Below are 144179 nucleotides of genomic sequence, written 5' to 3' on the forward strand. Positions count from 1 at the left end.
ATGGCTTAGTAGGCTAATTATTTCTAACAAGTATAAAAAAATAACGTAGCCTAACGAGTATAATAGGCTAACATTAAAAACAACAAGAATTTATATGTAGCCTACATCTGATTATCACAATAAATTAATGGTACATTTAAAATGTAGGCTACATGTTTTCTATCCAGCTTTGACACTAATTTATGCAATTCAGGGTGAATGATTTAAACTAGGCTACTTTAACTCACAAATATTTAAACTTCCGGTCTCCATGAGGTAGTTTTGTTTAAACGCACCTGACTCGACCTATAGCCTATAACGATATGGAAACTTCATTTAAACAAACAAACAGACCAGAGGCCTAGTGGGCTACCTTAAACATTTCGAGTCTTTCAATGTGGAGAAAAAACATGGCCACTACTTACACATTTGACCGCTGATGGTATAGTCACGATCGATGGTCATGATATGAGATAGAGGTTGGGGAAAACAATGAGATCAAAAAAGAGGTGCATTGGTTTTGAGCGAGGCCCGTTGCTGTCAGTTCGTAGCAAACGAAAAAAAACACTCAAAGCTTGACAAATTCAAAACGGTGTAGCCTACTCAATTTTATTTTTAACTGCATGGGTGGATGGTCTAAAAATATACATATGGTGGAAAAGGCAAATTCACTTGTAATATTTTGAAATTAGTTTGACTTTCATTTGAGACAGTAGAGACAAGTAATTCGCCTACATCTCTTTAGGCATTGTTTCATTTTCACAACAATGTGCTTTGCACTTCCTCTACACCTTTCCTCCGCGAGCTGGTTCGTGTGGTGTGATATCTCTCTCGATAATTTGTTTTATTTTACACTGCGAACTCATTATGTGGGATGACAAGTGACCAACAAATTCACTCAGAATTGTTCTGACCTTCAATCGTTGATACTAGCATATTTTATTAGCTTCTGTTTGGAGTCTCACTCAGAGAGTAAGAGATGGGGACGGTGCTTGATGACATCAGACAACTATTAAGAGGTAGGCTAGGCATTGTTTCAATGTTAATGTGTTAAAATCAGACTTTTATACGTAGGCTACCTATTTGTTTGCTGTATAATTTTATCTGCGTGTTTTTATTAAGCTAAATTAGAACATTTGATGAATGTAAACTCTTGACTTTAAATAAATGCTTCTTATATAGCATAGGCTACTAAACGTGGATTTAATGAGAATTCACAAAGAAATCACAGGACTTAAAGCACATGTTTAGGCTACATCTTAAAGTTAGTTTTCAAATTCATTGTAAACAGGTCATAATTCTAGAAGTTGTGGTTTGTGTTATTAAACCTACAGACTTATGATTTCATTAGTTTTATTTACTCTTATAATTATTCTGCTTTGCTGTGTTTACTGTAGAGGAAAACATTTTGTACAAAATGGTACTTCATGAATGATGCCATCATGAGATTGTTATCGTCCTTCTGTCACGCAGACAGGATGACTATTGTCATTTACACATTCTGGTTTCTATGACATTTGCATGAATAGAACAATCCTTTTATGATTTGCATCTTTCAAAACATATTGAATGGCAATATCACATGACATAAAGGTCACATTTTTCTTTTTCCACATGTTGAAATTCAACATAAGTTTTTTTTTTCATTGTGTCCTTGTTTTTTGCTTGTGTTAGTGTCTTGTAAACAGACTTTAACATAGCATGAGTAGTTTACTGAGATTTTTTCTCTCTCTCTCTTTCAGACTGTGAGCTGTTTGTTTTTGAAATACTCCAGGATGAGAATCTCAGTGATGTTGCTGTAGAGTCCAGGGAAATTCTTCTACGAAATTTTCATGTCATCCAGAAGAGGTGAGGGGTGTCACAGTATGTTTTATTCATTTGCAAGTATTAGAGCTGACACATACTTGCTCCCCTTTGTTTGTGTTGCACAACGAAGACCGCAAAAAGTACATTTATAGAAGCAAATTATTGGCCGCTTGAGAATCTGTGCTCCCAGTCGAGCTACAAATGAAACACAACAGTTAAACAGACAGGAAGCAAATTGCTCAGTTTTTCTATTGTTGTCTTTTTAGAAGAAAGGAGTACAATTACAGCGCTGGAGTGGTTTTGTGGTTTGCTGTGCTGAAAAGTGTTTGCAAGGAGAACAAGCATACTTAGACTTTTTTTTTTCTTCAGCACATGAATGCTTTGTTGTCAATGCATCGTTTGCAAATGCTGCAATGCACAGTTTTTTTTTACAGATGCATGTTTATACTGATACTCAACCTGCCATCAATCAAACGCCTCTTCAGTTCTTTTTTGAATTTGTAGTACGGCTTTCATTGTAGAGCTGAAATGTTTATCTAGACTAAGAAAGATAGTGGAACAATGCAAACATTACATGCACTTGATTAGAAGCATTATACAGTGATCCATTTTAGTAAAAACTTTGAGCATTGCAATGTCCATTTGTTTAGAAGGTTATTTTATCCTTTATTAAACGTACTTCTCTAAAAGCATTTCTAAATCTTCTCTTTTCAGACACCCACAAGAATTTCCCCACAGACGTAAGTGAACAGCTGCTTCATAATTCTAATTAATTGCTCACCGAGATTTCCGTTCAGATTCAGTCTTTCCCGGAACAATGGGTTCTTTAGAAAACGAGTCGGTTTGACAAAAAATGATTAGATTCTCCTCCCACAGCATTTTCATTTTATGTATATCTGTCGAACTCACTCAACAAAGTTTCTACTTATGTGAAGCTCTTTTATTTTTTCTCCTAGTTGAATCCAATCTTGAGGATAGTTCAGATGACAACCGCAGCTCCAGTCTGGGACGCTCTGCCCCCTCAGATGATATGTCAGTGGCCTCTGACTACCAGGAGGAAGGTGCCAGTGAGCGTGAGTTCAAGCCACTCTGTGCATATGAGTGTGTTTACTCGTATGTCTAATGCATGTAAGCTGTGATAAGTCAAGACAGGAAAAATGTCTAAAGCATCTTTAGCACTTTTCTTGTTGTGGGGGTTTCACTGCTAATGATGAAATGCCCCAGTGGAGGTGTTTGGTAACAGATCACCCTCTAGTGGATTCCCACAGCTCTGCTGCTGGCATTGAGGAGTGTGTGGAAGGGGAATGGGAGGGTGGTCTTTTACCTCCATAGAAAAGGGATGAAGAGCTCCCTCTAGTGGCAGGCGTGGCGGATGTTTGGGCATGTGTGCTGCTGCTGCTGAGGCATGCTGGGTTCTTGGGGTTAAACTGTGGCATGTTTGCCTGCTTTTAACAATGGTGTCTAAATGTTAGCTTTCTTGTGCTTCTGACACAAAGTAAATTTACTTGTGTGTATAGCCTACTAGAATTTGAAAAACGTTAACCGGAGTGAAATTCGACGTTTAAAGAGAGTTTAAAAACAGGATGTACTGCAGATTGAAAATGGCCCACCAAAATCTGTTTTGTGTTTGCTGATTGTTTTATTGACCAATATGGGCAGTTTGCTGTTGCTTCGGGCCAAATCTTTGACTGATCATCCCTGGCTCCTCTGTAAGCAGCTGGTCTTGAAACTCAACACTGTACCTGAGGGGCGTTTAATCCATTTTCTCTTCTTTATCACTCATCATACAACTGACAATTTTCTCAGAGGCATCAAAAGCTTGCAGCTTTGCAGAAAAAGCTAAAAAGGAAAAGAAAGAAGAAAGAATTAAGGGACATTCGATTCAATATCATTGATCACTAGTGACCTGCTCTGAGATGCTACTGCAATACGCTAAAACTCAAAGACAATCCAGATTCTCTCTCTCCGTCTCTTTGCTGGATTTTACTTCATAGACATATTTTCTTCTTTTAACAGTTTTCCAGATTGAACTGAAAAAAAAAAAATGTCAGGCAGCACAATTGTCAATTGTGAAAACCATAAATTATTGTTTTTATCTCAAATACGTCTTCTTGTTCACTGACACGAAACTTCTCACCACCCTGGAAAAAATGAATAGCTACTCCACTATCCCATTTATTTTATATGTTGTTTGTAATTTAGCAACAAAAGGGGGTCAAACCTGGATGTGCTCCTTTGATTCGCTCCTTTGCCGGAAAAGGCATATAAGTCAAAGAGGAGTAACTCGAAGAAGATTCGCATCATGTCGCTCTTTCAATAAAGATAATGACCAGCAAGGGCAAGTGCAGTTCAGGGTTCATGTTTAGTTCACCAGTAGGGAATCTCACATCAAACCCTGCGATAGGACATTTGGAATTTGAGCGGGAGAGAGAGTGTATGAAATTAGAGAGAGAGGAATATAATCATGAAGATTAAGGTTCAAATGTGCACCTTTTTCAGCAATTCAGATTTAGTTTTCTCATTTGCCTTTGATTTAATAAAGACGCTCCATGCTGTGAGCCCTTCTGATTTTTTTTTTTTTTTTTGTGCTTAGCTCGAGTGAATGAAAAACAAAATGCATATTTGATATGAATGAGCTGGTGTTCCTGCATGCTGATATTTTCAAATTTGCCCTATTGAATCGGAGGGTAAATATAGTTCAGGCATTCAATTCCTGCACTGTTACTCGCTCCGTGATGTCACATGCTCGCCTGTGTGAGGAAGGGAAATTGACTGTGTCTGCTTGTGCTCTAACCTGACTGGAAGAGAGGCAGCGGTTGACTCGTCGGTGGGAGGAGTCAGTTTTATTTCATTTAGCCAGCTCTGCCTCCCTGTCTCCAGAGGGAGGTTTGACAGTAGATTTGTTATAGCTGACAGGAACAGATGGGCGCTCTATTGTCAGGGCCCCTGTCTGTATGGTAATGTGAACTGAGTTTCACCCGCAGACCGCACGGTTGACCCCACCGTGCCTGCAGCCTCGTCTGGATGACAGCAGCCCTGCAGCCGAGGATGGGAAGCCCAGGGCAGGAGGAGCCTCACAGTGGGGTGGATGTTTTGCCAGGTCAAGTTTAGGAAATGCAAAAGTAGTAGAATAAAAAAACATTCTTATCTCTTTGAATGGCCCGAGTCGTAGATATTTGCCTGGGATTATCACTAAAAATGATAAAAAAAGGCAATTTTATATTGCGTACAAGACGTCAGTTCCACCAATCATTTCAGTCATAACAAATACAGCAGAAAAAGGTGTATGGTTTGTCAGCCTGACAGGAGTTTGTGTGTTTAAGAGGCTAATATCAATGCACGTCCTATCAAAGGCTGCACATGCTCTGGGCTCTTTGTGTGCACTGACTTGATTTATGTCCAGAAACAAAAGCCCCTCTCGTTCCTGTTATCTTACCCCACCACGGCTCTACAGGCAAAGCTGGAGAAGCCAATCAGAGAGAGGCAGAGGAGTCAGAGTTGAGTTGTTTCTTTATCGCAAATTAGATCATCAAGATGTAAATTTGATTTTTTTCAAGATCTTAAAGCCTCTTAATTAATGGCTGTGTTGGTTAGGGAATTGATTGTTGTAATGAATCTCTGGAGAGTCCAAAAAGAGCTTGCATCAATGAAAAAGACATTTTAGCCTGGCAATTAAGCGATCCCTCGCAAACCGAAGTGACCAGCCTAACATGCAAATCATCTTCGTCATCATCGCGGTTACTGTCAGGAATTTCAGCGGGGCTCTGTCCTGCAGCCTGATCCTGTTCTATTTTTCCTAATGCAATGGCATGTGGCCACGTAAAGGTGGAGTCATGTGATCATAAGCACCTTACATGACCTCAGTGTTTGAGTCGTTGTCAGCTGGTCCTTATCCACGTCGCCTCTTAACTCCATACGTTTGCTGTGAGTCCTCACACTCTGAGTGTTTCTTCCTCCCTACAGTAAACTTTTGACCCCTGGGTCTTGTTCTGGTCATTTCATGACCTGTCTGAACTCTGTCTAGGGCAACTGAGTCTACATTATTGACCTCAGTTGCCATAGCCACAGCACAGGTCAAATAAAGTTTCCCTAGCTGGGACAGGATTATCAAAAACTTTTTCAAACCCATTTCCTCCCCCAAAAGCCACCTTCCATTCTAGTAATCATCCATTAATTTTCCTCTAATCACAATTAATATTCCAATGCGGTTATAGAAAGCGTAAAGAATGAGGCATTGGCAGGCTTCATAGGGCACGTTAAATGACTTCGGCAAAGATGACACCATCTTTCCTCTGCGCTGTCGTTTTTCCCACCCTCTGTTTCCCTTTGCATTAATTAATTGAAATAGACACATATTAGACCCGAGCATCCTCAGTGCTTCGCTGCTTCTGCCGAACGGGTTCAAAAGTTCACTTCACTCTCCGAAGGCTGCGATGCTGCTGAAAAAGCCCATATTTGCTCTCGCTCTGTCTCTCGCTCATTTGTAATTTCACTGTTTCACCCAAACACGCTCCTGCCCTGTAAACTGATCATTCGGAAGAGATTTTCAACTGTTAATGTCATATCATTGTCAGTCGCCCTATTCATTGTGCAATGATGAGTCAACAGAGCATACATCACTATATTCATCACGCATTTTCTTTTATTAGTTGCTAAAATATTGCTTCTGTGCTCAATGTAATATGTCCAGGTCTAGTAAAAGTTAGCGTGGGTGAAGAGAGGAAGTCTTTCATGATTTGCAAGGTATGAAATAAGCAGAATAGGAAGTCACAACCTTGAGTGTCTAATCTTCTTTGCAGCCTGTCAGTATCTCAGACAAATGGCAAAACGATTCAATGCTGTGGGTTCAGCTAGAGGTTAGCCTTCCCAGGTACCTCTCTCTCTCTCTCTCTCTCTCTCTTTCCTCTTACCCATCTTGCAAATGAGAATTTGATTTTTCTCTCCACTGGATTCCATTTCTGGAGATTGATGAAGTTTCGATGCAAGGCCCAGGTGGCCTGATGCTTTCATTGGGAAACAAATGAAAGCGTGCGTAGGTGTGTTTGCTGTACACCCACAGGGAAGGAGTGCTGTTCAAATGTCTTCTGTGTCTTTTTTTGGTTGTATCTTAATGCAGATTTGCTCTTGGCAACCATGTGCATGTTGCATTTTTAATATTTAGAATGTTTGTGTTTTACAAGGGCAGCGTTTTTATGCTAGAAATGAACATTCGCTGATTAAGACCTTTTTTTTCGTCTTTATATTTACCGACATAATCCATTTGACACGTCTGGCTCTCTGAGGTTCTGTTCTACTGCAGCATTTGGAATGTTTTCACATCTTTAAACTGACCAGAAGAACTGTTTTTCCATGAAATGTCTTTCTACCCACTGATTTGTCAGCCTGTAGGTATCATTTATCTGTCCAAAAATGGAAAATATTATGCTAATTGCCTAATTTACCATATGTTTTCTATTGAGTGTTGAAACATGTAATAATCATAAAAGAGTCTTTTCCCCACACGGTTCTGAATTTGAGTAAGGATCTTCACGAGTGAGAGGCTGTATTTAAGTTTGGGAGGTTTAGGCTGGCCTGGTAATAGGTACATCACTGCAATGTGTGTGTGATAAAACACAGCCATCGGTTACCACTGAACCGAATCATTTTCATGATGACTGGCAGGGCCATGATATGACAGATTCCCATACAACAGAAAAAAAAAAAAAAAAAAACCTCTTGATGTAATCACAAGATGAGGATTTTCTGTGAAGTGATCTTTTTTGTAAGGACAATTCCTGGCTGCAGTCTATAAGCATTTTGAGCCAATACAAACACTTCAAGTTAAATTATCCTGCTCTCCTAAATTTTATAGAGTAGCTTAAGATGGAAAATTGTTTCCAGATTTTTGTTGAGTATATATAATAAATTATTTAAAATAAAGGACAAGTTTTATTTTTATAAAGAGGATATTGCTCATATATGGCTGGATTAAGATTACAGACGTGTTACCGTTGGCTCTTGTAGTTCTATCATTTAAACAGTTAAGCCTTTGAACTTTCTATTTATTTACTGAGGGGACACGCGCTGAGGGCCTGCATGCGCGTGCTAGTCCACAAAGGCAACATGGACATAGGCGAATAACTAAAAAAGTTATTTAGAAAGCATTTCGAATTAAATTTTTTCGTTTTGGTTATTAATTTTTTTCTGATATATAGGCTATATGGGGCTACCCAACGAAACGAATTCTAAACGGATTTTTAAATCTAAAATAAGAGAATCCCAAATAATTTAAAACAGAAAAAAGTGGAAAACTACAAAAAAAATTATGTTTTCTTTAATATTTGAAAACGACGTTTGTTTAACAGAATAATAGGCTGGTTAATAATAAGGAATGCGATTATACGGATGAAACTTTCTATAGCTTACAATAAACAATAAAAATAATTACGCAATATAGCCTATATTTATTCAAATCATTTTGAAAATAATTACAAAGTGAAATAGTATTTTGTGAAGTCCTCTGGTAATTAGAAAAATATATAATTTTAAATGAATAAAATTGTCTGACTGTTTATTGTGGAATAAATGAGTAAATAAACAATTAAATATCAAAGTTTTAAATGTGAATGGCGCCTATAAGTTGTAGGCTTACGGGAAACCAACACATCCAGGGATTAGTTAAAACCTGGGGGTGAAAATCGTGAATATTCTTTTTTTAGGCCTAAACACACAATAAACATTTGTGGGAAACAGAGACAATTAACAATAGCCTACTGTTATTTTTTTTTATTGGGATGTCATTGAATTATTTTTCTTCGTTGTCGTGTTCTGTTAGATTGTTTTATACGTTTGCTATCTTTTATTGATTTAGGATACTTTAATACAGTCGAAGTTCAGTCCTCAGAAAACACCATTCACTTTCCCTCAACACGCGCCCTCTGGTGGGCTTTTTAGTCTTTACCATTTCCTAAATCTAAAGCAATTCTGATGATATTTACACGACTTACATAAACTAAATTACACTTTTGGGCTATCACTTAATACTGTCGAATTTTATATTTTTCCCCCCCCTCTGAAATGCGAAATTTAATTATTTTTCACTCACTCATTTTCAGTTAAATAAAACAGACCCACAATAGCAGCTTTCTGGAGTTTATCAAACGGTCATAAATACCTGTGTGACACACATGTATGTGAGCGTTAACAAACACGTCAAACTTTACGACCGTGCTGCATTCCTCATGTGATCGATGCACGATATCATGAATCATGATTTGCCGTCTGCAGACAGTCGACACGTGTCTGCTGGCATATTTCATCGTTCTTGCATCAAATCTGTTCTAGAAAACCTAACAAACACGCAGACAAGAGACGTACAAACTACTGAATGGTCTAATTGTAGGGCCTATACCTTTACAGACCTTTGATGTCATGCTATTTTTATATTTACCTGCGAAGTATGTTATTGAACTCGTTCAATTTAAATCTAATAAATCGATAGGCTATTGACTGGGAGACCATGAAGTACATGATAAAAGGCCTTTATTTTGTTTCAGCATTAACGTCGAGTACAAGAAACCGTGAAATTGTATTTTATTGTTCGGCTAAACAAATAAGATTTAATAATTTTTTTAAAATTCAAAACAGCATATTAAATGGGAAACGAATATAGAAGAAATGCATAAAAAACAGGAGAGTAATTCTAACAAAACAGGCAGTGTGTGTGTAGCTGCCATTCTGTGCAGCCTTTGTGAGTCCCGTTGAAATAGATTGTAACCCGTCTGGCTAGCCATGGTTATATTTATACATAGCCTATATATATTAAAACATGTAGATGAAAACCTTTGTGTGTGATGTTATGTAGCCTCAAATTTAACAAAATTACCCACTGCATTAGTTGATACTATTACTGTTATTTAGCATCCATTAACATTATGCAATGCAATTGTAAGAAAGAAGAAATTATACTTCCTTACCTCATTATTTTCAGCCCTGTAAATCCTTTATATTTTTAGAGACTTACAACTTGAACTGTCACCTCAGGAGTATGGTGGACATAGGCTATATGATTCAGCACTAAAGTTAATTTCTAATTGGTTGAACTGATGCTTTTACAATTCATCCTGAAATACAACACTCCCTGTCTTCCCCTTTTTTCTTCTCTTTTTGGAATGTCTCAATTTCTCCACGCATTCACAACATTTGCTTGTGACAGAGTCTTACCAAAATTATATTGAACGGCTATAACAGAAACAGCAGCAGTGCAATATTTAAAAATAATTATACTTGTCTGAATTATAGACTCTATATAAGCAGTATATTTTAAAAATATAGTTTCTTTTGTAAAATAAATTCATATCCTTTCAGGGTTTTTTTCTTCTTTTTTTTTTGTAGCATTTATTTTAGACAGGAACCTGCTCATAATTCTTGTTGAAATAAACACACACTCATTTTTATCGTATATTCATGTTTAGTAAGTTCATTTTTCTTTGTGAATTGGCTATAACCGACAGCACCGAATTCCAAGCTTTCTCATGCCTCAGCTCCACTAGTTTAAGTATATTTCCACATCTCGCCGAACTCATTTTTCTTTTCGGCCGTGTGTGATGATGACACTGCTTTCGAGTCATATCTCCTCTGGCTGTCGCACCCCGGTCCACCTCTCTGCCATCTCAGGATTATAGTATTTGCAGTTAAACTTTTGAATGGATGTCATAATATATGGGGGTAAAATTTATAGAGCTCTGGTCTCTGAACGGAGGACCCCCTTTGCTTTCCCTGCTCATTGCCAGGCTATAAATTCTCCTCTTGTACGGTGCGGCTCGTCAGTAAAGGAACAATGTTGTGGCACTAAAGCATGTTAAATGGTTTCCCACATCATGTGTGAAGCCCACAATTGCGCCGTTAAACAGAGGCCGGCTAAAGGTCCATCCAGGAATCTTGTAAATAATAAGTAATACTGCAAAACTGTTCAGGGGCTGCATGATTTCAGGTCTCATGTTGTGAATAACAGATCCTTTTCATTCAAATCGAATCAGTTCTTGTTAAGGACAATTTAGAGAGGTGATGCTCAAGTGAGCCATTCACCTAGGGATCTCTCTCTCTCAGTCTTTCACCCCCCCCCCCATCCCTAATGCCTTTCCTTCATTTTTTCTCACCCTCCTAATGTTTGCTGTGCGCAGGCATCGCACAGAGGCCACTGCCTTTGCCTTTAATGAGGAAAAATGTGTCAATTTGCTGTTCTCTGTGTGCAGTTTGCGTATTGGTGTGCGGTATGGGGGGTTAAGGATGCTCAGAGTTCTCCTTTTTTCCTAATCAAGTGCTGTACAGGAGAGCGCAGTAATTCCGGTCTCTCCATCTCTCCCTGATCAGCATTCCTCCCCTGCCTCTCTCCTCGGCCCCCCAGGGACCCTCGTGCCTTCTGTTTCACCTCATCTCTGAGGTTCACGCCGAGGTCAGCCTCAGGCCCGTGCGTCCCATGCTAACAGAACAATACTGAGAAGACATGGATAGGGCAGCGATATGATGCAGATTTCGTGCACTGTTTATATACTGTATATGTAGGCATGTCTTCTTGTTGCGTTATAGTAATTGGTTGATATTAGATTTTATTTTCATTTATCAATATTGTGTGTGTGGATATGTTATAGATATTAAATAGTGCATGCTCATTTTCACAATTTTACATTTTCCTTTGCCGTCATCTTAAAGTTAATCATTAAAAATGCTAATAATTGAATAAAAACTGCTAAATGTCATCTTTAGCAAATATCAAAATTCCATTTTCATACTGTACATTATAACATTTTGCTGACTGAATTTGTAGTGTCCAATACATTTTTTTTAATGTTTAATTTTTTATTTATTTTGACAAAATAGTATAGAATTTTAATATTCATAATCATTATCGGCTTATCTGTGTCGGCCAGAGTAGAATTAGGTGCAGTATATTTTGCATTGCAATATTGCTTCAGTATGCAAATGTGATCACACGATTGGTTAGTAATCCTTCACGGACTCATTTAATCAATAGTGTAAATATGTTAGTGGTCTTGACTTTTGTGTCCACTGAATCTACAGTAAATCATTGTATTGTGTCGATGGTCGCATTCGGAAATGTCAAGGTAAATCGGCAATGTAGTCATTCAATGTTCCCAAGATATTTAATAATTTGATCAATAATGTGCATTTTGATCATTGCCAATGTTGTAAACTGAGAAGAGAAAAAACATGCACACCACCATGTCTTGTAAAATATACCATTTTTAAAGCAACATTTTTGTTATCTGACTAGGGGTGTAACAATATATATTGTGTCACAATATATCGCAATACAAAAATGCAACAATATGTGTCGTGGATTGTAACAATCTTTATTGTGAGTAGTTCACCCAAAAGAGAAAAATGAAAGTTTACAGAGTTTTAGTGTCAGTACTACATTAAACTACTATATATAATCTTGAATATAATGTATAATAATGCATTGGGGGAGTATTTGTGGGTCCTGATAATGCTAAATGTCTAATGTCACCAGTGAAAGTTACATTATTTTAAATATATTTAGTCAGGGACAGAGTGCAAGCATATTCGTCTAAAATAATTCTGTATTTTCAGCTTCAGAATCATGGATATTTTTATTCTGGTGTTACCACGCCCTTTCATTTCCACCACAAATGTAATCCCAAATTTAGCATTTTAATCAACAGTACATTTTTGGTTAACCTAATAACATGTCTTGGGGAATTGCAATAATATCGTATTGTGAGTTCAGTGTCAGTGTGATATATATCGAATCGTGACATGAGGGTATCGTTACATCCTTGTATCTGACCCTAGTCAGGCATTATAAAGAGAATGAAAACAAATAAATGTGTAAATTAAACTACATTTACTTTTTTGACAAACCTTTACATCTGTCACTACTGACTGTACCCTATCTTTGATCCATAGCTACTCAACTGATGCTATTAATGTTTGTTTTTTTACATTAAATTCCTCAGATCATTACAACATCAATCAGATTTTTATAGCCGGATCACCTGCTGCGCTCATAACATCACCTGTGAGCGCAATATTCTGCGTGTTGGTGATGTTGAATGTGCACAGAGCCCAGCTTTATTATCCAATATGAATACCTGATATGAGCTTATGACGAATGGTAATTAATTAAATAGTTTATGAGGTTGTTTGTTTGCCACTCATTTGAGACCTGCTGCTCTGGCTGTCAAATCCGTTTTTGATGTCATTTTTACATAAGGGCTCTCTGCAGAACGAGTCTGTGAGGAGTAAACACTGCCGCACATTGGTTATGGCAGGCAGTGTGCTGTGGAGTGATAGGAGTAGTGTGACCTGGAGCTGTGCCTATACCTCCATGTTTAGAAGGAGGCGGAGGGAGGCTCTTGGTTCTCCGGTATCCCGCCGAGCTCTTCTCGTGGCATCAGTCCCCGCTCTCCTGCTGCCATGGCACTGATGAACGTCCCTCTGCGTGGCACGCTCAATGCCTCACTCCACCAATCTCGGCCTGCCACATTGCAGAGGCCGCGCCATGCATCACCACAAAGCGTCTAGCAGCCGCCGAGAGCGCCTAGAGGAAAGTCATTAGCTTTGCTTCGCTCCCTTTCTCCTCTCCCCACATCTCTTCGTTTTTGTGTGGCTCTTGTGATGAGTTACTGACAAAAATCAAGCTCGGAATTGGACGTCTGCTTAACGAAAACTAAATATATAAGTACTCTGATTTATGTTTTTCTTTTTTTGATACAATTTGATGCTCCGTTTTTTCAAATCACTGAATACTTTATAATAATTGATGTCGGCACCGAACAACATGAGAAAACAAAATGAATGAAGTTGGAAAAGGCACAAAGCCTCTGAGAACGATGGTGATGTAACACTCTGAAATATTCATAAACATCCACAGCACATTTAAATGGAAATGATTGGCCTTATGCTAATTAAGGAGGGGGAATGCTGGGGTGAGAGTTAAGAAACCTCACTGCTCTGAATAATTAAAAATGCAATTTATAGCCGAAATGAAAATCCTCAAGACTGCATTTTTTATGATGCTTTAATAGTTCTGCAGAGGTAAATGATTGTGTTTATGATGTGCAGGTTTATAAAAACATGTAGAATCAAAGGAAACTGACCAAATGTAAGAAACAGGCAGAAATATAATATGGTTCGGCCTCTTGATTTTTTTCCCTGCCTTTTTGGCAGCTTTTTGTCCTCTGTGGCTTTAAAAATATCAAGCTCTGATTGGTTTGAAAGAAATGACTGAAGTTGAATCTGTTCGTCCAATCAGAAGCTTGGGTTTCCTTGGAGACAGTTCAGAATGGAAAAACATGCCATTTATTTCTGAAGGTGAAATGTTTGGTTACACTGCTACCCTGTGGAAGAATCACGAATATAGTGACTGGCCAGACACACGCCCACTGTTTAGTTTCCACAGAAAGGCAGGTCGTAGGTTGTGAAGAATGGCGAATTTGTGTTCAGTCATTCATTTTACCGTTGCTTAAGTCTCTGACCGCACCATGGGGTCAGACAGCAAGGCCTGAGGAAGAAGGTTGTCAGTAGGTGTGTGAAGATTAGAGAGACTGTTAATTGTACGCCATTCTCACATTTCTTCTGTTTATTCTGTTTCTTCTGAACTATTACCGGGGCTTGACCTTTTAGATAAATGAACAGAGGGGGATGTGGATGGATGAGGGGAGTAAAAGGTGTCAGGACGAAAGCGCACAGGGAGAAAAATTAACAGAGAAGTGGCTGGACTGAGGCCTCGTTTTTTTTGATGATACATCAACATACCCTTGACAAACAGTGTGTAGTTCAGTTGTATTTATGACGACGTAGATGTGACCGTGTGTGCAGAGAAGGTTCATGTGTGTTGGTGAATGTGAGTGAGGGTCAAAGGGCTTCTCTCTGAGATGGTCATCTGTCTGATAAACTGGACACACAACATGGCAGGCTACAGAGCTCAGTGGTGATGTCACACAGACTGGGTGCGTTTGATGAGCTGAGCCTTATTTATTGGGGCATTAGATTCTCCAAGCTGTTATATCCACCGCTCACATCCCAGTTGCACTCATCGTTGTTCTTTTAACATTTTTTCCTAGACAGCCCTGCACAGTTGACTACATAACATTGCCTGTTTTATGCATCGAATGGCAGCCTTAGCTCAAAGAGAAGAGATACCACAGAGATTACTTCAACATCAGCGTGCAGGCAAGGAAGCATCTGCTCTTGTCTAAATGAGTTTTAAATAAGTCTGGTAGCGTGCCCAGAGGCCCACCTGTGCCTACGCTCCCTTGAGGTTTGAAGCTGATGAAAGCTGGATCGCGAGGGTGAGGATTTGTGTCTCGTTTCTCTGTTTGCAGCAAATTGTTCGCCTGCGCTGCCACTCTCATATGCCCTAGAAAACATGCTAAAAATAGATGCGTGGGTGCAGATTTAAGTGCAGTTGTAACTAAGTTACAGTTGTCATCATATTAGCTGGGACAATTTGTTTTTGACTTGGCCCCTTCTCCTCCATGCCTAATGAATCGGTTGTACCATATAGATAATGGTAAATGTAAATTTAGGGGTGCAAAAGCTAAAGGGTGCATATACAAACACAAATATTTGTTTGGGGTTAGTCTGAGTTTTTTAGAGACTAATTAATTATTTTATTCATCAAGGACACAATGATTAACAAATGATCATACAATAAATCATATTTCTAATAAATGCAGTTCCTTCTATAATAAAAACTTGTTAGAATGAGTTCTGCCATCACAGCAATAAATTATAATTTAAATAGTTAAAAACAGTTATTTTAAATTGTAATAACATTTTACAATATCACATTTGTACTGTATTTTTATCAAAATAAAGCCTCCGTGAGCACAAGAGGCTTATAAGAGTATAAAATATTTAATATGTGTTATGTGATAAAACTATAAAGATAAAGATAGGCCTAGTTCTAAAAATCGTTCTAAATATAAAAGAATAGCAGAGTCCACACCACAACTATAACGATAACGGCACAGAGAAACAATAGCGTTGGAATCACTTTCAGAATGTTTTTTTTCCAGCTGATGAACGATTAAAAACATTGACAGCCAATCAGAATCCATCCTCCTTTAAAGAGCTCGAGCGTTTAAAGAGGCAGACGACAAAACTGCAGCACGTGCTTAGAATATTCAGAATGATATGGTCCTCTGTTGTGGACGCAAATATTATCATTATAGTTATCTTTATAGTTATCGTTCTTGGAGTGAATGGGCCTTTACTTACTCATTTTCTTACTACTTATGTGTCACATTACAACATTATTTACCTTGATTTCTGATTGACAGTTTTTGAAGAGATCCCTATGGTGGCTGCACAGGACCTGAGTAACATTCTAAAGCAAGGCTACTTGGAGAAGAAAAGACGTGGTAGGAATCTTAGAAAAGCACGTGCATCATACATTACATAAGGTCCATAAGCATTTCTAATCTTTTTTTTTTTTTTTCAGATCACAGTTTCTTCAGCATGGAATGGCAAAAGCGATGGTGCGTTCTGAACAACACCATATTTTATTACTTCGGGAGTGAGAAAGGTGCGTCCTGTCCCGTTGAAAGAGGTACACAAGTATTTTCATAAACATCAAAGACAGAGATATTGAGAAACTTTGGATTTTGTCTTCTAAATTCAGACAAGGTGCAGAAAGGCTCCTTTTATATCAATGGCTACAGTGCAGAGTTGGTCCCCAGCTTACGCAAGGACTCCAAGAAGAATTCATGCTTCGAGATGAGTGCTCCTGGAAGACGTTCTTACCAGGTTCAACACACACAAACGCAGTCACATTGCTCATTACTGTAGCTGTGTGCTGTCATTACAATGAAGAATGAGAATATAGCCTTCAAATCAACAATGATAGTTTCTCTCTGCAGTTCACTGCCAGCAGTCCCCGAGAGGCAAGGGAATGGGTGGACCAGATCAATTTCGTTCTTAAGGGTATGTGAGATATGAAATACATTTTTATTGTAATACATACCATATTTTATATTATGCTGAATGCATCTGACTTGAGCCAAGCACAACGGTGATCATCTTGATGTGAAAAGGGCAGATTTATAAAAAGAGGCATACCAATAACTTTCCGTCTGGCTCAGCCAATAAGATAGGCTCTAGACCTCCTCATGCCCCACGTCACTGAGCTTCTGAGTCCAACGTGCCTCAGGCTGCCTCCTCTTCCCCGTAGCGCAGCGCTCTTTACAGGAAATTGATTGGGATTTGCCCGGTCATCCTTTAGGGGCATCGATCTGGTCCTGCTTGGCATCTAGGCAGTGAGGATACGATAGCCTGTGTTACAGAGCTCAGTCACCTGCAATCAGGCCCTCACTCCATCTGAGACAGATCTGAGGCACCCTCGCCACTCTAAAATGGGCTCAATGCGGCCCTCTGATTTGCGGGAAGTAATAGACACTCCTGAGATAGTTTTCTCCCTCCCCATCCCCCTTCGCACATGTGGATACAGCCAAATGGCACAAGCATCATTCAGTATTAGAACTGTAATAAATGTCAAATTTGGCTTTTTTTTCTGATTTCTTTGCAGTTATTGTAGATTTCTGATATTATTATTATTTTATCTTTTTTTATTATTATTTTTTATAAATTCTCCAAAGCTTTAGTGGGGTCCAAAAGTGCGGAAGATCATTCAAAGTTTAATTTAAACCTGGAAACAAACTAAAGTTTAATGATTTTGGAGTTTAACCAATTAAAATTATTTCACTGAAAAAGCAAATTTGTGAAGTTTAATATTCTTATATATAACTTGTAGAGTAAATGCAGCTCAAGTGCCACTGTCATTAAAGCAAAATTGTGTCCAACCAAGAAAACAAAACAAAACAAGACTAAGTAAATCTGAAATTCTTTTTTTGGTAAAGTTCACTCAAATTAAAATGTTATGGATTTTGTAATAGAAAAGCATTAAAAATAAGCATTTCTACTAGTGGTCACAGACTTTTGGGTCCCCACTATATGTAGATTGGTGATTTGTCTGCTGCCGTTTTCATTATTTAGATGTTAATGATTGCTTTTATGACTTCTCTGTAAGATCTGAGCTCTAACTTCATCCCCTTTGATGATGATGAGGAAGAGGAGGTGGAGGTGGAAGAAGATGAAGAGACATATGATGACATTGAACGAGCTACCACACCACCACCACCACGTCCTGGGCCAGCATCTCTACCGGCCACAACCCAGAGTCTGGGACAAACCCCTCAAAGCAGCCGCGAGGAATGGCAGGACCAAGCAGGGACTCAGGAAGAAGAAGAAGAGGAGGAAGAGGACATTTATGAAGTGCTTCCAGGTATAGAAAAAACATGAATTGGCCCTTTAAACAAAAACAAGGTTATTGGATTATCCTGATAGATAAACTTACATTAGCTTAAAATCCTGATATCAGTGTTTGATGGGCTTTTAGTGGAGCGAAGCAACTAAGGTTGTAACCATCAACTCTACAAAGTTGAACACCATCAATAAGAGCACATACATCAAGGTCTGGTCACCCAAAGTGATAGCAGGACCCTCGGAGGACCTAATGAGACCTCTGAGGAGAAATACATCACTCTGGAGTGCTGTCATTTTCACCTTACTTTGCCATGTGTGCTGGGCAGCTGAGCTGGCCACAGATGGCGGATCGAGTGACCACTTCTCTCACTTTTCCGTCCTTCATTCATCTCTCTCATCTTCTTGTGCCTCTCAGATTTTCAGTTTGGAAAAGTGCTGAGCAGTCCTATAAGGACATTGTCTAAAAAGTGCTGAATTAACTGTACTCATATATTAACTAATCTCATCAAAGAAATCATGTAGGCTATATTTAATCGTGTATCATGTATTTATTCAGAAAGGATGCATTTAAGCAGGACAACTGTTTTTAGCATTGATAATAATAAGAAATGTTTCTCGAGCACTAAATCAGCATATTTTTATGATTTCTGAAGGATCATGTGACACTAAAGACTAAGTAATGGCTGCTGAAAATCACAGGAATAAATAATATTTTAAATAAAATATATTAAAATAGAAAACAGTAATTGTAATTATATTGTGCAATATGACTGTTTTTACTGTATTTTAAAATAAATGCCGCCTTGGTGTATATAAGTATATATATATATATATATATATATATATATATATATATATATATATATATATATACAAAATTTCAGATACATTTCTAGGAGTGTTGAACCGTTAATAGAACTATATATATTAGAGGTGTAACAATATATCGTGTCACAATATATCGCAATTCAAAAATGCAGCAATGTGTGTATAGTGACAATATGTATTGTGTATAATTCACCCAAAATGAAAATGTCTGTGTGATAATTTTTTGTTTAGTTTTAGTGTCAGTACTACATTAAACTACTATATATAATGTTGAATATAATGTATAATAATGCAATGGGGTAATATTTGTGGGTCCTGATAATGCCAAATGTCTTATGTTACCAGTAAAATGTGGCCTACATTATTTTAAACATATCTAGTCAGTGACAGAGTGCAAGCATGTTCGTCAAAAAAACCAAAAACAATTCTAGCTTTAAAATCATGTCAGGTGTCACCATTGTCCTGTGCGTTGGGTTTCCAGCAACAAGGCCAAGCCTATTCATTTACACCCACAATGTAATATAAAATTTAATATTTTAATCAACTGTCCATTTTTTGTTAACCTTTTACCATATGCCTTGGAGTTTCGCAGTAATATCGTGTTGTGAGTTCGGTATCGTGATATGTATCGAATCGTGACATGAGGGTATAGTTACACCCCAAATATATATATATATATATAGTTTGTGTTTACATAATATATGTGTGTGTACTGTGTATAATTATTTTGTATATATAAATACACACACATGCATGTATATATTTAAGAAATATTTGAATACATATACTGTATATATATTTATATAGTTTATATTATATATAAATATATATATTTTTTTATATATAAATAACACATTTTTCTTAAATATATACATGCATGTGTGTGTATTTATATATACAAATTTAATTATACACAGTACACACACATATATTATTAAAAACAAACTTTTATTTTGGATGCGATTAATCACGATTAATCTTTTGACAGCCCTAATATATATATATATATATATATATATATATATATATATATATATATATATATACCCTCATTAATGTTTCAACACTATCCTGGAAATGAATCTGAGAATTTTATTTTTACTGGAAATTTTGGGGATTCAGAACACACACATCAGTTTACACTTTGACAAAAATCTGTATGCTTTTTAAATAAAGGCTTATACAACAGATTTCAACACATATTTTATACGCATTTTACCATATGCACACAAGCATATGGTAAAGGGCTACTTTAGCTTTACAGGTTTTTTCCTCATGCTGTTCCTGGAAGCTCAGGGCAAGCTCGTGCTGTGGGAAGTATAGGGTTGCTGGACGGTGGTTTTATCGGCAGGCTGACAGCGTGAGGATGGATGTGGGAGACAGAAAGCTGGGCTATCACTGTCACCTCATAGACCTAGAGGTGCCACGCCCAGAATCAATGCCTGTCTGCCTGAAACACACTAGCCATCTAACCCGGCCTGGCACCTCCCCTATAAATCAAACGGGAGTTGACTGTACTGCCAGCACCACAGATATTGTTTAATTTACTTATGAAAGAGTTCAGAGGTACACAAAGTTGATCCAGAATTTAAATCTGCGAGGAAGATATATAGCATTAATTGACAGATGAGATTAGCTGTATTAGCTGCATTTTTAAAAAAAGCTGTCATTGGGACAGTTCCCTTTAAAAAGGGTCTAATATGTACCATTTAGATACTAAAATATACACTTTTGGTATCCCTTTGGGGTACTAATCTGCACTTTTTAGGTACTATGGTGTACCCTTGAAAGGGTACCACCCAAGTGACAGCTATTATACCTTTTTACTTGTATTACATGTAAACCTCAGCAATGGCGCTTGTTTTATATTTGTATAACCTTTGACTGTATTTTTCAGATGATGAAATTTCTGACAACGCTGAAGAGTTCAGTGAAAAAGCTGGTGAGTACTTTGTGTATGCAGTGGTGGAGGGATGCTGTAAATTTACTAAAAATCTGATTTTTTTTTATGAATCTCTGTGTTTTCAAATAAAGGGTCTTCAGATTATGCAAATTATTACCAAGGCTTGTGGGACTGTGAAGCGGACAGACCCGATGAGTTGGCCTTCCAGAGAGGAGATATCATCTACATCCTCAGCAAGGTCTGTGTTTGCTCCCTCCATCTCTCTCTCACACACACATACACACACACACACACACACACACACACACACACACACAAGGTCAGACTTTTAGTTCAGCGCTGTTGGTTGCGTCCTTGGCTGATTTGTTGGTTGAAGCGCTCTGCATGTTTTTTGATTTTCTTTTCCTTTTCTCGCTCTATCCATCTCCTCACTAATGATGAATAATACGCAGCTGGCCATAAGATGAGTCATATCGGTCAATACACACTGACTTTCTCTTAGCAGCTATTCTAAATGACAAAGCTGGGATGGTCTTCGCTTAGTCAGTAAATTCTTATTGTAGCATTTTACAAACAAGACCTTATACAAAATATAATGCATCAGGATTTGTGGCTCTCTATTTCTACAGATTTTTATTTCTGCTGATTTTTCTGTATAAATCACACAATTTAGAAAAAGATGAATAGCATATGCAGCTTTCTAACAAAGCAGTAGCATTTCTAAAGATTATCCGTACAGATATCCAAGAGATTTGCAGGCAACAAATTGAGCCTGTTTTGTCGCATGTCATATTGACATAACAGAAAACTGTACATCTGTGGTCTGTAGACCTCTGCAATACTGTGGCCACACAGGCACATTCTCAATAATAGGCTGTTGGTTCATCGCTGTAGTTGAGTCTTGGAAAATTGAGTGATCGGCCAAGCAAACCACTTTTATTTGATACATTCTCTTTAATCTATATATTTTTGTGTTTTACAAATGGGGTCTTAGCAGGAACGCATAGTGTAGCTGTTTCTTAAAGATACACCACTGAAAGAATCGATATGTTTTAATTTTGCCTTTTACTGAGCTCAATGTCTTAAAGGGGTAGTTCACCTAAAATTAAACTCTCATTGTTGTTCTAAAACATGCAAAAAAGATATTTAAAAATGTGTTTAGTGTTTTTCAAGCCATACAGTGAAAGTCAATTGGATCCCATGTTGTTTTGAACTGTACTGACTTTCATTACATGGACAAAAACAGTTGAAACATTCTTCAAAATACTTTCTTTTGTTTTCCATAGAAAAAAAGAAAGTCATATAGGTTTAAGAAAAAAAGAAAGTCATATAGGTTTAGAATGACATGATGACAATTTAAATGTTTTAATTTTTAGGTGAGCTATTCCTTTAAAGGGGTCATATAATGGTACATGCACTTTTACAAGTTGATTGTACTGAAATGTGTGTTGGCAGTGCCTGTACACAACCATCATATAATGATAAAAATCCATCCAGTGGTCTTTTTTTAATCTCCTTATATGTTTTCCCGCGTCTCAAATCAAGCCGTCTGACCGTGTGACGTCACACGGTCGGACGCCCCTCCCACGATTGTTAATTGACAGCAGCGTTTCAACACAGACCCGCCCCTGAGCGAGCTGTCATCATAGTCCGCCATTGTTGAAACGCTGGAGCAGAATGGCGTCTAAGCGATTGTGGTGTTCTGTTCTTGGGTGTAATAATGAACACAGCAGTCATTTTGATGTTCCTAAATCCGAACCGCTGAAGACGCAGTGGCTGAGTTTTGTTTTCGAAGGGAATATTCCCCACGATCAACAGCAATGCTTTCATGTTTGCGCGAATCATTTCTCACCAGACTGCTTTACAAACGAGGGTCAGTATAAAGCTGGTTTTGCTAAGAAGCTGCTCCTGAAAAAAGGATCGGTACCAACTATTCGTGTTCCTGCTGCACCTCCAGAAGAAGTGAGTGTAAAGTTGCACGCTTCACGATGAATGCGGCTAAGGTTTACACTCAGGGTACATTACGGCATGTTTTCTACGTACAACGTTCTCAGTATAATTCATAATCCCAAGTTTATAATGAACAACGCGTTTTGGTTATTGTGTTATTACAAACTGTGTACGCACAGAACAGAGGGGCGGGGTGAGCAAAGCTCATTATCATTTAAAGACACATGCACTTAAACGGCGTGCTGAAAACAGAGCTGTTTTTGACCAGGTAAAATGAGTGTTTTCTTACAATACTAATGAGAATTTTTAATTAAAGTGTATTTACAAACTTTTCATTTAGACCCTAAAGAATCATGATAACTTGAACAAAAATGGCATTATATGACCTTTTTAAGTTAAAGAATTCTACCATCATGTTCGACACTCTTGATATTTAATTAACATTAATGAAATGTGGCAGATATGCAAGAAATGAACCGTATAATCAGGATTAAATAACAGGGCTGCTAAAATAGGTTTGATTCTGTTATTCAAAAAACGGTGAGAATATATAACATCCGATATGGCTGGCTATCAAAACGTGGTGAGGATGTGCACGGGTCATTTATTTTTTTTTATCTCATGTCGTATTTCTAATTTGTATAAACAATGAGTCTAACCATCTCAGATTGCTGGAGCATGTCTCTGATTTTGTCATCAAGCTGTTATTATATTCAGACAAGTAGATTTATCAGCTCTTACTTTTAATCCCTCTGTGACTGACATGTAATTGAAATAGCTTTTATTGATGGCAATATTTTCGAAACGGCTGCACTTGTATCACTCAAATCTCTTAGACCTCTTCAGATGCGTCCTCAGAATCGTTTCAGACAATGTGGGGCTCCTGCTCTTGTTTTACGGGTGTTCCCTGGAACGTTGACCTTACTGAATGAAATATAGGCTGTTGGCTAGAACTCAAGCCTAACTCTAGCGGTCTCACTCATAAAAGCAGTGGTCATAAAACCTGAGTGCATAAATTCTGCTGCACAGAGGTGTGGAGGGGAGGCCAAGTATATTTGTGTCAACACCAAGCGTAATTACAAGGTGATAAAGACGTGGAAAGTGCTAAATCAATTCCTCTAACCAACAGGTTTTTGAGGCAGGGCTATGATTGACCGTTGTGAAGTCACAAATCAAAGAGGTCGACAGCGCTGTCACAGCACTGGTGTAAGCAGAGCGTACAGATTAAAAAAAGCTCTCTCATCAGTCTTTATTGATCCACCACTTACAGTGAATAAACAGCTATTCGGCTCATCTACACAAATCACTACACGTATCTATAATATGTGGAAGCATTTTGGATAGCACAAATTGGTTAATGGCTTATTAGTGGAGCATTTTGTTTATGCTCAGGTGGAAGCATGGAAATGAAATTTAAAGACCCCCTGTGGTGAAAATCTAGTTTTTTATGTTGTTTATGTGTCTATGTGGTGTTTTTAATATGACAAGCCATGTGCAAATTCAGTATTTTCTCCTTAAAACAGTCTCAAAAACATGGTTTGAAACTGCCCCTGTTTCCTACAATCACAAACAATGTAACCAATCCCTTGAATTTCTCCACTGACTTCTAAGTTGTTCAAAGCGTTTCTAAGAAAGCTGACTTTTTGAAGGCAGCTGTCTGACTTTGAGATGGCGAGTGGGAACATGGCTAAAGGCTAATCATATCGATTAACGGTATGTGTCCGGCGTGGTAGTGAGCGATACATAAAACACATTACCATTTTGACACATCAACTTGTAGACGAAACTGTATGATTCGCTCTTCTTCTTCTGAATCAGTTTCTGATTCAAAACATATATGGCAACCCATATTTCAACTTGCCATTGTGTAGCGTTTACTACAGTTGACCGAATGGATCAGGTAGTCCGAGCTGGTGCGATTGAGTGGAGGCGGGGACTAATTTGCATATTTATGTATCAGGGAGATATTATTTTCTTCTTTAGTGTTTCACAAAAGAAATATAGCCATACAGGTTTAAAACTATCTCCTTTTTGGTGAAGTACACCTTTAAGTTCTGGACTGCATTGCCTAGTTATTCATCTAAACCCAATGTTCAGTTTTAATCTTCTGGTGATTAATCCAGAGTTAATTTTGCATGCAACACCGATAGTTGCACTAACAGCTCCCCGTTTCCTTCAGATCAGCCTCCCCATGCCTCCATTGTCTCCTTTCTCATGCCGCATGGCTCCTCAGTCGGAACACTTGAACATGAAATAGTGGCGAACGCCAACATCCATCTGCCAGCTTTGTACAGCCTACTCAATCCTCAAGGCTGAAGAATCATGGCAGCAGGACAGCAGGATATTTGGTGGTGTTTTTCTTCCTGCTCTAATCACATTACATGTTCGCTACCATGTAACACATATACTTTAATTTGTCTTATTGTTGTAACTCTCGCTCTTTGCGCTCTTGTTGGTTTGCTGTGTTCAGTTTTTTCCTACATATAGTTGAAGGGGCCCATGGAGACTTTTTCTAAACCGTTCTTTTTTCTTCTTCAACCATGCCATCCTTTGCATTCCTAACTCTTAATTTATGCCCCTAGATTCAAAGTACATGACTCCCAAAGGTCAGACCCAACACATGCCAGTATTCCCAGTGGAATCCCCTTAAAATCCTGGAATGAGATTTATTGCACTAAAAATGGAGGCAGACTTCTCCAGGACTCCGCAAGCCCACTGATATCCCTTTCTTTCATTTAGCCCTGGTCTTTCTTCAGAATGTGCTTTACACTCTTCACCATTAGGGGCTGTAAACCAGGAATCTTGGATGCCAGTCTAGACAAGGGCCAACCCACTGTTAACAACCAGATTCTCCATCAGTATGGCTGTAGACACTACTGCCTCCTTCTGGCTGAAATTTGTAAGGTTTTTCAAGCTAGGTGGCCCATGTAGTGTTGTTGTTTTTTTTTAACAAATACATGATGGTTTATGTAGAAAACCTGGCTGGATGTATAGTTTCCAGCTCATTTTACTATATATATATTTTATATGTTTTATTTATTATTTTATATTGATAAATATATATTTTATATTTTATGTTTTTCTGCTTTTAAGCCATTCAACAGCTTTTAGACTACTATTTAATCTGATAGGCATGTATGTTTTATGTGTCTTTCTCTCCGCTGTGCTGGTTTTTACAGGTAGACATAAATGTGAATTTGCATATGAATGTGCAGTTCTCACAGACAAAAAGGGGTGATTGTGACTGTTATCCCTTGTGGGACACATCCTAATAAACTTCAGACAGATGACGGCTCCAGTTGGCCTCCCGCCCAGGGGGTCAGTCTCCTACAAAATGCCTAAAGAAAAGAAAAAGGTGCCATAAAAGAAAAGGAAAATCCAGTGGAAATAGACACTCCTTTCTAACTCATTCTCACAGACTCATCTAAAGGCCTGCTTTCTTTGTGGCAATATAGGCGCAGAGGTGCTGTATAGACATATTGAGCTTTCTATTTACCAGCAGAGGCATCAGGGGGTGAGTCTGGGGTTCTGGGGTCATGCAGAAGGCAACGGTCATCTCCCGGTCAACTACAGTAGGTCATTATTCAGCCTAAGCCAATAGTCCAGAACTGCACGGCAGCCGCCCCCCCTCACACTCTGCATAATTATTATAAATGGGAGGCCACATAAACAGCCATCATTACAGGCTCTCAGCAGCATACACAATCCACTTTAAATGCCTATTAAGTTTAAGTGCCATCAGTAATCCCCAAGTGTACTTTTACAACGGCAGATTATTGGGTCTTCCACATTTTTACTTGATGTCGCACCTTCGAATGCCCAGGATTCGGGATTAAATAAGGCATGTGGCGTTTCCTCTCCGGTTTATTTGACTACGCCAAACAAATATTAACACTACATGTTCTTAATGGCTGGCTAAGATGAAAATGACATGCAAATGAAATGCACTGATTGAGATCGATTGAACGACGGCTGTCTTTGCTCGAGCAGCAGATCAATACCTGTTCGCCACCTGCCGTGTCTGCTGCTTAGGACTAGCAAACAACGTGACGTATTGGTGTTTGTCTTTTAAGATGGCTGGATGAGTGAGTCCCTGTGCAGCACTGAGCGTGTGGAGCCGATGTTTTACGATGCGAGTTAAGGAAAGAGAAGCAGGAGAGGAAAAGTGGAGGAGGGGGGTTGTAGCACCCGAGCGCCGGGTTCAGCTGCGGGGCAATGAGAGACTTCCTGCGCTCCATCACTCCCAAGGCCTACCTCAGTCAGCTGGTGGCCAGGGGCAGAGGCCTCATGTCTCATTCTTATTACCATGTCTCCTGCCTCCACAGTGTGTGTGTGTGTGTGCGTTTCTACTCGTAACAGAAAAAATGAATGCGTGTGGGCACCGAGGGAGAGTTTGCAAATAAGGGAAATGATTAAAACACGATTGAGGAAGGAGGCGTGCATGCAAAGCGTGCCGTCTTGGAATGGAAATTTATAGAATGGAGAGGGAAAAAAAGGGAGCTTGGTATTCTGGCGTTAATATAGACAGGAGTCACTTTTGAGCCTGTCATGATATTGTTCAGGTTAAGCCACTCCTTTTTAAGGCATCATTAGCTGTCAATCTGTCCCCTGGCCGCTGGAGAGCAATGGACCCATCTGAATACCATTGCCAGCCGCCCCCCTGAGTGAAAAATAAATGATATCAGTGGCACACTGCAGGTGTTGTCATGGCAACACACTCTTGATAGCTCCCTGTGCCAACTCCGCCTTCCTCCAGAGAAGGTCATGCGGAGGTCAGCGCCATCGCAACGACGCACTTCACTTTCACAACAGCTGCCCACCAGACCTAGACCAAACCGAGACGCACCTGACCCTGTCCTGTTACAGAGCAGCTTCCCGAAAAGCCACCCATTATCCCAGTCCCATGCAGTTCTTTCGGGTAAATCTCTATAACAACCTCTATACGGCCAGGCGCAGATTGGATGTCTCCCAAATGCCTCTAGCTGACAGATGCATTGCCGAAAAGCAGATTGCTAATACTGGGAGGCAGGAAAAATGAGGCAGGAATGAAAAGGACACGAGTCATCGAAATGGGACGGACTGCACTGGAATGTATTGACTCTCTTTCTTGTACTGCGTGTGTACTCTGTTTGAACCCACAGTTACACCATGTTGGGGAGAAAGGCGGGGCGGAGGAGGCGTGTTGGACGGGAGGAGGTGCAGCGTGTTCCAAATGGCTTCATTAGCCGTGGGCACCTGTGATTTCGAGGAGTATTTTACAACAGTTTTTTCTGGTCCTCGACTTTGATTGCCATTCTAAGATTGCTGATATACAGTTGAACGGGACTGGGACCTTTCACTGTTTTAACGCTTGTCTGTGTGTGCTCTAGAAACACTGTCAGTCTGTGCAATACTGGTGGGGATTTTTCATTGACTCTTTCTGTAGGTTACGTCATTGCACCAGTAGGTGGCGACATGCAATTTAATTACTAAAATAGGAATTTCTTGCTAGAAATTACAACAAAAGTGGAAAAAGTTGGTCAAAAACATACATTTGCACACAAACTGACCGCCAACCGCAACTTTCAGTTGCCATCTTTTTTTTAGCTTAACTGTCACGGAATGGAACGCACAGTATTGTGGGATATCAAAAGTAGCAAAAGATTAATCTAAGCTGTCTTAAAAAATCGATCAGATTAAATTTATTAATGAATGGTCCATATAAACGAGTCATTGAATCATTAACTCAATCGATTTGTTCTGAAACAAAATGAAACAAGTGAGTTTCTTTATGAAGGATTCATTTCCTCAACTGATCTGTTCAAAATAAATAAGATTTAGGAAAAAAAATTCCTAGTAAATAATTACAACATTCAAAATCTAAATAACAATAAGGACACAGTTTTGAGTGATCACAGTGTGATTGAGCGAAAATGATTCATTGATTCATTCAGGAACAATGCTGTTGCTCAGGGTGAATGACCTGGGGATTTTGCGCTTGTGCGTTGAAAAATGTAAAGAAGGAAAAAAACGCAAGGTCCAGCGACGACTTTTTTAAAAGTTGAACTGTTTACTTGAGTGTCACGTTTTTAGAACACTGTGAGATGCACACGATGCAGTCAAACATGTCCATCTAGTCATGTTTGCATCGAAAAACAATGGAAAAGCTGCACATTAAAATGCAAAACTCTCTCTGTGTGATTGTGAATGACCCCTTCTGGCAATATTAGGTCTAAAATGTAAGTTGCTCAGTATTAACTTCTTGTTTACTGAACTGTTGTATAAGAGCATCAATCTACACCTCCAAAAACCCCCATCTGCATAGCTGTATGCTTCTCAAACAAAGAGCTCAAGTTCTCAGATGTACTGTTACCGAGGCGTTGATGCCACAACGGCATTCAGCTCACCGTCCAGATGGATTTGATTCTGTATAGCATCATTAAAGCGGCTCATCTGCATGGGCTGAGGACTACATTAGGCTCTGAGCACTGTGGGTGTGCTTAAAGAGAGGAAGGTAATTAGTTCCTACTCTCCTCAGCAGGCAGTGGATGGATGACATGCTCATCATGTCTAAATGTACAGTGTGTGCTTCTAGAATACTAAAGCTCTTAAAACACTTCAGTCTTTCACTATCAGTCTATCTCTGCGTTCTTTAATCTCCTCATTTATAACCCCCTGTCCACCTGAGTCTGTCTTCATTCATTAAAGGCCAGATCTTGAGCTCTCTCCACTCTTACTCTGAAGAGCTTTGGTCTGGAATAGCTCTTATATTTGATTTTGGAGAGGAGAGAATTTAGAGAATGTTACGCTGGGAAAACAAGAAGCTTCACGATAAGAATTAGGGATTTCTTCTGCTTCGCTCAAGACATAAAACGGCATACCCTATTATGCAGTTCCAGCACTCAAATGTTAATGCAGTTCCAGCACACCAATGTTAAATCATTGTTTCTCCAATCACTAGTCCCCTAACTTAACAACAGAATCATCAGATTTCTTTAATTACCATAGAAATGTCTAAATTGGTGTTTTAAGATTTAAATTAACATGTATATTTGCATTTGAATGGCTGTATGCAGGTGCATGTAATTTTGTTGTATTAAAAACATTTTGCTACTATCTATTTACATGCAGTTCAAAGGCCCCGCTGAGACATGCAACTGAGTAAACACCTCTTCGTTCAGCAGATTTTTCTGTGACAAGACTGAATACGGATATACAGTGACCATATTTGGACACAAAATGATCTGCATTTCTGTCTTTAGGAGTACAACATCCATGGTTGGTGGGTCGGAGAGATAGACGGTGTTATCGGAATAGTCCCCAAGGAGTTTTTGCATCCTGCTTATATTCTATGAGGTACTTATATTCACAGAATCATTCTACATGAGGACATAAACAAGAACAGCTCCCTAGCTCTCTTAAACTGAGAGTGAGAAATAAATGTAAAGTGTATTTACATATTGTTAAAGTTACAAATGCCATTGTCCTATCTGTGAACTTTAGCACTGTTTTAAAGTTGAAAAAGTTTTCATAATTGCTTCAGCATTAAATCTTATTCCTCCATGCTGACACCTGCTGGAAATTATTGCAACTACAAAGAAATATGGCAGTATTACACAGAGGCTTTGACTGAAATCGCATACTTTCTTGAGTAGGTACTTATTTTGATGAAGTAATTACTCCACGACTGCTAAAAAGTACTGTGAATTCGGACATACTACTTTTGTCTCATACTGTTTTTCACATACTATATAGTAGGGAAGTATGCGATTTCAGATGCAGCCGGAGTGCATTGTTCAAAGTGGTTTTAAATATATATTTTTAATGTTTTCTCTTCTAGGTTTGCTTTTTGTGAAGATCACAGAATTTCCAGGGTTATAATAACACTTTCACATGTCATTGTTTCGAAATTGTAAACGAATAGATTCTAAAGGATAGGCTAGTTCACCCTGAAATTTAAATGAAGTCATAAATTACCGTATAAAAATGCCGTATACACGGACTACAAAAAGAGTACTTTTAAAGAATGTCCCGTTCGCGCTCGTCCATATGGGTGATTCTATAATTGCAGGTACATTTGGTGTCCAAAGTCATTATTTTTTTCAAATGGTTATATTTTGTATTATTTTTTAATAATTTGTTACTCATTGTCATGGGTCACAAAATGTTACAGGCCATAACAATATATTTTCTGTAAAAAGTGTCTTATATAGCTGAAAATCTGGATTTCTTGTCAGTGTATTTTTTCCATTATGTATCATTGTATAATCAAAATATTTTATTTTACTTTTCTTTTTGTAATATTTCATTTATTTTATTTATAAAAGTCATAAATAGTAATTTTTCCTAATTCTACAACATTCAATTTTAAAAATAACCTTATAATAAATGTGTGTTTATAAATCTTGCATCAATTCTGTTAGTTGCCTTTAAATTGGTGGAATTATCTCCCACAACTATACAGGAAATGATGCCACTTTCCCTCAGATCTGAAGCACTGAAAGGCATGTGTGCTTTCTCTGAGAAAATATTTTAATCAGAAGTTCTTACACAGAGTTATTTTGTAAACCGGCAAAATTGTTACCTTAATATCAAAAGGAAAACAGAATTTATCACTGATCTCACAGTGGCAGTATTTTATTCATGATTTCATTTGTGCCATGTGCTCTTAGCATTTATGCTAGCAAGTGGAGTTTTTGGCTAATTTAGATTTTTTTTTTTTTTGAAATGCTAAATTTGTCTCCAATTATAGAATCACTCATATAATGGCAGTGAATATCGACCAGCATCAAGCTTTTTTAAAAAGCTGCAAAAGTATCAAAGTATGATCCCATGCGACACGTGCCGTATATTCCAAGTGTTCGGGGGGGTATAAGATATGAAATTGAATGTATTGTTTAATGATAATTCTGAAAAATTAGTAATTTTATTACTTAATTTTCATTTTAGGGTGAACTATCCCTTTAAGTAAAATTGGATTTTAGTTAATTTCTAGAAATGGCAAACTAAAAAAAGAAAATCCAAATAATTTCTTGCATTTTTTTGTGTAAGTCTTTTTATATATTACATTATCAGTGTACACTAAGTCAAGGCATATCTAAATCTAATTTTGTGATTTGTTCAAGCATATGCCATATTTACACAAATTGTGTACATGAAAAACATTTGTAGTTTGAAACTTATTTTCCAGTTTCTCTCATTATCATGTAAAGACTAGATGTAAAGTCCATTTCAACAGCACAAATTACTGAATACAATTCTTTTCATGCAAAATTTAGGCTGTGACAGCATCTTGAAAAATACATTTGTATTTGAAATTGAGTTAGTAGTGTGTACTACTAACCAATTCAGCTGATATTACTTCATGGAAATAACTTGTCATACCACAGTTTGCTTTAATAAAAAGAGAAATAAAGAGCCTTTGTACTTTGGACTTGCCTATTTTTTTGTGGTGTAAAATTTAATCTACTTGTATTCATACATGGACTGCAGTTCTAGAACAATGCAAGTTCTTTAATATGGAACAAAGAATAAAAATATTCAGGACAAAAGCACAACACAAGAACAGTTAATGACGTCTATGTCTTGAATGTATTGTAAAACAATAGTTTATTCAGCAAAATGTAATTTATCACTCTTAAAACTGGACAAAAAGAACCTTAAAAAGCTTCCAGAATTTGATGTAATTTCAGATGAAAATATAATATTCCATCAACTGTCAGTTCACACTCCAAATAAAATCTTGCAGATGAACCACCTTGCTTCCACTTTAGCCTACATGAACATTTCAGATGAACAACGTAAACTGCTTAAATGAAATACAGCATCAATAAGAGCTTCTCCGCTTCTCGACCGGAGAAACCGACCATTAAGGGTAGATCCATATTCACGTAACCCCATAAGGAAGCTCAGAAACACTTGAAATTAACTTAAAAACAGAGCTACATGGAATTTGGCTTTGCAAAAAAAAAAGAAACCCATTGTTGAAACGTCTCTTTAATTAAAGAAAACCAAATCTGAGAGTTTCCTCAGGACGCATGTTCAGGCTCTGCCTTTATACATTTACACTGTCCGCTAAGAAACAAAAGATAAATCAAAAAGGGCTCAATTTAAAGGGTTTAAAATAGTGACCATATTTTACAATTCTATCTTAAGTGGCATGTTCTATCAGGCCTGGTTGAGCGGTCCCACTCTAGGCCTGGTTATAATGGGTGACAGGACTGCTCTAGAACCATCTGAAGGCTAAAGCTAGCTCCAAATGGTGGAACAACGGGCCAAGAACGAAAGGGGAGGGTGATCTTAATACAGAGCATCAGTGTTGCTGCTCCTCGGCCTCTTGATCTTCTCGATGTTCTTCAGGATCATGTCATGTAATGTTACCTGCAAGACAATTTTGCTTTATTAAATCAGTTATCACAACACCACCCAGGACTTTTTCTGCACATCAAAACAAAGATAATCTTCAAAAATAATTTGCATTGTTGTTACAGCAATACTTACATATTGATTTCTCAGCTCTGACACTATGATCTTGAGGCTGATGTATTCTTTCTCATCAATCTCCGTCACTGTGCGACGATAATCCTCCTATAAAAGTCAAAATATATATTACGCATGTGAAATAACTACTGTATCCCTGATCTAAATGCCATGTATGTGTACTAGAGATATGACTTACAACATGAGGGTATTTTGCCATTTTGGAAACCAGCTTTGCCCTTGTGATGTAGTACCTACAAAAGATAGTATTTAAATAATACGAAAAAAAAAAAAAAAAGCCTGAACGTAAATCTTCTTCTGACATAGCGTGACGTACCTTGATATCTGATCTAAGAAAGAAGCTGCTTCCGCTTCCACTGTTCTGAGTTCAGCAACCGTCTCCTCCTGTGGATAGTGAAGATAAACAGAATCACAACCAGGTTTTGATCATTTCTGCATTTGACATTCCCTGACAGGAACAAAACTTCCTTGATGTTTCTTTTTAAACACCAAAATTTACCATAAACTGTGACAAGTTACTGCTTCTCCTAGTCTATAACAAATGTTGCTAATTGCTGTTGAAAGACATTTAATTAACAGGGAAACAAAGAACTGAAGGATGTGGCACCATACCTGAATTGAGACGCCAAAATTGTTGCCGTCTTCTATTCTTGGGATTAACAACTGAACCCACATCTTGACCTAGAAAACGACAGAAATGACATTTACCCAGAACACTTTAAATGAGAGAGTATGTCTGAGACTACGGTTACATGGACCTTACCGTGTTGCACTTTTCTATGAGAGTTCTGAGTTCAGGCTTGACTTTTTCGATCAGTTCCACCAACTTGCCATTGCTTTTCATCATTCCACCAGGCATGACAAAGACCTTGGTCCCGCCAACTACAAACAGAAAACATAGGATAATGTAGGGAGGAGTGTCTGTATCGATGCGTTTCAAACTTACTTTAGTCAGGAAAACTCACCTTTGTCATCTGCGCCATCTTCGAGTTTCCTCTTTTTAGCATTTTGCTATTGAAGAAATATTTTCGGGTTACTGTCTGATCTTTTTGTTTCATGTATGGAATCGTATTTCCACCACAGAATAAAAAATAAAAAAGGTAATTGCGACTTTCTCACAATTCTGTCTCTCCCCCCTCACAGTTCTGCATTCATACATCAATTCTGAGGGGGGGAAAACTGAGTGTTCTCAGAATTGTGTGAAAGTCTGAATTGTGAGGGAAAAAAAATCTGAAGTTTTTTTTTATTCCGTGGCGGAAACAATCTTCCATAATGTTTTGCACAAAGCAACAGAAGCCTTTTTTTCTTTTTTTTTTACCCTATTCAGAGACACTTTGACTGATGAATGAAGACACTTAAAATGACTGTTTACCCCCTCAAGCCCATCGTGGACGTCTGCAAGTAGAATTGGGTCTGGCACTGTCAGATTGATCTCTGAATGAATTTCTTTCAGCTCACGGATATTAATTGAGGGATCCTAAAAAAAAAATTAAAAAAATAAGAAGACAATCAAAATGCTATTTAGAACATCTGAAGAAGTAAATGTCAAGAATGCATCATATTCTATGATTAAATGCTTACCTTCAAAAACTGGTCCAGTTCTAACAATTTCTTCGGGAAAAAGTTTGCAACCAAGTCTTCAGCCTAAATTTGAATGATTAAACCGTAAGCAGCCCAAATGTCAAAGAAATGTTCATATAAAAACTCTCGGTAAGTGCAGTAACTTACCTCTGCTGTAATTCGTTCCCTGAAAGCATCAACCTGGCAAATAGGCAAGATAAGAAATATTCATATACAACTATTTAACCACAAGACTGGCAATTTTGAGTTTTGGTGTCACAATTTATAATGTCGTGTGTTTAAAAGTCATACGCTTTTAGAAAAAGAAATAAAACAACGGGTGGCCCTTCTATTGTAGGACGCTAAATGTTCTAAACATGTAACGTTACCATATAATCGAGCCGATTCCCACTATCCCATGACTTGTTAACTCACGATCTTCACCGTAATCCCTTGCAAACATAATCAAAGATTTAATGTCAAAATCGGGGTTGAAGCAGTTATGCACATCTCCCGCAGCAACATGCTGCTGTGCTAAAAACACGCTTCATTCACACCAAGCATGTGGGAGCTCTGGCTTTCCCTTGAAGATTTGATATGTATAATCCACAAATACTTTACCACAATATGAATTTTCTCTTTTAAAACACAAGTGATTTTACAAGCATAAGTGCGTGTAAAAGTTAGCTAACGCGCTCACGAGGTGAATCACGCACAAGCCGGCTAGCCGCAAGCTAACTACAAACAGTTCATCTGAGTGCTCCTTATTTAAATAACGTAAACGGTGAGAAATTTACCTTTTTCTTGATCTCATTGTCCACCTTAAGAAGCGAAGACATCGTATTAATTCAATAAATGGGAAAAGTAAGGGATTGTCCTAAAAGCATTAACTAACCGTGTGGCTCACTAACTGCTGTCAGCCACAAGGCACTTGCGCGCTTCTAGATGACGCACATGCTTCGAGACCGTAGATGTAAGTACATAGAAATCACATCAGCACTGTCGTGTGGAAACATTTCATCTTCATCATTCATTTTTAATTTGATACAATCTGCAATACGCATAATCATCTGGCATTCATGCAAAAACAAGTTAATACAATATAGTAACCGCGTCGACGTATCGCTGTAATCAGCAGAGCAACTATTGCTATAATGGTATCTATGTATTCACTCTATGTTCGCGGCAACTTCGAAATACGTATGTGAATGCGTGCGTCATATTTTTATCTGTATAAATGTTATTTATTAGAATCACAATTTTAAATACTTACAGAGCCAATAAAATGCTTTCACGAGCTATTTAAATAAGGTTTATAAAGATAATAATAAAAAAATATTTAGTTAGGACGTAAGGAAATCTGAGACACTTCCTGTGACGTGTGTTGGGGGCGTGTACGAATCTAGCGATGTAAACAAGAACGCAAAAGACAAGACTCACAGTGTTGACACCACAACGGGTATTTTTAGAGCATCATATCACCGCATCATACGTATCAGTTGATTCTGGCTCACAGTCATGAACCTCCCCGTCACTGTCAAAGTGAACTTTAGGGGCAACGTGAAGAAATTTCCAGTCTTGGACACGAACAAAGCACAGTGGGAGACTGTGGAGGCCTGGGTAAGGAGTCATTAAGCCTTGCTGGGTGGCGTTTATGTGGGGACGTTTACATTTCTTGGTCCTGGAAGGCCGTAGCTGAGGCCTACATAAACAAACCTTAACCGCGTTTAACCTTCAGTAAAAATATGTAATCCTATCATAGCACATATATCATAACTTATATCTCAGTTCTGTCTTTTATACAGCCCCCAGTGATCTAAATTGCAACAATATCTGTCATTTGCTTTTGACCTTTCTGTTCGGCCATAAATCAGATGACGGCTTGTAAATAAAGCGTAACGCTGGAGGATATTGTTTTTCACTCTAATCTGCCTGTAACTCTTCGATGTCTTACAAATCTCTGCAGTTCTTGATGGTGTTTGTTTACAATGCCTTTTTATAACCTCTAGATTAAAACTACATTCGGCTTGAGCCATTTTCAAGTGAAATATTTTGATGAGGACAACGAGGAGGTAAATAATCACAGTGTAATAACGAGTTTTACATTTATTTTTGATTTAATAGTTTTACAGATTTCATTGATGCTTATCCTTTTAACATATGAGTAAGACAACAATCAGTAAACTGTTTATTGTTATAAATCTATTTTCAGTGGTACTTCTATTGACATCCTCTTGTTTTTACAGGTGTGCATAAACAGTCAAGGTTTGTAATAAATTCAATCAATGGTTTTCACAAAATATGTTATCTGTAGTGTTGAAATATTGATGTCATAATAAATATGATTGTTTTTTTATCATTTGACAACACCACAGATGAATATACAGAAGCTCTAAAGGTAAGGACATCAATATTTTTGAATTTCTGTGATGCACAAGTCCGTCTACTCCACTGAGGCCATCATCATAATTTTATATATATATATACATCCAAGGCTTTAAACAAGGCTTTTTTTTATTTAGAGTTCATTTAAGCAAGCCAATCAGCTGCACATGAATGTCTATAAGATGAAGGGTCAGGCAGAGGGTGGTGCGGTGAAGGCAGAGATGAAGGAACTAAAGATAGACCCTAGACCAGCTCCACCGTATCGAGCAAGGGTCAAGATGGCAGACAAGGAGACCCAGGTGACCCCCGAGCGGGACTCGGTAAGCAGTTTGCAATCTTTTAAACATACTTCATGCCAGGGGTGTCAAACTCAATTTCTGCCTGAGCCACGTGAGCATTATCTGACTCTGTACCATCTAAAGGGCCGACTGAAAATTTAAGCCTACTTTCATTCCTTCTTATCAGGGGCATTTCTTGAGCATTTTTGTTGTTGTTGCAAAAACAGCACCAAAGCTTTCAATTCTGGTGATTTTGGGAGTAGTCTTTATTTATTTATTTATATGTAACAAACATTAAGTATGTGCTGCAATCAGATAATTGAATAAGTTTAATATTTCCTGCCTATAAGCCTTTTTTTTTTAAATATAAAAAACTGGTTATGGTTTGGTTGATGATAATAACAAACTCCCCACATATTTATACACTGGAACTCTGTTTCATCATGGTAGTTTATTATAGATGCATATAATGTATTGCATAGTGGTGTGTGATATTGACAAAAGATCATATACTTATGGGACCAGATACTTTCTGAGATTTTATCGATAATGATAATTAGATAATTAGAATCAGACAATATTTTGCTGTTGAATATTGATATTAGAAATTATTTAAAAAATGAAATGATACTTTTAAATGTTAAAAATTAAAACAGCCAGTAGGTGGCAGCAAGTCCCTGTTAATGAGTGAGTCATTGAATCATTCATTCAAAAAATGTGTTCATTTAGTAACGAAACACTGCAGTGTGTTGCTCAGAGTTTCAAAAAAGTCCTGTTGCTTTGTCTGGAACTATTTTCGTTGGCGAAATAGAGCAAAAACAGGCAATTTTGTGTTTAAAATGTTAGTCACTTAATATTAACTTGTTTATTAAAATGTTGTATAAAATCAATATCATATTTGTATTATGCTGATATTTGGAGAAAAAACGGCACTCTGTATGATATTGATTAACTATATTAAATTATATAAATGGAAAAGACATACAGGAGAATTTTTGCCCTTTATCTTGAATATTGTGGGCATTCTAAATGCATTCTAATAAACTAAATTACACAGTGAAAGTGTGCACTCTAAATGCGCAAGCGGACAAGTCTAACCTCCTAAGGCCCTTTACCAAATGGCACATTTCATATGTACTTTCGGTCTTGTGGACTTACAATGGCTGCCGCGTACGCGTGTCCATCAAGTCCGTGGGACCGTAGGGTGTCCCATTTGTAATTTTAGGTTCCTTTGTGGTCGATATGTGCCCGCACTGATGCGATCTCCGCAGCAGACTTCTACCCGACAGTCAAAGCGGCGTTACGTCATGAAAGTGCGGGCTCGTAGGAAGACTGTGAGTGTTTAGGGCAGGGTTCACCAATCTCGGTCCTGGAGGGCCGCTGTCCCTGCAGAGTTTAGCTCCAACCAGCTCCAACACACCTGTTTGAAAGTTTCTAGTATGCCTAATGAGAACTTGATTAGCTGGTTCAGGTGTTTTTAATTGGGGTTGGAGCTAAACTATGCAGGACAGCGGCCCTCCAGGACCGAGATTGGTGAACCCTGGTTTAGGGTGTCATTTGGGACAGGGCATAAGACTACATCTCATAGTGTATGCATGCACTCTCTAGGTGTTTTTGTAAAGTGAGGGACATACTCGATATTGTCAGATCCACATTGTTAAAACAACAATCACAATATTATCATAGACGAGACCCTAAGCATACCTATTTCCACGGCGATGCATCAAGCTGTTACTTAGCGCTGTATGACTGATTATTGCTGCTTCTAAGGACATGAGTGTCAAAAAAAAGCATGAAAGCAGATTGGAATTTAGCAGTAGAACACCCAACGCATTGAACGTTGTAAACACACTGGTGTAATCATATGCATCAAAGGGTTAATATTCACAAGGAAAGCACTAAATGAGAAGTGTTAACTGAGAAGTGATAACCGAGGCGTTTCATATGTACATTTTTCAGATATTCACTTTCCAGTTTCACACCTGTGCTATGTGCATCTCTATAGTGTGAGCTGTTTATTAGTTTATGCATATCTTGTAACAAGATGTAAATAATAATGAACTGGGCTTGTTGCAGAGAAAGACAATTTCAGACTGAGAAAACCCGTTTGTATTGTTTTCCTTAAACAGGCTGTGGCCAAAGAAAACAAAGGGATGAAAACTGAGGAGGAAGCGGTCCCAACGTGGTTCAAATCCTACATGGACCGGGTACTGTATCTTAGAAAAATGTCGAACTGATAATTGTATAGGCGTTTTATAGGTCTTTTTGTTGAATCTGATCCAAAATGTTGCAAAAGTTTTCTCTAAGTTATCAAAAAGTGATCTACTGTTTGCAGTTCAAAGATCAAGTGGTAAGGGAGGTGGTGGACAAGATGTGCAGTGAGTTTTCAGGCCAGTGTTGCACACACAGAGCCTTGGATCCTCCCGCAGAGGAGCCGAGCACCTCCGGCACTCTGAAAGCTACGAGCTCCACCACGCTAAGGGCCTCTAGCTCAACTCCAAATTGCAGTAGTTGCAAAGGACCGGCCACTGGGGGAGGATATCAGTGCAGGTGAGACTGTCCAAAAACTTGTTTCAAGAATATTTATTATTACACACTCTTTGAGAAACTGAATCACAGGATGTATTTATTATTTATTAATTTAGCTGATGCTTTAATCAAGCGCGACTTACAAATGAGGAATACAACAAAAGATTCATCTTAAATTGCCAATATGAGAATACAACATAAATCCGAATGGTACAAGCTAGAACAGAGAAGAATTAAGAAATAGTGAAGTATAGATTTTTTTTTCTCAGCATTATGCAGTTAAAGTCACATTGAAATCAAACCTGACAATTAATATTTTTTTATGAAATATTACAGTATTTATTATAAATGTATCCGTGCACATCGGATTATGTGTTTGCTGGCGTGAGGGCGGGACAACCTGTCAATCACACGAGATCACGGCAATAGCAAACCACAGCGATCCAATGATCCAGTCAATTCCCGATGTACAAAATCAAATCCTCCTATATTTTTTTTCTAGTTTAAGAAGCCCTTTCACTTGAAGACTATCACAACTTCTGTTTAATGCCGACTTTAAGTGCTCATGGAAGAGATGAGTTTTCAGCTGTTTCTTCAATATTGTCAGGGATCCGGCGGTCCGGATAGGGTTAGTAAGGTCTTCCCACAAGCAAGATGTCAAATGTAATGCTCAATATAAAACATTTCTCTCCTTTTATGTGCAGCGTGTGTCCATCTTGCATCTTATGTGAGCCATGTAGTCATAAACACGATCCCAGCCACAACCTAAAGAGAACAAGGACTCCTTTGTCTGTCCCTGAACGTGGAGTTACTCCAGAACCCAGGCAAGCCAAAATAAACACTTGGTGCTCAGAGTTTTGTTGTGTATCCTCTGCTTAACCTGAATGGTTGTTAAGCAATATAATTATATTGTCAGGTTTCTGAGGCGGGGTGACAGGACGGTGCGAAAGGCGGAGAGGCAGCGGCTGAAAGCTGAGCGGAGGCAGCTGAAGGCCGAGGTGAAGGAGATCAAGAAGAAGCTGAGGCTGGAGAAGAGAGGGTTGCTGTGGAGTGGAGCCTCCAATGGGACCGCCACCTCGGGCCTTGCCCCCGCTCACGCTCCGTCTCTAGGCCCAGGACCAGCCCCAGCTCCGGCCCTGTGCCCAGACCCTCAAACTTCCAGTCCAGAGTAAGGGCCACACTGAGAGGGGTCAGGGCTGGGTGACCTCCCTACCCAGCCCAGAACAATCATTATCAAGATTATCACATTGTCTGTTATAGTTGAGTTATCGCTGGCAAGTGGATGGAACTACCTCAAAATGCACCCGCTGCCTTTATGTATTACGTCCTTTTTATACTTTTTTTGATATGAGCTTCAAGAAAAAGACAGACGCTGAAACAAAGCTGTTCTGATGATCCTCTGTGCACTCAAACCAGGGGTCCCAAGGTCTCCTGCTGCACCTTGGTGCCCACAATGACTGCCTTGTTTCTGGATGAGAATCTACCAGATGGCACTTGTCTGGAGCCAGGCACCAAGTTCATCAAGTACTGGAAGATGAGGAACACTGGCAACATCAGCTGGACTTCGGATACCAAGGTACTTTTTAAAACCCAATATAAGTTTATATAGGTCGAAAAAAAAAAATGTGTGAGCTACGTTTGCATGTGTGTTTGTGTCTTTGTAGTTGAAGTTTATGTGGGGCAACCTGACCCTGGGATCACGGGAGCAAAAAGAGGTGGCAGTGCCCTTTCTGCAGCCGGGTCAGGTTGGTGTGGTGAGTGTGGCGTTTGTGGCGCCCCTGCTGGAGGGCACCTATACGTCTCACTGGCGCCTGGCACACTGTGGAGTGCAATTTGGGCCCAGAGTGTGGTGTAGCATTGTAGTGGTGCCAAGCTCAGGGCAGAAACTCAGCACCCACTGCAGCAAATCACTGGTGAGTCAACTTTAAACCATTGTATCTGTTCTAAAATTGCCTTCCGTAATGTTGCAACGGTATTCACTGTAGTTCCTGAGATTGTCATCAAATACTTTATCTTCCCCTGGTAGAGGACCGATCTCTGTCTGATGGGAAAAGATGGCATGTTCTGGTCAGGCACCAGAGATTGTGAAGTGTCTACCAGCTCCAGGAGAGAATACTACATTCCCTCTGTGGACTTACTGACGGCACAGGTATGTACGTTGTCGGACACAAAAACACCACCTTATGTTTGTTCAGTGATGTGTGCCTGACTAATGTCCAAATTCTTGTTGTTGGCCAGGATCTGTTGTCCTTTGAGTTGCTGGATATAAACATTGTGCAAGAATTGGAGAAAGTCCCAGCCAACACTCCCGTTGGTAAGGCCTCATTCTGATCACAATTATGTAATATATCCTCAGGAAGAATCTGTTCTTCAATGTCATGTGCATAATTAGTCTGGCATCATTTTTGGAGTAATTGTGTAATCTCCTCAGATATGACCTCCTGTGTGTATCCAGCACTTCATCATGGATCCTTGTTTGGAAAGCACGGAACGGGACTAAGCAAAGTCGAGGCTGGACGTTCAGGCAGGAAAAAAACTCAAGGTTAGAGCAACTGATGTGGAATTTGAATTGCTGATTTGTACTTACATTTAACAACCACTACAGATAATTTCTGTCTAAATATCAGGATAGGTCCTATATACTCAAATCAGCATTTCACGTACACTACCGTTCAAAAGTTTGGGGTCTGTAAGATTTTTCAAATGTTTTTGGAAGAAGTCTCTTATGCTCAGCAAAACTATTTATTTTAAAAAATACAGTAAAAACAGTAATATTGTGAAATAATATTACCTTTTAAAATAATTAGTTGAATATATTATGAAATCTAATTGAGTCACAATTCAAGAACATCAAGAAACATTTCTTATTATTACCAATGTTGAAAATAATTGTGCTTCTTAATATTGTTTGGAAATGGGAAAGTTTTTTTTCAGGATTCTTTAATTAGATGAAGTTTAGCATTTATTTGAAATAGAAATCTTTTGTAACATTACAAATGTATTTACGGTCACTTTTGATCAATTTAATGCATCCTTGCTGAATAAAAGTATTAATTTCCTAAAAACAAATCTTACTGACCCCAAACTTTTGAACGTTAGTGTATGAATTTCATCAAACAAAGTGGCTTTTGCAAATAAATGACACTAGACTTTTTTTCTGACCTTTCTAAAAAAAGAAAAAAGAAGTAGCTCAATTTTTTCCCCCCTGATGTTTGGAACTGTTAAAGGCTTTTGTGAATCATGGCCTATGGGATTAAATCATAGACAGGATGGTAGTGAACTTGTATGTACTGATGTGGCCTGTTCTCTGTTAGTGTTGCTGCCTCAGAAACAGAATGAGCCTCTGGACATTCCAGCCAATGAGGAAGGAGATGAAGACATCAGTGGGACCCAGTTTGTGTGCGAGACTGTGATTCGTTCTCTCACTCTAGAGGAGGAACCAGAACGCAAGCCTCAACGCAGGACTCGGCCCAACCTGAGGAGGCATGACGGTGAGTTTCTGTCTGATGTCTTAGTGCTCAAAGAAAGATATTTTACGTGGCCTCTATTATTTCGTTAATTTTACTTTTAATTATTTCGCAGTTCATGACCCTGCTCGCTTTCAGGAGAGATTATTACAGGTGAAGAATGACAGATCTTTGCCAATCAGGCCTGAGGCTCCAGCCCCTGTGCCAAAGCCAGTCATAACAGCGGAATCGGTCATGCCAGGTGTGCATGTTCTCTCTTTGTTTTGTTTTTTTTATGTCGCTGTTGCTTAAACGGACATACTGAAAGCACTGAAGTCACTGTAAATGCAGTGCAAAGAAACGTGTTTTTCTGCTAGAACTGTTCCTTCTTTCAATTTACACTTGGTTATTTCTGCAGTCTTTTCAGAGGCATTGATTGGCTCAAATGAAAACCTCTACACCGACCCAGCTGCACAGGAGGAGAATGAAGAGGAAGTGGAACAAAAGGGACATGAAAATGATCAAGATAAAGAGGAAGAAGCAGGAGAGTGGGATGAGGTGAGCAGCCAGGTGTCTTCTGCCTCATCTGAGGACTACATTGTCATCCTGCCTGACTGCTTCGATACTTCCAGGCCACTGGGAGAATCAATGTATAGCTCAGCAATGTCCCAGCCTGCAGTCCCTCTTGCCAACGAGCCAGAAGCACCGCAAATCCCGAGCATGGCTGAAGGAGAGATCGAGGAGCCCACCCCTGTTCCAGCGCTTCAAAACACCCTAAATCGGATGCTGTGCACCTCTCAGATATTGGACACCCCCCCTCTGATTCCAGAGATGGTACCTCCGTCCATAGCTCTCCCGCCACCCCCATCTCTTCGAACCCACAGGTTAAAGAACATTCAGAGAACCTGCTAATTCTTTTTTGACTAATTAATGATGCAGAGTGAATGTAATGCATTATTATGCATGGACTATCATTCGTTTTAATCACTTTATGATTCTTTTGCAGATCAGTGAGATCTCATGTTCTTGAGTCAGGACCAGGGGCCTCTAAAGAGAATGCATCATGCCAGTCTGAGGATGAGTCAAGTGGTGAGTTTTCTCGTATGCTAGACTCAGTAGCAGTCGTGATTTTATCCCACGACTGACACTGATCTGCACGAGAACACACACACACACACACACACACACACACACACACACACACACAAATAAATAAAAAGATAAATCAATAAATACAAACATACAGTACTACTACAACTATTATTATTATTAATTTGAATTATGTGAATTAGTGTTAAGCATTTTAGGTTAAAAGTGTGAGGTGTGAAAAATTCACCAAGAAAAACAAAATACAATTTTAAAATATATTCAAAGTAAAAATTATTTAATTATTAAATATTAATTAATATGATTGTTTTATAGGCATACATTTCTTTGGTTCTATAGACCAAACCCACTGTCCAAGAGTTAGACTGTATTTGTTGTTAAACTAGTTCATAGCTTTGAGCCATCTTAAAAAAAAAAAGTGTCTCAGAATTGTATGTTGTTTATTTGCCCTAGGTTACAGATCAGCTCATTCAGAGGCCCCTGTTAGTGCCTTTGAGACCTGCGGCTCCCAGGAACTCAGGTATAACAACACAGTGATGTCATTTCTGCTTACATGCATTACAGGCATCACATTATGATTTATTTTAGTTTTAGTCTACTAGTTTTGGAGTTTTGAATATCTACATAATGTCTTTTTTAAATCCACCTTTTCCTAAAGCTGAAAGTTTGAATGCAGCAGAAGAGGAAGTAGCTCTGCAGACAAATGTTTTCCTGTGGTCGACCACATTTTTTCTTTGTTGTCAGTATGGTTGACAACATGCCTGTGCTAAATAGTTTGCTTATTTAAAAGAATTTAAAAAAGGTGTTAAGCATGTTAATCATGTTGGCTTCCTTTTTTTGTTGACTGTTTTTCTCATAGTGTTGTTTTAGGAATGTTAATCTCTGAAGTCCTCTTGTTTTGATGGCACAGAACTATTATGACACGACCTTCTGTTCCTGTTTTTATTCTTCTGCAGGGCACGTCACGGTGGTCTGACAGAGGGGCTGGTGAAGGGAGCACTCTCTGTGGCTGCCTCTGCTTATAAAGCACTCTTTACAGGCCAGAGCACACCGGCACAGGTGTTCATTTTTTCCTCATCAGTGCACGACAGAACAGAACATAACATAAACAGCCACCATATAGTGACTTTTCTTTCTATTACACTACCATTTAAAAGTTTGGGGTCGTAAGATGTCTTATGCTCTGATGCTCACCAATACGGAGCCCCTAAAGGGACGTGGTGATGTAATAAAAGATGTCAATGCTTTTGCATTCTCTTGCAAAACTTTTGCGTGCTAGTCGCTCTTCCCGTAACAACGTGCTGAAACACGGCAACTAAACCCAAAATAATCTTCTCTTTTTAACATGAAGAGAATACAATAGTCTTCTCTTTATCACGTCACTTACTTACTAGCTTACCTAACATGTTATGTATGACAGTTCCAATCATAGTTAGCCTATTAATGTTGCGCATTGTTGTTTGAGCTGCAGGCACTCAAGCTAAAGATGATCACAGTCGCACTTTACTAGCGTGTTAATTCTTAACCAAGTGCATCCTATATGGGATAAATCAGATATATATTACACAAAATAAACATATTACAACTTACAATTGCACAAAACAAAAGGTTGCGGATGCACAATCAAACTTATAGTCATAAAGGTGTACACTTGCACTGCAACTGTTGCATTTAACTGTATTTTCCTTTTCGAAGTGATTTAAATCATATTTCAAGTCATTCAAAACCATCATGGTGAACAGTGTGCATCTGAAGGAAATAATCCATTATTTATCGATACCGATATGGTGGTCGATATATCATACATCCCTATTACAAATAAGTTTGTCCCTTTTGATTAATTTAATGTATCCTTGCTGTATAAAAGTCTTAATTTCTTAAAAAACAAAAAAAAAACAAATCTTACTAACCCCAAACTTTTGTACACTAGTTCACTATTTCTAGACAGTTGCGGCATGCATTGTGTACTTCATTGTGGCTTTTCTGCATTCTTTGTTATCTCAGAACTCAGGACTTGGCACGTGAGTGACCTTTTAACATACTAACTTTGGTTTGTTTCTCTTTCAGCGGCCTGCTGTTGACCCCGCCTGCGAGGATGCCTCCATGATGGCTGTTTTACAGGAGATGGGTTTCAGTAACCAGCCGCTCAATCAGAGGTTGCTGAAGAAGCATCACTACAGTTTGCTCGACGTGGTCAACGAGCTCGTGCAGTTGACCGACAGCGAATGGCACATCTCAAGACACTAGGAAGCACCGTGGCAACCTCAGTGAAGTATAGGAATTGTAAATGATTTCATCGTGTTGCAGTAATGAAATGCCTCTGATGTTCTTTTCTTAGAGAAATAGTTTGGACTCTCGAAAAAGAGAACTATATCACTAGAACTGACCATAGCTGCAATGATGCAATTACTTGATTGTAAAATTTTAGTTACATGTTTGTAGGACATTATGAATGGAGAAACAACATAAGGTTTATAAAGAAGTCTTAATGCTATCTTTATTCAGTGTGTGTGCCCTACTAACACATATAGACTGCTGTTAGGTAGGCTTCAGGTATCTTTTGTACTGCTTGATTAGATAAGACTAATTACCCAGAGGGTTTCCATTTGTTTGAGCACTTTTGCCTCTCAGAGGAAAGATATAAAAAGAAAAGCTTGTGTTGATTTAGTTATTTGTCACAGTGACCTCTATATTTATATATCTTATTTTAAATCACACTAATTCATGTCACACTGGTGTTGGGCTGCCTGACATATAGGAATGTGCAATGAGTTTTTCAGTCATGCTTAACTCAACCAGTGATTGATTGGTCAAAGTTTTTGCTAGGCACCAATTTTGATCATCTTTGTCATTTTCATGTGCAATGTATTACTATGAACTGAAGGCTTATCAACATGGCTTTTTGTGTCCAGCACAGTGAATAAAAAAACATTCCATTATAGTTATCAGTGTGTTTTGAGTTTTATTCGCATTGTATAATCATGAATCTTCTCACTATTGTTCAAATCACACCAATCAGCAAAACTATGTTTGGTGAATGTACACACATATGAGTTGCTGAAACAATGGAATGTTCTAAAGGTTAAAATAGTTATTGCTTAGTCAGCTTCTACTTTCAAGGCAGGAACTGAGTACAGATTCCCCCACACAGATGTTTTGTATCTTTTTCTTTTTAATGATAGTATTAATTGTCAAATGAAAATAAAAATAAGCTTTTTTGCTACACTTAATATATTAACAAGATATACATCTCATCTCAGCACAGTGTGTTTAATGTTTCCAAGATATAATGTTGTGAGATCTCTTGGTGTTAAATATCAGAAAATATTTTTGATATCCAACAAAACCATGTTCCAAAAAGGGAATATTTTTGGACAACTCCAGAATACATGAAGATGGTCAAAATCGACAGGCACATATTCCAGTATAGTTATGTTGTGGATAATAGTTTACTTTTAGGGGGTAATGAAAAAAAACGCACCATTTTTCCATGCAAACTCTTTCCATCTCTGTGAGCAGGTACATGTGTCTTGCAAGCAAAATACAATATAAAATTATATTTCCCATTTCCGTTTAATATAAATAGATGTGTTTTTTTATATTCTCCATCATGGCCCGATAGAGAGAAGAGATTAATCTGGGATTAGTCAATTATCAACTCTAGTGTATTCAGATCCGTATCATTAAAAAAAAAAAGTTAATGATATATAGTTCATTATTTCGTTAATGATAATATAGTTATTTTCTTTTAATACATCTTAAAACTATATATTTTTTCTTTGTTAACCTCTAAGAAGTCTCGACACTAATTCCCAAATAATAATAATTCATATACGGTATATTAATCAACCGCAGTCTTTAAACACGCAGTATCGATTATGACCACCAGATGGCGACACCAAACAACTGTGAAGGACTAAATAAGGAAGTAACTGCGCACTCGAAAGTTCATACTCGCGTCTTGAAGGAAAGTGGCGTGTGTTGTCTTCAATAACTCACGCAACGAATGACATTAATCTGCGGGGAAAGATTAAATCGCGATATCAAACCATGCTCAGATGAATTCACGGTAGGTGGGAAAAGTGCTGTGTGATGATTTGACAATAAACGCATTTAGTAATGTGTCTTGACGTGACTAGATGTGTCATGATGTTAGTTAAGGAAGGAAACTGATATAAATAAATTCAACCAGTCTTTTTGTGACTTAAAACAGTCACTCATCTCTGGTACGACATTGTGAGGTTGTCTGTGTACTGTATCTTTCTTAAAATACTGTTAACTTTACACATTACTGCTGTGTTCAGAAAAGTATAAAAGTTGCCTACATAGACACATTCGGACTTGGGAGTCGATGCAAAATGTGATAGTTGCATTATAAGATAACTCTAAATACATTTCACATTTCATTGCATTTACGCCACAAAACATCTCAGCCCGAAACGGTTGGGATTAATTTGGTTTCTTTTTCCTAAACTCGAAAGTTGTCAGTGATCACCAACATCTTAAACAATCAGAATAGTCACTGTCTCTAACGTAATAATTTGCGTTGTGAACTATTGCTTTTTACTCTTCCATGCCACTTTACATACTTTAATTCTAAGTTAGTTAATGAAAATTAAGAGAATATTGTCTTGCATAAATATTAAAGTATATGAAAAAAAATAAAAATAAATTATACACATTTATAGTATGTATATTAACTAAATAAATATGTTTTCTTCAAAGGTTTTTACCCTTTTGTTTTCTTAAACTGTCGTTTAAGGTCTTTAATTAAATCATGGAACTTTGTTCCATAACCATAATGCTCTTTGACATCATTGCAAATTTATTGTTGTGGAGCTTTGTTGATCATTTGGTGATATTTTACTGTTTTACGGTGAGGTTTTTGGAGACAGTTTGGGTTGTTACTGTAATGTATAACTAGAACAGTACAATCACTGAATCACTTTGAGTTTGCTTATTGATTTCCTCATCAATGATGTGTACCTACATACCAACATACAAACCTTACTGAAGCTGTCATTGTTTAGGGTGGGGGTCTTTAGTTTTGACCTGATATCTTCTGGAAATACAGCATTATGTCCCAGAATAAATACGGAGAGAAACGAAGGTTTTCCAAATGGATGGACTATGGCAGTGTAAATGGGGAAGGACAGTCAGATCCATGCCCTACCTGCCAGGGCACAGGACGCATCCCGAGAGGCAAGTTTCAGTGTATTTTCTCATTATCTTATTATTTGGTTACAAATAAAGTTTCTTAGGCAGTTTTTGCTCTTAAACTCTTGACTCTTGACAGGTCAGGAGAACCAACTTGTGGCAGTCATTCCTTGCAGCGACCAAAGGCTGAAACCTCACCACACGTCAGTTTCACTATGACAAGAAGCCTATAGTTCAGCAATTTTCTCTTTCAGGGATTAATAAAATGTGCTTCATCAATGTTAATATTCTTCAACATGGTTTAATGTCCCACAGGAAACTCTATGTGTGTATAGCAGTGGGGCTTTGCCTCCTGATCTGCTCACTGATCCTGTTTTTCCTCTTCCCACGGAGTATGGATATGTCAGATGTGGAACTACAGTCATCTATGGTCTATTTCACTCCAGATACAGTTAAAATAGTGGTCACGGTAGGTGATCTGACGTATATAGACGACACCCTAAGATTCAACTGTTGTAATGCATTTTTTTTTACAAAGCTTGTAATCCTATGTGCGTATTATCCATTCTTCAGCACAAAATGAACCTTACCAACCAAAACTTTGTCAGCATCACAGCTGACAATCTTAGTGTGCAAGCATTGATTTTCGAGACTGTGGTTGGCAATACCAAGCTCCTCAATGTCACCAACCTTCCTCCTCGATCACAGAAAACGGTAAAACTTTTTTTATTTAAGCAAATTATAATATAAAGCATTTTTCTAAGTCGCATTGTACAAGGCATCAGAAACCTGGGAAGAAAATTATCATTCTTTCAGGATTTCATTCATCTTTCTTTCATCTTTCAGATTAAAGTTATAGCCAACATTGTAATTGATGACACAGGCCTCAAGTAAGTAATTCAATCAGTATCTAAACTTCACTAATTAATGTATTTGATTATGTATTGTTTCCCACTATAATCTCAGTGCAAATTACATTGTTTATGACTGTGTATGACAATTTTCAAATACCGGTACAAAAAATATATCTAAAACATTCTCTAATGTCCGTTCCTTTTACAGTAATTACTGCAAGTCAAAATCCTTTCAGATTCACACTTTATTCTTGCATTTGCAGTAAGTATTCATTTTTAAGCAAGTATGCATTTCTATTAGCATATTGTTTGACTGAATCATTGAATGATAGTTGCCATCTTTGGTTGATGTTTTGAAGGCTTGGATTTGGAAGGTGTGCATTGAAGAATTATTATGTCTGGTATACCTTGTAAATGTATAAAATTATAAAATCTATTCACTTTCACTATAAATACAACAAAAGACTTGTATTTCAGTCCACATAATGTTAAATCATGTTCAAGACAAGCAGCAGTCAACCACTGGCAATAACTAAGTCAAGTAGTCTATTTATTATATGAGGGTCAATTCATCTCAAGAAGTCCAATGGAAGTTGCTTGAACATATCATTTTCTTAACTGTTTTTTTGAGTGATTACCTCCCTCGTGACTCATGAATTGGTGGCAAAACATAATTTTTATTTTACTATGTTTAACTACCATGGCCATCTTTGTATAACAAAAATTAGTTGTGGGCCATGACACAGACATCAATAGCTCAGCTTCACGGGGTGGAAAAAATGACAGTGTTTTATTTTAATTCCCGTCACTTGTTGATTATCTTTAGTGGGGGACTAGATGGGAACCTGAAATTTTTTTGCTGAGGCCCCATATCCGCTGTTTTAGACCTAGCTATTATATTTATTATTTATTAAGCTATTATATTCTGTATCTTTTAATGTGCTATAGAGATCAAGATTTATTTCAAGGAGTTTGGACCATCCTGAACTGAGATAAACATAACCATGCAAACATCTGTATATTTGTTGTAGGCCATAACACAAAAACTGGTTGTTGCGCTTAAACCAAGTAAAATAAAAATAAAATTGGTCATGCAACCAGTGACCCATGAATTTTTTGCTGACTGTCAGTCATGTGAACTTCATGGACTTTGGTCTATGTTAAAATCTTATAAGTTATGAAGTGCATGACCTATAAAAAAACATCTATAGTAAAATATATTTACAGTACCGTTCAAAAGTTTGGGGTCAGCTTTTGTTTTTGAACAAAGTCCAAGCCGCTTACCAAGGCTGCATTTATTTGATTATAAATACAGCAAAACTGTAATATTGTGAAATTATTTCAATGTAAAACACTTGTTTTCTATTTTATTATATTGTAAAATATTATATAATTTATTCCTATGAAGGCAAAGGTGAATTTTTAGCAGCCATTACTCCAGTCTTCAGTCACATGATCCTTCAGAAATCATTTTTAAATGCTTATTTTGTGCATTTAACATTTATTATTATCATCAATGATGAAAAGAGTCACGCTGCTTAATATTTTTGCAGAAATTAAATTTCTTGCACCATACATACTCAAGGATAACTTGAATAAGTACATTTTATCTTTAACTTGTATCTTAATGTCATGTGCCAATGTTTGGTTTTATAAATTCAGTTCAATTCATATTTAGTAATTAATGTAAAATGCCTTGTGTTGTCTACAGATTGAATATCAAAGTCTCCTACCTGTCCCATTCAGAAGAGGTGTCTACAGATGCCTATGAGTATATTGACTGTGGAGTGAATTCCACTATGCCTCATCACTTCCCTGTGCGTTGAGACTAAACCATTGCCAATGAATGGCCATGAATGCTGATGTTATAGAAATCGAAGTTGGCTGCTTTAAAAAGGATTGCTATTTTATGCCATAATTTACTACAGTCCGTTTAAATAGGTTTAGACTATGATGACAGTAAAGTATGATACAATGCAAATATCACTGGAATAATTAATGAATGTGTTTTGTTAACTTAGACCACTTTTCTTTCCTGTTGATTTATTAGTGTTTACATTATATAAACACGTTTTAAAACTTGCACACCACGATTTTGCACATTAAATAGACATTTTTGGATCAAATTCTGCAAAAAATCTAATCAGAACTGTTAAATAGCCAATTCTGTTATAATTAGGATTATGAAAGAACAAATAAAGTCCGGTTTCCTGTAAGATACATATAGTACATCTAATATGTGGAGTTGGTGCCGTCCAGTAGTCTGGTCTTCATCTTCACCATTGCTGGGAATACTGGAGGGACTAGAGCAAATCAAGCACATCTTATGTAGATGCTGCTTTATTCTGGATCAGTTTCACCTTATAAGTTCTTTAAATAATCGCTGTGATATTATACACATATGGGGGCTGGACAAAAAAAAGGTAAACATTTAAATAGATTAATGTCCAGCCACTGGATCTGTTGAATCTTACAGCTACAGAAACAGGTTAAACAAGTTTGTGATCTCTCTAAAGAAATCTGCAGGAATTTACTCACTGTGTATCTTTTCATCTTGGCATGACACTTGCAACTGCATTGCTTGTCAACCTCTGAAGAAAACAAATGTTTACACGGACTGAGTGAAGATTCCATGTGTAGTATGTTGTTAATTTTGTATTTTGATCATTAAAATTCAGTCACCTCTAAAGCGGTGACACTTTGTTCTGAATGGCATGCAAACAATGGAGAATTCTTGAGTTTACTGATGTTTGTTGACCTGTTATTATGAGCAGCTTTACCTGGAGACTCACTGGACCCTGCAGGTTCACAGGGTGTCATATGTGCCTCAGAATGCTCTTTGTTTTTACCTGGCTTGTCTTCCTAAAAAAAAAAAAAAAAAGAAATAAAATTTTATTATTTAGATGTAATATTTAACTTATTTATAAAAAAGGGTGTATAAAAGTATTACATATACTTTTGTTAACATGGGAACCTGCTTCACTGAGGCAGATAACCTGCGGTTCAGCACTTGCTGACGGCGGCGGGCCTCCCAGTGCATTGCTGACATGTTACACCACAAGCCGGCCTGCAACGTGAGACCATTTCCTGATTAATGAAATTCAAACCCACATGGTGAGATGTTTCCTTTGTCATGACACACTCATTAAGAAATAAACACTGAACTGATTTCTTAGCTGCTCATAAATGTTGAAAGTAGGCTTCAGGACAAAGCTGAGTTAGCAGTGTTCGTATAAGGTTAAAATACAACAATTCATACTGTGACAACTTTGTCAATGCCGTTGTAGAGTTCTGACGTAACATTTAACGTTAGTCAAGTCCGATACCGTTACGTCTACACAGTAGGCTGTTCAGACGTAACGGTATCGGACTTGACTAACGTCAGTAGCAAAGCAAAGCGTCAAAGCAAAAACATGCAAAAGTATGTCTCAGTGTAAGACAAACAACACTAAATAATAATAATTCTTTACAAACAGGCAAGAAAAGCATATTTGCAGAGCAGTGGACAAAATTTACCAAGTTCTGTTCTGCAGATAATGTCCAAACCCACAGCGGACAACTCCACGTCCTCCTTGGACAGCTTGGTGGTTTCCTAGCAACGTTCAGCAATCGCTCACGCTCACAACGTGCTGACGACGCCACACAGTTCGATTGTAGCGCGTTGTGTCAATTTAATTGTTTATAGAAAATAAAAAACACACTAAAAACCCTTCTAAAATTAGCAGTGTTTTCTGAAAAGGTATATTATAGACATTTTGCTTGAAACAACATTTAGATCACAGCCTTTTACAGTGTTAATTTACGCGAAGTTAGCTATAAAATATTTTAAACAAAACACTTAACTAGTTTTTATGTATATTTAGGTGCTATATAAGTCTATAAAAACATGATTTTTGAGTTTTGTAGGCCTACTTTAATTTAGGGCGAACCCTTCATAATTCGCACTCATGCACAGCCAAAAGATACAAGATCTACTACTACTTGGTAGTTTCGATGCCTTAGGCTCGCCACAGTGAGGTGCTGTTTAAAACAAACACGACTTGTCATTCGATAACTCGCGTTTAACAATCAAACGCTAGAGGGAGTCGCGAGAGGAATGAGGGGTTCGCGTGACGTCACTTGCGGGGATTGTTGTTCTGGATCTTGTGCGCTCAGCTCCACTTTCATCTCTGAGGTCGATACTGTCGGAGGGAAGAGAGACTCTGGAAAATGAGCATTGTTTTGAGTCATTTGGAGAACTGGTCGCCTATGTTTTTAAAATGAGAAATGGAAAAGCTGCCTGTTTCAAGATAGACATCTAACGTTATTAGGTAAGTGGTGTGAATGTTGACAAAGATGAAATCGCATCGTTTTAGAAGCCAGGTTTTCGTTCTCTCGACATTGCGGTTTTCGTTCTCAAGTATCTGCTGAATTTGCTCGACAAAGATGTTTTTGATTTTAGCGTGTAGTCTGTAATCTTTGTAATGCGTTTTAAAGTAGTTTCGAATAGGATTTTATAATTTAAACTTTAAATGATCTAGCTTCCGTACCTTTTAAAGTAGTGGTAATTACTACGTTGACATAGCCTACCCACAATTTCCATTTAAACTATGTGCGTGAATGTAATAATAAATCACAGCTGTTTACAGGAAATTATAATATCTATGTTTTTTTTATTTTTAGAAATCTATTTCTGTTTAGACTTAAAGAGGATTAGAAGTGGCAAGCATTGAGAGCAACCTCTAGCTCGATCTTTAACGCTACAATTAACTTATTTGTGTTCTTTTTTTTCTTCTTTTTTTAATTTTATTTTAAATTGACACTAAAGAGTTTTACAGTGAGCTATTGTGAATGTATAGCCAAAGTCTTTTTCTAATTTAATTTAAATATTTTTTATAGAATAGAACCAAATACTTTTTCATTACTTGAACATTTGATTTAGTAGCTGCTAAAACCTTGCAGCTGGTTTACTGTGTTCGCTTGAAGGCAAATCTGGTGAAGTTGTAAATAACTTCCATATCGGTGATGATAATCAGCTTTTGTTTCTCCTTTAATTAGGTTCCACACGGTGCCGCCGATCTTACAAGCACGTCTGTCTGTCTGCAGTACCTTTGAAGTAGGTGCAAATGCCAAACACTTAGACAAATCTGCTTCTCCTTACAAGAGGGTGAGAAAACCAAGTTGCCATGGGAAACCAGTTGACAGAGATTGCCCCCAACACACCGTTCCTGCCTAACTTCCAGTCCTTCCACGTTGTGGTCATTGGTTTGGACTCTGCGGGTAAAACCTCACTTCTCTACAGACTGAAGCTGAAGGAATTTGTTGAAACTATCCCAACCAAGGGATTTAACACTGAGAAGATTAAAGTTCCTGTCGGAAATGGCCGTGCCATTACCTTTCAGGTGTGGGACGTGGGCGGTCAGGACAAGCTTCGACCTTTGTGGAAGTCCTACACGCGGCGCACAGACGGCATGGTATTTGTGGTGGACTCCACGGAGGCGGAGCGCATGGAGGAGGCTAAGGTGGAGTTGCATAAGATTACACGTACGTCAGAGAACCAAGGAGTTCCAGTGCTTGTGTTGGCTAACAAACAGGACCTTCCAGTTGCGCTGCCTGTCTCTGACGTGGAGAAGGTTTTGGCAGTACACGAACTGAGTGCCTCCACCCTACACCACGTGCAAGGGTGCAGCGCGGTCGACGGCCAGGGGTTGCAGCTCGGTTTGGAAAAACTGTATGATATGATCCTCAAACGAAAGAAAACGGTTAGGCACAGCAAGAAAAAAAGATGAGCTGAATGGGACGGCTTATTCAACTCGCAAAGCTCCTCGGTGAACCCTGACTTGTCGTAGGATTTTGGGAATCCCTTTATGAAGGAAATACTCCAGATGCCCCAGTGGCCAGGAGAAAACAGATCTGACCTTTATGTGTCACACAGTATTGAACTGCTTTCTTCCATGCCGAGTAATTGCTGTGCAGCTCCCCTTTGTAATGAAGGAATATGTGATAGCAATGATAGGCTGTAGTATCAGCAGAATTTAAGCCTACATCCTTGCCTTTTTTTTTCTTTTTTTTTTTCTTCCAAGCAAGAAAGAGACTGAATCATAGCTTGGCAATATATTTATTTTTCACAAGACTTCAGGCATCCTTTTTTTCCACATACGTTAAGTTGATTGCCAGTGCCGATATAATAAAAGGCCCTATACATGTTCACGCTATGTTAGTTGTGAAACTGAAGTCCTAAGCGAATCACTGAGATTCACTATTCACAGATCTACATTTAAGTTGGAAAACCTGTTTGTTTTTACATGCTGTATATAGTTTTTGTAATGCTGTAGAATTAATAAATTATAGATGGCTTTGACACAGTCTCAGAAGCCATATCTTTTATTCCTGAGGCTGCAGTCTTTGCTGAAATAAATGATCATTTTGATTATAATTTATTATTAAATCATGTATTATTTATTAGATAGATAGATACTAGGTTTTAATTCACTGTGATGAAACAGAAAACTGCCCCTATTAAAGTATTAATAGAGCAGGCGCTCATGATGATGTCATCTGTGTTCAGGGAGGATGTCCCACAGGAAATGCATTGATGCTGAAAGAACATTGTTTGATATAACCTCAGAGTTATAGCCTAATTCGGAAACTGAGCCTAGAAATGGGCGGAAGCAACGTTATATCACATTTGCTGACACAATATACAAAAGAAATATTTTATTAAACGACCAAAGTAAGATATATGTAGAGACTAAGGCATATAAAATGGAGAGTGACTAATAGGTTTCATGCTGCAGTGCCTTTAATGTAGCCTAAATCTACTCTTATTTTGAGGATTGAATTGTTTTAAGAGAGCAAATGGTTTTTAGATGTCCCGACCCCCACCATTGCACCGACAGACACATCTATTGACTTTGCCATGGAGTTCCCAGTAAAGCAGCTGCTTTGCTCTGATTGGATTAATTGATGCTCTGGGTTTATGGTGAGGAGACTGAAGCAGTGATGATTTAGAAGATGGGCAGTAAATGTGATAACGTAGTAAGACTTCTGGGCCTGTGACATGATGATATGTAACTTGCAATTTTAATAATTTGTTTAGGATTAAAAAAAAAAGTGTTATACTATATGACTGGAAACCAATGTGTTATTTAAAGTAGTGTTATATTTCAGTAATAGTACCTACTTTTCCAAACAATGGACAAAAATAGACTGAAATTCATCAGTCAATATCCAATAAGCATCTGCTGTGCTGAAAGGGACACCACCAACGTAAATGTTAAATACTTTATTGATCTCTGTGGTCACCCTGCCTCCACCTCAAAAAAAAAAAATGCTTGTCAAGGTTTCTGATCCATGACCTCTGGCTGTCGATACACCATGAGTAGCACACGGGTGGAGCTCTGAAGACGAAGACAAATGTCATGACAGACTTGGTATCAGTGGCATTTGACCTAACTGGTTCTCTCAGTGTTATCTTAAGAATGAGGCCAGTCATCCTGCTGAGCTGGTTAATTAAGAAGTGGCACTGTCCTCTTCAGCTGAAGACAAACAGTAATCCTCTCCAACAAGACGGATTTACTTATGCAAATGTTTGTCTAAATATTTTACTACAATGAAGTGGATTTGAATCTTGTAAAAAACAAACAAACGCATTTTTTTGTCTTAGAAAATGCCCTTAAAAAGCATCTAGCAAATGCATCCGAAAAAAGGGGAAAGTGTTATGTAACAAAGAGCTGTTCCAAACCATTCTAAATTGTTCATGTCCCCTCAGGTCAGCCATGCATGATGTCACATGGTGAGACCAGCGGTCATTGATAATGCACTAGTACACCACTAAACAAGCCCTGCGGAGTATTTCCATGCTCATGCTTCCAGCCTCACCTGAATACCCAGACAGCAACATAGTGTCGGCCGGATCTGGGCCGACACTATGTTGCTGTCTAGGTATTAAGCCTCCAACTTTACACTCAACGTTTAACTTTTGAGTAAACATGCTTCAGACCTTCATGATGGAATTTTATCAGCACTGTGCAGATAACTCGAAGGCTGTTCCATGTGTAGTTTGAAATAGCTCTTTGTTACATTTGTTACTTCTTTTTTCAGACGCTTTTTTTGCTAGATGATTTTTAACAATATTACCAAAGCTTCCAGGGCCTAATCTTAGGAAAAAAATGTAGCACATACAACAAAGATGTTTATCTGATGTTCTTCTGCTTCTTGAATCACTGTTAGCATTATTAAACTGGGGCTTATGTTTACTGAGGACAATCCTACTAAACTGAAATGACTTTTGAATTTTACCTGTAATAAAATCAGCAAAATTGTCTGTTGCAAACATATACACTTACATCACTTTTTTTCCACAAAAGTTATCACTTTTATTTAGAGTGCTACCCCACCATTGGATGTTACTCTTATTTTTTTTTAACAAGAAATTAATACTTTTTATTTAGCAAGAATGCATTAAATTGATCACAATATACAGTGCTATGCATAAGTTTAGACACCCATGCTAAAGTTGACTAAAAAGAGGAATAAAAAATCATCTTTTGGAAATTGAACTTAATGCCTTAATTTAAAAAATTAGGAAAAATTCAACCTTTAAGGACACCAATTTTCTTTGTGAATGAATAATGTATCGTTAATAAATAAATGTTCTTCCTTAAAATACAGGGTGCATAAGTTTGGACACCCCTATGTTAAATTCCCATAGAGGCAGGCAGATTTTTATTTTTATCACATAGCCTTCACCATACCTAGAGATTGGCATGGAGTACTTTCCATAAGATCATCTCTCAATGCAAATCAAACCAGCTATTAGGCTAACTGAAATAAAACCATGCCAATCTCTAGGGATGGTGAAGGCTATGTGATGATGTGGGGCTATTTTAATTCCAAAGGCCAAGGGAACTTTATCAGGATGCATAGTATCCTGGATCCATGAAGTAACTGGCCTTTAAAAATAAAAATCTGCCTGCCTCTATGGGAATTTAACATAGGGGTGTCCAAACTTATGCACCCTGTATTTTAAGGAAGAACATTTATTTATTAACGATACATTATTCATTCACAAAGAAAATTGGTGTCCTTAAAGGTTGGATTTTTCCTAATTTTTTTAATTAAGGCATTAAGTTCAATTTCCAAAAGATGATTTTTTATTCCTCTTTTTAGTCAACTTTAGCATGGGTGTCTAAACTTATGCATAGCACTGTATATATAAAAAAAACAATCAAAAGATAAAATAAAAAAATCTAAATGCTGTTCTTTTAAATGTTCTATTCATCAAAAACTATACAAAAATATTAAGCAAGACAACTATTTCCAACCTTGATAATGAAAAGAAATGTTACATCAAAAAAGCATGTTTTCTGAAAATTCAGCATTGCCATGACAGTAATAAATTACATTTTAAAATATATTAAAATAGAAAATGGTCATTTTAAATTGTAATAACTTTCTATAAAAGTACTGTTTTTTTACTGTATTTTGATCAAATTAATGTTAGCATAAGAGACTATTTAAAAAAAAAATTCCATTCTAACTATAAGGGGCTTAGACAGCATCTGAATTAAAAAATCCCAAACATCTCAACGAATTGCCCTTTGAAAACAAACCCTTTTCAAAATGCATTCAACGGAATGTGAATCTCTGTTTAAGCATATCCCATGTCTACTGTGTCTACTAAAATAAGGATCTGAATGTTGGTAAAATGATCCGTCATGTGTTGACATGGACCCAAGTAAGGCAGGGGAAGCATCTGGGATTCTGAAAAGATTAAGAAGGGGAATCACAAGATGGCAGGTGCATGTTTCAAATCATGTCACATCTATAGAATGGTTCCCCACAGTATTTCCAGTCAAAGTGTCAAGCTTCATGTATTTTAATCTAGAAAATAGCTTGTACACACAAAACAACAGTTACTATACAGTATACATCAAAATGTGCAACTGCGAAAGAGCTTTCTTTTTATATTTGGGCTAGATTAGAGAATAATAACATCAAAAGCTGCTATCCTGGGATGCAATTTTGGCCTCAATCCGGCTGTAATTTCACACAACACAAAAAAGAGCGTATAGGTGCTCAGGGAGCCCCTTCTGTGGAATAGCTGGCAAATCAAACAACCCAGACGTTCTTATTTGTCACCTCAGCAACTGTGAGCGTGTAACCATGGGTGACCTCTTAGAGCTGCACAGGACCTTTTAATTGCCTTTGTGGCTGGCTATGTATTTCATGTGGGGGTGACAGAGGGGGCAGAAAGGGATATAGAGTGTTTATGGCTGCTTACGATCTCCAAAAATCTTGCAAGCCATATTGCTAAATCCAATATTGTCTTGAAAGACACCTCACGGGTCTGGAAGAGATTCAGCGCAGTTGTAAGACCGCCCCTCACACTGGGGGATGCAATGTGTTTATCATTTAACCGTTGTTGTCAGGAGGCGGTCGATCTCTCTAGCCAGCACTATTTTCCACTGGCTCGTAAAGCTGCCACTGGGACTGAGATGAGAAAGCGTCCTGGGGAGTGGGATTGTCGGGAACCGAACAGAGTCCCAGGGCAAGATAGTGTGGGTCATAAATCTATACCCCAACTCAAAAGGTTTGCTGGGGAGAACACTGCCCTGCAGTTTCACTCTTCACACTGAGGAAAACACCCTGAAACAGCCGATACATACTGGACTTTATAGATGGGTTGGGGTTTTACTGGGTTTCAATGAGCTCGCCGTTTATCTCCACTAAGGCAAGGCTCTGTTTGACAGTTTTTTAACGCAGAGACCATTGGTGGCAATGGTTCTATCTACTTACTGTATGCCTACAATGCTTTTGGGAAATGCAGCCCTTGTCAGTGGATCCAGAATACACATTTAAATGGTTATTTCATTACAGTTTATCTGTAATTACAATATAAAGGCTGTTTTCTTAAAATGTATATATATATATATATATATATATTATTTTAGGGGTTTATTCATATAACATTTGCCTGATTTATATAGCATTTCATTCCTAAAAAAACATGGTGAATACTGTTTTATTTTCTGGCTGCTGACCATACTTTCTGATTTACAATTTAATTGATTTTACCCAACGTTCAGATTTCTGTATAGTTAATGTCTCATTTGCACAGTTAAACATAACATTTAAAAAAAACTTGTTACATAAATCAATTGTCTTAATGCACTGATTTAGGCCTATATATTAGTTAAAGTGTGTACTTTATTCACCTGTAGTGTCTTGCCTTTAAGTTTCAGAATTATTATTATTAATTTTTTTTGTAAAATACCTAGTAAATGTTATTTAGGTTCACACATGCAACATGGTTTTGTAAGTGTGATTCATTAGGCGGGAGGCCCCTCTGGAATTATTGCCTTACATAAATACCAAAATTCTTGTTCCAAAGGTTTCACATAATTCAACAGTGGGCCTCTGATCATTCAAAACACACTGCATTAATGTTGTAACACAAACCTTACATCTAAAATAATCACTAAGATTTGCTCCTGTCATCAACAAATAAGGATGGGTTTCATACACTCAATGCGTATGATATAATTCCCACAGCAAGCATCATTCTACAAACTTTTTTTTTTTTAAACTTTTTAAGGGATAGTTCACCAAATAAATGAAAATTCTGTCATCATTTACTCACCCTTAAGTTTTTCCAAATCTGTACGAATTTCTTCTTCTGAACACAAACGAAGATATTTTGAAGAATATGGGTAACCAAACAGTTGATGGGCCCCATTGACTTCATAAAATTATGAAAGTCAATCAACTGTTTGATTACAGACATTCTTCAAAATATCTTCTTTTATGTTCAGCAGAAGAAATAAATTCATACAGGTTTGGAACAACTCGAAGTAAGTAAATGATGACAGAATTTTCATTTTTGGGTGAACTATCCCTTTAAGAATGAATTGTGTTGGTGTATGCTCTTTGTGTCTGCATTACTTTAAAATCCTGGACATGTTAATCCTAAATATTGTAAAGGCGTTTGGTAATGCCAGTGTGGTGCACAAGCAGGAAAAACTGTTTTTATGTGTTTATCACCAGTCTTTTCTCTGAGGTCTAGTCATCCTGTACCAGGATTATCCCAGTATCCCATCTGGCCAGACAGCTCTTGGGATTAATGCAGCATCTGATCCAACTCAACAGCTGATTTATGTATCACAGTGTTGTGGTTGCTAAGAGTGATTGAAAATTGATCTGCCTCTCTATTTCGGTACATTGGAAATCCGGGAATTTAAACCTGGAAATAAAGAAAGTTTTAGAATCTTGAAAAATTAGGATTCAGAAATCACACTGAAATTAAAAGAAAGAAGAACGTCTTAACAGTGAGGACAAACGAATGCTGAAAGGTTTGCATACATGTTCTGTAGTAAACAGTACAACCCATGTCCCCTCTGTAAGATAAGGCCAATGAGTTTTCTTCTACTTTCATTAAGTTAATGTACCAGACTCATTTTTGACGACAACAGCACATAAAACATGGATTTTCTGTGTCAGCATGTCTGAAGCTTCAGGTAGCTTCATTATTGCTTAGTCCTTTAAACATCCCAGAGTACTAATAAATGTAGTGCAATCCAGCTCTGCTTATTTAAAAAAAAAAAAAAAGAAAAGAAATATGGGAAATAAAGGAAATCTTCCCCATCAATGTTATGACAGAAAACCGAATTTTATTTAAAACAAGTTCCATTAAAAAAGTACTGGAACCGAATTCTATTCAGTTCCATTCTTCTGTCAATGTGAACAAAGCACCATAAATGTAAGTGTCCTGCATTACTTTAACAATATCGAAACTTTTACATTTGACCGCACAAATGATTTACAAAACACTTCTCAATGTTATATTTTGCATTATGGTTTAAGCATGTTTGCAGATGCAGCAAAATTCATGCTGTTTTACTACTTCTCAACAGATCAAAATGTCTTATATCACTCCATCAATACCCTGCCTACCCACACTCAGGGCTCTTCTCTCACCACCCACTGTTTGTTTTCTGATAGTTAAGCAGTTTTTAGTGTGGGTGGGTGATCTCTCACTCGCCTGCACTGCCTCTGGCTGAATGCACGCTGGTGCTGACTCCTTTGTTGTACAGCATTCCAAGCAGCCTGTCTTGCAGGCAAACAGTACAGTATGCTAGATACAGTAGTGTTGTGCCATTATTGCTCAACCAGCCATGGAGAATCGTGAGTGGGGTCATGGTGTGAGAGAGAGGAACGCACGTGTGAAGTGAAGCCCACGTGAGTGTGGGAGCTCATGTAGTAAACGACTCACAAAAGAGGTCCTCTTCAAATACATTGCAGTGAACATCTCAGATTTATAATGTGTTTATATGAAAAGCTAGACCAACTCTCAAAAAGAATAAAGTGGATGAATTTGTGGAACGTGCAAAAAACAAAAGGTGTTTTATTCATTCATTTATAAATTCTTAATTTGAATAATATTTTACATTTTTTTGGTAACACTTTACAGTAAGGTTCCATTTTTAACTAGTTAAAACGAACTAAAAATGAAAAAAAAAAAACCAACAACAACAACAACTATATCTGAAGCATTTATTAATCATAGTTATTGTTAATTTCAGCATTTATGAATACATTATTACAATCAAAAGTTTTTTATATTGTTCAAATTCAAAAGTTTTTTGAAGTTTAATGAACCTTAACTAACATGAACTAACAATAAATAGTATTATTTTATTCATTAAATAACGCTAGCAAAGACAAAAACTGTAACAAATGTATTGCTCATCACTATTAGTTAATGTAAAATAATGCATTAAGGGACCTGTCACGTATAGGGGAGAGCAGGGCACAAAGTAACGCTTTTTGACTTTCTCAGTTTGTGTAAATCTACTTATGGTTCAGAGTATTTATTTTTTCCCACATTAATTTCCCACATGTCTACTACAATTATGTGTTTTTGTTTTATTAATACAGTATATACTTTTTTCTTGATATACCCCGAAAGAATGGAAGTGAAATGTGACAACATGCCCCATAGGTGGGGTACATTGTAACATGTGAGGGGCACATTGTAACATAACATATGACAGCTTAAAATGTTATCTGATCTAATAAAAAAATATACAAAACAAACTAAAATATTTTCTAAATAAAATACAATTAATAAACTTTTTCATATAAAATAATGGCAATTTTTAATAATTAAATATAAACTCATTTTTGAGTTTTGACTACGAACAGGAAAACAAAGCTATACAACATAGTTCAAAACAAATAAATAATTAGCAATTTCTGAACATTGACTCTCAGTCTCTATTCACCTTTTTCTCACGTTTTCTCAATAAAATTAATAAAAGTATAGAATATAATAGCATATTTCTAATAGGGGCACATTGCAACGCAGTGTTACAACATGCCCCCGCCTGTACAACTGGGATTTAAACCCGGCTAGTGTCTTCTGCTAGTTAGCGAAGCATTAAATAACTATCTCAACTGTTAAATAACATCTTGGAGATTAAAATAATATCAGATTTGTCTTATTTTAAATAAACACAAAAAATAGAGATGAAAAATTTACTTAAGTAAGAAATATACTTTTGCTATGGTTTAATAAATGTCTATGGATATCTTCCAAAGAAAAAATAATTTTGGCAGATTTTTTTTTTCTATAGTGTTGATATGGCAACTAGTAAATACACAAAGTTTCGTCATCCAAGCATGTGCGGAAGTATTTAAAACAAGCGTGTTACAACTAGCCCCGCGTTAGGTTGTGCCCCGCGCTCCCCTATGGTTGTTGTCAAGAGATGCATGAAGTGAAGCCAAGGTAAATATTTCTAAAATGAATCACTGAGAACAATCACAGGAAACAAGGACTACACAAACCACTCTGATCAAACACGAGAACCGACAAACACTGAAGAGAACAGAGAGTATATACACATAAGTAAACAAGGGAACTAAACGAGAAACAGGTGAACGTAATTAGGAACCATAGTTACAAGCAGGGAGCTAAACTGAGGGGCCATTTGCGACACCATTTTCAAATGAAAACGGAAAACCTTTATGAGTTTTGGCCATTTATTTTTATTTGATTTTTTTTAACTGAAAATGCGAACTTTTGAAAACGGGTTTCAAAGTACAAGTTTTTGAAAATGACATTGTTATCATCTCCGTGTAAACTACGCACATGTGTATTACATGTTTAGTCTATAGGCATGCTCTTTTGGCGCGAGTGCTCTGTAAAATAATGAGTAGCCTATGGCTGCGTCCCAAATCGCACACTCTCTTGAGTTGGTTATTTTGAATAAGTAATTACTTAATGAACGCTAAAAAAGTATGTATATGAATGTGTATAGTATGAATGTAATCTGGACGTATTACATTCTCTATGTTGCCATTATCATGTGACCTATCAGCGTCAGTTGGTCCTCTCCCTCGGCCTCATGGGATAGTAAAGTGTCCATCGTATGCACAGCTCACCAGAAGTATAGGTCATCCAGGTACTTTTTACCTATACTCTTTTATGAGTACTGTGAATTTGGACATACTTCTTTTGTCACATACTGTTTTTCGCCTACTATATAGTAGGGAAGTATGCGATTCCAGATGCAGCACCCGTATGTGCGTAGGCACGTAGTGTTTCTTTACAAAAAGACATCGCCAACTACTGGTCTGGCATGCATAATACAGCATTTTTTCACAGATCCATGTGAACAGGGATAGTTTTGATAACGTTGTCAACTGCACAAAGAAATTATTAAGTCATTATTAAATTATTATTAATTTTATTCATTTAAAAGTATTTTATTCATTAATCAGCTACAAACCAGTTTAACCAGGCACTAAATATGTCTAAAGCGGCCCTTCTAAAGGTCATTCTTGCCAGTGAAAACACACAGTTATTCATCAAATTATGATGCAATGTTTGGATTCAGCACATTTTGTTACTTGATTTGAATACTTTCAGGTGCTCCAACAACAGAGACAGTATGTGTAAATAAACGACAATGTAAAAATATTTCCTCCTAAGACTTCTGTGCAAATATATTTATTTGAGGTCCACAACACTCTTCTTTCATTAAAAGAAAAACATGATTTAGGCCTTTTTCCTAGAACTGGACTTTTCACGGCACTCACACCTTTTATTTTAGCAAACAATTATCCTATTTAAGAGGAAAATAGTCTTCATGCTGGCAGCTGGCAGGCGCTGCAGGTGAGAGTTCAGGTAGCTCTGTGGATCAGCTTTGAGCCCAGGGCTGGGATTCAAGCACGGTTCCTCTCATGATTGTTGAGGGGAACCCATGCAAAGCAGATCGGGTATTCACTCCACAGCCCCTACATGGACACCTCCATAAAGAAGCTTTTGTTTATCCCTGTTGCTACAAAGTCCATCACAAGCTTTCCCGTACAATTATTTTCTGGCTTGTGCTCGCTTGGTTGACTATTTTCTGAACCCATTCTTCCAGAGCGGTCATCAGCTCGAGTTCAGAAAGGTGAACGGACATTCTATTCCACTCTTATGGGTTTCAAAAATTAGTGTATTTATTGCTGAAAGATAACCTTAAATGCCCAATGAATATGCTCAGTTCACATATGATTCATGAATTATTATAGGCAGCTAAATGGCATTAAAAATTATGGAAGATTTATGAAAAGCATGCATCCAGAGATGACAGCATTACTTTTCCATTGCCTCATGTCAGAGCTGAGGACCAGTCAGACTCCTGGCTGTTACTGCTTAATACCATGTTTGGGGACAAACTCACCCGTCTTCTTGGAAACAGCACTTTATGCAAGTTAGTAACCGGCATTCACATAAACATCACTAGGGTTTGTTTGGAGAGGATCAGAATGTTTAAAGTTTAACCACGGGCAATGAAGACACACAGATGCATGCTCGCTAAACTTTAAAGATTTTCAGAAGACAAGTGAGAGATGGAAACTCCATAAATACTGTATATAACAATACAGAAAAGATGGCCCTTTCACCAAATTTGACCATGATTGTCATCTTGAACTCTAAAAATAGACAAGAATGAAGGCTTGTATTTGACATTTCTGTGGTCTTATTTAAGAGAGGGTGGCTAAGCAATTCCAGACTATTCTCAATCATGTGAAAACAGAGGTCAAGAGCTACAACTAATCTACCATAGCACTATGGCTATGAGGAGAATAGAGTAAATGACGCAAATAACGGGATAAGCTAATGGTTTTGCTGTATTTTAGAGCGGTTAATTGCTAATTCAAACAGCAAAAGCTTTGATTCTGGTCTTTTGTTTGCACTCATTCCATTTCCGTCTCATTAAACCCACTGAGCCACCATGAAAACTCACTATTGCTAGTATAAATGAGAAGTTTAATTTGTGCTCAGTGGCCAATTTTAAACATTCAATTTAAATAAGCTGCATTTTAGCACATCTTTATTCACAATAAAAGCAGAACCAATTATTGTTAGTTATAAACAACAATTGCTTGTAGATTTACTGGGCACCAATGACGTCTTGTTCTTATTCTGACTGAAACATGATGATTGCCAAACAAGACAAAGTAAATATACACTCTTAAAGGTAAAGGTTCTTTATTGGCATCAATGGCTTCATGAAGAACTTTTATCATACTGGAACCTTTCCATTGTACAAGTTTCTTATAGTGGAAAAAGGATTTTAACATTATTAAAATATTCTTTACACACACAAATAATGGTTATTTTCAAAACTCTTCACTGAAATGCTCTTTAGTGAATCATAGGTGACAATTCTAAGTATACTAAATATAGTATGTATATTTAGTATTACATTTCCATTATATGTGGGCATAATATTTTCCCTAAGTATCATGCAATTACGACGTAAAAGTAATATGCAACATTATAATACACTGTTTTAGGAATGCGTTGAGTGCTGTACTCTCTGCCTCCCGCGTCCCACAATTCCCACTTTGCGAAATGTGGGTCAGCATTAATGTATGCAGCACCTGAGCTAATTGGTGCAGCACAGAACCTGAAAAAAAAACTCAGACTATCAAAGTACAATCAAGACATGCCATCCATTTCAATGTATATGATCTCAAAAGAGTAAATCTATGTGTGATGGTCTGCACAGATGGACAGTCAAACACAAAGTCACTGTGATTCTGACTAAGAAGGGGAGCTTGACAGCTCGCAATTTCGAGGCAGCAGTCAAGGGGAACAGAGCTGTCAAAGAGGTGACTGTAAAGGATGATGGGGACTTTGAAGAGTTATGGATGTAAATAGCACAGTTGTATGGCACAGGAGACGAGAAGAGAGAGCAAATGGATGATACAAAGCAGCAGCACCGGAGCTTGCAGCTCTGCTCCCCAGGCAGACTCACACACTTTACTGCATTGCAGAGGAAAAAAAGGGTGGTGGTGAAGGGGGTTGGTTACACACACACACACACACACACACACACACACACACACACACACACACACACACACACACACACACACACACACACACACACACACACACACACACACACACACACACACACACACACACACACAAACTCTCAAAAGCTCAAAAGCTTGTTTTCTCAGTGATCAGCAAAGATTTTTCTTATGCTGAATTATTTAAAGAGTCAAAGATGGTGTTTTTCTTTCAAAATAGAGAGCTCTATGTGCACTTACTTACCTACCTGTATAACGATTGGATGAAAGTACACTTAAGAGGTTGGAACCGATCTATACATTAACATGTTCTCATTTGCATGCAAATTCAAATCAGTGCATACATTTAACAGCATGCATATGATCTCTCCTAACACTTTGACATTGCTGTGGATTGGTAACCTCTACTGTCCACCTGTCTCAATAGCTGAAGTCTGACCCTGATCTGTCCTCTGGAACCCACTGTGGAGTACAGAGTAAGGCTAACTGGTGTTAGAAACCATGCCAGCGCCTAGTTTGGCAGCAAAGTTTTTATGTCCTCACTTGATCCTCCATTGCAAGGTTAAGTGATCACGTGCAAGAGGGAGGAGATACTCCCTAAAAATGTGAATCTCCTATCTAATAGATAACATTCTCTATTGCCCCTTCAAGTAGAAAGATACATTGAGTTGCAATGAATAATGTTCTTCTGGACTGGTGTTGCAACCAAAAGTAATGTGAGGGCGGCCAGTCAGCCTACAGGAAGAGGAGGTGTTGTACTGTGTGGTGTGGAATAATCAGAAATATTACAAACATAAATGCCAGTTTTGATAAATCTCACCAAGTTAATGCCATCCATCCATCCACCCATACCCATCCACCCATACCCATCCACCCACCCATCCACCCACCCATCCACCCACCCATCCACCCATCTATCCACCCATCTATCTATCTATCTATCTATCTATCTATCTATCTATCTATCTATCTATCTATCTATCTATCTATCTATCTATCTATCTATCTATCTATCTATCTATCTATCTATCTATCTATCTACACAAGTTTCTTCAGGTCCATGAATCTGAATGGTTGAGCAGAGTTCCAAAAGTGTTGATAAAACAGTGAACATACTGATTTTTACTGTTTGTATCATGTGTCTTTCTTTGTTGCATTTCAGACCGACTGTCAGTCTGTGTATTAGTGGTGGGGATTTTTCAGTTACTGATTTTGCAAGTTACATACGGGAACTAGTGCATCTGAATATGCCTACTTCCCTTCTAAATAGAAGGCAAAAAATGTCAGAATTCGTAGTATTCATAAAACAGATGAAAGGTTGCCAGGTGACTGAGATTCCAAAGTGCTTATCTATTGGACACTTTCCTATCCCATGAGGCCATTTGTGAATTTCAGGGAAGCAACAGAAATGACACCTTAAGTCCCTTTACAAAGACACCATGGCAGATGTACATAGTAGTACATCCAGATTTCATAAATTCTACACATTATATAGAACAAACTTTTTTAACAGTTATGCTCAATTAAAGCTGCAGTCCGTAACTTTTTTGGGTTAAAAATTATCCAAAATAAAATGTAAAATAAAATAAAAATTTGAGCAAGTACATAACCAACCAGTGTTCAAAACTATCTGCTTGTCTTAGCTTGATTCAAAACGGTAAGCTTGTAATACTGTTTTTAATTCCAGTGGTACTGGTGGATTTCCGCTGGAAATTCGAGCATCTCTTTGCGTCATTACGTCACATCTGTACACATAAAGAAGGAGTAGGCTAGTAGGCTATATTGCGTGTGAGGATGATGGAGGTGGAGATTTATAGCCTTTTCTCACAGCACTTGATATAATTAAACTTATCAATTTGATGGCGGATCCAGAACGCCAGTTCAAACGAAAATCACCAGTGACAACTGGAGATTCACCCCTTGTAAAATGCAAAAGACTTCGGACTTCGGAGTGGCTACAGTAAAAAGAGACTACAACCGGGGCCATGCGAAAACAAGGATAAATATCAGAAGGGCATTAAATGTAGTCACGCAGTGCTGATGTTGTTAACATTAACAATTTGAGAACAAAGTATAATTTGCGCGGTTTGACGTGATATGATAAACGATCGTTAGATTTAATAAGCGCGATTTACTGCAATGCTTTTTTCCCCTTATTTGGTCAGAACAAAAGTGAATGTTACTTGTTCAGATGACATTTTCCGTTGAAAATTCTTATGTTGGTCGTAGAATCTGTGATTCCGAATGACAGTATCCACACCGGCGATGAGACTGACAGATGCACATTCTCCTTAAAACATTGGATTCATCCACGCTGTGCCGTGCCGAGGCACAACCCACGTAAAGTTGATAATTCCGCAAATAACTGCAATTGCAGATTTCGAACAGAGATGGCGACAAAGAGGAAAAACTACGGACTGCAGCTTTAAATGTATTACCTAACAGTAAACAATTTTGGATGCACAGACTGTCTCTTTGAGTGAGTCATTGAATCATTCACTGATTCAATTTGTTCTAAAACACTGGTTCATTTACGAACAATTCCAGCAACTATGTTTATTAACAAATCATTAATTCATTCCCTCAACCGATTAGTTCAAAAACGCTGAATAATTCACGAACAAAACACCACTACGGTGTTTACTGTGACTTTGTTTGGAACTAACAAGTCCTTGACTTGAGCAAAACAGACAAAGTAACTAGCAATATTGTGTCTAAAATGTGAGTTCAGAACAAGGACAATAACTATAACGATAAAGATATCATTCTAAAAATCATTCTAAATTTAAAACAATAGTAGAGTCCACACCACAACTATAATGATAATGGCACAAAAGAAAGATATTGTTAGACTCACTTTTTTAGAATGATTTTTCCAGCTGATGAGCAATATAAACATTGACAGCCAATCAGAATCCATCCTGCTCTTAGGAACTCGAGCATTTAAAGGTTGTATCAGCGATTTCAGGCCCAAACATAAATGATCACATTCATCTAATCTTTCCTAACGATCCGCTAGCTGCCCGCCCCATAAGCAGGCCGTCAAAAAAACGCGTCTCTGTAGGCAGCCAAGGCTCTGAGATCTGCACACAAAAACAGTTGGTTTCGCCACCACTCAAAACCAAAATAAATAGTGTTCCAACCAATCACCGACAGGGGTGGGTGTTGTGAGGTTTTGCGCTCGTACACGGCTGCCTATGACGGCTGCACGCGAAAACCTCACAACACCCACCCCTGTCGGCAGCTAGCGGATCGTTAGGAAAGATTAGATGAATGTGATCATTTATGTTTGGGTCTGAAATCGCTGATACAACCTTTAAAGCAGCATACTACATAACTGCAGCATGCGCTTACAATAAACAGAAAGTTATCGGCTGTTAGTGTGGACACTAATATAGTTATCTTATTTAGTTATCGCTCTTGATGTGAATGGACAGAATCTTTTTTTATAGATTCATAGTATAAAAGCAATATTACACAATCATATTGAATTTTTGTACTCCAATAACATCTCAGAAATGTCATCATTACTAGTTCTAACATGTTTTCTAGTTAGCAAAGGTATATCCTCTGTAGCATAAGAATGTAGCTCAAGTTCAACTCACACGATTAGACAGACTGATAGATAGATAGATAGATAGATAGATAGATAGATAGATAGATAGATAGATAGATAGATAGATAGATAGATAGATAGATAGATAGATAGATAGATAGATAGATAGACAGACAGACAGACAGACAGACAGACAGACAGACAGACAGACAGACAGACAGACAGACAGATTTATTGATAGACTAAAATATAATCTGAAGCTAAAGCAGGGCATTTCCGCTGTTTGTTAAATTCCTCCCTAACCACCAACAATTAAAGATGAATGGCACACACACATCAACTCTCTCTCCTCTCCAGCACATGCAGAAACACTCATAATAAGCATCACTTATGTGGGGCTCGTGTCAGCACATGAGCACGCATGTGCGGAGGCCGTGGAGAGGCGTCAGTGCACTGCTTCCAGCTGACAGCTTCCCTTCTGCCTGAGATCAGGGCCAGCTGAGTGTACAGTCATTCATTCTCATACAAAAACATGTGGCATGTGCTTCTCAGAACTACTTCAACCAATCTGCCCAGTAACAGTTGCAGTGTGCAGTAGAAGGAGCGAGCAGTGAGAAGAAGGGATAGTAGAAGAGGAAGAGGAGGAGGAGGAGGAGGAGGCCACTAGAAAAACAATCCAGCAATAGCTAAAGATAGATCTGAGCTTCCAGGCACGCTAAGGCCTGGCACACTCAAGGTTAGAGCATGGCATGCACTGGGCCACACAAACACACATGCACACAAGCAGATAGAAGCACAGACCAGAAGCGTTGCTTTTGTTTACGTGAAATTTCACACGGCCTTCAACATTCAGAGCAGAGTCATTTATAGTTAATACTTTGAATGGTTTTATTTAGTATTTAATTCAATTTAATTTTAGTTAAGGGTTTAGTAAATTTATTATGCTTTTGTCATTTTTTAAATTTGTATATCGTTTGTATTACTTTTTTCAATTTTAATTATTTTATCAAGCTAAATGAAAATGAGAAATGTTGCTTTGGCAAAAAAAAAAAAAAAAAAAAAAAAAAACCCAAAACAATTTCAAGTTTTTATTTCAAGTAATGTAAATGTTTTTTAATGGTTTTAGTTACAATCCTGATCCAGAGTAATGAATAATGCATGCCGATCTCTCTTCTATGAGACTAATGTAAAAATCAATAGATTGTAAGCTTCACTCTTGGCTGCAGTGACAATATCCAGCAGATGTTCCTTGTAAAAAAAACACAGATGGACTTTGTGGAATGATATGGAAAGGAAATTACTGAAACTAGGAATTTAATTTACAATTTATGTTTCATATACCAAGTCATGAAACTCTAGATGGCACAGGATGGGTCCTTAACACAACCTGCTGACAATTACATTGTTAACTACACGGCACAAGCTGATTGGTTTCTGTTGCATCAGCAGCCAATGAGCTTGATGCTCAACATTTAAATTTGGCCAGTGTTTGCTGTAACAGTTTGCAGATTGCTTTCAGAGTTCCTCTGAAACCATCCACCTTCCCCAGCTCCACCTGTATAGATCTGCTAGGCGTAATTTCATGCTATTACATTAACACTGTAATATCCTACATGCTAAACTCTTCAGAATTGTCATGATAGAAATATTTTCAGTAAAGTTATATGAATTAGATATTGTAAATGTACAAAAAATGTGATGACAAATATTCCACACCATATGTATTTTACTAAATAGTTTGTTATTCAGGACATTATTGTTCCCCAAACATATTTGAATAAGGAGATCAATCTGAAATTTTGACCCTAAAATTTAATTTTTTAAAAAACATTCTGTCATAATTTACTCACCCTCATGTCACTCCAAACCTTAATGACTTTATTTCTTCTGTTTTTTTTTTGTTTTTTTTTTGGTCAATACAATGAAGGTTAATGCTTTTAGTGCATCAGTTAAGTGTTATGAACATCTGCTCAGATGGACTGTCACGTGTACAGTACTTACGCCAAGCGGTGGTTTTGCACAACCCCATCATACTGTTTAAAGAGGGAAGAAATTATGAGAAACACCACATTACTTTAGGTCCATTTTGGGTAGCATTTTCACAGGACTTGGCTTTGGCAACATAACACACTACATTTGCAAAAGCTTTAGATAGAACTGAACTTGTGCTGAACTCCCATGAGTTTTTAAATAAATCCAGAGTAATAGGTTCAAGGGGCTTAGCTTATTTTTTTTAATTTGTTTATTTTATTGTTGTGTCTACCCAATAAAGCCTAATCTTTCCACTGAGACACACTAAGCCATTCGGAGACGTTTGGCCAAGGTAATATGGTCTTGCCCCTTTGGCTAACCTAATAAAGCCTAACCTCTTTCCGACAGGCCTATTACACCGGTCTAGCCTGGTTGGTGTGACATCCTGTGTTCTTTCAGAAGGGTGTTGCAGTCTGAAGATTGTAGCTCTTTTAAAGGAACAGAATCTGCACTCTAGATCTTTCCTCTTAAACTGCAGCGAGATATTTTCGGAAACATACAATTTGGTGTCAAAAAATTTATAATTAAAGTTTCCAAGCATTTAACCCGCATAAGATAATTGTAGCCTTATTTCAACCCTGTGCTTACAAGGACCGAATCCTCATGTGACAGAACAGTCATCAATTTAGATTCAAACAAAGATACAAAGATACAGCCCTTTCAGAGAATGAAAACAAGTGCAGCCTTCAACTTACATAAGAGAGCTCCGAGAAACAGCCATCGGGGCTTGTGTGTTCAGGGCCGGTTACATACTGAACTCATGATGTGGAAAACTGAAGAGCACTGATGGGGACTGTTTCATGGCACGGGTGATGAGAGGAAGAGAGACATCACAACACTTCAACAGAATCAGTTTTGTTAGTTTGTTTTCACTAATAGGCTACAGTTTTTAAAAGAAAAACTAAGCTATTTGCGTTCAACAAGACCACTATTGTATTAGTTCTAATTTGGTCTGGCATGCTTGTTAGAACTCTAATAACTACAACACACAAAAGACGGCTATATGGATTTCTGTACTAGCTTGATAAGAGGACGTCTGTTATTAAAGGTGCAAAGAGCTTAAGATAAACTTTTCTAGCATGAAGATTTGGTTTGTGGTGCCGTTGTCTTTTAGCTTTAACATTCAAAAACGCGGTAAGGTAGAGGGGATTTCTACTGCAAACAAACCGAGAGCTGAAGCGATTTATGCTCCTTGTAATGAGGGATCTCCCTTGACAACGTATTTCAGCTTTAAAAACACACCACTGCATCAAGTTATATCAGATTGTGTTGACAACTTTGGAGACACTTGTTTATTTGAGCAACAGTATATCTGGTATATGTTGTCAAAATTTATTTAGTGTAGTTAAACATGTTTAATTCTCTTATGAGAGCTGTTTAACACACAAAAAAAACCCAAATGCGTACCCAGAGTAGCCTACTGAATAATGCAATAATAACTCCCTATAAGCTATAGTAACATTAATAATTTAACTTATTTTGTGCAATGTACTATACTGTGCACCATAGTAGAAAATAACAACAATACATATAAAAGTAGAAATATATATAATGTAAACTTTGGGGTCGGTAAGATTTTTTATAGGTTTTTGCAAGAAGTCTCTTATGCTCAACAAGGCTGCTTATTTGATCAAAAACACAGTGAAAACACCAATATTGTGAAATGTTATTATGATTGATAATAACGGTTTTCTACTTAACAATTTTAAATGTAATTTATTCCTGTGATGGCAAAGCTGAATTCTCAGCATCAATACTCCAGTCTTCAGTGCCACATGATCCTTCAGAAATCATTCTAATATGCTAATTTGCTAACATTTATTATTATTATCAATGTTTTAAAAAAAGTTGTGTTGCTTAATATTTTTATGGAAACCCTGATACATGTTTTTTTTTTCTTTCAGGTTTATTTGATGAATAGAAAGTTCAAAAGAACAGCATTTATTAGAAAAAATTGTATATATTTTTTAAAACATTATAAATGTCTTTAATGTAATTTTTGATAAATTTAACGAATCCATGCTGAATAAAAGCATGAATTTATTTGATGTGCAGATGATGTGACCTAAGCCTTAAAATATAAAGAAATCATAAATCACAATAAATTATGAAATGATGAATTATCCAGTGTGTGAGACATTTAGGATGTGCAGAGATTCTGTGAGCTCTGTGTTATTCAGGTTAGAAAATGTCCCGCTGCTTAGGTATGCACCAGTGAAGCAGGAGAGGGAACGCAGGGGGTTCAAAGAAAGTGCAAATCACCACAGATTTAAATTACAAATGCAACCACATGTACTGGGCACACAACATCTTCTATAAGGGTTTAAAAAAAATCATTATGGTTTTTGATCTCATGGTCAAACCTTAATGGGTAAAGGCTAAATATGTTTTAAACATGTGTGGTGTTTATTTCAAAGAAGAACAGAATGCAGAAAAATAAATGCATCTTTTCTAACCCTCACTGTCTCAAAAAAAACATTATAATCCTCAGGTCTGACAACTGAACAAAACGGCTGTGGACCAGATGACCTCATCTCAATGACAAACACGAGTGTCATGACCTCATTTCTCAAGTGTTAGATTCATGCGCCCATTATACAGCCACCCACAACAAGCTGACAATTGTCAAGGAGGTCAGTATCAGAGTCTCTGAAACTCTCTTGGTGTCTCTTTGCAAAGTCAGGCTCTGTTCCTTGCTGTCATTTTGCTCCAGGTGCTTCGGCAAACAGATGGTTAGATTATGCACGAGTCCCATATAGTGCAGTGCTGTCTCAGGGGGGCTATTTTTCTTGAAGGTCATTATTAGTCATATATTCTTCCAGAAGGATCTGACAGCAATGATGAAAGCAAACGCTGAAAGTTAAAATGCCATTGCCAAGGTCACAATCAGAATGATTGCTGTGTTGTATTTAGCAAAACATGATTTGCTATGATAATAACATGCTTAGAGCTCGTCCTCAGCTTTGGTGGCATCCTCTGTGGTTAAGTGCACTTACGAATAAAAAATTCCCATTAAAAATCTAGAGCTGAGTGCCATCTACTGGATGATAAATGCTATTGACTACTGCAGTGAGATTTTCTCATGAATACTTGAATTTTCTCTTTAGGTCTAAGAATCATAGGGCCAAATACATTTGGAGGAGACATTTAACTTCACACTGAGCGTTTAAAGCAGACTGTTTTATATATGCAATATATTTTTATTGCTCCAACTAATCAGAATGCAAATGGTGTAGTCACATTCCCTATGGATCTCTAGACAAACATGCTGATTTGGTATGAGGGCATGTTGCTCCCTGGGGTAATGTGCATTATGTCTCTCGCAACCCAAATGTACGAAGCTCATATATATATGAGAGAGTGTGTGTGTGTGTGTATATATATATAAAAAATAAATAAAAATGTATTTTATATTTGCTATAAATAATTATATTTGCAAGAAATAGTATTTATACATTTAATATTTATATTTGTAAAAGTTTTTAAATGACAAAATGTACAAAAGGAAATTTAAAATTTGCAACAAGCTTGAAATTGTACAGCTTTAACGTAACTCTATAAAACATATACTAATTTTTTATTTTTGTTAGAAATAATATTTATAATTTTTAAACGTTAAGTAGTAAAAAAGGACTAATATGCAAAATTTTCTGAAGAAAAATATTTTGTTTACTTATAAAAGGAATTTGGAAGTGACCAACAAGCTGGAAATTATATAGTTAGAATGTAAATCCATTATATATATATATATATATATATATATATATATATATATATATATATATATATATATATATATATATATATATATATATAGTATTTACTAGAAATACTACTTATATTTATAAATGTTTTTGTAAATGTTTATTTTAAAAGATTACAAATTTACAACATTTTCTGTAGAAAATAAGATTATTTTACACGACATAATCAAAAGTGATTACAACAATATAAATAATTACGTAAAAAAAAAAAAAAATCATGCATGTATTATGTTGTGTTGTCAGGGTCTCAGGTGGTTTAGTTTTTTCCAGGAATAATTGGATGGACATACAGAGTCCCAAGTTGTCAATAAAAAGACAATTGAACTGATGCAGTCCTTCCTCCAACCCTAGATTACTTCCAAAATATTCAAATCATGCCCTTGGCTAAATTTTACGAAGAGAAATCCACACAAGAACTCTATCAGTAGGAAATGTAAACACAAGTGAAATAAATTGGCATCTTAGACATCTTTTTGATATGGCTCGTTGCTATGGACTTGCATGGCACCTCTTTTTATTGCTATGGCAACAGACAATGGCTGGCTTTCTATGTCAAATATTGTAATATCATGTAATTTACAGGGCAAAGTCAATGAGTATGCAGACAATGACATTTAGACTTGACATTCCAATAAAAAAAGTGTCCTCGCAGTAACATTAAGCTTACCGCTCCAAAATATAATCACAGACTAACCAGTCAGATTGATTTTATTTATGCAACTGTAGAACAGAAGGTCACAGCAGAGGTCAACTGTTATTGGACACAAGACCAGCTCTAAACACTTTTCTCTCATTGATCAGCTGTTCTGCCAATGTCGTATATTGGACTGTGTCAAGCTGAGTTTTTTCCATAAGACAGCTTGTATAAAGACACTACTGCTCGCTTCACTTATGTATTTCACTTACGTAGGCCTACTTCAAATTAAAATCTCTTAAAACCTGTATTTTGTTCAGTAAATTCAGGTGTTTTTTTTTTGTTTTTTGTTTTTCAATGGGGAAAAAATCAGTTAAAGGGGCACTTAGTAATGTTTTGGCCAAATAAAAATATTTTACACTTAAAAAAAATACATATTTTTGAGAAACATAAAATACAATGTAAAGGGCTCCAGTCATATCAGTCTTCTCGAAAAAAGCTGTTTTTCTACATGAAAATTAAGCCAGTAAACCATGACTGAAGGAAGTTAAAGTTAGAATAAACATGCAAGACTAAGAAGGTATAGAAGAAAGGTATTAGAGAAAATATAGTTTCTTTCCCTGTCATTGTGTCTCTTGACCCTTAATCCAGTTCGCTTTTCAGAGATTTTTTTTTTTTAAATGCTGTCTGTGCAGATTTGTTTAAAATCCAATAAATGTACTATTACTCCCTCTAGTGGTTTAATAGATAATTACAAATTTAAAATTTTTGCTTTCATGAAACAATGCATTATTATTTATTTTAATGATACTCATGCACAAGGCAGAAGTGGTTCATGAAAAGAAACAGCAAAACTGGAAAATGACACTCGAGGATGGAAGATGAAAAATTATGGAAATTAATTAGGCCTATACATTTCTTCAAATGAAATGCCTATCACTAGAGAATTAGTGCGCTATTAAATACATCCATTTATATCCTGAGTGAAAATTTACTGTAAGGCAATATAAAATTACTTAAAGGAGACATATCATGCTTTTAAATCGTTCCTTTTAACATATAAATCATACATTTGTAGTCTATATAAAGCGGAACTGCAATGCTTGGGTCTAAATTCCTCATTATTATAGCTCCACAGGCCCCTTTTTTACCCCTTTTCTGATGCGCGTCTGAGAGCAACTCGTTTTGGTGCGGTCTCTTTAAATACAATTGAGAGAGACACTTCATACCCCGCTCCCTCTCCAGTTTGCAGAGGTTCAACTCCACCCCGTTCGGCCATTTTTGTAGTTTGATAGCAGAGATACGATTATAGCGGCACAGAAACTTTTTATTCACACGTTATTAACAAAATGTCAACAACGGAAGACTTGTCCAGCCAGCCTTACATGTTCGAGCCAGAGTCGGAGCCGGAGCGAGATGAAAATGAAGACGACGAACCTGCAGAAGAACGTCTTCATTTGGATGTATCGCAATGGTGTGTTACTGTATTTACACATGAAACTTTGGTCTTCCGACCTTTTACCACCGTGTCGATTTATTTTGATTAATATGTGCGAGGGAGAGAGAGCAAGACAGCGTCTAGTTTGGAGACGGTGTCTTGTTTACACTTTCGCCTGGCTCCGAAGAGAGAGAGAGTGCGTGCGCGCGACCGGGTCTCTCTCTCTGCTCGTTCTTTCGGTTAAACATGCGCCCTGTCCACAATCTATGGCCCTGTCACAAGCGCGGCAGTTCATCTACATTAGACGGTGTAATGAAGCGTGTGGGTTACTACATCCAACAACCGAACATTTGAACTTACCCTCTCGTAACTTCTGCATCTTTTAGCTTGGACTACAAAATTGCAGCGAGAAATAAAAATGGCGGATTGCTCGAAGTGTTGGGCTGGAAGTCAATGTCCTTATTTGGCAGTTCCGCTGCAAATACTGTGACGTAATAGTTCACAAAACGTCATAGATAACAGAAAAATCTGAACAGGTTGAAAAATAAGGCCAAAACAGAATATAAAGATATCAACGAAGCACCTGAAGAGAATAATTTCAACTTTTCTGTACTTATAAACACTCCAAATATACAACAAAATGCATTTAAGGGCTAAAAAAGTGGATTTAGCATGATATGTCCCCTTTAATATGTGAACTTTGGATCTCAGTTTTAGTGTGGCTATGATTCAAATAAAAAACATGAGCCATATGTATTTGTTTGAAATCATGCAAGTGGCTGTGGGCCTGTATCCCCACATTTTATGCTCATACACAAATTATGTCACTCCATCAATATTTAGTTAACTTTCTTTCTATTGTAATACACATTTTGTCCAGATAAAAACACATTATCCTTATTGGAGCTCGTGTAATTGTCTTCAGGGTCTGTCAATAGTGACCTAATAAAGCAGACATTAAGTTTCAGAGTTAAAATATGTGGGTTAAAATCCACTTGTTGGATTAATAAAGGAGAGAGAGAGAAATAAATAAATAATCTTAATTACTTTTACTAAGCCTGGCTGTCACAACATCAATTAACACACAAATCTAGCCTCACGTGAAGGGAGGGGTCGATGCTCAGTGTTACTAGATCAATGGGAGACACTAAACGGATTACGTGTAGAGAATGAGCTTTAAATACATTGTTTTACGCACGACAGGCGACATGCATGTGCAAAATGCTGTCTAACCTGACTGAAATGTGGAAGGATTCGACGAGCGAGTAGAGTCCCCTTTAACGCCGCTCTCATTGACTCGTGTATCGGGGCGTTGTCGCCATCTTCCGCCAGTTCTGTTACCGACCTCATCACCGGAGCATCACATCAGACCGCCGGTGGGCGAGTCCGGGTGTGTCTGTCTGCCTGCGAAAGCGTTCAGAAAGCTCGCAAATAACACCGAGAGGGGAGGGAAATAAAATGCTGGGTTCTCGAAAGCTGTCACATCCTCATCACTAGACACTTGTTGTTTCTTTATTTCTTATTTTTATTTTCTTTCTTTTTGCTTTTGGAGGAGGACAGAAGCATGAAGAAGCATCTCAGCCCCGCGAAGGTACCACTGGAAGTCACCGTGTCAGACACCGAGGCGACTGTACAACAACTCAACAAGCTGCTGTCCAACGGCAGCGGGTTTTATAGCCTCCCAGCACAACATTTCAACGAGGTCTTTCCCAGGATTTACATCGGCAATGCGTAAGTTCAAACGATCTCATGCAGACTCGTCTGCTTCTGATAGCAGGAAAACACTGACAGGTATCTGCTTTCAGCTCTTGGTCAAATGTGTTGATTCGTGAGGTGGCACTGGCAATTGATCTGTAGCTGGATCAATAAATAAAACCTCTCAGTACTAGCCGAATCTTTTACATTGTCTAGGTGCGAAACAGCAAACCAGTGAATGGAGTGGGGTGTCACCTCTCCACCTATATGAGAACAATCACGAAGCCAGGAGATTTTTGATAACGTTCACATAGCTAGTCAGTTTGAGTCAGTCTGCAAGGGAAGCTGCTTTTCTCCACGACTGTCCTCTATCGGTAACATCTTGCTATCTCTGAGATCACTGGTTACAAAATCGCTTCAGTCTTACATCAGTCACGTGTTTCTTTGTATTAAATTATTACTAACGCATATTAAGTGCATATTTCCTCTGTCACACAAAGAGAAAACGAGGGGTTTAAGTCATTCTTTTTCTCGACTCAGATTAAATTTCCTGCCGATTCAACTGCATCGATCTTGAAAGATGACTGAATCATAAAGAAAATAAACTTTTATGAAAATTTGTATAATTGGGATTTTGGACTCAAAATCCGAGACACGTCCACTGTCTCCACTATTTGTGGTTTTAAGATAACCCAAAAGGTAGTCAGATTGAGTTAGTTAACTTATTTTCAGGTGTTAAAGTTACCATGAAATCAAAATTGACAATTTAAAAAAAAAAAAAAAAGTGATCACATGACATGCGAAAAAAAAAAGTTTAACTTTGATATTATTCGCAATTATTTGTACCTGTTTATGATGATGTCGTGTTATGTATTCAGTAATTGAGCTTAATTGGTTACAAATGGATCTTTACATTGATTGGTCATGTGATTATTGTATGAAGAATATTGAATATTTGTATGAAGGTCGTGAGACCAACGTTGCTAAAAAAAATTGATACTCATTTGCAAGTACAGATAGTGTGTGGGAGTTCCTTGTTTTTTGTAGATTTTTTTAACCTACTTATTTGGTCTTTTTTTCCCCACTCACCTATCACCTGCAGGTGTGCAATGGTGTTTGCTAATTAACGTAATATAATTTGAAATAGACCCATACACTAGCCAGGTACATAAATTGTCCAGCATTTGACCATTTTGTGATTATTAGCATTTGCGAATGATTGTGCCTAATTGGCAGATTAACAGAGGTGTATTATCTCCCCTTGTATTGGCTCCAGAATGCTCTTAGGTTTTCAAATATTCTGAGCAGATTTCTAATAATAATAATAATAATAATAATAATAATAATAAAAAGGTTTTATTGAGTATAATGTTCATTTCTATAATGCAACTGAGCTAGTAATGGCAACTGATATTTTGAATGGTTGGAGTATTGTTTTATGCATTAATTGCCATTGCAAGACTGTAAACAACACACATCTTGGACATAGACTCTTATGTTTTATGAGTGATTTCTTTGTTTAATAAATCAGCTCACATAAACATCATTATTTGGATAACTATAGAACAAGCACATTATCTCTTTGTAACAACAAATCAATTTGAGCATAAAACAACAGTCTGATGTGCCTGGCTTAGTCTGTGCTCCTACGAGCAACAGGAATTTACATTATGGTCATTTGTAGATATTGACAAAACATTCTCACTGAGCTGCTAATGTCTGTATCCGCCCTGTCTGTAGCTTCCAGATTTATTTATATTCAATTCTAATATGTGCATATGACAGATAGATAGATACATACATACACATACATAGATATAGTCTACAATATAAACAAAACACATGATGCAATTAAAATAATTCACTTTATAGACAAGTACACCATGCACAACAAATCCTGCTGTTTTTTTTTTTTTTTTTTTTTTTTTTAAACACAATATGCACCGTATGCACAAAAAGTACATTTTGCACTCGTATTGAATTGCACAGTGATTTACAATATTGTATATTAGGGCTATTATTACAAAATGATAATGTTTGAAATTTGATGATCCCATCTATAATTACCCATCTAGATAAGATTGAATGTCCACATTGCGTACAGCATGTACTGCACTGTTGTTGTTTGTTCAGATTGAGTGCAGCTATAAGAGTGAAACTGAGTGCAGATATAAGAGCGTGCCAAATCTTTGGGGTTATTATTCAGTTAGTGTTATGACTGTAGGATATGACCTAAATTATACTGCCTTTTGTAATATAAAGTCATTATGATTAGGCTATATAGCCTATAAATCCTAAAAGTTTGCTTGTGCTGGTTATTGATAATGTTTTCAGCATTTGTGCATCATTGTCACTACTAACATTTTTTTATCAGTTCATGTTAAAAGTAACCTTCAGAGCGATTTGAACCTTTTACCATATGTAAAGGTGCAGTATGGGGCAATGGGCCACTTTTTTCATTGCACACCACTCTTTGTAAGACTTACATTAATAATGCATGTGAAGGGACTGCAGTGAACAGAGTGCAGGACAGGTGAACAAGATGCAAAGCAAACACTTTCTCTCTCTGTTTTTCTCTCTTTCTCTCTCATGCACATGCATGCACACGCACACGCGCACACACGCACACACGCACACACACACACACACACACACACACACACACACACACACACACACACACACACACACACACACACACACACACACACACACATATACAAACACAGGGAGAAATATGACCACAATCTGCAAAGGCTCCATATAGACAGACTCACTGGTTAGGGGAGAGTTTGAATTATGGGCGTTGGGCAGCGCATCAGAGTCCATCACTTCATCACCACTGAAGAGCCTCCGCTGCTGGCAGAAACAGAGACTGATGGGCCGCTACATCCTCCACTTATAAACCAAAAGGGCTGCAAATTTTATCTTTATTTAGGTTTAAAAAACAAAAAAAACAATTATACTATGTAAATACAGTGGCATATATAATTTTAGGTAAGTATTTTAATTGTATTAGGTAATATACACTATATATATATTCTCCATTACCCATATGTGCAGTCATTCATCTTCTGCATTGTGAGGAGGGATGGCGCTGAGGAGTGGACGAGAGAGACATAAAGAGGCTGGATTTTTAGCAGACAAAGATGAAAGAGTTCCAGGTGCTAAAGCAAAATAGACAATGCAACTACATTGCAGAGCATTCTGCTCCGCTCTCTTCTCATCTCTCGTTTTCTCTCTCTGTAGACTTAAAGTCCTATTTTTGGGCACTACGCTGGACGCCTATGGCTCTTTGTATGCCTCTGGGCGGCAGCCAAGATCTCCTTGGTGTGTCTGTTCTGGTTTAGAACACTGCTGTCTCCAGGGCCCCTCTGACATCGGCCGACATCTCTGCCAACTAAAAGCGGCTCCACAATTCACTCCAATCAATCTCAAACTAGACACAGCAGGCCGTTCCGTAGTTGAGGCTTTGGGGTGGGGTTGGCAGGGTTTTGGGTTTGTTGGAACTACAAACTGAGAACGTGCAGATTGCCATTGTTTATCGCTAATGCGTAAACATGTACGTAACATAAGGGGTTACGTAACAGTTTATCAATAATTAATGATTCAGCAGTGAAAGAAAAGAACACGAGAAATGTCGTTAAATTTTAATCTAGGCCTACCTTTAGAAATATGTTTGTGAATAATGCTCTGTTTAGACTGGCAGCGATCTTACAATTGAGGTAGTGCTGGTAAAGATAAGATGTTAAGGCATGTTCACACAAAGGACTATAACTATAATGATATGGTTTTAAAAATCTTTATCAATTTAAAATAATAGCAGAGTTTACACCACAACAATTGGAATCACATTCAAAACGATTTTTATTAGCTGATAAATGAATCAGAATCCATCCTGCTTTAAAGAGCTTGAGCATTTAAGGAGGCAGACGACATAAATTGAGCATGTATCTTATAATAAACAGGAACGGGTCTTTATTTTATTTTATTTTTGTTAAAGACAAAGTTTTCTTGCTGCCAGAAATGAATGGCAACAATTTCTATGACATGGTTTTCCAAGAATTTTTATAACTTGTCACTGGGCAGAGACAAATTGTATGAATAGTGTCTTCTCTCCTAATGGTAGATGTTGAATTGTGAGCACGGCTCATTTGCATCATTTGAAAAAAAAATGAACAATTTGTCATATCACCAAAGGTTGCTGTCACTAATGTTGCTGTGATGGCCAACTTTCGAGCCTCGTTCGCCACTCTGTCGCTGGACTTGTTGGTCATTAGTTGGCTCTCCTAGTTCTGGTTGACCTAGTAATGTTTATGAACATCACTACCGTTAAAAGGTGCTCTAAGGCTAAGCGATGTTGGGTGACGTCACTTCTTGAAGTATTGTCAAACAAAACGGAGGCTAGCTCGACCCTCCCTCCTCCTCATCCCGTCCCCTCCCCCTCCCTTCCGTGCTTCCTGAAACAGTCATGAACGAGTCGGAGGCTTTTCCGATGTAAATTTGGGACTTTGCACGTTCCTTCTCCTTTTCCCTCTTCTTTGCTATTTGTTCATTGGAACGTCGTCTCTTTGGTCGTGGGTCGGCCATATCAAAATTCAAGAGAATATAATTCTAACGTTAGTCGTTGTCCAGGATATCTCTCCTCTAGCTAACTTCTCTCTTCATGCTTCTCCCCACTCCCTACACACCCCTTCACGCGCACTAACCCCTCAACCCCCATCCCCAAATCATTCTTGTCGTTTATTGGCTGGAACACTGTTTGTTATGTTTCGTGGTCCAGGCTGGGCCAGTTTGTATTTCTCGCCGTTTGTGGAGCCTGGGCTCTCTATAGAGACTGCGTTTTTTTACAGTGTGTTCAGGGCACTGGATAGTGAGGAGATGTTTGCTGTATGTGACAAAAAATGTTTTGGCCTAAAAAAACGTGTGACATCGCTTAGAGCACCTTTAAGATTGTTGTTTCGTGTTCTTACTCTTTATAAACTTCATGAACGTTGTTGTGTTACTGAACACGGCCACATCTGTTTGTTGCTGTAGGTTGCTGACAGTGTGAACAGGGCTTAATTGAAAATTAACAATGTGGTCATATTTCATGTTCTTGGTTTCATTGACTCGGTCTCAACTCACTTTTGGTCTTGGTCTTGACTCAAAAGAGCTGGTCTCAACTACAACACTACCACAAACCATTACTAAATTGGTTTGTGTGTTCCAGGTGAGTCTCACACGTGCTTTGCTTCTGCTCCCCAGGTTTGTGGCCCAGAATGTGATGCGTCTGCAGCGGGCGGGTGTGACACACATACTGAATGTCGCAGAGGGAAACTCTTTTATGCACGTGAACACCAATGCAGAGTTCTACACAGGAACTGGGATCACGTACCACGGCATACAGGCAAATGACACTGAGCAGTTCAACATCAGTGCCTTCTTTGAGGAAGCGGCAGACTTCATTGATAAGGCTATGGCACATGGAAAAGGTTGGTTGCTCGTCCCTCTTCTCTTTTTTTTTGTCTTCTTTAGACCTATATAAATTCATTATAAAGAAAGCATTTCCCATTCACCAATAAGACTATCCCAAGATATTACATAAATCTTGCTCCGTCCATTTAAAGGGTTAGTTCAACCAAAAATGAAAATTCTGTCATTAATTGCTCACCCTCATGTTGTTCCAAACCCGCGAAACTTCCATTCATCTTCGGAACACAAATGGAGATCTTTTTAATGAAATCTGAGAGCTTTCTGCCCCTCCATTGGCAGGTACGCAACCACTATGATGCTTCAAAAAGTTCATACAGAGATCGTAAAACTAATCCATATGAATTGAGCGGTTAAGTCAAAATTTTCTGAAGTGACTCGATCGCTTTATATAATTAACATATTTAATTTAGGCTTTTATTAACATATAAACATTGACCAGCGAACATAAACAGCACATCAACCAAACCGACTTGACGCGCAAGAACAAACCTCTGCGAATAAGAATGAACCTCATTGGTTCTCGCTGGTCAAGAGAACATACTTGAGCTTCCGTTTCCCACAATTGATATGTGAGTTGATGAATGTTTATATGTGAATAAAAGCCTAAATTCAATGTTTATTGTATAAAGCGATTGTGTCTCTTCATAAAATTTGGACTGAACCGCTCAATTCATTCTATTAGTTTTATGATTTCTTTATGAACTTTTTAAAGCGTCAAAGTGGTAGTTGTGTAGATGTCTATGGAGGGACAGAAATCTCTCAGATTTCATTAAAAAGATCTTCATTTGTGTTCTAAGGATGAATGAAAGTCTTACGGGTTCGGAATAGGGCTGCACAATATATAGAAATTATCGAAATATCGCAAATGTATACACTCACCTAAAGGATTATGAGGAACACCATACTAATACTGTGTTTGACCCCCTTTCGCCTTCAGAACTGCCTTAATTCTACGTGGCATTGATTCAACAAGGTGCTGAAAGCATTCTTTAGAAATGTTGGCCCATATTGATAGGATAGTATCTTGCAGTTGATGGAGATTTGTGGGATGCACATCCAGGGCACGAAGCTCCCGTTCCACCACATCCCAAAGATGCTCTATTGGGTTGAGATCTGGTGACTGCGGGGGCCATTTTAGTACAGTGAACTCATTGTCATGTTCAAGAAACCAATTTGAAATGATTCGAGCTTTGCGACATGGTGCATTATCCTGCTGGAAGTAGCCATCAGAGGATGGGTACATGGTGGTCATAAAGGGATGGACATGGTCAGAAACAATGCTCAGGTAGGCCGTGGCATTTAAACGATGCCCAATTGGCACTAAGGGGCCTAAAGTGTGCCAAGAAAACATCCCCCACACCATTACACCACCACCACCAGCCTGCACAGTGGCAACAAGGCATGATGGATCCATGTTCTCATTCTGTTTACGCCAAATTCTGACTCTTCCATCTGAATGTCTCAACAGAAATCGAGACACATCAGACCAGGCAACATTTTTCCAGTCTTCAACTGTCCAATTTTGGTGAGCTCGTGCAAATTGTAGCCTCTTTTTCCTATTTGTAGTGGAGATGAGTGGTACCCGGTGGGGTCTTCTGCTGTTGTAGCCCATCCCCCTCAAGGTTGTGCGTGTTGTGGCTTCACAAATGCTTTGCTGCATACCTCGGTTGTAACGAGTGGTTATTTCAGTCAAAGTTGCTCTTCTATCAGCTTGAATCAGTCGGCCCATTCTCCTCTGACCTCTAGCTTCAACAAGGCATTTTCGCCCACAGGACTGCCGCATACTGGATGTTTTTCCCTTTTCACACCATTCTTAGTAAACCCTAGAAATGGTTGTGCATGAAAATCCCAGTAACTGAGCAGATTGTGAAATACTCAGACCGGCCCGTCTGGCACCAACAACCATGCCACGCTCAAAATTGCTTAAATTCTTTCCCATTCTGACATTCAGTTTGGAGTTCAGGAGATTGTCTTGACCAGGACCACACCCCTAAATGCATTCAGGCAACTGCCATGTGATTGGTTGATTAGATAATTGCATTAATGAGAAATTGAACAGGTGTTCCTAATAATCCTTTAGGTGAGTGTATATCACGATATGCATATCGCAACGGCTTGCAATTACTGGGGTCATGAACAACTTGGGTTGGCTGAATAACTTTTGTAGCTTTAATAATAATCAGTATATATTAATTCATACAGTGAAAACTAAGCAGTGTTTTATTTTTACATTTGATTGTTCAGTTTCTTTAGTTAATTAAACCTAATGTAGGCCTACCTGAAACCCTAAACCCTGTGGTTTACACTGATGTTAAAATAACACTTCTTATGCTACAGTAAAACACTGCTGTTCACTTTCAGAAGTTGTAGGTATTTTTTCTTGTCACAAAAAGAATGTGAAACAAATATGTAGATCATATAATTTTAAATATATTTTAAAGATAATTTGTTTATTTTACACACTGTAAGCATTATCGTATCGCATATCGAACATCATTATTTAATGAGATATCGCATTTTTCTTCAATATCGTGCAGCCCTAGTTCGGAACGACATGAGGGTGAGTAATTAATGACAGAATTTTCATTTTTGGGTGAACTATCCCTTTAAAATAACACAGATTCTTGATAATTCATGAAGTACTAAGCCAGCGATGTCTTTGCGGAGTAAAATTTCATGCATGACTATGCTGTGGCATTTATAACTTGACCTTTCTCTAACAAGGCAAGTTACTTATTTTTACACCAACGCTTTTCCCTTATGCCAGCATTCTTGTATGTATCACTGTCTTTTTTTAATGCTTTGTCAGGATGTAAAAAATGAAAGGAAAGAATACAGTATTTCAGTTTATTGAAATGTTATATGTATCCATGGATAATGTATCCCAAAGTGGATCTGGTAGTCCCTATACACAAATTTTATCCCTAGATATCTCACACCAGTCGTTTTAATTGGTGCATTTAAACCCATCTTTTATGGCATGGATTTTATGCCATCTCTAACACAGAGGAGCAATTATAAAGCATCTTAATTGCAAGTCATCTTGGCAGCAGGAGCCCAGTAAGCGGTAAATCAGACGCCAAGCCTGGGTCGAGGGAGGACACTAATCTTTTCACTGAGAGCTTAAGCTGAAACAAAACCTCTAGAATATATGCTGCCATTTCGCAGCCCGGCTGAGCTCAGCTGTGACATTTGCGACAGCCATACTTACAGTGGGCTTGATGTCATCTGGTGAATTTGCAGGCTGAATCACAATGAGCTGTGGGAGGGATAAAGGTCTGAGTGCTCCCGCTGCCTCTGAGTCACACTGAATCTGTTTTAAAAATATGCTCTGCATTGGGTTGGGTCACGATGGCCGATTTGTCGACTAGTCTTAGATCCATTCTTGTTTTAAGTGTAGATGCTTTAAAGGTGCACCGCGGAGGATTTTATTTAGCAGGATTCCACTACGCGAGTACTTAAAAAAAAAAAAAAAAAAAAAAAAAAAAAAGTGAATGACAGTAGAATAGCGTGTCAAATTAAAATAGTTAAATGTTTTAGTTCAATTGTTGAGAAGCAATTCACGTTGCTATGGTTAGTATTGGGGGTAACGTGACGTGAGTTACGTAATCAGTTACTTTTTTCAAGTAACTAGTAAAGTAATGCATTACTTTTAAATTTAGAACGAAATATCTGAGTTACTTTTTCAAATAAGTTACGCAAGTCACTTTGTTTTCCATTTATTGATTGACAGCTCTCCTCGTCCCATGTTGAGAGAAATCGTGAGTGAGGGTGCAGAGGCGTTGTGTGCTCTGTGCAAATATGATGGCTATTGTAATTCTAGACTAAATGTGAGCATGCCTTTACTCATCTCACTTGCACAAAAACAGATTCAGTATTCTTTAAGATAAATAAAAACAGTGAAATGCAAACTCAGAATATTATGCAAACCTGCAATAATTAAATGCTTATTAACACAAATATACTTTATGTATTTAATCTAACTTTATTAACCAATGTCTTTGCTGCTGTCCTTTGACGATCCAATTCAATCATATATGGCAATATTATGCACAAATGACTTTGGATAAACATCACTTTTTTAATAAAAAAAAAAAAAATGTATTGCTGAAGTAAGGTTCTTTCCCAAATGGCACCCTAAACACTTGCGGTCTTACTACGAGTCCGATGCACTTTCGTGACGTAACGCCGCTTTGACTGTCAGGAAGAAGTCTGCTGCGGAGCTCGCTACAGTTCAGGCTTGACAAAAACATGCATCGAGGGCGCATATCGACCACAAAGGGGGGCGCTCGCGAGCACCCTTCTGAAACCTAAAATGACAAATGGGACACCCTGCGGTCTCACGGACTTGACGGACACGCACACGCGGCAGCCATTGTAAGTCCACAAGACCAAAAGTGCATATGAAATGTGCCATTTGGGAAAGGGCCTAAGAGTGTTGTACTTTCTTCTCCTGTGTCCTATTCTTCTGCAATCCAGAATGGTAATCTACAGCTGAAAGGTTTGAGCTGCGCCCTCTACTGTTTAGGCATGAATTTGTATTTCCTTCTGACTGAGGCCAATTCATTTCACTTATGGTGCCTTTACATTTGCCAAAAATAGAACTTTTAGATAGAATTAGCTTTAGCTACTGTACAAGCACTATGATACACGCATTGGATGGCTGCTGTCACACTTTTATCTATGTTTATTGTATCTGTCCCTATACAAATAAAACATAAAATAAAATAAAATATTAAAAAACAAACAAGCATGCCTAGCCCAGGTGAGAAAAACCAATGCAAAAGTATCATAACATATTACTTTCCATAAAAAGTAATTAGTTACTTCTTAAAGGGAGTAACGCAATATAATTATACACATTACTATCAAAAATATAAAGGCCATGGTTACAATCTTAAATATACTACTAATAATAAAGAACTGAATTTCTCATGACATCTGATTTCAACGAGTAAACATTACCAAACAAGTGTTTTTATATCTGTAAGTCTACCTTTACATTTTTACAGTGCAAATTCCCTTAGCATATTAATAATTATTTATTAAATGTAGTGAATTTTCCCTGATTATTACAACTGTGAGTGAGCTACATATTCTGCAAATGTCAAAGTGCTCATTCTGAAATCTGAATACAGATTTATGCTTTTAAGGCATGCGCATACAACTTGATTTGCCTTATACTTATTCACTGTGGTTATGTTAGATAATATTGTTTTCATTCTTACACTTAATTTAAATGATTTGACAGTGGTTTGGTTAACAGCATGTATTTTAAAGCAGTTAATAAGAACACATAAAAAATAAATAAAATAAAACACTTCACAACTTATTTAGAGAAATATCGCTGGCTGTGAATGGACTTAAAGACATTAAATATTATTTTATACTGTCAGTATTAAATGTTGTTTATACTGTCCATCCGAGCAAGAAGATTTGTACCAGCTGGTGCAACCAGCCCAAGAAAGTGTCCTATGTGAACATGCACATACTGTAAACAGGACATCCTTAATGTTTAGTTTAAATTTACCAACTGGCTAGTCGATTTTGAAAATATGTAGCTCTACATTGATCTACAGGGAGCAGAGATTTAGAAATCAATGAAGACTATCTCCTTGACACATAAACAGCACAAAGACTCACGGGAGAACATAAGTAAGTGGGGCTGCTGGTGGAGGAGGCATCAGGTTTCAGATCCTCTGCTGTATCTGCCAAATAAGCACAGCTAGGGCTGGCAAGGTGAATTCCTCCAGGAGAGTGGGCAGGTCAATAATGGATGTGTACGTGTGTGTTTGCATGTTTGGATGGGAATTGGTCTGATGGTTGACTTGACTTGAGAAGGTTCGCAATGTAGTATATAAAACGGATGTTGCGGCAGAGGCCACATTTGTATCCTCAAAGGATGAGATCTTGGGTAGCGCTCCAAACACTGCCTTTTTAAATCGTTTTTTAAATGATTTCTCTTCTAGGAAAGGTGTATGTTCACTGCCGGGAGGGCTACAGCCGTTCGCCCACCATCGTCATCGCTTACCTCATGCTCCGTCACAATATGGATGTACGAGTTGCCACAGCTACAGTAAGACACAAGAGAGAGATCGGCCCGAATGATGGATTCCTGTGCCAGCTATGCCAACTCAACGAAAAGCTGGCGAAGGAGGGCAAGTTGAAGACCAAATGATAGAATGTGCTCTACCCCCACATATACTCACAAATGCAGGCACACACAGTCAAACTAGTGTGCACAAAATTTCCTTTCCAAGTATATTAACAGAATGTATTCATACATCCAGAGCATATGCATGGAGGTATACAAAGTGTATTCAAACACACACACATACACACACACACACTCTCACATACACGGTCACCTGAGGTGTTGTCAGTATCCTGAATAATTACTCCTGCTTCCAGCTGGCTGGTAAAGGGAAATTTACTGAATAATTAAGGCTGTAGAAGGAGCAAGGGTAGCATTTTATATGTCATCACAACTGTTTTGCTTTTGCTTATTTCCCATGATAATCAGTGTCTGTGTTTCACCAGGTACACCTAAAGCATTCCAATTGCCAACTATTTGTATATCTCACAAATTCAACTTTTGGAGCAGATTAGCCCAAACATCATCTGTAAAGTAGAGCACAATCATCCTATGGGCTCCTATTTGCCAGAAATACTGCGATTGTTTAACCCATTCCTATTTGTATGTGGAGGAATATGATATTTAGGTATAAAAAAAGCACGGAAATACACCTTTTAACTCATTTACAGAACTATGGCCAGATTTTTGATGGCTTTCCAGCATTTTAAATCAGGACTAAACAGGAGGACAAAACTGTTGTGTACCAGCACACAACCCATTCACTCTTTTAACATGAGATAAATTAACATTCCACAAATGGTAGCATACAATCAACAAGCCAACCGTATGTTGTAGCTCGGCTTCAACAGACGCTACAAACAGGTTCAACCCGGTTCTATGCAGCAGTGATAATGAATCAGCCCCATTAGATCTCTTTACTCTGGAATCACTGTCTCTCACTGCCAAGTCTCATGCCACATTTTGTCCACCACAAGATCACAGTCAGCCTTGACCAGAGAGACACGTCCGATAGGTGGAGAGCCTCTGCCATGCCAACTGCCTAATGATGTGCCCTTACACAAGGTTTGTTACCCCAGAGGCTTTGTGCGCCTTTATACTGCTAGTTCAAAGATCAGAGGAAGGAGTGCAAAGCATGTGGAGCGTAGATATTTAAAGGTAGCTGTTGAATTAGATGGGTTTACTTCGGGCCCAGCTTTGTCTTTTAAACAGCATCGCTTTAGCACTGGAATTGACTCGGTTTGCTGCATTCCTGGCTTGTTTCAGGTTTTAAAGGGGTCATATCATACATATTTCTATCATTTAATCATTTTCCCAGAGGTACACTTATAACGTTAATCCAATTAAACAGGCCGTTTTTGCTGCTGTGCCTTTAAGACTTCTATGTAAGTATCCTCTTTGCATATGAAACTAGTTAGATTGATGAGTTACCGATGGTTGTCCTTCAATAACAGCATCTTTGCAGCAGGTTCACTCAATGGTCCACATTGAAATACAGGCAGACAACAACAACATAGAACATTTCTCTTATCATTATTATGATTATTCTATTGTTTAGAAATAACAGGATCTATCATACTTTGTCCATGTAGCTTTTCTGGGACTGGTTGAGCCATGTTGATGTGTAAATGTTAAAGTATTGGCATCTTAAATGTTAAACATTTCAGAATGAGACATTTTTGTAGCTTGGCTTTAGGAAAGGGTGTTTTTGGACTGGGGAGGAAGTTTAGATTCCTTAAAGTTAACCCCCAAAATGAGATTTCTCATGATATGACCCCTTTGAAGTGAACCACCATCACTTCATTTGGAATAAGTGCATGCGCCAGTTTCGAACATGTAGCGTTTTGAATTAATCTAATTTCGTTTGTCAAACTTGATCAATCTAAAACAGTATTAATAGCCCCTGGGCCTCTGCATATTTATTACTGAGGGGAAATAATAGTACAAATCGTAGGCTAGATTATAACACAAAGCACTACTTATGCCTCTTTTTTATATTTCTATATTCCAGATATATAGCCTATACTTGTATATACATATTTAGATGTTGACATATATGAATGTATATGACCTGTCCATAATATTTGTGTATGACCAGTATCTATTAACAATAGAAATATCTAATATATTGTTGTCAACATTCACATTACTTTAAAACACCATGAATGCCATTGCACATTTACCCATAAGACACAATTTTTGCTTCATACACATTATTGTTTGCTAAAAGCTTCTATATTATCCTGTTTTTCTTTACACTGTGATGGAGAATGGTGCGTTTTGCTATATTATTTTCTTAAAAAAAACAAAAAAAAACATTTTTGTTGTATTAGAGGATCAAAGTCTGTTTTCACAGCTAACATTGTAGCAGGCTACCTCAGCATTCATACTATTGTAGCTACTTATCTAACCCATAGTCATTTTATCCTTGGGTTTTTGTCTAAGAATATTTAAAATGGACAAATACCTATATGTATGAAAGCATTCAAACTATAAACATTCCTTTATTATAATCTGGAGACCTAGGCTTTATACAACCTAACCAACTGTAGCTATGGAAACCCTGTGTGCCGTCATAAAAAACGTGAACCAATGAGGATGGTCTGTGCCAATGGCAAACAAAATCTGCCTGAGTTTTTAGCAGCAACTTTTAACCTCAAAGAGCAACAATGACGCATTTTGAATAAGCATATTTGGAAATTTCAACGTAAATATGTTTGCTGGCGCTGTTGGCTTCAATGCTTCAGATGAAGAACACTCCCTTTTCTGAAATGGATCTGTGGAAAGAGAAACACTGCCATCTGCTGTTGATAACCCGTGTGGTTTGCACAAACTGTCCTGCTATGTATTGCCTTTTATTCATATGTATCCGATTGTATGTTACACAGTGTATAGAAATTGTAACAGTGTAATTATACAGGGAAGATTAAATGAAAATGGTTTTACCACTATATGGCTTGATGATGTCAATAGTATATAACAATGAATCGCAATGCTGCTTGGTCATTTTGTATTTATGTCCCATTCTAAGTATGTGATTGTTTTTTATTTAATATATTTTTTACATTTTATTTCTATAACACTGAAGGAACACTACCTAAGACTGAACACAAACTGTCTAAGTAGATTAACACGTCGACATGCATAAGTGATGCATTTTGGATGCACGTGCATTTTTAGGCATCGGTGCGAAGTATTGTCTGTGTTTTTCCGTCGAAATTTGTTTTGTCCACGCGTACAAGCACATAGTTGCATTCATGTGTGCACGCCGCTGACTAAACGTAACTCTATATCGTCTATGTGCCGTCTTTTACTCCTGTATGCTTTGTGTTGTTGCTGTAATGTGATATTGTAAATGATTGACCACTTGTTTGTTGTAAAGGACATGGAAACCTCAGCAGCTGCAAATTTGGCAGAAGAGTTTGGCACAAATGTTCACACTCTCAAATTATGTTTAACATTTTGAGTTAGCTTGAAGTGGCTAAATGACAGAATTCTGGTTTTGTTTTTAATCTGACTCAATCGGGAAAGGATTTACAGGATGCTTGAAATGGAGGTCAATTGAATGCATTCACATGACACAGGCTGTCTAAACATCCCACCTTAAAGCCTTATCCTGAAGATGGATTATATATATTTTTTTGATTCATGTCTTCACTTCACAAAGCAAGGTGTACAGATGTGTCTACAGACACTTTGTTGAAGTGCACTTGATTAAATCACAGTTATTTTTCTTACATTGGAAAAATGTTCTTTTGTTTTATGATGTCAAAATAAATGTCTAAAATTAAAATGTGCAATTTTTTGTCTTTGATTAATTAAGATGACGATTCCTACCTGCGAGTATGCAACCCACAAAATTACAAATTAATATAAAAATATTAAGTTGTCTATTTTTGTGGATGACACTTTGGATGATGAACCATTTGTACACATCACATACACTACTTTTCAATAGTTTGAAGCCAGTAATAAATATAACAAAAGTTACACTACAAAAGATTCTTATTTCACATGAATTCTGTTCTTTTGAGCTTTCTGTTCATCAAAGAATCTTGAAAAAATGTATAATGGTTTTCACAAAATTATTTAGCAGACCAACTGTTTTTAACATAGATCAGCATATTAAAATGATTTGAAGGATCATGTGAGACTGAAGACAGAAGTAATGGCTGCAGAAAATTCAGCTTAAGTTAAAATATTTTTTAAAAATCTTATCAATCACAAGTGTACACAGATAAACATATAAATATGATATAATATATGACAGCGAAAGAGTGCAATATCAAAATGTATCACATTTTTTCACCCTTCTTTATTTCTTGTATTGTCTCTCCAAAGTCCAAAGCCAGAAAAAACACTTAATATTACATTTCATTGTCTCATATTACTCGTATTGCTCAATGCAATCATAAATTATTTGTGCATTTCCTCCTAGAAGCATGAGAGAGATTCATTTCTCATGTGCAGGAGTAGTTTGCATGACAATACACTATTAGTTCTCCTTATGTGTTGCAAGCAGTCCATGTCTGTGGGCCTCTGCGGTCTTTGATTACAACAGAATGAGGCACATGAAAAAGCACTTACAACAGCCCCTAATTACTCCTGTTAGGTAACAGAGATAAGTAGGGTAACATTCAGCTGCGTACAGACTTTAATGCAACATTTGAGTCGCCTCAGCAAATCTACAAAGACTGAGCAAATGAAGGACTTCATATTCACAGCTAGATTTAATGCATATATCATCATGTTTTATGTTGTTGAAGAGAGATCATTATAAAATATGAGAGCAGGGTTAAGGTTTTGGGTCAGGATGTGTGAATATTTATGGAAGTACAGTATGTACGTTATTTATGCACATATCTGAGAGATGCTTTATGGTACGAGTTTATAGTCTGTCTCCAACAGATGGAGACAAATGCTTCCATAAATCTGTCTTCCTCTGGGGCCCTGTGCGCCTTGCACCATGACCCGCACACTAAAAAAACACTTTCTTTTGACACACACAGTACATACTCATATCCACATACTCATATAACACTTTGTCACAGAATCACAGAGGACAATTTCCCTGTGATTTGAAGCGAATGGTCTTTGAGGTCCTTTAGCATTTGTTCAGCACACCTGGCGCTGGGGATGACCAGCTTCAGACTTCATGTATCCACAAGGATCATTGAAAACGCTCAAATCAATTGGTCTGACACTAGGGCCGATCTCTATCCGTGACCCTGTGCAGACTGCAATTACCCGAGCCCAGCTGTGGGGTCCTTAGAGACTTCTGTCCAGGGTCTCCACCCTGTACTGTCACACTCACAAACCATGCAGGACCACAGAGCCAGACCCGAAGGAGAAACAAAGCACTTCAGACGTCAGGGCAAACACAGCAGCTAAAACAGACACAGACGGTGCATTGAGAGCTGGGGGGGGGGGGGGTAGTCGTAGCATAGGTTTGATCACGCGCGTGAACTCGGCAATCGATTACTTTGGACTTCAACCGAAAAACAGGATGTAAACAAAGGTATTTGCGCTGGCTTAAATAACATCATTTTTATACATTTCTTTCACATCTACTGCAGTCAGATTCACTCGTGTTCACTCTGAAGGAATCACTCACATGACCTGTGCACTTGTAATGACACATCAAGGATGTTAAGAGGCTAAAAGCAGGTTTAGTACTTGCCCCATTGAAGTCAACAGGGTGCGAATTTTAAAATATAGAATAACTCGGTGTAGGCAACACCGATTTTTGTCGTTGTTCTCTGTATTGACAGCACTCCAAATGTACAAAAAAATGAGCTCAATGTTAAAATTGACCGGAGTTCTCCTTTAATAGCTCTTCTGTTGCTTCCAATGGGCAGTACTAAATGAAGAAAAGATATTTTTAAACAACATAAGAAAAATGTGCTCTTAATGCATCGTGTTTCCTTCTGGAGCATTGTTGAATGTTTGAACCTTTTTTTAAAAGTTGTGAAAAAAGCTGCTCAGTGTGAAAATATGGATCTCAAAATCATAAAGTCACTGCTGGAATATTCAAATATGCAAAAGATTCTGGAAAACTGAAGAATTTTCAGGACCTGGGGGATGTTTCTGAAGAACATTGGGCAGTTTAACTATCAGGACAAACAAGGGACTCAAGAACAACCATCACAAAAAAAAAAAAAACAGTCATGGATCATCCATGTAATGACACACAGTATTAAGAATTAAGGGTACATAAAGTTTTGAACAGGGTCATTTTTATAAATGCAGCTTTTTTTTGTCTTGTGGACTATCTTTTATGTAAAATATCTTATTCAGGACATAAAACATTTTGTATGATCCCTATGAATATGATTCTGTATGGGTTCACAATCTTTCAAGCAGCTCTTTATTATATGTATATATATATAAAATATATTAAAAAAATGACATTTAAATTAAATTGAATTACTTTACATAAACTTAATAATTTCCAAAACACAAATACAAAAATTGAGATGATGAGGAATAAAAGATGACAGAATTAGAATTTTTGGGTTAACTAATTCTTTTAGGTCATGGATGATATGTCTGTGTAAATTTGTTAAATTAATAAGAAAGAAAGGGAAATTGTTATTTCAAGACAAGTATAATTGTGTTTTATATTATAAACATTGCCTGCCAGATTGTGTAACCATCAGTTGGGCTTGACCAAATTCCAGATAGATAATTTGGCAGAAGAACATAGTTTCAGTAACAACTAATCTAAGAACTAATCTTTTAAAAATCTCATTATTAATGGCACTTCTAGTGAATGATATCCCCCTATTGTTTTGTCGTCTTCCTTAATGACTGGCTTAAATGAAAATCATATGATGTTTCCACTTTTTTGTTCCATTTCACCGCATGCTCCCATAATGAAAACTGGATAGAAAAAAAAAAGGAACATCTGTGGAGCAGCGCTAATTATTGGGAAATATGGGAGAGAACATTCTTGGAATGGATGGGCTTCAGATCCTCTTCCAAGCACTTGTGCCCGCAGTGGTGTTGCTCGTTTCATCTTCCTGCACTCTGCTGTTGTGGCGTTCCTGCGGGGCCTTGCCAAGTGCGTCTGATATTTATTAAAGAACTGTCATGTAAAAAACAGCAGAATATGGCTGCGTGGCTCCTAAGTCAGATTGCTGGTGAGATACTGCCAGGATTGTTTGATTTGGAAGCAAATGGGAAGGAAAGCTGGATGCGCTGTTATTTTTCCAAAGCCATTGTTTGATTTTAGGAGTGAAATATACACACGGCACTTGTTCCTAGTCATGTAGAACAACAAATTAGACACATCTAAAGCACAACTTCATTATTTTAGGAGATCAACCGAAATCATCTCTGATTAGCCAAACTCAAAAACCACATGAAAAGGGATCTTCAACTCTCTTATTTATAAAGACAGAGCTAAGATGCAACAGAGAAACATGAGTTAATGAAGAACAGGCTCCACATTTGACCCGTATTTGCAAGGTCAAGTATTAATCCATTAGCTAGAATTGGAAGACATTGAAGTCTCAATATGGGCAGCAGAAAACCAAAATGGCAAAAAGTTCAAAAAGTTATTCAAACAAAAATATTCATAAAATGCTTGGGAAATGAAAAACACAATGAGCCCTAACATGGAACCACTACAATTGTTTGCTGTATGCATTTAGTTTGACATAATAACAGTTTTCACTTGGCATGGCGACAGTAAAAATGACCTTTTAGAGTGACCTCTGACTTAAAGGAAACCCAAACGAAGAATACATCAGCACAAAGTAGGATTTACGTACACATCGGATGTATTAGGCAGTCCGTGAGGTGTCTGAAACCTGTCCCTTCCCAAAGCAGGTTTATTTTCTCAGAACAGTCTCCTCAGTGTGGGTGGCCAGTGGGAATATCTTTCCTGCTACTCCATCATCAGCTATCTTCACATGACAGCCAGTGTCATGACCCTGTTTATTAGTCCTGTTTTTAATTAGTCTTTATTGGATTAGATACCAGAGAGCTAGATTATTTTCTCATGCTTGTTATCTGGTTTTATTGATCCCATAAAAAAGCAAACTTGTGGAGCTTTTTGAAACGTGCCCTTGAAATAACTTCCTTTTCCCCCCTCCCTCTCTTAGAACCCAAATAAATTCCTGCATGCTCAGCATCTGAGCCTTTTTATACGTTCATGGCTAATTAACGCACCTTTACAGAGCATTCTGGGAAATAATGGCGCCCCATCAGAGGAGCACATCATCATTGTGTGTTTCTGCAATAAAAAATCTGCTTCAGATTTCAATAGTCGCTTTCAGTTTCCAAATAAATTCAGAGACACTTCCACTCATAAAAAAATTAACAGCCACTGAAAGAATGATTCAAGTCTCATGAAAATGGCATTCGGCTCTTACAAACAGTTGCAAAATATCATGCGAGTTACTGATCCACATATTTTGAGTTTTCCGTCAAATATTAGAACATTCAAAATATGTTACATCTTGTGAAATCAAGTGATCTTTCCATAACAAGTGCTGAGGTATTAATACACACTAAAATTATTAATTTGAACATCATAATGACCCACAAGGTGAACATGATTTCACCAAGTGCAACATTTTCCTGGAACAACATTCCAATCAACCAATCAGATTTGATGGACAAGTTTACATTTAATGTCAAGTTTAGACTTTCAACCAAAGTTAGGTGCTTTGGATCATTCCCCTCTGATTTTAGAGATAAGTTATAGGTAGGGTTAGGTTTAGGGGTAGGGATATGGTTAAGACTGAATTTTGAGACAGGAATGTTGCTCCAGGATCAACAAAATATCTTACGTTCTTCTTACTTGGCAAAATCACGGTAACAGTGTGTAAATGACAATGCCAACTTGCTTGATCATTTCAAGACATTGAAATGACGTTGTTCTGACATTGTTCTGTACGATCTCACTTCCAGTAACCTTGGATCTGATTTGATTAAATAAATAAATAATTTAGGAAAACTAGCAATCTGGATTGTAACAAAGTGAACCAGAGAACAATGACGCACTATATTTCTCAATAATATTCTTTCATAACAATCACTGCCGATATATTTCTCCCACAACTCTATTTGTTCATAACCTCGTCAGAATGAGTTTAATGGCTTGGCATTTTGTTCTTTTTCCCACCATGCTATAGCTGCAACTACACTACCAGTCTGTGTGCATATCTTGTAAGAATCAGTGGATAAGTATTGGCTAGGTGATCATTGTTTACAAGTGCACTTGTGGCAGCTCTGTTGTACATAGAGTGGTTAACACATGGACCCAGCGGTAAGCAAGGTTTGCCGAGACTCTCAGTAAAACCACAGCTGAGGTTTCCGCTGCTCTTAAACTCAAATGAACTCTTTTAAAACATAATTTAGTCTTGGAAGTGCTTTTAGTATGATTCAGCTAGTCATGGCTTATTTGTGCTTCTATTTCTGTGAAATTTTCAGACTATTATATCCAGCATGACAAATGTGCTACTAATGACAAAATGGAAATGACTTGGCAGATTGAGATGTGAGGTATTACTGTAATATTCTAGGTTCATAAGCTGCAGGGGAGCGGTACTTGTACAGATAAAATATGATCCATAAATGTTTTTCTTCAGTAACATTGCGCAGATGCTTCATTTATAATACTATTTGTCAGGGCTGTATTTCTAAATGAGACATCAGTTCCCAGGACAGCTGGAAATGGTGTAATTGCGCATTTGAAAGTAGAAATCACTAATGTTTTGTGCAAACTACTCCATTTACCACATATTATATTCATACATCCTCTCATCAGACTTTGTGAAATGTTATGACTACATCCCTCAGAGTATCTCCTAAGCTTTTTGCTGACTCTAGTTTGGGTGAAAAATTGCCCTGATTATCTTAAACAAAAGACAATTTTCACACTTTATTATGACCCATGTAAGATCTTGTAAATAAATGTGACACTTGAGCCACCATTATAAATGTTTAAATAAGATTAAAAATCTGAAGCAATATTTATGTTGTTAAAAACAAATAATAATAATTATTATACAAGATTTAACCATGAATCTGGTGATAAAATCTTATTAGCAGGGCCTGAGAGCACTTTTTGTTTTCGCAAGATTAACGTTTCTGCTCAACTTTGACCCTGTTCCATTATCTGAAAACTTTTAATGCTCAGCTGCAAGTTGTAATGTTTGCATTTCATGCATTGAGAGTCTAGCCCTGTCAGTCCAGATGAGTTAAATGCTTTGTTTATGTGGCTTTGACATAGTGTTGCCCTTTTTTCCTTTTTTTATACAAATATCTTTTGTTGGCAGCCCTTGTAAATCTGGAACACATCTAAGTGTTATTTATGCTCAAGCTGCTATCTTGATAAAGCATGCCTGGAGACTGTGTTTTCTGTGCACAAACCCAAAGAGGTATAAAAACAGCTAGCGAATGACAGGGAAAGAGTATAGGCTACAATCAGACTGGGCCTGTGGTGGACACTGTGATCTTTCTTTTTCTTCATGATGACAGGCCAAAAAGAAGAGTCACAATAGATCGCAGAAGAATTCCATCTATCCTGCCAAAATGGTTTCTAAGCTTAAAAGACTGGCTGGACACAATGTATCAGAGTAGCATTAGAAGTTATTGCTCAACCAGTCTCATGCACACTGACAATTGCTTAGCTTAAGAATTTCATGCAGAAATAATGCAACAGACAGGAGAAGCAGAACGTTTTCCCATGTATGCAATAAAATAGAAATAATATCCTTTCAAGGTGTTTGCTTGTTTGGGCTCCCTCAAGAGGGCAGTGTTTGTACAAAGCGATGCATTTAACACTGATGTGACAGTTATGTGACATAAAGCATCTGTATCTTGTGCGTGTCCAACTGCTCATTCATAGTAGTCTTTAATATAGGCTACTGCCAGACTGATAATGCATGTGTCCCTAAAATATTCACACAAAAATAGAGTCAAAGGAAGAGGGGGATGGGTTAGTAAAAGTTGTCCTTGCCTTTATCCTGTAAGGTTTTCAAAAGTTCCAGTTATTATTAAACTTAGTCATCATAGCACATAAAATTCAACGGTCGCCAAATATGCTAACAAACACAAGACACGTTTTCCATTGCGATCGGTAGCTAGCCTACTTTATTGCATCTCTAGCCCCAATTTATTATCATAAATGTATCGCAAAAAAACTTTAGTATTCTGTTTAAATGTCACAACATGTATGCTAGGCTATATTATAATTCGTGTTACGTGTGAGAAATAGCCTATCAACCGACTGTGTCTGCTGAAAGAAAAGTGTAGCCTAGGCTATTACTCGTTCAGGCCATTGTATAGTTTGCACACAAAACAACAACAACAATAATAATAATAATAATAATAAAACTATAATTGAAGGCTATAAATAATATAATAGCACAAATATAGGCCTACATTTTAAAGAATGAAAAGGTCTGTCCAAAATTCTGATTGTAGCAGGGCCTATATTTTTTTGTGATCTTTCGAAGTGAAGACAACAGCACACGACACGTGAAATAGAGCAGTAACACGCTGTCTAATTTCTGGTTAAAAAAAAAAAAAACAAGAAAAAAAAAAAAAAAAGATGACTTCCCTCTCAGGTTGACCTTACACTTCTGCGGGTGCCCCTTCCTCCCTATCAGTTTCTGAATGAGCTACTTTGCCTAAATCCCTCCCACTTCGTGTAAGCGCTAAATTATCTGTTTTTTTCCCCCCCACCGAAACCTGTGGTACTTTAAAAAGGAAAGCCTCTCACGAAGAGAAGAAAACCGGTCAGAGTTTGCCCGCTGAACGTGTCGTTATTTCAGTATGCAGGTGTCTCTAGCGCTCGTGCACTGCGGCGCGCGGCTGTTGCTGCTGGTGCTGCTACAGGGATGTTTCACAGCTGCGCACGGATGGAGGGCTTTAAAAAATGATGCTACAGAAATTATACCAGAATATACGGAGGACACGAATAAACCCGAGGAGCAGATACAACTTTCTGACAATAACACAATGAACCGGGCTAAGAACGGAGGAAGGAGATCATCAGCCAACTCACGCATTTATGGTAAGTAACAAGAAACAGATCTTTAATTAACAGTATTGAGCTCTATTAAAATAGATCAATACCAACATGAACATAATACTGTATGGATGTTCCAATTCTTAAAATGGATTTAAAAAAAAAAAAAAGATTTTCTGAGCTCTTTCAAATAGAAAAGTATTTTAAAAATGTTTTCTTTAAAGTTAATAAACCCCCCTGGTAACCTAATGCTGATATAAAATTATGTAACTTAGTTATTTTGACTTTAATGAATTTGAAGCTATTTGATTAAGCAAGCACTAAAGTACATTAGTGATTAGATACAAGTACAGATTGTAAAATAGGCTATATCTGAACATTCTAACAGGAATATGCTGCTGTTGGCGAGGGTTTGCGTGTTTGCAAGTTAAATAAATTAATAAATTAGTCACACATATTATAATTAGATTTTCACTAGATAGATCTTGAGACCTAGGCTACACGGTTTTGTTATCTAAAACGGATTAGACATCAGCAACTGAAAAGGTGACTAAGTAAACAAGCCTATCTATAATGATATTTGCTCCAGTAATTTGTTAAACTAATGACTTTAAAAATTCACCCTGTATTTTATAGTGTAATGTATACAGGCTACACATAGAATCATTATAAACTTCCACAAAACTGGATATCCTGGCTCTAAATAGATGAGCCGCTTTTAAATAAAAGCTCAAATTCAGAAAGAATACATGCCGCTCCACCTTTTCACCAGCCCAAGTGATACGCTAACTTCAATAACCCTTTTTTTGTTGCTGTATCCCCAATTTTACATAATTAGACAAGGTCTGCCTTTCCATAACCATCTAATTGCAACAGTATGGTTGCAGGGTAGTTGAAAATGTGAGAAGTTTTTCTAAGGGGTCATTTCTTCAGGGCATTGCCATGAGAATGACTCCCACCTGTGAAAAGTAAAACTACTGTGAATTCAAACCAACAGTAGTTCTAACAATGTACAATGTGTGTTTGTGGATGTGGATGTAAGAATTAGCAGGAAAAAAGAAAAAGTTGGGTGTTTTCACAATCTGCCCTTTTCAGGGGTCTTAGTTTGGTTCTTTTAAAGAGGACTCTTGTGAAAACACCCTTAGAACTTGTTTCCAGAACACAAATCAAGACTTTGGACTAAAGTAAAGCCTTGTGTTTGAGTAATTGGAATGTCTAAATTTATTGCTAAATAAATACACTGATTACTTCCAAAAATAATAATAAGCAATCCTCCAGATTACACAGATTAATGAAATTATCACAATAATAGGTTATAAAAATAATTAAGGATTGAGCAATTTGTTAAGTGAACTGAAGATGCAAGATAATTCCAAATAACTATTATGTCAGTGAACAGTCCTAAAATGATGTTGTATTTCAGCAGAAGGAAACAGTTTTCAAGCCAAGCATGTATGTTACACTTGCCAGTCAGGGGGTGGGATGGGCTGGAGAGAGAAATCACACTCTCATGTGCTGATCTTGAAGAGGTGACGTGTGTATTTTCTCTGGTGGTCAGTGTGGGGTCATGTTGAGATATGTTCATCTTCCTCTGGCTCTCCTCCAGCTCCTCATAAAACATCAGATCAGATTTTCTGAGAATCAGGGGAGGCAGAACCTGAACTCATCACACACATAAATCCTTTGTTCTTCTCCAGGAGGGGAGCTGAAGAAGGAAACAGATCTTTTCACTCTCAGTTTCATCTTTTTAACTGACACATAAAATGCGAAACATAAATGAAGACATTGTCGATGTTGTTTGAGGAGAAAAGATTACTGTGAAAATGTTAGCTCTTACCCAGACAGAAGTCTCTTGATCCGGTTTACAAGTATTCGGTCCTTTCTGTACTTATCAGAACAATCTGGTAAATGTATGTTGTTTAGTGTCTGTGGGTTTCTAATTGATTGGGTTTCTCATCAATTCCAGCCTAAACCAAGAGCACATACTAAAAATTAGAGGCCAAATCCAAACCAGATTAAATACAAAAGCGAAAACATATTGAGCCGATATAAAAATGTGATTGTGCGTTTCCTCTCGAGTTGGACACAAAGCTAATTTTTCTGGGAAACTCGACAAAACACAACAAAGTCAACTTTAGGAAATTTACTGTATATAACAAAACATGAAAAATAAAATCTGATTTGTTTATCCTAGTTGTGAACCATCCAAAACCCTGTGTGTCACACAGGCTATAATAAATACCAGCGTTGGTAGCTGTGTTTTATTTAAGATGCATCCCTAAACCATTTTGTAAACATTTAACTAATCTGTTCTGGTTCTGCTCTCTTTTCCAGGAGCCTCTGAACTAAGCTGCAGGGAGCTGCGTTCTACCCGCTACGTTACTGATGGATCCTGCCGCAGTGTCAAACCTGTGAAGGAACTGGTGTGTTCTGGTCAATGCCTTCCAGCTCATCTCATGCCAAACTCAATTCTCAGGGGAAAATGGTGGAGGAGCAGCTCCTCCGATTACCGCTGCATCCCAGCTCACTCCCGCACTCAGCGGATACAACTCCAGTGTCCGAACGGACCAAACCGGACATACAAAATCCGAGTAGTCACGTCTTGCAAGTGCAAACGCTTCACTCGCCATCACAACCAATCGGATGTCAAGGAGTTGCCCTCTAAGAAGCCACGGCGCAATAAGAAGCACCGTAGCAAAGTGCCCTCAGTCAACAGCAATTCGTACTGAGGGGGAAAGTTGAACTGATACAGAAACTCTCTCTTGCACACATACAAATACACCTTTATACATGCGCACACATATTTCAGAAACTCCAATCCAAGGGAAGGAATACACACATTAGCATTTAACAAACTTATTGGCACGCCAAGAAGTTTCCAATGTATTTCAGATGTCTCACTGTTTGAATGTGCTCTTGAGCCTAAATAGTCCCAGTTTGATCATAGAATGCCAGTGGACTAATGGATGCTTGAGTGAAAAGACGTATACAATTATGTGAGATTAGTTCAGGGAATGTGATAGTTCATGATATTTTGAGGGAGGAAGAATCACTCCACATATTCTTACCCAAGCAGTTCATTTCAAGTTTGAAGTTCATTGAAAGGGTAAGCTAACATACGGGCAAACACACTGAGCGCTCAACCAATCCACCAAGCGCTCATGTGAATGTTTGTGCACCAGATTTGTCCTCCTCTTTTGGGACTTGGAGCAGCGTATGATTTGACCGTCCAGCCGTGACAGATCGCTGAGGCCCAGAATTCTTAACCTTGGTCAGTTTTACCAGCCCATGAGTGCTCTTGACGGGCTGGGGAGCCGAGCCAGGCACCATGTGAGTTTCTGAAACTTCACATTTCCACAAGAAACTGATCGGAACTGGCAGTTAGAGCCGCGTTATGGAGAGTTCGAAAAGTTGTGTCAGCCCTCCACGGTCCAAGTCCCCGGAGGTCAAGAACCGCAAACGATATTCCTGCGACTTGTCCTAATTACCAAATAGTTCCATTCCTGTGTTTAGGATTTGAGTCATAAAAAGCCATTTCCTCTAGACATGGTCAGTTCCTGTTTGTTAGAACACCCGAAAAAGAGGCCCACATGTGCGCAAGAATCTGCAAAAATTCCTCGCGGGCAAAAAACCTTTCTGCACCCTCCTTCAATGGAAACCATTTGGAGATATTCAGCTATCTGCAATTGCTAGCAGGTTACCTACATCCATTACTGAAGTCTTCAACAAAGGTGTCATCCTTCCTGTCTCCTCATATGACCGGAAAAAGAAGAGACAAATAAGTGAACCAAACTCTGAGATTGTGGGCTGGATGTTGATTTTACACAGGATAAAGAGATTAAGCCAATGCCAATTGTTCAACATTTTCTGCTCATGACTTCCCCAGCTCTTTTTTTTTTTTTTTTTTTTTTTTGTTCAGTGCTGATAATATTTGCTTATTTTTCAATTGTGTATTTAAAATAGCAACTGGAAGGGATTTTTTATAATGTAAGCAGACTTGCCACGAATAGCAACTTGTATATACTGTACGTGTGGTCTCATTGAGCGTTATCCTCCTCGATGAATGGATCCACTCTCTCTCTTTGACCAAAAGACTTTTACAAAGAATGAACTGCATATTTATTTTTTCAATTTCATCATTTAAATTATTTATGCAATCTTTTTTGTAGAAAATAATAGCCAGTATTGTACTATATGTAATTATAGTGAATTTCATACCGAAAAAGAGTACATGAATAAAGTTAAGCAACGTATATATGTGAAAAGAAGTGTGTTTGTTATCATTCTTGTCAGACTGCTTTGACAGATCCTTTCTCTTGTTGGGCCGTGCCCGCACGCTAAATCCAACCCTCAATGAACCCTCTGTAAACAATATTCCGCAATTAGGAAGTAGAGGCTTTGTAGCACTTTGGAATGTCTAAGACACGTTACAAAAGGCGAGAAAAGGAAAGAATCTCCTCGTCAGACGGGAACGTTACAGTCACAACAGAAACAGCTCTTTTTGTCCGGTATGGTGAACTCAACCCACAGGCCTCCATTCATCTATTTGTTTGTTTAAGCTTGCACAGTCTGAGCCATAGATTGACAAGAAATGTGTGTATTGGCCGACTTGTTTTAGTCCTTCTAATCTTGTCTGCATGCTCTCTCATGATGAAATTCTCTACATTAGTCTAACTGGGTCCAGGCTGCTCAGTACACAAAACGACATAGAGTCTCTGTGCTGTAAACCAAACAAATATTCATTTTTATGAATGTTTACAGCGTTTATGTATCTTACAGAATGACTAAAAGATGTATATGAGCAAACTCTGAGGACACATTCTAAACTAAATGATTTTCATTTAGTTCACATCTATCGGGAACATATTTTCCCGCAGTTCAAATATAATCGTCCCAAATTCAAGGCCGCTTGACATGCCATGCTTTTGCTCAAAAGTAGCTGGCAGGCCGAAGCATTTCCAAGTAAATCAAGAGCAAGTGCTTGAATGTGTCACATGAGTAGTTCCTAAATAAATTGATGCTGACAAAGCATCTGACCTTAGTTACGGCCCCTGTTTGCAGTCGTTACTCAGCAGGGACCTGGCACAGACCTCCACAGCCACAGGGAAAGCAGGAGTGTGTGAGAGAGGTCAGCTGGGACTCACTCCTCAGTGTGTGTTTAACACTTTTGTGCCTGCTTCACAGTATCTCAGACGCCACAGCACTGCTCAGACACTTAACTCCTCCAGGAACCAGTCAGCCAGAGCAGACAATATCTTGCATACACTTCTGCATGCTTATACAAGTTGTTTAACATTGATTCTAAACCCTTCTTTTGTCCATGGGTCAATTTTGACCTGTTTTTGCTGATGAATATGCTATAAATACAGTCGTTTTTGATATTAGAACACTGGCTATGGGACAATTTCAAGAAAAGCACTTAAAAAAAAAATTCTTCTCTGTTTATGGCATTATTTGATATCTTAAAAAACTACAATGAAAAATCTATTAATATATATACTGCTTTTGCAAATGAAGTTTTACGGAGCTGCTGTGTACTATCCCATGAAATTCAAGAAGTGCTTGAGTTTGCAAAGTACCTAAATAAACTCATGCTGACAAAGCACAAGTCGATAGATTGGCTACATCAGTCATTAATGAAGGCAGAGATCTTCCAAATATAGGCCAAAAAAATAAAAAATAAAAATCTGATCAACTGATTTACATTTTATGTTATAGAAATGGTTTTTGCCACAAGCCAAAATACATAATCTTTCTGTGATGATTGCTCTGTTAGCTGGGATTGTGTTGTAAGTTTTGGCTTAGTAAAAAAAGTAAACGTCAAATTCTCACAAATAATTGTTTCAATCTTTAGTTTCCTTTTAGACGCCCAACTATTGTCATCAATGTCCAAGTTTTATATACAGTAGTGGCCAAAAGTGATGTCCGGCCTACGAAAATTGACATCTTCACCATTTTCCGTCAAATATTATTACAAATTTGTAAGCATATTGCGTAGTTGTGCTTGAAGTCAACATTGTTTTATGTGTGACAACACAATGAAACATGCTAAATAGTACAGACATAATTTTTGGCCAGGCTCGAATACAAAGAAATTATGAACACATGCAAGAGAGAACCAATGAAATATTAGCAACTGATTATGTTGTAGACATTGTTTGCTTTTTTTTTTTTTTTTGCATAGTAAAATAAAACCTGTAGCTGTAGTTTGATTTTTTCCCCAAATCATTTTGTCAGATAATTACTTTTACTAAGTTTAGTGTTTAGTTCTTCCCTCATATTTAACATATTAAAAAAATATAAAATATTTTTCTCATATTTTGATGGGTTAATCAAACTTGTAGGGCCACAGTAAAAAAAATTCTATATTATATGAAAATATATGATTTTATATAAAATATCTTTTTATATGAAAATATGTGATCGATAAGGGGCACATTTAGCAGATATATATATATATATATATATATATATATATATATATTTTTTTTTTTTAAATCACAATGCACTTTGGGACTACAAAAGAAGAAGAAGAAAAAACAGAGTTCAAGAAGTTTTTAAATGAGTTTTCAATTTGTGTTGAATGTGATCCAAGGATCAGGCGGGCACAGTATGAGGGTTAGGAAAATGAGGAGGCTATAAACTCTAAGTGTCATTTAACCCTGTTATCCACTTGACTATAATGTATTAAAGACATACATTGTTGAATAAGTCATTGCTTAACCTAAGATGACGTCTACCTTTAGTGTCTCTCTCAAAGCACACAGGTGGACCTCTTCAGTGGCACATGGCAAAATTAAAGACACTGCTTTTGAAATGAAATGTTACAGAGCTGCTGTGTACTATCCCATGAAATTCAAGAAGTGCTTGAGTACCTAAAATCAAGCACTTCTGTCATGCTGACAAAGTATGAGTAGATAGATTGGCTACACTAGTCATTAATGAAGTAATCTTCTTCCAAATGAAGGCCAAAAAATCCTCCATCTGATCAGCTGATTTACATTTGATGCCAAAAGCCGGAATACATCATCTTTCTGTGATTGCTCTGTTAGCTGGGATTATGTTGTAAGTTTTGGCTCAATAAAAAAAAAATAAAAAAAGAGAGAAAAAAGTAAAGGCCAAAGTCTCACAAATAATTGTTTGAATATTAAGTTTCCTTTTAGACTTGCATAATAACTGCCATCATCAATGTCCAAGTTTTTCCTAGGGTGGGTATATTTACTGAGCAAAATATTATATAAAAGAAGCAGAGTTTGTCAGGACAGAGTTTGCCCAAATCCAAGAAACAAGGAACAACAACATACAGTGTGTCCCAAAAGTTTGAGGCCACATTGAAAACCTAGGATTCAAAATCTAATTTAGATCTGAAAATAAACAAAGTAAAGAAGTGAAGTGTTTTACATTTTTCAAAATGCTCAAAAAGAAATGTTATGATGTATAATTAATATGAAATATTTCAGATTACTGGATATGAAAATGATTTAAGATTATATTGAGTTATAAAAAGTTGAGTTAAGATTATGCTCACTTTTTTTGTCACTTTTGCTCAATTTAATGCATCCTTGCTACATAAAAGTAAAAAAAAGAAAAAAAAGAAAAGAAAAACACGTACTAACCCCAAACTTTTGAACACTATAAAAATACAATTCCTTTTTATACAAATGTAAAATTGATGCATTTTCAGTAGTGCATCTGTATAGGAAAAGTCCAAACAAAGATAAAACAAACAGGGTAAGTTAAATGCTCAAGAACATGACCCAATAAGTCACAATAATGAGATTAATTAACAAAACACACCTGGAAACAATAAAACAAATGGTAAAAGGAAACAAAAGACAGGAAACAATGCCATAATATAAAGCATATCAAAATAAAAGGACATTCTATTGGATGCATTACCAGGGATTACTTTAACTCAAAGCAAAGTCAGTCCCCCTAAATCCTTGATTCAAGGCACTCCAGACAAGAAACTAATTTCCAAAGTCAAACACATGTGGGTTATGACGGACACATTTGGATATGGATGTTCAGCCCCTCCCTTATCAGGTCATTCGAACTAACAGCTTCAAACAAATCCAAAGCAGAGCAGCACTTGGCATAGACCTGGGAACATGGGGAAGTGTTATAGAGGAAAGAGAACGGGATCTGGTGGTGGTGAGGGTGTGTCTGAGGGAAAGGCCAGGGTCAGGGCAGAAAAGAGAGACTGGAGCCACTCAGCATGTCCTCCATCACCCCCCTCCCAATAAAAGGCTTTTAAGTGTCCACTGCTCACTGGATTCAAAGAACGGATCCTGGGTCTAAGGGTGGAAAAGGGCCACCTATCAGTGATCCATGAAGGATGGCTCAGTGGGAAATTCGAGTGAAGGGGGAAGAACGGATGTGTCCAGGGGTGGATGGTAACATCACGGGTCAGCAGCGTTCGATGAGCCTTGACCGTCCCAACCAAGTGGCAGCATCCGATGTAGGCCAAAGATATGCAGCGGGAAAAGAAACTGGATAGTTAATAAACATTTCAAATCCTAACTCAAAACAAATATGCACTGGTTGACATTTTGTGCCTCAATTGTCACCAATGTGGCAAAAAAAGTGGAAGTTTCTTGTAGAAACACACCAAGCTGAGGCAAACAGACTCTGCGCAATGTGCTTGTGTGGGAAGCGAGGTAACATTCATATCAGTGCTAACCACAGGCCTTGCCAGCTGGGTGTCGAGCCTTGGCTCTGGATTGCAGTTTGTTTGTTTAAAAGATTACAATCCATCCAAGTCAAACAGACACCTTGAACATAACCCAGCTCTGCCAATAAACACATGCCAAATGGCTTGAGTGTACTGCGCTGAACACTCTTGCATCAGAGAGGAAGGAGAAAGGCCAGGTAAAGGCCACCATACGCATGTGTGACATCAACATGATGTCATGGCTACCAATATACAGAAAGTTGAACTGATTACATATAATAATTCTACAGCTTAGGCAGTTAACATAAGCACAGTCTGATGTTTATGGAAAGTCTCATATAGTCTTCATTATGTATGGAACTTTGTATGACATATTCTGGAACGGCATGTCTTGAGCAACAACAAATGAAATCAGTCTTATTCTTTCTGCCTAAGACAGGAAAATATGACAGAGCAATTTTCTGTTAATAAAAAACAAACATTACAGAAGAAACACCAGAACTATTTATCTAACCTACAGAAGGGGGGCCTTCGCTATTGTGTTGGACCGTAGGGGGCCTTCAAATCAAAACGGCTGAGAAAAAAAACGCTGCCTGCATCCAAGTATGCATTAGATTTGAAAAATGTAGGGGAAATGATTGCCTGTATAATGTCTATCCATTTGCTGACAAAGAGCAATCACACTGTTGGATATAAAATATGGTACCAACCATTGAAAACCCATGCAGGCCGAGCCCACCTCTCATCACCCAGATGTGCACCACAGCAGGTTCTGATCATGACAGAACGGTTTCGATTTGCACACAACGTTACTTTTTTGCCATGAGCTTTCATATGTCTCTGTAGCATTACCTCACCACTCAACACAGGGGCTGACAGCTCTAATGGTGGTTTCACTGTGTCTCTGTAAAAATGCCACAACTTCAACATCCCAAAAACAGCTTAAGAAGAAATGCAGAAACCTGGGAACTACTTTTAAGATATCACCTCATCATTGCCAAGATGATTCAATTTATTCTTACTGAAAGAGCAGATATTTACTTCTCTTGGTGCACATTCAATACATTTATTACATTGTTTCAATAATGTGTGCAAAAGTGTTTTCACTACTGCTAAACACCTTTGTAATTCGTTTTTTCCTCTGGACTTATAACACTCTTAAAACACTTTTCATCCTCTCACTATTTATTTAATTTGTCCAACAGTAGATAAACATGCTAATTTCAGCTAAAGCATAGCTATAGGACTTTATGTATCCTATAGTAAACACTAAACACCACTTCCTGCAAAATTGGACAAATCTTGACAAAAGCTTGACTGGAAAGGATACAATAAAACTATACTGCCCACAAATAACATTTACTTTGGGTTTCATCATATTCTAAAGCATCTCTTTCACTGTTAACTGGTAAACTAGTACATTAATATTTGAAAAAATATTAGATAATAATAACTGACATTAATGAAATATCATAAAAATAGTTTGTTGTAAATGACACCACAACGATGAAGCCATATAATGTAAAAAAAAAAAAAAGAGATAAATAATTTGTACACCCCACATGGAAATAACATATATAAACATATATGTTTTAATATAGGTTTTGACATAGGTTTTGAATATATGTGACATATATAAAATTGGCCGTTTTCCTATATTATATGTACATATATATGCACATATATGCACCTCAATTTTGCCTATATGTGGCATATATACACATATATGCAGCATATATATTATCATATATGTGCATATATGCTGTATATATGCAGCATATATGTGCATATAAACTGCATATAGGTTTCATATATGCGCATATATCCTCATATAGGTTCTTTCCATGTGGGACAATACATATTGAAATGCTTTATTTAACAATTCATATTTTATAATCGCTTTATAATTAAATATTGAACATCTGCCTCTGGGATGAGGGACCGGTAAAACAAAATCTACATCTACATGATTTTTAATATAGCAGACAAATACAATTGATGAGGGCATAGGCATAACAAGTAGAGTTATGTAATCAGATTACTTTTTCATGTAATGAGTAAAGTAACACATTACTTTTAAATTGACAACAGAATATCTGAGATTTTTCAAATAAGTAACACAAGTTCCTTTGCTTTCTCATTTAGCTCTCCTGTCCCCAAGTTGAGAGAAATCGGGAGTGAGGTGCAGAGGCGTTGTGTGAACATGATGGTTATTGTAGTTCTACCAGAAAGTCTCGGGCAAAATAATGTAGCAAAGCATACATTTATTAACAGACCAGCAAGCAAATATTGAGTTATAAAGTTATTTGACTTTTTCAAAAGTTGGGTTTTTCAAAGTGCCTGACACCCTTGTCTTCTGTTTCTTGAAAAACATGTCATTGTGTGAGTTACATGCGATTGTGTTACAGATGGGAACCGTTTTGATTTTTGGTATTTTGAGTGCTCTGATTAATCAGTCTCTTTTGAATCCTTTAAAAAAGAAAGAAGGAAAAAAATAGCAATCAGTAAAAATGCGGTGAAAATTGTTTCCTATCCGTGTGGCCTGGTGCATAGCCCAAGAGGGGGTTAGCAGCTATCTTTTGGATCTCTGAAGCTTACAGGGATTTGAATGCAGTGATCAATTCAGCTTTCTAGCCTTATCAGATGACATACAGCCTCTGGGAATGTCCATGCAAACTCCCTCACTTGAAATACCAAACAGAGGTAAACTTTGATTTAAAAACCCAAATCCAAATCCCTGTAAGAGTATAGAGAATATATAATTCAGCAGGGCTCAGCAGAGAAAACGTTGATGAATATGTAATATGCATTGACTTGGCCAAAGTTTGTCTCTCCAGAGTTTGATGATATTAAGAATCTCAAAGATGTGGAAGACCCCTGAGTTCTGAAGCATAGAGATATCTGAATTTACTTTCATTTGAAGATGGAATGAAGATGGGCAAATATCCCATTTTAATCTCAGATGGAGGAGACCTGCAAGGGGATGATTTTAGCAGATGCATATCCATCAATAAAAAACAAAAACGTTTAGAAGAGAATCATGTAGGAAAAACATGCAAGTTGGCATGTTGGTTTTCCACTCAATCAGCCATGGTCATTCCGAAAGACTTGGACAGAAAACGTACTATTATTTTTATGAATTTGGTTGAATTTGCTATTTTTCTTCACTAAACTAAACTTAAGGATAACTAAACTTTTTTTTTTCCCAGTTAATAAAACAGACATAAGCCACATATTTCTTTAAGAAAAATTGTCAAAGCATCAAGCCAGATGGAAAATAAATGTGATGGAAATCATCATGTCCTCCTCACATGCATCCTAACTATGTGTTTTCAATATTTTTTCTTCAAACATATGCAAAGCACATTATCAATCTAAGACCATCTGAGATTTCTGACAGAGGGCGTGTAAGAGATGGAGACAGATGGAGAAGGAGGGAGAGAGATTATTATAATTGCACAATAATACTTTTCTAGCTGCCAACAAATTAAATGTAAATGTTTACGTAGAATTAAAATAAAATAACATTTTATGACATAATGGCATGCAATCGTTTCCCCATATTAAAGCACGTGATAATAGTTAAGTCAATATATTATGTAAACTCAAGTAATCGAAACCCATTCTAAGGGTCACCTGCCTTATGATCTGTGAACTACATTACCAGGCACTGGCTAAAATTACAGTTTGTAAATCCCACTAGATCCGGAGTGACTATAAAGCTCAGTTCAGCCCCTGACTGACAGGTATCAAACCCAAAGCTCATAACAAAACATCTTCGGAAAGGCTGAACCCAAATACCTAAACCAGGAATTTCACTTTCTCTGATGACGCTCTGACTTGAAACTTCCTATCGTCACCAAACCCTTGGAGAAATCAGTCTTAATCCCACCAGATGAGTGAATTGAGACCATTTTTCCTGGGTTCTCTGAGGCAGTTTGTCAAGTTCTTATTCTTCTTATTATTAAAGTCAAAAGGCTGTTTTCTTTTCTCACTTTCCCTGGGTTATCATCACGTTTCAGCCATAAAATGCATCATATGAAATATCCACAATATGAACAGACAACTTCAAACAGCTTTAAGCAATTCCAAGCTGCATAACAAAATAAAAACTGCAACATTATTATTATTATTCGAATAGCGATATTCCTACATGTCCTATTGAAATCAGTCATTCCTTTCAAAAAGTCAATAGTTTGAACGCTTCAATCTGTCAGAATAGTTTTGAGGCCCCTCTGAAACATTAGAGTCCTCTGGAAACCATAGCAATGGTAAACCCTAGACATACAGTGCACGTGTGCTGTTGAATATAAATTATCCTGAGATCCGCGAGACCTAGGGCTGTAGTCAACAGGGGAAGCATCAGAGCTCTACCCTACACCCCCTACGGTCACCTCTCTAAATGAGCCGTTCTACTTTTATGGGTGAACGCAAGTGTTGAAATCTGTGAAGCATGTTGCAGGTTCCCTTGGCTTCAGTGCATCCATCTGGACAATAAACCCCACAGCAGCTAGACCAGAGAGACGTGCAAATAACAAACAAAGGGTGTGGGTCGGAGCAAATTCCATTTGTCTTGTGATCGCTTACCACTTAATGAAAAATCTGATCATTGCGCATAAAAGATACATCTGCAGCTAGGCGAGCACATTTTTCCCATAAAAGGACACATCCAGAAATGTCCCTGATATTTCTTACGGCCAAGATCGGTGATTACGGTTGTTTCATCTTGCCTGGGCCTGATAAATGAAACCAGAGAGCGGTGAATTCTGAGTTGCTGTGGAGACAAAAGCACAAATCGTCCAGCAGGTGCTTTCCCCTTAAAGTCAAAGCGTGGATGAAGTACACATATGCAGAAGAGGTGGCTGCTTTTTACACTGCCTTAAAGGGTTAGTTTTCACCAAAAATGAAAATGATCCAATAATTTACTCACCCTCCAGCCATCGGTGTATATGACTTTCTTCTTTCAGCCAAACATAATATTATATAAAAAAAAAAATCCTGGCTCTTCCAAGCTTTATAATGGGAGTGAATGGAGTTTTTGAAGCTCAAAAAAGCACATCCATCCATCATAATACTAATCCATACGGTTCCAGGGGGTTAATAAAAGCCTTTTGAAGTGAAGCGATGCGTTTTTGTAAGAAAAATATCCATATTTATAACTTTATAAACTATAAATCACTTGCTTCCGGTAATGGCCATACACGAGTATAGTTCTGAAGAGTGAAATCTAACCCGACGCATGACGCATTGATGAACGCGGAAGCGCATAGGATAGAGCAAAACACCGGTCACGAATTAGAAATCTAAAAATATCATTTTAAAAGAGAAATGATGGAGGAGTTTGAGTTTGTTGCCCAATTTGTTTGAACCGCAAACCTACTCTCACCTAAGCTTACGCTAGACCTACATCCTACGCCATGCGTCGGGTCAGACGAGTTCCTCTTCCGCAGGAACTAGACTCGCGTACGAGTACGCGTATTATAGTTTATAAAGTTATAAATAGGGATATTTTTCTTACAAAAACCCATCGCCTCACTTCAGAAGGCCTTTATTAATCCCATGGAGGCATTTGGATTACTTTTATGATGGATGGATGCGCTTTTTTTGGGCTTTAAAATACATTCAGGTAGGATACCATTCACTCCCATTATAAAGCTTGGTAGAGCCAGGATATTTTTTTTATATAACTCCGATCGTGTTTGGCTGAATGAAGAAAGTCATGTACACCTAGGTTGTATATGACATAGCTTGAACTAACCCTTTAAAACGGCAACACACATACCCCACATTCTCCACAGGAGGGGCACAAGCACATGGTAGAATCGCCATGACAAACATTACATAATTCCTAAATATTTTGAAGGTCAACAAACATCTCTATTTTATTAATCTTGTATAACATCCTGTGTTTGGAATCACAAGCTCCGTTCCAAACACCAGTGTACTCCCTTCCGTAGGCTGCATTTTAAGGCATCATAGGAGGGATCACGACACAAAGGATATTTCAAAACACTGGAAACTTAATTATGCTGTCTCTTCTTTTTTGCCAAATTCTAATACTGTGCTTCAGACTATTCCCCCACCTCCTCTTTAAATATAACCACTGGAATGACTTGTGAAGTCGAATAACAAATAATGCTTTCGGGAATTCCAAGATGATGGCGGCAAACATTTTCTTAGCAGTCATTGAGGCATTATATTTGTTTGCAATTTGCAAATTAAATTTAGCGTGATGTATGTATTCATTGTAGCACATTTAATTCGGAATTTCAGTTTGAAAGACTTAAGCTAGCAAAACAAAGCATATAGAAGCATCGCACATATGATTCATAAAAAAGGCAATCCCAAAATGCACTGCTATAAGCTCAGTAAAAAAAAATTAAGATGGCAAACAATGTGAGAGAATAAAAATGATAAAATTATACTTACTAATAATATACTCCAGTGATCAGTGTCACATGAACCTTCAGAAATCATTCTAATATGCTGATTTTCCACTAAAAAACATCAATGTTGAAAACAGCAGTGCTGTTATTAATTTATAATATTATATAAAATAAAATAATGAAAATTCTGTGTATGCTCATTAAATTATGTCTCCTGAGCAGTATTTATACGACAAAATTTCTGCTAATGTGGAGCGTTCCAAATCAGTTACTACTGAGGTTCCATTTCAGTTAAAATGCTGCCTTAGAAGTTCACTAGGTGTTTGGACCTTATGTACAGTATCTCAGAATCAGTATACCTGAAGGTTTTTGACCAAAAATAGCAGACAAGGATTGGAAATAATGAATCAAAATATGGCCAAGTTAAAAACATATTCTCCCCTCCAAAGCCTTCTAAACTAGCAGGTCTGCTGATACTCTAAAAGACAACCGGCACAGGAACATTCCTGCTGACACAAACTGAAGTTCACACAAATCCTCTTTCTGAACCTGGCCAAGCTCATGGGGGTAGATCGCCCGAGAGACGGACAGCCTCATTTGGTTCCCTCGTCCTGGGATCCATCAGGATACGTGACAGGCCGATTGTGGACCCGCGTTCTGACAGCACCAATATGTCGACATGAAGGGAAAGCCCTTGACTGCCTCTGCCCCCACTTGCCTTGCCTCATTACCCTCCACAGGTGCCTCCCGCGTCAGGACGGATCCGATCCCCCTCACACACTTGGACTCAACCTGCGGACCATTACTGTAACACTCCCCAGAGCCGAGCTGCTCCGGTCTTACATACCGTGGAAGTGTCACACAATTCAAGAATGATTAAATGAAATAGGTGTTCAAAGTATATCAGGTGTCACAACAAATAAAAAGAAAGTCAAAAAGAACAGACCAGACAGAGGCAACGTTATGTTGAACCGAGCACCATATTTAGGCATCTGCCAAGTTACACAAAAGTTCTCATTTGTTATTAGGGAGACTGAGAGATGTGTCATCTTTCATCACACACAATGGGCGTGCTTTTAGATAAAGACGGTTTCATGTGTTCATTTTTGTCATGCATTCTTTTTATTAACAGAGAAATAGTATTACTCACTCCAAACAGATGTACTGTGCGCATATTATTTTATCATACACTGGCTGGAGACGAGGCCTGGAAGCCCCAATCCTCCAGACTGTAGAATGAATTCTGTATGAACTTCATATGACAGAGGAAAAACAGCCTCCAGTCTAAACACTCAGAACACCTCTATGGGCCGCTGTGGAGATCTGCCTTTCAAAAGCAATGTTTTCACAGTGAGATACATCCGGTGCTATCAAACATCGCTAAAACAGAAGAATAAAGAATATTTCTTCAGCTTTATTGTTATTGTTGTAGATAAATGAATACCAATTGTATGTAATTCATACACATCGATATCATCTGTTGATTCTCAAAAATGTTTGAATATATTTAAATATCTGGTATGTCTATTTAGCATTCTGATAGCGTATAGTCTCGTGTGATACGCTGCCAAAACACAGCCATCAGGGATGAGTAACTGGATATTGCATGCTGTGATGTATTTGATAACCAGGCAGGCTTGTTTCTATAGCGTTTCTGCCAGTATGTAATTCACTGATGGCTTAAATGAAATTCAACTGTTTATATTATAGAGTGTACAACATTACAAATTCAAAAACCAAGGTTGAATTCAGTATTATTTTTGTGTATGAAAATGTTCCTTAATGAATTTTTATTTATTTCTTCAACGATAAAGAGTAGACAAAATGTGGATCATGGTTATAATTATACAACTGTACACCGCAGGCTGTACTTAATGGAACCTGATAATAATAACATTGTTAACTACATGGCACAAGCTGATTGGGTCATGTCGCATATGCAGCCAATGAGCTTGCTGCTCAACATTTACATAGCTTGTTAGCATTAACTATAGCAGTTTGCAGTGCGCGTTCCTCTGAAACCTTTCACCTTCCCCAGCTCCACCTGTATAGATCTGCCATGGGTAATTTTATATGCTATTTATGCAGCAGCAGTATGTCTTACATGCTCATAGAAGCGTATTGGTTTATGTTGGCAGAAACCAGTTCCTCTACTTTCTCTGCAGCAGCTCTATTCTGCCAAGAAGACCATATACTGTACATTAACTGTCCTATCCATTACCATGCTAAAAGTCTTCAGAGTTGTCATAAGTTGTCATAATAGAAATATAATTTATTTACTTTTTTGTCAACTAAATATTATTTTTGTTGGCTAAAATTAAATACCATTTCAGTCAGATTATAATTAACTAAAATGAATGAATACGATATGACACGATATTGACTAAATCTAAAGGATATTTTTTTACAGTGGCCGAGAGAGCTCTTCAACTGAAGAAAACACATGCAAATAGAAAAACACCCGCAAATTAAGAAAACATCTTCATCAGTTTTACAACACACGTGTGCTCCAAATACTCACAACACTGAATACAGAAACGCGCTGCAAAAGTTCACAACACAAACCAAATACAGAAACGCACTGCAAATAGCACAGACCACAACGAAAATGTTTCCAGGGGACCCCAATAAGTGACGAACCCGGCTGGGACGTGTTTATTGCTTGGAAGTAGGGCTGTCAAACGATTAATCGTGATTAATCGCATCCAAAATAAAAGTTTGTTTTTACATAATACATGTGTGTGTACGGTGTATAATTATTTTCTATATATAAATACACACAATGCATATATATATTTAAGAAATATTTGCATGTATATACTGTGTATATATATTTATATTATATATAATTTATATTATATATAAATATTTTATATATAAATAACACATTTTCTTAAATATATATATGCATGTGTGTGTATTTATATATAGAAAATAATTATACTCCGTACACAGACATAAATTATGTAAACACAAACTTTTATTTTGGATGCGATTAATCGCGATTAATCGTTTGACAGCCCTACTTGGAAGTGAACATCCCTATGCCCTACTCCCTTCGATGGGCAAAGCCCTTGAAGTGGGGAATTTGGAGTGAGCAGGGCACGTTTGTGCCATTATGTAGCCGTTTGGAACGCACTTGGCGAAGGGAGCAACGAAAGACAACGTAATTTCGTCATTATTTTCACCTGGGATGTTCCCATGACAACGCAGCACGGTGTCCATCAGCTGAATAGCTGTTTTACGACAGAAATTTCTATTATTGCTGTTAACATAACTGTTGCAAATAAATATACATTTTATACAAACATTTTTTAAAATATGCGTTATATCTGTGTGTGTGTGGCTCAATTTTAAAACTTACCGTCTCATCTTTGGACCCTGCATATGGCTACCTAACATTTCTTACCTATGCAACTTATTTAAACATTACATGACAAAAATATAACTGATGTATAGATTAATATACCCTCATGTTCTTTTTCTGTATCTTTTTATTTTTTAAGAGAAAACTCTTCTCATTTGTATGATGACATTGAACATATTGTTAATACATTTTGTATATGTATATGTAGGCTATATAACACATGTCATCTCTGTATGTTTTGCAAGAAAAAAAAAAGTAAAAAATAAAATAAATAAAAAAGTAGACATTGAGCAATAAGCACGTCCCAGCCGGGTTCGTCTAATTGGGGTCCCCTGGAAAAATTTCCGTTGTGGTCTGTGCTATTTGCAGCACAATTCTGCATTTGGTTGTGTTGTGAACTTTTGCAGCGCGTCTCTGTATTTGGTCGTGTTGTGAGTATTTGGAGCACACGTGTGTGTTGTAAAACTGATGATGTTTTCTTAATTTGCGGGTGTTTTTTCTATTTGCATGTGTTTTCTTCAGTTGGAGCGTTGAGCTCTCCCAGCCACCGTAATTTTTGCTAAAACGGCAAAAACTATGACTAAAACAAAAAAAATCTGTAAAAATGAACACCGTTTTAATTTGAATGGTTATGAGTTGTGCAAAAGGCTATAGTTAAAACTAAATGAGAAATACAGAATGTGCACACTATAAATAAAACACAAGACGAAAAGTCTCATGATAATCCTCCTTGAAATTGCTATCAGTAGGTCACTAAAATATTCTTTGTGCTCTTTGTTAACAGTGCTGGGAAGTAATTGTTAAGTGCTGTGATATCCATTAAGATTGAAGGCACTTGTAGAGAATTACGGCCCTGTGTCTCTAAGGTGCTGATTGAGCAGACAGATGGTACATAAATTACAATGAAAAGACATCAGCAGGTTGACCCACCCCATCGAACGCTTAATCTGCCGCCAAGAGAGATTTTATTTTCCTTGAAAGACTGGGAAGAAAGGGACAGATTGGAGAGAGAAAGAAAAACAAAAAAAAAATCAAGAGAGTCATTCCATTAAACCTGCGGTTGGCAATCGTGCATCTGGAAATCTTCGGCATCTGTTGCTAGACTTTCCAAAAGAGTGTTCTGATTTTCCAGAATGCTCACATGAAACACGATAAATCATTTAACCTCTGTAGGTGGTTAAGAGGGATCATGCACTCCTATGTCCGGTTCACTTGTCGTCTTTGAAAAGCGGCATAAAAATTTACATACTCTGTCTTCTTAACAGTGCTGCGGCCAGAAAGAGCATCTCAACCCTCGCGACAACGGCAAACCAGTGAATTTAGAGACTGACTGTGCAGATAAAACATTCTCCTCGTCAATGACGAATGCGGAGATTGTTCAGCCTGAATGAACTCCCAGAACCTGTTCTGCAAAGAGCCCCTGGAGGAGTCATGGGGGGGCTTGTGTGCGTAACCCTTTACCCTGCTTGTCCTGGATACACATCTGCACCTGCGCTTTACGAAGGGTCCCCATTAGCCTCGCACGGTCACTCTCTGTCCTGTCTCTGCAGTCTCAGAACTTTTTAAGTGTCTCGGTGTCTGTGTCTGGTTGCGGGTCTTTCTCCAGGGACCCGATTAGAACAGGCCACTCTCTCAGCTGTGTTCTCTGCATGTCAGAACGGGCCTGCTTTATTGTTTCATTATGAGGGGGGGGTGACATTCAGGGAGTGTGTTTTACTGCCACTGGCTGTTTGTTAAGTCCAGGGATCACGACTCGTCCAACACTCACTAAATCATAAAAAGCTTTTTTTAAAAAGCTGATTGCTTTCAGAAACACAACTGCAAGCCAGACTGATACACAGTAGAAACCGTGAAAACAGCTTTTGCAGTTAATTACAAATGTGTTTTTAGGAAACAAAGAGCGTTTAGCGTTACTTTAAAACATGGTGAAATAATAAAAAGAACATAAAATCCAAATAAAGCCAATTAAAATGTCTTGTTTTGAAGTACACCTGATCATTGTTCTTTCTGAGGTGTTCATAGAAGGTATACGCATGTTAAGGTGCACAACTTTTGTTAATGCCTGTGTTCTCACTGGCCATTAAGTTTAAGCTCTGTTAAGCTGATTCGAATGCGTTTTCAGCTCTTGAAGGACATCTAACACTCCTGAGCCTTAACCACGGCTGTCTCCCGATACCGGCCTACGTAAGTCTCCAGCATGCCAATGAGTGACTACATAAAAGCATATAAATTTATTTTTTATTGGGGATTTGGTAGGCGGTAACACTATACTTTGAGCTGTTTGCTTAGGATGAGAATGGAGGTAAGGAAAGGGAGAAGATGGGTAATGGAAGATTAAACTTTCGAGTCCCCCACCAGGACGTGGTCTTGGCTCTGTTGGAGAGGATGTGTGTAGGCTGCCAGATGTAATGCTCAAATCAGTCATAGTGAACTAGTTGTGCTTTAACTTGACATTTTTTACATTTGGCAGATGCTTTTATTCAAAGTGACTTTCATTCAAGTTACACATTTACAAGGATGTGTGCTCCCTGAGGATTTAACACACGATCGTGCTGCAAGTGCCAAATTCAATTAGTTACAAGAACATTTTCTGTGGTGATATTATTCAGAGATTCATAGTAATATATATATTTAAACTAAAAAAGAAAGTATTTGAGTATTCAGAAGTTCAAATAAACATTATATTAAAGAGACGAGGGCTAGTTGTCACACTTTTTACTTTAGTAAATCCACTTTTTTATCCAAGTTTGTCTTTGAAGTAAATTTCTGTATACAGTAGCAATATACCTTAGTCGTGTCTACAAAAAAAAGCTATTGAACATATTCACTATTGTTTCCCTGAAAAAAGTTGAAATTGACCTGAGTATGTGTTATTCTACCACATTTTCACATTTTTCAATTTTCATACACACTGACACATACAATGCTGATGTATTGACAGCATTAAAATGTAAATTATTTACGTATGAACAACTGTACGTTTCAGCATCTATCCAAAGATACAAAAATGTACGTTTTAACACAAGTAGACCAGACTTTACAGGGATCTTCACACTTGAATTAGTTAAACGGAATCCTGGGATCTTGCTTTATTGCTTTACGTTTCACATTGCTCATAATTTACCCAGGATTAACAGTTAATCCTGGGTATTCATATGATGATTATTGACAGTCACAATGTACATTCCTAAACCCTGGGTTAATGTTTTTATTGCATTTTTTTGTGATGTCACTGTCATTCATTGGACAAACGCAGTACTCAATTTGTTTAAAAGCTGTAACATTTTGGATCCTTATATTATATATTGCCGATTGTACTATTAAGTTTATGGACTTTTCGGACTAGAAAACAGTCTCTTCTTTATTCCAATTGTCGTGTTTTCTGTCACCATTTGACATTTGTCCCCCCAAATGCTGAAACGCCGTTTCCGTGACTGTCCAGTGATTTCACACTGTAGAAGTTTGGGGTTAAGACAGCAAAAGCGGTGCTAACCCTGCTCAGGAGAGGGGTTTCATAACCCTGGGAAAACAGTGCAAACTCCAGTTCTAAATTGCAAGTGTGAAACGTTCCTTCACCCAGGGTTAAAAGCGGGGATTAAAATGATGATTATCCAGGGTTAAGTGCAGTGTGAAAAGCCCTTATGTGAGGTAGGATGTCACAGTGGAATGTACCATTAAACAGCCTATTATATTTTTATCATACTCAAAATTTAAATAGTAAAACAATTCCTGAAACAGCAAAAATACAAAAACTTTAAACCTTAGTTTTTTCCAACTAATAAATTGTATAATTAAAACAAAAATACGTGTGACTACTTGGTTTTTGAAACCAGCATGCAAAACTACTGCAAGAAAAAAGTACTCCCAGCACTTTTGCTTAAAACCTTATTGTACAGTATATAGTACAGTATAGCAGCTTTCGTGGCAGCCTTCCCATGTGACGACTAGGCCCAGTCTCCCTTATACTTACCTATACGAGACATACAAATTTAATTACATGAATTTATCCTGTTTTTAGTGTCAGGTTCATCCAAGGTCTTGTTAACAGATGAGTCTATTGGGACAGAATAACAAGAGTTTGATTAAGCTACAGGTTGATGTGACTGTTGTAATGTTTATGAAACACTGTATGAGCATCTTACTGACAGCACAGCATCTGAGTCCAGGTGTTCTTAAAAGACTGCAGACTATTCTCGCTCTCATCCCTCTCTTCTCCTGCCTCTTTTGTATTCCACTCCCTAATAAAAGTGTCTGCATTTCCCCAACAGCAGATGTGTGGCGCTGAATTATGCATTGCAGTTATAGGATACATTCCCGTCATGCCGCTGTTCTATAAAAATAAATCCCATAAGAGCATCATACTGACAGCGGCTGTACTCACTTGGGCCCCTTTTAAGTCCTGTCACTCAACCTCAAATTTCCAAAGTACCTCCTCTCAGAGATAAAACTTTATCCCATGCTTGCGGTAGTTACGTCTCAGCGTTTTAACTATTACAGTAAGTCCAATATGAGTGAGGACTCAACATAAAAATCTGAACATTAAAAAAAAGTGTATTGAATAAATATATAAATAATAGTTTAGTAAGGAAAATGTGAGGTCATGTTGGGAGATGTTTTATATCACAAGAATTACAACATCAGTTTTGAAGTACAATAGTCAAGCTTTTACAGTACTCTCAGGCATTGTTCCTTATAATTTTTTTTTTTTTTTTTTTTTGGAGCAGCAACAACCCATGTACCAGACTAATGCAGCAGTAACTGTGCCATTCTTTACAAAGAAAGTCTATAATTCTTTATTCTTGAAAAACAACAACAAAACAGGATCTAATGCAGAACAATCCATTTTCTCAAGATCCCTTTGTTGAGAGCTTATTAAAGTAATATAAGTCATCAGAAAAAAAGAGAGAAAAATAATAATGCATGGGCGTCTGTATGTTTTAAAATAGTCATGTTTTCCTTTGATTCTGCTATAAAATCTTCATACTGTTCAAGTATGACTCTCACAACATACTCCCCAGACAGCGTATGTGTGATTCTTGTACTCCCACACAGGCTTTCTCATAGCTTCAGATCACTATGAACATCACTGTGCATTCAGCTGGATTCCAGTGAAATATTTCGATTTTTTCGATTTTATATGGAAAAAATGTCAACCACACAAACTCTGTATGACCTAGAAAATCTAAATCTATATGTCAGGTTGAAATATAAGCATATTTATCAAATGTCATCATTGCAAATCATTGGGCTGTTCTTCAAAATGCCCTTTAGGTCAAGTAATTAATTCATTGTATTTTAGTGTGACCATGTAGTGCCAACTTTGGTGAAAAAAATCCAATATGGCAGCCAATCTTTTCTTCAATCTTTCAATCTTAGAAACAACAGGACATGCCTCAAGCAAAGAAAAACTGTTGCTAACTTTGGCAGGGCTAGATTATAGATTATAGTCGAAACTCCTCAAGAATATCTGCAATGACATGCACATAAAGACATGCAGTTTGTTTTCTTCTTAACAAATAAGCCCTTTCAAAAGACGCTGAGGAATAGCAGGACAGTAGATGTATTTCCAAAAGGGCATATTATGGTAATTCAAATGGCAGTGGCCCATGTTCCCATAACCACACGTCTAAAATGGTCGGCACAACTGGAGACAGATATGTGATTTATTATAAACCGCTGCTTCCATTTATGGCCAAGGCCAGTGCACAAGCAAAAAGGTGTGAAATAAGGCTTTTACATGCATATAAAACCATAGCAGCTTATTGTTACATAGCGAGCAAGATGATGGACCACATACCTCAACAAAGCCATGAAACCTCAGCCCATAATGTCTGCTCTTGTTCACACAAAGAGGCAGCGTGCCACGGAGCCCATGAGGATAGTTGGCTGAACAATGATCTGGTGGGCTTGTTTGATTCACCAGGCGGTGAATCATTTATTAAAATCAATAGCAGGTGAGGGCAAAACGAAACCAGACAAAAAGTGAAATGATATAAGACATCTCAATGCAAATGTGAAAACACGAGTGAATGATAATCTGGTATCTGGGCCCACCCATAAAACTATGATCAGCTGGATACAAGTGATGTCATGGCATAAAGCAGGATGCACGTGTGTCATGTTTTCTTTTGAGTGGCACACCCTAATCGTGACTGACACATCCAGTGCGTTGGCATGCCTCAGATCTTTGTTCCAGCTGAGCTCTGATTAGATCTGTGGAGTACTCTGTCTTAATTGTACTCCATCTAACTACTTCCATGTGTTGTGTGAAAGGAGAGCAGGTATGGGCCTAATCTAATAAAGATTAAACAGAGTCTGTAGGAAGTGGTAGGCGTGGATATGATGAGCAGGGCCGCTCCGTATATGAGGGATGAATTCAGTTAGACCCATCCTGCTTTATCCACCAAGACCTGTCAACATCATCATTTTTACTCTTGGAAACATATGTACAATCTGAGATGGTAATATAAAACAACAATAAAATGGGATATTTGGACTTGGGAGATAGTAATACGATAGTGTTATGGAGGTACTCAGTGATTAATCTCCACATTGATGCAATATTTTCAAGAAAACAAAATCACATGTTTAGTGTGAATATGAGATGCTATGAGGGATAACATTTAGCTACGCTTACTTGCATGAGATTTCCTTCCCTTTGATTATAAATGGTCGCTTTGAAGAGCCCAAACCATTTAAAGTGGATCACAGAGACTTATGAACCAAGCATTGAGTCATTTCTCCTTGTAGTGATTGTGGGTTTACTGAGATCCTGCGGCCCCCTACAGGCCCGGGAATCTGGAATCAGGCAGAGGAATCTGGTATGGTCAATGTGTGTGGAGTGGCACGTGAATGCAGCATGGGCCAGCCGACTTGACCCAGGGTGAAGGGTGAGTGCCAAATATGCACCAGTGGCCGGCTGCACCAGCTGTGCGCAAGAAATTAATCTATCGATAGCATGAATGTTAAGATACAACTTATGTGACTACTAAATACGTAATATTGCACCATTAAACTGAGAACTTGTACATGAAAACGAATAATTATGAAAGTCTCTGACCAGGAATGACAATTGGAATAAAACTGAATGCAGATTAGATCTTTTACTTGACAATCATTTAAACATGTGATGATATTTTTGACATTTACTCTAGTTTACATAGGGAATATTATATGCAAAAATGACTTTAAGCAGTTCTCAAGCACAAAGTCACTTGTTCATATCAGGGTTTCATCAAAACAAATAAATAATTTGTCAGTATTTACCTGCTAATCTTATTACACAGTTCCTAATTATTTATTATATACATTCTGTAAATATATCTTGTTTATAGGATTATATATCTTGTTTTGAGGATTTTTAGATATTTGAACTTGACAAAAATACTTTTTTTTGCAGTGCACAGCTTTTACAACAATATGTCTCTTTACAAATTTGAATGCATTTTATTGGATTAATCAAGGTAAATATCATATTATGCAACTACATTACTTCAAAGAGATTTTATGACCCTCTTGTTTAGCATAGCCATAAAGAACTAACAGTGCAACCGAATTAGTTGCAGAGTTCTAAAGTAGCTAGCAGTAACTAAGCACCTAGAGTGAATATTACATTCCAATTTAATTAATACCTTATGAACGCCTGGTGCAACTACACCCTGGACTCTACAATCTCACTACTGATCTTTGATTTAAAAAAAAAAGAGGAAAAGGAGGGTGGTAGGCATGGCAGAGTCATAAAACGCCTTATCACAGCCTGATCTCTGACCTCTTGTGGGAATCACAGGACCCGGGAAACATGGAGGTCAAGGGCAAATCAATAAACCTTGTCTATCTGTCAGCTCCCCACATCCCTTTTCTTTTTCTCACACTCACACGGTTTTCCTAAATATGGGCATGTTGAGACTATCTCTATTCAGAAATATTCAAGTCTGTAAATCAGGGGAGCGAGGAAAGTATTCCTGGCAAGCAGTTTTATCTGATGAAGGAAAGTGCAACTGAAATTCCTCAATGATTTGTTTTCCAAGTGTACAGGCAGTTTACAGTCTCCCAATACCAGAGTACTGCCGCTGGAAGGCCCATAAGTCAGCAGTTTAAGCATGAGAAGATCTCCTATGCCATCTCCCCTTTTGTCTCCTCCTGCATTTATTCCCCCCTTCCTAAGCAACTCATTGTTGTAGTTTAACCTGATATGTGTTAAATTAATGACATACTAACAGGGCCAAGAGCTCTTTAATGTCTATCAATACCATTGCAGAGCCCATCAATCTCCCAGCATTTCTTCCCAGAGGGCCATCGCTCATGTGGTGCTTTGATGAGTGATAGATGAGCTGCTAAACAGTTCAGATTCCTCAAGTAATGATTCTAATTGACATGGCAACCCCAGAGCTTTCTCACCCAACTCACTCTCTCCTCAGCATCAGCGCTCAAAGACGTCAGGCACAAATATTCCTCCATTAAAAAATACCACAGGGCCAGTGATACGGACGTGCAGAACATCACTGAGGTAGAGTATCATGTCTCTTTTTCAGATATAGTAATTATGACATTTCATACAGGTAGGTTGAAAACCCACTCACACCATGAACGATAACTATATAAGAGTTGAGCACACAATATTCAGTGTCAAAGAAATCAGTTGTAAACCTGAGAGTATTGTGTCTGTCTTAAATGCAATGCAATAAAAAAATTAAAAAAACTGTCTCGTTCACTAATAAATGCGTGGATTATTTTGAAATTCTCATTAATGATATCCATCTAACTCACAACACGCGTGTATGCACTTGAATTTGTTTATAACCTCTTTCTAATGTAAGTGAATATAGAGTATTCTAAAGTGACCGCATACCTGAAGTTAGTTGTTTGCATAAAACACACCCAAACCATCTCCATTTGAAGGGTTAGTTCACCCAAAAATGAAAATTCTGTCATTAATTACTGTCGTTCCAAACCCGTAAGACTTTTGTTCATCTTCGGAAAACAAATGAAGATCTTTTTGATGAAATCTGAGAGCTTTCTGTCCCTCCATAGACAGCTACACAACTGAGACTTTGACGCTTCAAAAAGTTCATAAAGAGATAAACTAATCCATATGAACTGAGCGGTTTGGTCCAAAATTTTCTGAAGAGACACGATCGCTTTATATGATGAACAGATTGAATTTAGGCTTTTATTCACATATAAACATGCATGATAAACAAGCTCATGTTCACTTGACGTGCGAGAACCAATGAGGTTCATTCTCGTGTCACCCATCGCGTTTGACCTAACCAAGTGGTTTGTTATCGCGTGTCAAGCAGATTCGGTTGAGCTTCTGTTTATGTTCGCTGATCAATATTGTGAAAAAAGCCAAAATTAAATCTGTTGATAATATAAAGCGATCGAGTCTCTTCAGAAAAATTGGCACTAAACCGCTTGATTCATATGGATTAGTTTTACGATCTCTTTATGAAGACAATTGTGTGGCTGTCAGCTCTCAGATTTCATCAAAAAGATCCTCTTTTGTGTTCCAAAGATGAACAATATGGCTTTGGAACGATATGAGGGAGAGTAATTAATGACAGAATTTTCATTTTTGGGTGAACTAACCATTTAAGGGCACAACCTTCCCTTTATAGCCTTTCGTCGCTCTCAGCAAACATATTGCACAAGATTCTCAAGCAATGCTTATAAGTGCGCCATCTTCAAAAACACACTTTTTTTTCTCAGACCCAGATTACAGACGTCTCATTGGCTGTATGTGTATCTGCATTGTTGTACAGGGAAACCTCGGAGCTTGAGCTATAATGCAGCTTTTCTTACTCTTATACTATATTTGATTAAATAAATTTAAAATGAAATATTTTTGTATACAATTTCATCTTAATGTGATTATAAGGCCATCCACATGTGATTTTTGCATTGGCTATGTGTTGTTCCTATTTTTTGTAAATTTAGAATACATTTTATTAAAAAAGTTATATAGTAGGCCAATCATGATTTGTTCATGAAAATATAATTTGGACATATTTCTATTAAGTTGTTCTACTAGGCTGCATGCAAAAACAAACATAAAGTGAGGCCAGTGTAGTCCTCACAAACGACTCATATGAACCGGTTCTTATTGTGAATCAAAAACATACAGACCTTTAGTATGATTCACAACTAAATTACTTTTATGAGCTGGCCTTTTAACGGATAGTTTCAAAGTTACTGGGTTTTTAATCAGCATAACCACTCCACTGTAGAATTTACGTCATTAAGACAATGATTACCTTTTGTTATATGCAAGCAAAACTGACATCTTAACTTAAATATACCCAAATAAATAAGATTTGAACCAAATTGAATCAGGAAACCTGAATTTATATCCAGCCTTGGTTAATCAGTCTAAACAATGTTTTCATTTAAAGCTAGATCCTAAGAGCTTGCATATCACATGACATCAAACTACAGTAACACAACAGCAACAGTATCTTTTGTCTGAATAGTCATAACATGACTTGACTCTGCACCAGGCTGAAGTTCTATTTTAATTTGTTTTAAAGCGTAATTATAGAAATGCCTGCCCAAATTAGAAACACAACCACGTTGATCAGGTCTGAATCAGCTCCACTTCAACAACTGTCAGTGAATATACATAAGCACGCACTGTTGTTGAACCATCACAAGTTCTGAAGTGTTTGCATTTGCAGGCATTACTGGTCAGTACTGTACATCAATTACAGTCTTAGTAACCACCACAACATGCTGGAATTTATTTAAGCCTGATGCCCAGTGGAGTGAGGGAGGAGATATAAATGCTTATGGGGGAAGTGAACTATATCGTGTATTTTGTACGTTAGGTAGACGTTATAGTAATCGCAGAGAGCTTTAACATGTCAGAATGATTTGCTGATGAAGAGTCCCATTAATCCCCAGACAAGATTTGTTTTTTGAATACGTCTTCTCGTGGTTTCCCACCCGACAACTGTTATTCCTTGGCAAGGCTACTGGATTCCTCATGCTTGAAATTAATTAAAATGATCAGTACCTCACAATCCTGCTGTTTACAGACAGCGGTTAATGCAAAGCTTCCCATAAACAATGTTACTTTGTTTCAAAAAAGTAGAAACTGAACTGTTTTTCTTGAGTCAGCTAGAAACATGCTGAAAACTAGAAATAATCAAAATATAAAACCACCAGGGCTTGTGTGAGAACCAGCCATTCTTTGAAGTTCAATTTTCCAATGATTTTATAACAGGAACTTGCCAAGCCATACCTGTGTTTTTTAAGGGGTTTTCACTTGCATGGGCAGATTACATTCCCAGTGCCGAGTCATTCAAAGTTCAAGATGTACCTCTGTTAAGCAAACATGCTCCTCAGAATACATTCAAGGTGTTTCAAATCTGTTGCTTTACAGTAACGGATGCATTTGTTAAAAGTAGAGATGCATTTGTTATCAGCCACATGTTTTTTAAATTAAGCATATCAGTCAATATTGTAGTGCATGCTCATTATTAGATACCATCTACTTTAATATTACATTTGTGTTATCTTTTTAAAAACAAAATAATAACAAATTGAATAACTCTGTTAAATGTAATCTTTAACAAATCATTTTTCATTGTACATTATAATGCCGTGATGTCTAAATTCACGTGTATTTCAAATTATTTATTTTAATTAGTAGGATTTAGATAAAATATTGATTATTGGCTATAACATAAAACACATCGGAGAGAATTTTAATGTTGAGCGTCCAACATTCAACATCAATAAACATTCACTGAGAAGTGAGATTTCCATTACACCAAAACATGGTTTAAAGTATCAAACACATCTATTAGCAAACCTATACTTCGGTTGAGATCCATGTACTGTACCACCTGCATGGCAAAACCTCCTGAGGATAAATAGTGTTTTGAGCTACGGAAAAAAGACCTGGGAGGAGGTCGCAGTGAATCCCTCGGTATGAGGTGTTGATTTGAAATGCAATGCATGAGTTGAAGACTAGCAGCATGGTGGTGGGAACGGGATAAGGTATAAGAAGCACATAACAAGTGTTTTACAGTTGACACTCTCAGCCAAAACAAACCCATATGCTGCAGATCTCTCAATGACATTGTAGAGTATGGCAACCATGATCGATTTCCCATCAAACTACTTATGTTGGAGAAACTCCAGGTTTCTTTAATTGAGAAGTTTAGAGTTAGTCACAGGTATTGATGTTGACTTTCCCGAATAAGTCACCCACATGGTGGTCTTGTTACTTGAATGTGCGAGATAAGCAACAGCACCAATCTATCTTCACAATACTACCTTAAGTGAAATTTCTCATATTACTAAACACACAGCAAATTCCGGGAATGGATCTGGCTTCTTAAATCTGGTTGCTGTTTGTAGCGAGAGGTGCTTTATTGCAACACAATATCAAGAGCTGGTCGGACATGTCGAAAGTCTTGGCACCAACGGATACTAAATAAATCATTGGCTATGTTTACATGTACACCAATAGTCTGATTATTAACAATAGTCAGAATAAGGAATTACTCGAATTAAGGTGTTTACATTACATGAGAAAACCTCTTTAATCCCATGTACATGCAACTTGCCATTATTTTGATTAGCCGGTAAGAAAAGAGGTCTCTTAGCTGTTTTTATACGCTACTTCCCCTACTCACAGTAAAATGTTCAGTTCAAATGCAACAGGCCGGTTTGTTACTGCTGTTTTTATTTCACTGTTACAAATACAAAATGTTCACTGGCTAAAACTAAAAACTATTAAAAAACTATTAAATAACCGTTTTGTACAATAAAAAATTTAATAAAAATTAAATAAATAAATAAAATAAATCAATTGAAATTGGCAACTAACTGAAATAAGTTAATTTAAAGTAGTCTGATTCCTGAATGAATGACTGATTAGGAACTGACTAATTAATCACACACAAGGATTCAGTAACTTGTTGTTCATATGGCAACACATAGTTAATATGCACATTATGCACTTTGTCAGTAGCACTTTATAAAAATACATGAATAAAACATTATGTGTTTGTTTTATATTGTTGTTTAGTATATAGTTAAAGGGACACTTCACCCATTTGCATTAAGCTTTGCATTGTTAGAAATCCAGTCATACTATTGAATGGTCATGCAACATTTTTTCATTTTCCCCCGAGACGAGAGAAATCTGTATTTACCTCTTTACACTTCCTCCTACAATGACGCAAAAATCGTCATTTTGCGTCATTGTAGGAGGAAGTGTAAGAGGGGGGGATTTCTGTTAAGACTACAAGCACTAGATCCACCCTTTCAAACCCGCCCATAGGGGGTTGGACCTAATGCGCTAACAGACCTATCACAGATCAGTGCGAGTGCGTTTGATTTCAACGGCAGAAACCTGCAGAAAACAGGGACGAAGAAAGCTGAGTAGTAGGGGTTACCATACTCTATTTCCCGGACATGTCCGGCCGTCGAGATCGACAAAAATGTCCGGGATTCAGCTTTTGCTTTCTGCGGTCGCCATCCATTGTTTACATGCTCACCTTTTGTTTCAATCTAACTGAATTCACCCCGATTGGTGAATCTGAATGTAATGTTTACATGAATGCTAAACAAGTGATCGGTTGATTTGCGTTTTAACATTGCTAAGAAAATACCCGCACCTCCGTGAGAGATAGCCCATGAGACCGGTGCATCTCACAGGCGCGCTCATCAGTAATCACAGTAATACAGGGAGCAGGACGAGGCTAGCGCCGCGGGAGAAAGACGCGAGGCCGGTGGCGTGATCGGTTGAAAGACGCGAGGCCGGTGGCGTGATCGGTTGAAAGACGCGAGGCCGGTGGCGTGATCGGTTGAAAGACGCGAGGCCGGTGGCGTGATCGGTTGAAAGACGCGAGGCCGGTGGCGTGATCGGTTGATGTGTGTTTTACCATTGCTAAGAAAATACCTGCTCCTCCGTGCGAGATACGAGAACAGTGCCTCACAGTAGAGCCCTGCATTTCAGCCCGAGCCCGACGGGCCCCGACTTTTTTACGCCCCTAGGGCCGGGCTTCGGGCCAATTTTCACGTCATAGTTCACATGCGGGCCGGGCCTCGGGCCTTTTTTGAGTTATCCTTCTTTTTATATTTTTAGACATTAATAAAAAAAAATATGAGAAGTTGACGTCGACGATAGAAAAACAAACATAGAAAGACATTTAATAACCTCATAACTTTCATAATCTTATAATTATTTACACTGACATATGATTGACATGACAGTCGCACGCACGCACGCGCACACACAAGTGGTTTCCCGTCAGCGGAACCAACGATTCACCTAATGTGAAAATAATGGAGAATATTAAGAGAAAAATCGCGAGTGATAGAAGAGAGGACTGGGTTAAAATCTTCCACTGTGGATGCTATTCTTTTTCTCCACGATGCTCTGTAAGAGACTATTCTAACTTTTCGTTTGATTGGACTTTATTTTCGTTTAACTGTTGGAAACTTCTGATGTTTTTTGTTTTTCGTTCGATTGGACTTTATTTTCGTTTAACTGTTGGAAACTTCTGATGTTTTTTGTTTTTCGTTCGATTGGACTTTATTTTCGTTTAATGGTTAGCATGTGTCAAAGTCAGTGTGTCTAGCAGGCGTATGATGTTCTGTCATGGCTGATAGGGTTGGGGACGGTTGCAACAAGTTATTAACTGTTGGAAACTACTGGAAAAAAGAATGGCCATGTTTTGTGGTGCATTTTTAAGGTAAGATAACCTGCAAGTTTGTTTTTGATTTATTTTATTTAATTTGTTTAGATTGACTATTGCTCATTTCGTTTGCGAGCGCTGTTGCGGTTTAATAAATAAACATTAAATTAACTGTCTGTGTGATATGCTTGAAGTGTTTTACATCTATGGATTTTATTGTAGCTAAGTAAAGTATTAGCGTTGATTTGAGAGGCTAAATTGATCAAACATGTTTTACTCGCTGTTGGCTCGGCTGCTTGGTCGTCATTTTTTTTTTTTTTTTTAAATGCTCCCAACATTTGTCTAAATTAGCTTAATAAAGAAATGAAAAGAAAAGAAACATAACTAACAAAACGGACATATTTTAATGGTAGTCTGCCGCTGTGAAGAAAAAAAAAAAAAAAAAAAAAAAAAAAAAAGGGCTCGGGTCGGACTCGGGCTGATAATTCTGATGAGCTGTCGGACACGGGTCGGGCTAGGGCCTGAGCGTCTCGGGCCAGGGCCGGGCTCGGGCCTAGATTTGAGGCCCGTGCAGGGCTCTACCTCACAGGTGTCGGTCGTCAGTAATCACGCCACCGGCCTCGCGCCGTTCTCCCGCGCCCCTCAGCCTCGTCCTGCTCGCCACAGTAAACATGATGAATGGCGACTGTAGAACGCAAAAGCCGAATCCCGGACATTTTGGGCAAACTCGTCACGGAGACTCACTCATAGCCTAGCCTTGCCTTGATGGTTTTGTTTTCAACTGCGCTGTCTTACCGGTAGGCGTGGCTTGGGAGTGGCCTTGTAGGGCAGCGAAGCAAGTGCATTCTGGGAGTTGTTGTCTTTCATCCACATAAGCCAAAAATACATTTTCTGGCTTTTCTCAGTCTAGAAAGCTCCAAATTCAAAAATAATTTCACATTTCTTCTACATAAATGACCCACTTTCAATACACATTCATGTCTCCACGGGTGAAATGACCCTTTAAGGCCAATTATTAGACTGTATATGCCGCCTAAACAAACCAATTTTGCAAGAATTGTTTATCTTCTGCTCTGCTGTGTTTTTGAACTTGTGCAAGAGTGTGACACGTAATCCATCTCTAAGCCCTTGCACATGCGCACTTTGGTCAGAGGAGAATAAATGCTATTAAATGTGATTAAACTTGCCTATATCGTGCAATTAGAACCGCAGTACTTCACATATTTTACTGCAATTATGGTTATGCTAATTATGAGCAAATTCACATAAATCACAGTATTTGTATTTACATGCGCTTCAACTTAATCGCATAACAAAGGTTCATCTAAACATAGCCATTGTATAGAAAGAACCAAGTTATGGCAGCATTGTTGAAACAAGATGTGTTTTTCATTGTGTTCTTTCCCTAAACAAAACATCTCCTCCCTCACATTCTTATGATTAATGCCCAACATTAAGCAATTCTGATGAACAACACTCCCTCCCTGAGACAGTGTGGTTTTACTTTTTCTTTGATCAACTTTCAAAGCAAGATATTTATTATTGATGTGGTGAGATAGAGTCATCTCAAGCAACCCAGCATCAAAGCTATGGGAACAAAATTTCACGATAGCTCAGCGTTATAGAGTGTGCGTGCGTATTCAATGCTTGCACCCCACAGATGGAATGTGAGATGTTTAATTAGGTGCCTGTGAGTGGTCTCATGGGTAGGCACTTTTAATTTCTCAGGCCTATGGTCTCTTTCTGCACAGACAGAGCCGGGTCAAATGCAGAGGAGGATGGCGGAGGCAGAGAGAGTTGCTAAGAGACGAATGCCGTGAATCCCTACGAACTCCCCGGCACAGTTCCCTCACAGCATCCGTCCCAACAAAGCACACTGCACCCAATTAAAGGCCACAATAGTCGTCTGACACTGCATGACTATAGTGATAAGATCACTGAGGAAATGTGAAATATGAATTACCCTCATACAAACTACTGAAAACCATCGTGCAACACAATACACCTCTGAAACATGCAACCCAGAGCGTGCTTCCCAGCATCCCTTGGGAACACCGCCTGCTTATTTGTGGCTGCTTTCAGAGACGGGGGGGAAAAACAGGCCTAATCCTTCACACTACCTGGCTGATGTTGTTGAAGGTGCTTCCTCCCCAGGGGCCGACATGTGAGCCTGTTGAGACCGAGGACAAGAAAGAGCGAGAGAAAGTGAGCTGGAAGGAGACATCGCCACCATGTTTTGGTAACCACACGCACACACGAAAGGTCTGTTCCAAAAGCCGTTGACCTTCTGCAATAAAGAAAGAGCACAAAACAAGACATCAATAACCTGAAAGCGATACATTGAAGAGGAAGCAGCCCTGTCGCATGGACCAGGTCTGAATGGTTCCTCGGGACAGGATCAACAAATAACGCAGAGGAAGGGTTGTGCGCTGTCATTGTGAAAGCAACAATAGCAGACTGTAAACTCCGGGTGATGCATATAAAAGACACGCCAAACTATGGATATAATTTTCTGTGAATGATCCTATTGTTCCACCGAAACACTGCTTTCTGGCTGATGACCAAACTGTGTCAGGTAACAGGTTGTTTGCAGAGAGATCTGTGGTGATACAGGAGTGGAAAGGAGTAGACAGAAATAGATAGTACCATTGATGCCGCTTTTTCTTCTTTGTCGGATTTCAATTGCTTGCTTGGGCGGGGCAGGGATATTTTTGTAAAAGTAAACGTAAAGTAAAGATGAAAAACTATGGATTTAAAAACATTTTTGTAAACTGAAATAATGCCTAAATAAAACACTAAAATGAAACAAAACTACATAAATTAATTAAATAAAAATAATTATTAATAAAAAAAACATTATTAAAAACTGTCAGCCATGGCAGTCATTCCTGCAAAATAAACCCCTTCGGGGGATAATGACAGCCAAACTGTACATTTTCCCCCTACATATTTTTTAATATTCAGTCATTTGTATTTTAATATTGCTTTAAATTTCAATAGTGTTTTAGTTCATTTATTAAGCGTTTTTAGTGATTATAATTTAGTTAATTTATTAAATATTCAAGTTTCCTAAACTAAAATCACAAAAAGTGACATTAAAATATATATCCACATAATAAAAAATAAACTACACTATAAAGAAAGTTGCTACATTTTTTAAGTACAATCAGCTTGGATGTAATAAGTAATTTCAACTTAAATTACTTTAAATTGACTTTAAAAATGGTTGAATCTTGTATAACTTGCAGTATAAATTTTTAAAATTGTTTAACTTATTTTGATGAGTTAAAACAATGTAAAAACATTTGTTTTCATAACTCATTGATCATATCATTCAAACAGTGAATAAAACTAAAGAGAAATGTAAAATACATCTGAAAATGCAAAACTATAATAACCCTTTGGGCAGAGCAAACTTAATCTATTCCGTTCCATGAGAACAGGTCTGGCAGAACGTTGTGATACTTAGATGGGCCTGGCAGCAATGAAGGCTTTACTGCACTGGAAACTATCCCATGACAGGCAAGTCTTCAAAACCAAAGAGGTACAACCATCATGCACATGTTCCCAGTATGAGCTGCAGTAATGTGGACAGCACGTGAGAGCTGGTCCATCCCATGGCACCTTATAAGTCAGAGTAATACTGTGGGACTTTGGTGCAACCCTTTGGCATAACCATGCCTGAAACAATTTAGGTGAGTTCATTTTATGGACCTAAACCATTATTTCCCAAGACAGAATTACATTCAGATTAATGGAATTACTATATAAATGCACAGCAAGGTCTTACAGGCAAATACGCACAGATGTGATTCATCCTCAAAGTCCATCTGCGAATGCCGACAAGTGATGAATCCCTATCACAGGGAGCAGAGATCTCACGCGTGCACTGCCTCGGCACAGCTGCTCTGTCCGGGGTTAGGATCCGTAGAGCTGCATCCAAGGAGTTCAACATCCAAAGAGGGAAGTTCAGGGAAGATTAGAGATGTCATGGAATGAAATAGTAGAAGATTTTGTACTCCCAATAGCTCTCTTGTGCTCTCCTTGCTTTCTTTCTTGTCCATGTAAGATACAGCTGGAACAAAGGGAATCATATGCACCCAACCACTTGACCTTTTCAGGAATTCAATCAGGTTAATTATATTTTCCTAGACATAAAATCTTTCACTATTATGGCCTTTTGAATATTTACACACCAGTCATATTTTGCGAGCTATTTTAAGATTAAAATAATACTGCTGAAGAGTTAAGCAAATATCCAAAAATGTTCATGATGACAATCCCCTTTTATATTCGTTCTCTCTCATTTTTGCACCCATTAAATCAAAGTTTGAACCACTGAAGTCATGAGTAAAAGTCTAACAATGCGTCTTACCCACTTAATCCACCTTACTTCCAGCATTCTGCATCTTTTGTTAACTAAATAAACGGCAACAACAAAGAAGAAGTAGTCAGCCAGAGCTTCTTATTGCATTTGGACGGTGATCCCTTTAAGAAAATGGGTGTATGGTGTTCAGAAACAGAAGAAGAGGCTGGTCAAATTTGATATTGAATGTATCTGGGCCAGTATCAGATGGTACGTCTGCCCTGTGGGGTTATAAAACATGCAAACATCACCACAGGAGGCACCAATTAAAATATACTTGATTCATTTTTGTCCCAGAGTTTAATTAATTTATAAGCTTAATATCAATGGACAAACACTAAACTGCCCACTTTTGTGTTGTCACAACAACTCACAAAAACAACAAGAGTGTGATCACATGGTACTTCAAAACTAAGCCTCTGTATATAGAGTTTCGTCTAGAGGAAGTGCATGAAAGAGTATACGAGTGCTCCTTTATAGCATTTAACACAAAGCAAAGCCCATACTTTCAAAATATGTCAAGAAACGGAAGGACCCACCCAAGTCTTACCTGAACTCCATTCACAGAGCGAGAGGGCGAATGGGTGCAGAGGATATCATTACAATCAAATAGGAAACATGGTTGAACAAATCTCAAGAACCATCAATTCATATCTGAATGCTTTATTGTGTTGGTGGTCGGAGGTTTAACATTTTTAAATGACACCTTTCCGAAGGTAAAAATCCCCTTGGCTGCACATAAACATTAAAGGATTTAAACGTTTTATGCAACATCCAGCTCTTTAACAACAGGCACTGAAATGAAACATAACACAACACACCCTCTCCTCATCCTTAAATTAGTATGCAATGACTCATTCAACAGGAGGCTGGTGCTGAGTTAATCGTCTATGATTTACTCCTCTTCCTCCCCAGAACTTCACGTCGACTGCTTCAAGTACTGAGGAAAAGCTGGCGAACTTGCAGAGCTGGAACCCCAAGTGCTATTATTCATAAACATGTACTATTACTGCATGTCCTCACTCTAACCCTCTAATACAGCTCTCAACCCTGAGGAGACAGGCACTGAGTATTAAGTCTTTATCACCCTCCACTTTCACCTGAGGGAGCAGGTTGGAGAGAGAAAAAAATGACTTACGGTAAGGCAATGTGAGCCA

The 144179-nt window shown here is 37.7% G+C and overlaps 7 protein-coding genes across 11 annotated transcripts; 6 read left to right on the plus strand and 1 right to left on the minus strand.

Moving 5' to 3' along the window:
• The first annotated feature begins 740 nt into the window (after positions 1–740).
• skap1 (src kinase associated phosphoprotein 1) lies at positions 741–32166 on the plus strand. The gene is made up of 13 exons (XM_079850602.1): positions 741–998; positions 1722–1827; positions 2500–2525; positions 2742–2858; positions 16095–16175; positions 16256–16339; positions 16436–16560; positions 16674–16737; positions 17840–18094; positions 20801–20845; positions 20938–21044; positions 29998–30091; positions 30576–32166. Exons 1-12 carry the CDS (start codon positions 959–961, stop codon positions 30088–30090), a joined length of 1143 nt encoding a protein of 380 aa, XP_079706728.1. The 5' UTR covers positions 741–958; the 3' UTR covers position 30091; positions 30576–32166.
• A 549-nt stretch (positions 32167–32715) lies between these two features.
• psme3 (proteasome activator subunit 3) lies at positions 32716–35971 on the minus strand. Its single transcript, XM_079850603.1, has 11 exons — positions 35593–35971; positions 34964–34996; positions 34817–34879; positions 34608–34712; positions 34201–34246; positions 33999–34117; positions 33848–33916; positions 33552–33619; positions 33414–33468; positions 33236–33322; positions 32716–33115 (listed from the first exon to the last, which is right to left on the minus strand). Exons 1-11 carry the CDS (start codon positions 35632–35634, stop codon positions 33035–33037), a joined length of 768 nt encoding a protein of 255 aa, XP_079706729.1. The 5' UTR covers positions 35635–35971; the 3' UTR covers positions 32716–33034.
• Positions 35972–36189: 218 nt separating this feature from the next.
• nbr1a (NBR1 autophagy cargo receptor a) lies at positions 36190–47484 on the plus strand. Of its 4 annotated transcripts, none has more exons than XM_079852218.1 (21): positions 36194–36415; positions 36805–36882; positions 37042–37060; positions 37171–37193; positions 37318–37500; positions 39588–39665; positions 39794–40008; positions 40692–40811; positions 40904–41155; positions 41404–41563; positions 41652–41900; positions 42014–42136; positions 42226–42301; positions 42419–42529; positions 43302–43478; positions 43570–43695; positions 43852–44317; positions 44440–44522; positions 44994–45060; positions 45497–45599; positions 46608–47484. In XM_079852218.1, the coding sequence occupies exons 1-21, from the start codon at positions 36314–36316 to the stop codon at positions 46785–46787; spliced, it is 2991 nt and encodes a 996-aa protein (XP_079708344.1). In that variant the 5' UTR covers positions 36194–36313; the 3' UTR covers positions 46788–47484. The 4 variants fall into 4 exon arrangements, with proteins under 4 accessions (XP_079708345.1, XP_079708344.1, XP_079708347.1 ...); XM_079852221.1 differs by having other exon boundaries at positions 42443–42529; XM_079852220.1 differs by having other exon boundaries at positions 36805–36867.
• Positions 47485–48424: 940 nt separating this feature from the next.
• On the plus strand, positions 48425–53269 carry tmem106a (transmembrane protein 106A). Of its 2 annotated transcripts, none has more exons than XM_079850607.1 (8): positions 48425–48609; positions 49615–49742; positions 49837–49900; positions 50013–50166; positions 50271–50411; positions 50544–50587; positions 50760–50813; positions 52263–53269. In XM_079850607.1, the coding sequence occupies exons 1-8, from the start codon at positions 48599–48601 to the stop codon at positions 52375–52377; spliced, it is 711 nt and encodes a 236-aa protein (XP_079706733.1). In that variant the 5' UTR covers positions 48425–48598; the 3' UTR covers positions 52378–53269. The 2 variants fall into 2 exon arrangements, with proteins under 2 accessions (XP_079706733.1, XP_079706734.1); XM_079850608.1 differs by having other exon boundaries at positions 48429–48609; positions 49571–49742.
• A 1359-nt stretch (positions 53270–54628) lies between these two features.
• arl4d (ADP-ribosylation factor-like 4D) lies at positions 54629–56970 on the plus strand. Its single transcript, XM_079850639.1, has 2 exons — positions 54629–54861; positions 55589–56970. Exon 2 carries the CDS (start codon positions 55717–55719, stop codon positions 56317–56319), a length of 603 nt encoding a protein of 200 aa, XP_079706765.1. The 5' UTR covers positions 54629–54861; positions 55589–55716; the 3' UTR covers positions 56320–56970.
• A 24445-nt stretch (positions 56971–81415) lies between these two features.
• On the plus strand, positions 81416–97366 carry dusp3a (dual specificity phosphatase 3a). Its single transcript, XM_079851004.1, has 3 exons — positions 81416–82059; positions 87271–87497; positions 93468–97366. The coding sequence occupies exons 1-3, from the start codon at positions 81893–81895 to the stop codon at positions 93674–93676; spliced, it is 603 nt and encodes a 200-aa protein (XP_079707130.1). The 5' UTR covers positions 81416–81892; the 3' UTR covers positions 93677–97366.
• A 7940-nt stretch (positions 97367–105306) lies between these two features.
• sost (sclerostin) lies at positions 105307–108583 on the plus strand. The gene is made up of 2 exons (XM_079852244.1): positions 105307–105623; positions 107913–108583. Exons 1-2 carry the CDS (start codon positions 105383–105385, stop codon positions 108305–108307), a joined length of 636 nt encoding a protein of 211 aa, XP_079708370.1. The 5' UTR covers positions 105307–105382; the 3' UTR covers positions 108308–108583.
• The last annotated feature ends 35596 nt before the right edge of the window (positions 108584–144179 follow it).

Source organism: Squalius cephalus (assembly GCF_949319135.1).
Source record: "Squalius cephalus genome assembly, chromosome: 19".
NCBI lineage: Eukaryota > Metazoa > Chordata > Actinopteri > Cypriniformes > Leuciscidae > Squalius > Squalius cephalus.

Excerpts from the sequence above, each read along its gene's own strand:
- skap1 (XM_079850602.1), top strand. The coding sequence starts at position 959 with ATGGGGACGGTGCTTGATGACATCAGACAACTATTAAGAG. Across the intron at positions 16,176-16,255 it reads CTTGGAGAAGAAAAGACGTG|ATCACAGTTTCTTCAGCATG; the intron begins GTAGGAATCTTA and ends TTTTTTTTTCAG. Across the intron at positions 20,846-20,937 it reads AGAGTTCAGTGAAAAAGCTG|GGTCTTCAGATTATGCAAAT; the intron begins GTGAGTACTTTG and ends TTTCAAATAAAG.
- psme3 (XM_079850603.1), bottom strand. The coding sequence starts at position 35,634 with ATGTCTTCGCTTCTTAAGGTGGACAATGAGATCAAGAAAAAG. Across the intron at positions 34,880-34,963 it reads GGGAACGAATTACAGCAGAG|GCTGAAGACTTGGTTGCAAA; the intron begins GTAAGTTACTGC and ends ATTCAAATTTAG. Across the intron at positions 33,116-33,235 it reads CAGAGCTGAGAAATCAATAT|GTAACATTACATGACATGAT; the intron begins GTAAGTATTGCT and ends ATTGTCTTGCAG.
- nbr1a (XM_079852218.1), top strand. The coding sequence starts at position 36,314 with ATGAACCTCCCCGTCACTGTCAAAGTGAACTTTAGGGGCAACGTGAAG. Across the intron at positions 36,416-36,804 it reads GGGAGACTGTGGAGGCCTGG|ATTAAAACTACATTCGGCTT; the intron begins GTAAGGAGTCAT and ends TATAACCTCTAG. Across the intron at positions 41,564-41,651 it reads GCTGGACTTCGGATACCAAG|TTGAAGTTTATGTGGGGCAA; the intron begins GTACTTTTTAAA and ends GTGTCTTTGTAG.
- tmem106a (XM_079850607.1), top strand. Across the intron at positions 49,743-49,836 it reads CACAGGACGCATCCCGAGAG|GTCAGGAGAACCAACTTGTG; the intron begins GCAAGTTTCAGT and ends GACTCTTGACAG. Across the intron at positions 50,814-52,262 it reads ACTTTATTCTTGCATTTGCA|ATTGAATATCAAAGTCTCCT; the intron begins GTAAGTATTCAT and ends TGTTGTCTACAG.
- arl4d (XM_079850639.1), top strand. The coding sequence starts at position 55,717 with ATGGGAAACCAGTTGACAGAGATTGCCCCCAACACACCGTTCCTGCCT.
- dusp3a (XM_079851004.1), top strand. The coding sequence starts at position 81,893 with ATGAAGAAGCATCTCAGCCCCGCGAAGGTACCACTGGAAGTCACCGTG. Across the intron at positions 82,060-87,270 it reads AGGATTTACATCGGCAATGC|GTTTGTGGCCCAGAATGTGA; the intron begins GTAAGTTCAAAC and ends TCTGCTCCCCAG. Across the intron at positions 87,498-93,467 it reads GGCTATGGCACATGGAAAAG|GAAAGGTGTATGTTCACTGC; the intron begins GTTGGTTGCTCG and ends TTTCTCTTCTAG.
- sost (XM_079852244.1), top strand. The coding sequence starts at position 105,383 with ATGCAGGTGTCTCTAGCGCTCGTGCACTGCGGCGCGCGGCTGTTGCTG. Across the intron at positions 105,624-107,912 it reads AGCCAACTCACGCATTTATG|GAGCCTCTGAACTAAGCTGC; the intron begins GTAAGTAACAAG and ends TCTCTTTTCCAG.